The 144179-nt window shown below is 32.6% G+C and overlaps 2 protein-coding genes across 15 annotated transcripts in view; one reads left to right on the top strand and one right to left on the bottom strand.

Moving 5' to 3' along the window:
• The window catches only part of LOC148614922 (uncharacterized), a 2654-nt gene extending 1546 nt beyond the window's left edge, over positions 1-1108 (bottom strand). Inside the window, exon 1 of the mRNA XM_088590478.1 lies at positions 875-1108. Within this exon, the coding sequence (XP_088446604.1) occupies positions 875-1042 (168 nt within the window). The 5' untranslated portion in view covers positions 1043-1108. The remainder of the gene's footprint in view (positions 1-874) is intronic.
• A 22119-nt stretch (positions 1109-23227) lies between these two features.
• On the top strand, positions 23228-141380 carry LOC148614921 (receptor-type tyrosine-protein phosphatase eta-like). Of its 14 annotated transcripts, XM_088589440.1 has the most exons (45): positions 23228-23386; positions 37346-37511; positions 39698-39838; positions 40347-40487; positions 40996-41136; positions 41645-41785; positions 42294-42434; positions 43371-43511; positions 44448-44588; positions 45524-45664; positions 46172-46312; positions 46821-46961; positions 47898-48038; positions 48975-49115; positions 50051-50191; positions 50699-50839; positions 51776-51916; positions 52851-52991; positions 57131-57265; positions 64895-65170; positions 72245-72526; positions 74125-74322; positions 74839-74940; positions 86553-86728; positions 94414-94606; positions 108452-108619; positions 109321-109455; positions 113694-113833; positions 117249-117335; positions 118301-118370; positions 119323-119493; positions 120517-120651; positions 121057-121183; positions 122024-122097; positions 123954-124065; positions 124978-125073; positions 127535-127616; positions 128494-128599; positions 129069-129151; positions 129676-129810; positions 131540-131665; positions 133187-133341; positions 133905-134049; positions 136751-136886; positions 137299-141380. In XM_088589440.1, exons 1-45 carry the CDS (start codon positions 23357-23359, stop codon positions 137358-137360), a joined length of 6159 nt encoding a protein of 2052 aa, XP_088445566.1. In that variant the 5' UTR covers positions 23228-23356; the 3' UTR covers positions 137361-141380. The 14 variants fall into 14 exon arrangements, with proteins under 14 accessions (XP_088445566.1, XP_088445571.1, XP_088445572.1 ...); XM_088589445.1 differs by lacking the exon at positions 39698-39838; XM_088589446.1 differs by lacking the exon at positions 43371-43511.
• Positions 141381-144179: the final 2799 nt, after the last annotated feature.

Below are 144179 nucleotides of genomic sequence, written 5' to 3'. Positions count from 1 at the left end.
TTATATGATTGTTAAAGTACACTGTTTACACATGTGAGGCCTATAAAAATGCTAGTTAGAGTAGATAGGGGATCAAAAGACAGTTATTTCAACATTCTTAAAAATGAAAACAAATTATTTTCTTTAAAATATTTAAATTACTTTTAATAGTTGTAAAATTCAACACGGGGTAAATAGCAACTGTAAAAGTATTATTCTTCGTGGTTGCTAATCATTGCAGATTCTGTCTAACGTAAATATCGCAGGTATCAATTACAGCAGTTTTCAGAATGACACATGGTTATTCTTCACAAATGACATTTTGTGACTGCCTTGCAAAGGAAAGAAAATTCTGACCAAAATATGTTTTTTTATAAATTATACACCAGTTTTTGATGTATGCATGGTCTCTTTATTAGTCCAATTCAGCTTGAAGCTTGATCAAGTTGGTAAACACTCTTCCGAACAAGCCAACAGTGGCGTAGATCAATACTGTCAATACCGTTAAACCGATGGTCTTCTATTTATATTTTGTTGGATTCTCTCTAAGTCGTAGTTACGCCCTCTCACAAAAACCATGAAAACAGATACCCCATTACAATACCGTAACCGTCTTTGTTTCATAGTCAAGGCACAATTCGTAAAATATTATCGTTAATGGTATTCTGTTATGTTGCAAACTTTATTAAGGCGTTCTTAAGTTATTGATTGACCAGACACCATTTCTGTAGACAGATATAATGCATACTATATTCATAAATATTTTATTTATCAGTCCTCTGATTGAGAATAGGGACCAAATTGGTCTGTTCTGGCACTGCAGGATTGCCACTGTTGGCAGTGGTAATGGATTTATTATTTATAACGCTGCCTGGTGGTGAGCTTGAGGTACTTATAAAGAGCTTGTTGATCTTATCTTTGTTCTTCCATTCAACATCGTGGTTTCATTGTTAACTGAGTAATTCATCAACATCATCGACTTCCCCTCGGCCATCTGGTCAAAGGTCGACTGGTCATAGACCACACCCTTCCTCTGACCTGCACGTAAAAGTGAAAGAGTCATGAAAATACAAACTCTTATATTTACATGGATATGTGTGTTTTATTTAATATAAAGCCCAAATATTCAGTTACAATTTGGTTCAAAACAAGTGGCAATAACTCAGTAAACGGATATTTACAAAAACATTTACACAAGTAGATCATAACATGCTGAACACTAATCCCGCTACCAATAAAACCTACTTGTAACCGCTTTAGAGATATTTGCTAAAAAAAAACAAGGCATCCATTACATAAATAGAACATAAGAGTTAAATAGCAGTTTTCACAAATATTTCTTTAACTGTTAGGTTTACTCAAGTTCTGGCAGGACAAGTGTTTAGATTAAAATGATAAGATTTATGTACAGATTTTCGAAAATATATCTTAAACTGTTAGGTTCAGTCAAATGCTTATAGTAAAAGTGTAGAGATTATAATGATAAGATCAACCCATCTACAAATTTTCGTGAAATCTGCTTACCAATGTTGGATTTATTTTTCATATTATTTTAAGTACATTCAAGTACATCGGTGCTTACTTCTGGACGCGGGTTCCACCCGTTTAAGATATTGTTGCCACGTACAAATGAACTTTGTTATCGGTTTCATTTATTTGATGTAATGTATACGTTACATCCATTCTGTTTTTCTTTAAAAAAAAATAAGGGGGAGGCAATTTGCAGTTTTAAGTCTTGTTATTAAAAATAACAATAGGTTTTAGGCTAAAACCACTTTGTCCAAAAAAGGAAGTGGGCAACCGAAGCCTGAATCTTATTTTGCTCGTAACAAAAATTACAAGAAATACATCTGCTTACACCAAGAAACGTCGTTTTTCAATTTTTTCCAATTTATTACTTAACACACAAATGATTATAGTGATTTATTTCAAACCCAAAAATTAATATCAGAAATGAGTCAAAAATAACCTGGCCTTTTCAGGAATGTTAATCGTCATTGTACTGAAGTTTTGAAGGACACAACTGTGGCTGAAAAGCTAGCATTTAATTTTGTTGGCTTTATCAGAAATTTACAAATTCTAGTCATTAAGCTGCAAAAACATTTATAAATGTTACATGTATCAAGGTAATAATTGCTAGTTCCAGTTGGCCAGCCCTGGATCTTGGGACTCCAAATTCATTGTTCATGAATCTTACCTGTATGGTCAGCAACAGCAATCTTAAGATACAGTGTACCATTCTTTAACCTGGTAGATGTTACTTTGGCTACCAACTTCACCTTCTTAGGTAAGGTATAACTACATATTTAAGCAAATCATATGCGAATATTAAGTACTGAAATTACGAGTGCAACAATTGTAGCGACTTAAAAAGGGGACTACAACCCAGAAAATTCGGAAATATTTTGTAGTTCCGCATAGAGGCATTGTGTCTCAAAGAAGTTCCCCAACTGCTACCAAGGACGTTACACCTGGAATTTTCCACAACCTTTTTGAAACATTTTCACTACAATCTTAACCACAGAAAACATATAAATTGTATGTAGATGGGAAGAAAATAAACTCTTCTTTAATAGATAAACATGGAGATATTGATATCTTATTATGTTTTGTCTTTACATGTTTGCGTAATTCAGAATGGGTCTTATATTCTTTTTCACAAGTTTCACAAAGCCCAAAATAATTCAATTCATGAAATGACGTGTTCATGGCTTGATATCAGAAACAAAACAGAAAAAATCCAGCTTAAATGTCATTTAACCAAAAGTGCATTATTTGGCGAGGTAGTATACAAAATTACTACAAACATGAGCGAAAACAAACAGACATATAGTGTACGTTGGGTAACATAAACAGACATATATTTTAAACTAAAGTCTACTGGGGTGAGATGACATGGATGGTTAAGTGATCTCAGAAAGGGACACTCTTGTCACAAAAGGTACTGAGCGCTCAAAAAGGTACGGGATCAGTACACAGACAAATATGCTGTAGCTTAAACACTGAGCTTTTAAAAAAGTCTAATCCTATACCAAAATACACGAAATTCAATGTACATTCCGCCACGTTTTCCGTTGAAACGTCCGGAGTACAATCCTGCGCAAAAACAAATGTTTCCGTATTTTTACAACTTGTGTGTTTTATTGGACAAAATCGGGTGTTCTAGACAGTATTGTCTAGAAGGTTTGTGCAGTGCCGATTTTATGATAATTGCTTCTCTGGAAATGTCTTTTTTCATGACCAGAAATATTGCTGCTCGCTTCGATTTCTATTTTGAAAACAAAGTCAACTTCGATCAACGATTTTGCAGTTGTATCTGTATTTTGATACGAATTCCATCTACCCATAATATTAATAATGTCTCCAAGATTAGACAGTGTTTAAAATTAGTAAATTCATAACCATATAAACCAATACAACCAAGATTTAAAAGGCCTTCCCTATTGCGTTTTTCCCCGGTAGCCACCTTGAATTGTCGAATCCTGCACACGATCATGACAGTGAGATTCATTTGATAGATTCTTCAACTTGCTGGTAATGTTCCTCGTAACTAGCACATTCTACTAGGAGGTCCTGAATTTCATTTTGAGATAGCAAAAACAACATCAACAACTCACAGAAATGGTTTTCCCTATCCACTTTAATATCATACCATACATATCTTATTATTTTTCTCCTTTTTCTATTCACTAATTTTAACCCATTTCGTATCTCTATACATGAAGGTACATTAGAAAGTTCAAAATCAAAATTGTCACCAATTAAGTTGGAATTGTTTCCTTTATTTTCAAGTGACCAATCTCTAATTTTATCACTATAAATAATCATGTCTATATATCTATGGAACCAAGCTTCATACATATGTTCTATAATTATAACTTTATTGAAGTTTAGCAAAAACAATTGTGGATCCAAGAGGGGCCAAGGATCCTACCAATAGTTTGCCCCCTCAAAGGCCATTTTTCTACACCTGTTCGGAGTTTCTGTATCCACTACTGATTTGTGTAAAACGGTTACTGCATATTGCGGTCAAATAAATGAACAGACACACGAAAAGACTAACAAACGCCATGATCACCTCAAAATGATTGTAAAATGTTGACAAAAGAATTCTATATTCCTTCAGAAGATAGTTGTTCCCTTTGACGCGTACCTTAAAAGTACCAAGTTTGGTCAGGAATTAACGTTAAGTTTGAATGTAAACACTGGCAAAACTAGTGACCAGGTTCATATCTATGATGTTCATTGTGACGCTCAAAATACATCTACTTACACTAAGTTCGGCAATATAAACATATCAATTGATTCACTGAGACACTTATCTATCATAAGTTGATAATCAAAATTTAAAAAAAAACTTACTCCATGCGGGTACAACACCTAATTGTTTGATATACATTTTGATATGTTAACTGTGTCATCGTGTTCCGAACATGCAATAGAATCAATATTATACAAAACCGCAAACGGAGAAACAGTACAAATTTTCTGGGCATTACAAAAACAAAATTAAAACAAAGTCAGAAATCACTTGAGTGTTTGTCTTCACTGCGTTATGTTGTCGAGTTTCTGGGAAATTGTAAAATGACTAATTGACCAGCTATGTTTATAAAACAAGGTAACATAGACTGGTATTTATTCAAAGTACTTTGATATGCAGTTTCTAAATATCTAATTAAAAAGAATTGTACTTACATCTTGTTGGACAGATCCAGTTCTTTAAAATAGTGTGTGCTTTTTTGCACACGCGTGTAAGATAATACGCACACTGATAAAGATTTGCTCTGATCTATTTCAATAGCAGCATGTGGCACATGCCATTATCTTCGATGTTGGTTAATTGAAAGACAAGGATCAGTAAACTGGGATGAAATAATGGATGAAATAATTGTAAATCAAATATGTACAACAAAATAAGAAGACTAGTATTACATGGACATGTATAATGCATGTGTATAATATTCTTGTTCGATCATTTTTTTTAAATAATGATGTAATTATACATAGCCTCTATTGTCTTATAGGGCTAGATTACCAGAATTTCAATATCATAGCCTATTTATTTTTATTCTATGTTTGATATTTATGAAAAACAATTTTTTCTATGTTTTGCTACACTCCTTGGAACGTTCACGTTTCTCATTTTAGCGTTCGTGCATTGTTTATCGTGCGTTTACACATCTATTTGCGTTTTTATAACATACTAGTGTTTTAAAAATAGATCCAAAAACATTAAAGTAACCTGTTATTTAAACATTTCAATAAACAGTTCTGAAAACCTTTTTCCAACTTATATGGTAAAATGTTTCAAAAACGTTATCAAAACATTGTGAAAAAATCAAAATGTTTTAAAAACGTTTTTAAAATGTTCTGCTGAAAATGTTTTAGCAAACTACCAAAAAATTCTAATAAAATGTTTCGAGAAATGTTCGTGCAAGCTGGGCAGTTTGTACTATGAGGGTTAAACACAATACATTGAATCTTTTTATAGACAGCAATTCTTTGACAAATTCTTTGTCATTTTGCATTAATATAAGACAAAATTCCAGTGATAAAAGTTGGTAACAATCTTCAAAATCCAAAAAAGAAAACAGACCTTAGAGTATAATTGTTGCTTTGTCAGAGAAAGTACCTCTATCGACGAAATGATGGGTAATTCATCAACATGAAGATAATCATTAACACAATGATTGCGGATTATACGATACAGATGATTATCGCTTAACAATATGTTATCCAAATCATTTGAAGACCACTCAGAAATGTTTTAAGAAATGTTGAATACAGAAAAAAACTTCTGAAAAAACAGAAGATTTTGACATGCGTTTTTTTTCAACGAGATATTGAATGAAAAACATTATAGTTCTGATTGATTGTAGAAAGCAAAACTTTCTTTGTGACATCCATATTCATTACAGCTGTGACCTGCAAGATTTGTAAAAAAAATCAGCAAGTACACGTATTGAGTTCAATATTTGTGTTCGGTGACCATGTAATGTTTCTAATGCAGTCTATATGTCATACAGATAGGCCGAAAAAATTGAAGCATAGGATTAATAATGTTATTTATGTAGAATGAATTTCTTTATAAAAAGTAACACATCAAAAAACCTATTTGTTTTAAGCTAAAACATCAAACTCAAAGTGTGCTAACGTTTGCCTCAAATTATACTTCAAAGCTTTCTCAGTTATACCTCAAATTCAAACTCAAGAAATTGAAAAAATAGTCAGAACAATAATACATACAACACCTAACTATTTTCAAATGTGCATACATTCTGAACATTGATAAATTGTCCTTTTGGATAAGGTAAATAGCTTGAACTACAGTACATGTTACAGCAAATGATGAAATTTTCATACCAACACAACTAAAACAACTTTAAAGCCAAACTTGTTGGTAACCGAATATCTCATAATCAATATATAAATTTGGCTTCTTCACCGAAGTCTATAGCATTAGGGCTACATAATTATTCCGATGAAAAAATACTAAAAAATGGGTAATATACCTTTCTCAAGCTGTATAAAAAGAATTTATAATAGGAATGGTCAGGTATTAGGTTGGATATGGAACAAGTGTGATAAGTGCCTGCAAATAGAGGTTGGTAACACACACTGGATACTCAACAATACCTTTGTAGTTATAGTTAACTATGGTTGAAATTAACAAGAAGAAATGGACACTTTAGTCCATTAACTACTACAAGATCATTATTGTCAGGAAGACTAAAAGAACAGGCCATGCATTATGGTCAAGGGAGTGCATTGTACATTATTTATTATTGTTATGATACATCAAGTATAATGCAATCTTTAGTTTACATTCTAAATATAAAATAGAGACATCTGTTGCACAACAACCATGAAACATTAGACAATGGCAAGATATGTAACATCAGTTGAGGATACAACAGTACCTGATGCTGTATTCCAAATAATTGTTTGTTAAGGTGATTAAGTCAAATCACAAGCCCGCAGGACTGCTTTTTGAATATATTGGTGGAACTGGCGTGCAACTTGCAATACAGGTTCCCAATGTTCATTTTGTTGAGCAATGTGCTAGAGTGTCATGACATGGACTTCGGTTTGAGAAGGTTTTGGTGTTAAACCCATATTTCCCTTGCAACCTGCAGCAAAACAACACAAAGATGGACACAAACATTATGAAAGTAACATTATTGCGTTTGTTAACCTTCTTGAGACCTTGAACTTGAAAAACAGCTAATGATGTTGATTTTGATCTTTTTGCTCTGACGCTATCTATCTCCTTTGAAATCACTATGCGGCTAAGCGCAAAAATAGTTTTAGCGACTACATTTACCAGTTTGACAATATTTAGCTGAAAATTAACACTTAAAATGTTTGAAATATCATTAATGTTGGAAATCGAAGAAATATTTCCAGTTGAAAAGAGAATCACGCATTAATTTGAAGAAACATTCTTTCCGCGATGTTATCTGTCGGCAGTCCTCACTGACATTTTGTAGTTACAATAATCGAAGCCACTCACGTGCCTTCCGAGTAAAAAAATAAAATATGTATTATAGAAAAGCAAAGGACGCTTGCACTACCGGTGCACCTGGTCCATGCTCCCAGTTTTTAGTCCGAGTTGCTTATTTACTTTTGTTGTTTTATATGTATTATTTTGGTCATTTTACGTTCTTTGATTTGTGTATCTGTTTTCTGTCTGGTCTTTGTGCATGGAGTATATTCTTTTGATCTCCACTTGAATCTTTGTTCCCTTGATTACTCTTTCCCAGTATTATATATGCAGCCCAACTAGTATATACATATACATGTACTAATTGTATATACAATATTTATATACAGTATGTGGGTAAATTATTTTCTTTGTGTACGTTGTACAAGGCAACAAGACAATTGTCACTAGTATTTGTATCCTGTGTTTTGATGTGACATGTTATCCAGGATGCTTTAGGAAATTAATTAGTATCCAAAATGTTTTTAAGTGTCATTTTCATCCAGGATGTTTCAGATATTAATAAGTATATATCCTGGACTTGATTTCATGAGGTACAAAAAAGGTACAAATCTAAAGTAAAACGATCATAAAATAAAGAAAATGTGTTAGAAATGAATAAATTAAAGAAAGGAAACATAAACAAACACATCTATTTGTACAAATGTATCCAGAATAAAAATCAAATATATAGTATTTATTATTATTATATATTTTTATTATTTCCATTTTCGTTTTATTGTAATCATTTCTTTTTTTTTTATTTTCAACTTTAAATTTTAAAATTAACAGTAAGAAAGGAAATAAAATACCTAGATACCTAGATAACGTATATGTGATTGGTTTAATGATTCTTATTATTTTATAATAAAAAAGTATTGCTCATCCGTCTCTCTGTCGCTAATATGTCCCATAATAAAAATAAAAGAAGCCATATTCACTCGATTACCGATGTAACTTTGTAATGCAGTCATCTAGATTTATTTAAAATATAAGATGAACAACCAATTATAAAGAGATCTTTAGAAAAATGGCGAATAAACACTATAACCACGCCACGCATCTAATGTAGCACTAATGTAAAATTGCATGCATTCTGGAGCAAAGGATCATTAATTTATTGGCATAATTTAACTACGAAAATCTAAAAGTTAACTGGTGCAAAAGGAGTACTGACGCAGAAGAGTTGTGGCGCAAAATGCCTCAAGTTTGGCGCAAAAGGAAAACGCTCATTTGTGTGACCAGTTAATTAAAGTGACATGTTGTTATAAAAGATTAAGTGAATAAACAGTGTCTGTTAATAGTGTCCGGTGTAATTGTTTGAAGTATATTCAAGTAGAGCTGTGTTTAGTACAAAACCATGTTTTTTTTTCAGGTTCAGTATCTGCACAAGATTTGTGTTTTCCAAACACTACAGCTCTCAACCCCATTTTTAACCCACAATCACCATTCATTTTTGCAGTTTTCGATTTCATCTTACATTTTGACCGATTAGTGATTTAGGAAACATCCAGAACTCTCCCTTTTCCAAACATGAAATCAAATGGTCTCATATTTTTTTCTTCGTACTGAATATAAGACCCCCAGTAAAACCACTTATACAGAATTCAACCGGTTTTGTAAACACAGGTTGATCAGTTTTACATTTGAACCATAGAATATACTGACTTTCGGTATTAACAATATCAACAAAATTATTCAAGGTTTCTTTAATCCCAATCCCAACCTCCTGAACGTTTGTTTGTATTTTTTTCCCAATTTCCATATGAAATTTGTGACCAGGAAAATTTATGATATCAATATTGACAGGTTTTGTCTCAACAAAAGTATTCATAATACTGTAAAAAAAACTTCTGGTTATTGTAACCTTGTTTTGATTTCACAGCAATTCAAACACCCAATACGAACTCGTATTTATACGATTATTTACAATACTGTAACATAGAGTTGACGACAAGCCTCTTATGAGTTTGACTGAACTAGCTGTCTTTACCTATACATGTATATTGACGATGGGTACAAGTTAGACACGGACAAAATTAACAGACAGACAGACAGACGTCGTGTGATACTCTTTAAAGAAATTCCAGCAACCTCATTCCTAGAATAACAAAAAAATCGTAACAATAAAATCAAACATTTTCCTTGAGTTTGCAGCATAATATTGCATACGAGTCATAACAAAACTTCATTTTCTCTCATACCACTCACTAACAAATCCTCATAAAGACTAGAATCCACTTGAGCACAAGTGATGTAAAACAAAACCAATATCAAATTAACATCTGTACATACATTTGTACATTGGTACATGTATTTTTTTAACTAAAAGACTCTAAAATTTTAATTTTGTACTTGCACGTTAGCACTATCTTCTTACCCAAAAAATTAAAAAAAAACATAGAACATGTACATGAGCCATAAACACGAGGGTTAAATGTATCCACATAAATCTTAACATAGGTATAGCACTATATACACATGCATGTATATATTTAAAAAATAAAAACTATAAACTATTTAGGCAAACAAACATATAAACTTGTATTTTCAATAATTATTCTTTACATACTTATAAGGGTCATGAAATACCATAAACAAAGGGTTTCTAACACCAAATTCAGAAATTTAGCATTGTTTTATTTTCTTCAATCAAAACAACAACTTTAAAAGGGTTCAGAAAAAGAAAATGAAATAAGATACATGTGTAAAAGAACAATCCATTTAGATAAATCATAACATGATATTTTTTAATGTCAAGTACATATTTCCATTGTAAAGGAAAACTATTGACCAAACTTTACGACAAACGTGATGACTTTTCATTCACAATTGTCAATTTTCCTTTCATCTGTGGCAACAACCCTTCAGTGCCTGCGTATGGTGATTACTTGGGGATTTGATACATCGCATCTAGCCCAAAGAACTTGAGATAAAGGATACTACAGACACTGTGAAGTCAGCCTCATATCTTGACCTACATTAAGAAATCGATGGTAAAGGAAAACTATTGACCAAACATTACGACAAACGTGATGACTTTTCATTCAAAATTATCAACTTTCCATTCATCTGTGGCAACATCCCTTCAGCACCTGCGTATGGAGTGTTCATATCACAACTCATACGTTATGCCAGGGCTTGCCGAGACTACGCAGACTTTTTGTATTGCTCTAGAATTCTAACAAATATGCTTTTGGAGCTGGGTTATGTTGCTACAATATTGAAGTCATCACTACAAAAGTTTTATGGTCGTCATCATGAACTCGTGGATCGTTATGGTGTATCCATCTGCGCCATGAAAACTGAATTGTTCAACGTGTCATAGTTTTCCTTTCCTCTTTCGTCTACCCCGGACTTTACTTTTTATGAGCAACACAGTGGGTGTTTCTAGAAAAGCATAGGACGATTGCCCTACCGCTGCACCTGTTCCATGATCCCAGTTTTTAGTGGAGTACTAGTTGCTCATTTGCTTTTGTATGTTACTTTGTATGTATGAAATTAGCTACTTTTTGTTCTTTGTTGTGTATGTCTGTTTTCCATGTCTGGTCTTTGTCCCTGGATTACATTCTTTAGATTATCGCTATAACCTTGGTTCCCTTGATTACTCTTCCATGTATATACACACATAGAATAAAGATGGATATACTAATTAATCCTCATTTCCAGCTTCGCCAATCACCACTGCGTTTACCCTCTCCTATGCTATTCCCTAGCATGTCTCTCAATGTCTTCTTGAATGTTACGAAAAAAATAACCATCCCAGTCTAAATATCTTGCATCATAGTGGAGAAAAGATTCATATTGGTGGTGCCTCCTTTCGGAAATAATTTTTGTCCACGAAAGAGTCTCTTAGTTACTAAGTTTATACTTATAGTTTCAACAGTTTCTATTAATTCTTGTGGCATGTTCATTTTCACTGGGCACACTGGTGTCACTCTGATTCCAGAGTTTTATTTTCTACATCTTTATAGTCCGTCATTGCTTTGAGACTCTACAAACGTTCTTCATAAGTCTTTTCATAGTCTATTTCCATGACGTCTCTTTGGAAGATTTTTTTTTTTTACTTTTTCTCTCCTCTTCTACATCTCGTATGAGTCCTGTCTCAATCCCGTTTCTAATTTCACATTTTTAGAGTTTTCTTTAGCATCTTCCTGTGATTGTTTGTGTGTACACCTTAGATGAAGGTTTAAATATTCTTTGCGAAAGAAATAACAATTATAACAGCCCCATAGTGGACATCTGACGCACTTCACAATGTCATTGTGCACTTGATTCTGATGTCTGATGCATAACACTGGCCACAATCATCGCACATGTAAGTTTTCTTTTCTTTTTCCATAATAGCATTTATAAAGCTACCAGGTCTTCTTATCACTCTGCCTGATCTCGTAATAACCGCTTGCTGTCAACTATAGTGTTGCGCAACTTTCCTCTGCGCATCCAAGATAGATAATATAGTTGTCTCCAGCTCCGGGTAGGATCCGCACTCGGTTAACGTTATCACCGATCGGGCATGGGTCCGGTTGATAACACTATAACAATAAAGTCGAAAACGATAGCACTTTACGTATATCCGTTGCATCCTTCATTTCGTGCATTACAAAGCTACGACATCGTTGCTTCGAATAGATAATTCAACTGTCGTTGTAGATATAAACCGCGAAAATCCCGAAATACCTTTCGTAACACAGTGTTAACCAATCATTTCCACGACATGAGTGACGCTAATCATCAGTTGACTGTTCCTATACTTGGTTTAGTTGTCGTTTTCGTGCTAACATATTGTACTCCCTGACGGGTGTGTAGGTATATTTCAAGTGCAAGTGTATAGTAAAATGGTATTTCACTGGTATCGTGGCCTTTGAAGGTATTTCCATATACTTGTTCTTAACACACAACTCAACAGAATTTCAACTTATAAGTAACATTTATTAACCTCTCGGGTGTCAATAATTTAATACATACAATATATAATGTTAAAACCCTAACACTGAACGCTAAAGTGTAAACGGAGGTCCTCCCAAAAATATGATATGGGTTGCTAGGTTTTATAAGTTATTTCAAGGTCAAGTCAAATATTTTCTACTAAAAGTACAGGGGCATACCACAGGTGTTGTTCTCCTGCCGAGCTGGTAGCGCTCAGTGGTCATAATCAAGATCAACAGTTCAAACTGCTCACTATCGTAAATAATTCTACCAGGATTGATTTTAGGGCGCCGGCCCACAGTTTATATATAACTGTCCCACTTGTTGGAATTTTAGGCCCACTTTCAGGAATGTGGGGATTTGGCAAATATCATTGGTATATCCTTGTGGGCCTCTAAACGATATGATTGGTTAGGAAATCTTTGCATTCCCACAGTAGTGTATATTTTCCTGACTAATAACTTCCAGTCTGCCAAATACAAACATGGTTGACATCCAGGGGAAAAATATAATAACGGGATGGAAAAAAATTCAGACGGGATCTACTATAGCTTATAATTCGGGGAAGAAATAAGCCCATAACAATCATATCCCTTAGTAGAATTCATGAATATTAATGACAGGTGAGAAATATGAATAAATAGATGAAATAAAGCTGTGGACTGGTCATTAGCCCGGGACAGATTGGACATGAGAGATGCAACAATTAGAACGAACTCTGTCTTGACCCTTAGAAAGCATTCCCAATAATAATCCCAATACAATAACACAAATACAATCATAAAACTATGTTGTCCATATAGCGCATGAGTTCACTCAGACGGACACGAACAAACAAGAAAAAGGAACCTGAGTGGCAACTCAAAAATATATCTTCATTATAAACCTACTGACCTGAACCATATTTTGTAACAATATATGCTCAATACTGTTAGACCCGGTTTGCTCTCATTTATATATGGTATTTATAATACATGACGGACTGAAGGGTTTTTTAATGCTCTTGGCTGTCATTTGGGGCCTCTCATGAACATTGTAAAAGCATTTATAAAGTCCCCCGGCATAGTCATACCCGTGAATCTGTGTCAGGGTGTAGTCGGAGAAATTAGTTGTCATGTGACCACGTTTATTCATTAAATACTTTATCACGTGATCTGTGACCTAGTGATCCAATTTGTGATCTGCATGATACACATTGTACAGCCTACAGCATTTGCTGAATCTTTGACCCAGCCATATAACTTTTGGATAAAATCAGCACTTTCCAGTGCATGTAAGACATATTGGTAGTTAACTTATCAGTGCTTGCCAGTCAATTGATGAGAATTATCCAAGGCCGAAAAAATGTTGTTTCTGATCACCATTCTAACATTGTGAAGGGTCGGTCGGTAGGGTTTTAAAAATTGTTCAAAATGTTTTAAATGAAATAAGTCATAGTCACACAAATGATTTATATATACTTAACTCCTAACTCCTTTGCGACATCCAACTCAGCTAGGATACAATGAAAACCAAATATGCAAAAACTAACCATGTAATAGACTAAGTCCGCGGCATAATTTCTTTTGGGATTCGGCGCTTGAGATATTTTTTTTTCTTTTCTTGACAGTGGTGGTCAAAACAAAAATATCTCAAATGCCGAATCGCAAAAGAGATTATCCACGACCAAGAGCACACTCACGGCATGCGTGTTTACAATCGATTCTAAATATAAACAATCAGTATTTCAAACTAGAATAGAAAAAAAACATCTTAAGCATTTCTTCTGAATGACAATCGGCAGACGTTTTGATTATTTTTTTAAATCACAATCGGTAGAAGTTTATGTTCCATGCACGTACGCGTATATCATTGTTAATGAACTTATCGACGTTAAGTTGCAAAACACATGGCATTAATTTGATGAATCTGTTAATTTGGTGTAGTTCAGTTAGCTGTCCATTACTGTAACATGAATTTTCGGGGACATAATACGTATAGAAGTTACATCGTGTATGTACACGTAAAAGTACAGTATACATGCAAACACCTTCCTGAGGCTCCAATGATTTTTAACTATATATGTATATATCAGACTGCATGTACTGGTAACTCTTAGTATGATTTTTAATTTAGCAATTTTTTATTTCTTCTTGCCAATAAAGTGAAGTTTGTACATGTACATAAAATATAATTTTAGTCACCTTCATACTTAAACTCTGTACATGTAAATAATTACTATTTTTTAAGATGTTTATCGTATACAATCTTTAATAGTACTTAAAAGTTTTTGTTTAATTTCCGATTTATAGAAAACTATCACATTATGACTTTATGTCTTTAAAAATAATGTACAGCCATATTGATGTCAGATGATGTTTTTCTTAGAATATTCAATAGATATTGGATTATAGAAGTACAAGTACGAGTTACAGCATACACTCAATCAACAAATGCTGGCAATGATATACCACAATGTTATAAAAAAAAAAAAAAAACATTTTTGATAATTTTTGTAAAGTATTAAAAATGAATGTCTGCTTTTTTTTTTATATTTGCATATAATATGGATGAATTGTTTCTCTGTTAAAAGGATGAGGGTTTTATTAAGTATCAAGACTTTAATACTACACACGTGAAATACTAAATTTTGGTAAATTGTGAAGATTTACAGGATTTAATGAAATAGAGTTAGCCAGTTAAGTAGCCAGTATAGATGGGGTTAGACCTTATATATGTAAATTCTTAGCAAATCACACACTGCTAATTTGACCCTAAAGAAGAGTAATTGACAAGTTTATTAGGGAATTGAAAATGGAACATGCCCAAACCCCGAATTTTCCTACATATTTAATGATGACGACCATAAAAATACAGAAGTTTTATGATCAATCAGAATTGTCAAATTTCTTTCATCTGTGGCAACATCCCTTCAGCACCTGAGTATGGAAAGTTCATATCACAACTTAAACGTTATGCCAGAGCTTGCAGAAACTACGCAGATTTTTTGTATCCCGCTAGAATTCTAACAAATAGGCCTCTAGAATAGGGTTATGTTGCTACAAGATTGAAGTCATTACTACAGAAGTTTTATGGTCGTCGTCATGAACTCGTGGATCGTTATTGTGTATCCATCTGCACAATGAAAACTGATTTATTCAACGTGTCATAGTTTTCCTTTCCTCATTTGTCTACCCCGGACTTGACTTTTTATGAGCAACTCGGCGGGTGTTTCTAGAAAGGCAGAGGACGCTTACCCTACCGGTACACCTGGTCCATGATCCCAGTTTATAGTGGAGTCCGAGGTGCTCATTTGCTTTTGTTACTTTGTATGTATGATTTTAGTTACTTGATGTTCTTTGTTATGTATTTCTGTTTTCCTTGCCTGGCTTACATTCTTTTGCTAGAATCTTTGTTACCTTTATTACTCTTTCGTTACTTTTATCTTACTTTTTTAGACAAAACGTATTCATGTTCAAATTTGCTCTTCAGGGAATACCAGTCTGCGTCCATTCTTGCCCTTCGTGCAATACCAGTCTCCCCAGTGTCCCCACTTGTTTTAGGAGAATGTTTAAAGTTATTTCATTCTAGATCCTCTGTTCCTGTATCATTTTTGTTTTCTTTGTCTTCTCTTCGACGTGTATCTACATTTTATGGGAATTGTCATTCAATTCTTGAGAAATGCATAATATCTGGTAATTGAACAGGAATGTAATCTCGTTGTTGATGCTTAAACCACTTTGCCGTCTTTGTTCCTTTATATTTTAGTTATCACCATTGATTACGACCGGAGTTGAGTTCTTTGAATGTTGAATTTTGAATACCACTTCACTTAGTTTTTCAATGATCATCCAAGGTGTGGTCAAATGACGGGCAATCTTTAATTTAAATCCGGGTACATTTTTCTTCTGGTTCCTTCATACCAAATCTCCAACTTCATTTTTCATGGATTTTACCTTTGTGTCGCAAAAATTGTCTTTGTCCTTCTTAAGCTGAAACTATTTCGGGCAAATTCATGTATATCCCGTAATTTTTCTTCTAGTTCTTACACATATTCTAATGTATACTTCTTATCTTCATTTGGGTCTTCAAGTGGTTCTGTTATAATTTCTGGTGGAAAGCTCATTTCTCTGCCATACATCATTTTATGTGGACTGACTCCCATGCTTTCATGTGATATTGAGTTATATGTCATGACTAAAAATTTGGATACTGGTCCCAATCTCTTTGATGTGATGTTTATGTATTTGGAAAGCATATCATTTATACTACGATTCATTCGCTAAGTCATACAGTCTGAACGTGGGTGAAACGATGTTGTTCTTGACTTCTTTATGTCAAGTAAATCGCATATTTCTGCAAAATGTATGCTTTCATACTGTTCTCCTTAGTCTGAATGTATGTGAAGTGGACATCCAAATCTTTCTATCCCTGGAATAGCATATGCCTCAGTCAGTTTTTAAAAAAATAATCTCCTTTGCCTAAAATAAATTTTATTTTTGTCTTTAGTAATGGGAATGGGATCTGCTATGTCTGTGGCTATTCTTTCGAAAAGTGTACCAAAACATATGACCTTGTGGGATCCTTGTGTTCACCAAAGATTTCGCGTTCCTCTACATATCTTCGTACAAGCTGCTGCATATTTTTCCGGTAAAATGTAGACATCTTATGTCTTTTCAATGTTTTCTTTATTTCCACATGTCTGGCTGTTGTATTATCATGTAAATACCAAAGAACATCTCTGGCTTCATTTTTCTGTAAGCAAATTGTCCATCAAGTCTCTTTAGAATCATGGCACTCTATACAAAAAATTCCATTTTTAGTTCTAATATTTCCCATCTTGCGATCAAGAACTTCAAAGCAACATTTTTTCGGCTAACATCTTCCAGCCTTGGTTTATCTGCCTTCTTTTTTCAATTCTATAATTTGCTTTAGTGTAAAGTCTATTAATTGTTATCTTCTCATTAAATCCAAATCAATTTGAAGAGATTGTACTGATTCCTCCTTTGATTTGTTTGGTCTGCTTAACTGCCTCCCTCTCCCCAAAGTAAGAGCTTCTCCTGAAACTGCAACACCTTGCCCGTACAAATCTCCGTCTTGATTTGCGGTCACAGGATGTGGGATCAGAATATTCTTCATCAACCTCATCTTTATCAGTTACGCATTTAATTAAGGTTTCCTTCACACTTTCTCCTTCTTTCATATATTTTATTTCTGTCCTCATCGGTCCATTGCGTAATTCCATGGCATGTAACATTGCTTACATCTGTCAATTTAATTTCAGTCTTTAATCTTGACAAAGCATCAGCATTTTCCAGGGCCATGTTCTATTTACATGTGAAACTGGCTCATTTGTTGAATCCATCTATGGATTTGACCGCCTGTTTCTTTAATATTTTGTAACCATGTAAGGGATCCATGATCTGTTCTCAATTCAAAACGTCAATCAAGTAAATAATGTTTGAAATACTTGGCAAAATATACCACAGCTAACATTTCTCGTCTCGTCACACAAGAATTTCTATCCGACTTTTCTAGGCTTCTACTTCCGTAGGCTATTACCTACTCTTTTCCATCTTGGACTTCTTGAGAAAGTACCGCTCCAATAGCGTATGCACTTCCATCAGTATCCAGAATAAATTCGGACCAATTAGCTTGTGAATACGCTAAAATAGGTGCAGTGTAAAGTCTTTTTTTCAACTCTTGAAATGAATCCTCACAGGTCTGCTCACAAACATACATCTTATCCTTCTTCGTTAGGTCGTATAAAGGTTTAGCGATCTTTGAATAGTTTTTTTTATAATTTTTCTGTAAAATGAAGATAGAAAACTTTAATTGTAGCTGGATCATTCAGTATTCAATTTTTAGAAACAATATGGCCGAGAAATTAAATCTCTTTCTGTAGGAAATTGCACTTTTTAGGTTTCAGTTTCAATCTGGCTTGAGATAATCTGTTCTAAATTATCAAAATGATGATCTAATGTTTTTCCAAATACTACTATGTCATCTATATAAAGCACTGATATCTTCCACTGTAGTCCATTTAGTGCTTTTTCTATAATTCTTTCGAATGTGCTGACTCCATTGCATGGTCCGAATGGCATTGTAGTGAATTAATGTAAACCTCCTCTAAGCGTTGCAAATGTTATATTTTCTTTGTCCTCATCTAACATTGGAAATTGATAGTATGCCATATCCAGTGACGTAATCGTAATCTAGGGCGTCGAGATTTTCATCAATTCTGGTCAACAGATACGCCTCTTTTATGGTCTTTTTATTTAGTCCATCGGCTGGGAGGGTCCACCGTGGATACCCCCACACTCATCAACTTCATGTGATTTTAGGTACATTTATACCTACCATTACCAAATCAATTTGTCACCAAAGAATATTCTCGGATCCTCTTTCAGTATATGCCTATATTTGTACCCCAATGGATAAAAAAGCCACGATTTTTGTGACTCAATTGTTTGAACGTCTAAGCTTTCCTGGAATATCATGTGTGACCAAACTAAACATATTTAGACGTTATATTGTAGCCCAATGTCTCAGATTTACAATGGTACCAAAACAATTGCGGTAACACTTAGGTTTATGGGGTAAAATGGAAAACATATACCCCTACCCGGCCGAAAAATCGCTTAAATTGACATATTTTGCAATGTCAAAACCCGAAGAGTATTAATGCTTCAGTAACAAATGGCTTATTTGGTATTTTCTGTTTAGTATTATCACAATTTATACTTCTGGGGTTCTTTCGATGAATTTTGGCGATTTTTGTAGCCAGAATTTATCAAAAAATGCGAAAAATGGGATTTTCGATTTTTCAGTCAAAAGTCACATAAATTCTACTTTTCAAGTTATTATGCGACTAAAACGTCTCAAATTTGGTATCACTCGATACATAATTTAATGTTTTACAGAAATAAACCATGAAAAACTACTTTTCAAGAACGGATTTTTCAAAAATGTTGAAAATATTACCCCTACCCCTAGAAAACTGATCTCAGTATCAAACAGAATTATTATTCACAGCATACTGACTTAGTAGTATTTTAAGCATTCATAATTAGTATAATGATGTTCCCAACATATCTGATCAATTCAGGTGCTTAGATTTTCCTTTTAGGGTGATAGTTACCATAAAATCGGAAAAAGGGGAACTTTCAGAATTTCAGATTTTTCTTCTACATCATCCGATATTCTTTTTTTTTTTTTTTTTTTTAGATTACCGTAGTTCAAAAAAGCTTTTGTCTGATACGGTTCATTTATTCAGTGTCTTAGCTTCAAAATGAGCCTAAGTAATAAATATTTAAACTTTTAAGTATCAAGTTAGGTGAAAATTACCACTCATGACAAAAATCCCCCAACATGAAAATGTTATTTTTTGGGATATAAACGGTGTACACTAGACATGTTGGGTACTATTGCTTAAATTATCGATGTATCCAATTGCTCATTTCAGGTGCGTTTTTTTTTAGTTTCGATATGAAAATAATGCGTTTTTCATAAAAAGTGGATTTTTCGGATTTTCATATTTTCATCAATTTCACCTATAATTGGCAATTTCTTTCAAATGCCGTACTTCAAACAAGCTTTTGTATATTCAAATACAGTCATATAGTGTTTTACTTTCTAACGAGCCGAAGTAATAAATATTTGAACTTATCCAAGTCTAAATAGGTGACTTCCACGTCAAGTTTGGTGAAAAATTGCCACCCCTACCCATGAAAAAAGTACCTCAATATGAACCCAAATGTTAATTTTTACCACATAATCGATGTAAAAAAAACAAGTTGGGTTCTAGTGTTTTAACTATCGATGAATTCAACATACCTGCCTATTTCAGGCGCAAATTTTTCAGTTTCAATATGACAATAATGAGTGTTTTTCATAAAAAGAGGAATTTTCGGAATTTCATATTTTCTTCCATTTTAACGTTAATTTGCATATTTTTTAAACTACCCTACTTCAAACAAGCTTTTGCGTTTACAAACACAGCTATGTAGCATCAAAACATTCTAATGAGCCCAGGCAATGCATACTTTAACGTATTCCAAGCCGTATAGGCGAAAGAATGTCAATCCATACCCACTAAAATTTCCGTGAAAAACCTAGAATACGTATGTGGTAGATTAGCATTTTTTGTACATGGTGTTGGATAAATGTATGCCAATCATTCATTCTAGTTGCTTCTTTGAAACCTTACATACATAAAACTAATGATAGCAAACAAAATTAATCATGTTATATAAAACTGTGATATTTTTTTTTTTTAAATATATACAATTTACGTGCTAAAATGCGTGATGATCTTATTTATTTTTAAACTTCCCCTTTTGAATATCTTGTCGTCTTCGAGACAATAAAAACATAATTTTGCTTGACAATGTGATTGATACAAGAAGATCTCCATAATAATTGCCAGACAGATATTGCGTACAGTTCGTGTATACTATAAACGATCATTTTCTTTCACATTGGGGCAGATTTTAGTCTGTAGGGGTACCATTCTTTCGTCCAAATGGCCTGCAATACGTTTAATAGTGCATTGCCTTGGCTCATTAGAAAGGTAAGATGCTACATAAATGTGTCTGAATATACAAAAGCTTGTTTGAAGTAGGTACACTGAAAATAACTCGCCAGAAATGAGAAGATATGTTAAATACAACGTTAATTAAAACAATAGTACCCAAAATGTCTTTTTTTTATATCAATTATGTGCTAAAAATTAACATTTTGGTTCATGGGTGGGGGTGGCAATTTTTCACCTAATTGGACTTGGAAAAGTTCAAATATGTATTATTTGGGCTCATTACGAAGCTAAGACACCATATAATTGTATTTAAATATACAAAAGCTTATTTGAAGTACGGTATTTGAAAAAAAATGCCAATCATAGGTGAAATGGATGGAAAAATGAATGTCAGAAAATTCAATAGTGTCGTATTGAAACTGAAAAATACGCGCCTGAAATGATCAGATATGTTGGATACATCGTTAATTAAAACAATAATACCTTATTTGTCTATTGTACACCGTTTATATATCAATAATTAACATTTGGGTTCATGTTGATGTCTTTATTTCATGGGTTGGGATGGTAATTTTTCACCTAACTTAACTTAGAAAAGTTCAAATATTTATTACTTGGGCTCATTTCGAAGCTAAGATACTATATTAATGTACTGTATCACACAAAAACTTGATTGAAATACGGTATTCTGAAAAAAGGGAAATAACGGGTGACATAGAAGAAATTCTGAAATTCTGAAAATTCCTCTTTTCATGATTTTATAGTTATTGTAACCCCAAAAAGAAAATCCGAACTCCTGACTTGATCAGATATATTGGGAACATCATTATATTAATTATGAATGTTTAAAATATGAGTTTATGAGTGCCAGTCTGCTGTGAATAAGAATTCTGTTTAATACTGAGATCAGTTTTCTAGCGGTAGGGGTCATATTTTCAACATTTTTTTAAAAATCCTTTCTTGAAAAGTAGTCTTTCATGGTTTATTTCTGTAGTAAATTAAATTATGTATCGAGTGATACCAAATTTGAGACGTTTCAGTTGCGTGATAACTTGAAAAGTAGAATTTATGTGACTTTTGACTGAAAAATCGAAAATCCCATTTTTTGCATTTTTTTTTTTTTTTTATAAATTCTGATTACGAAAATCGCCAAAAATTATCAAAAGAACCCCAGCAGTGTAACTTGTGATAATACTAAACAGAAAATACCAAATAAGCCATTTTTCACTGAAGCATTAATACTTTTGGGGTTTTAACATTGAAAAATATGTTGATTTAAGCGATTTTTCGGTGGATTAGGGGTATATTTTTTCCATTTTAACTCATAACCCTAAGTGTTACCGCAATTTTCTTGGTACCATTGTGAAGATGAGACATTGAGCTACAAAATAAATTTGTTTAGTTTGGTCACACATGATTTCCCAGGAAACTCAAACAATTAAGTCACCATACACCCGTAAAAAATGTACAAATCATGTAACATTTACGCTTAAAAACATTTATAACTTATTTAGTTCCCACATCCGATACCAATTTGAAAATGTCCTGTTAAAAAAAGTTGGTCCTGTCAAGATTTTGATTTCTGAACATGTTTCAAAAACATAGACACCGTACATCAAAATACAGCAAAAAGTTCAACTTTAAGGATATGTTAAGGATTTTTGACAGACATGAAGTAGTTTTCAAGTATTTATAAGGTGTGTTGTTACTGTAACCCGTAAAAAATGACACAAATCACTGAACAGAATAATTCCGCCCTGTCAAGTTTTTTCATAATGAAATAATGTTTATATCGAAATGTACCTATATAAGCTTTAAGAATAAGAAAACAGTATTTGACAGACGTAACACATTTTATCAATAATGAACTTTATTGATCAACATGTCCCCCCTTTATCGCCATTTTCTTGTCAGAACAAGATTTTCGCTTTATTGACATTTACCAAAAAAACTTTATACCAATTAAAAGCGCTTTCATTATTCTTTTGAAATCATTTCAGTATTTTAAAATTCCGTTAAGTGAAACTTAAGTTATTTATAGCCAAAAATGTATCGGGAATTGCCTGTCCTGTTTTTTTGTTTTTGTTTTTGTTTTTTTGTTTTGTTTTGTTTTGTTTTTTGTTTTTGTCCTGTTAACTAATAGACACTCGTCTCAACTTCGGCCGAGTCCGTACAGAGTAGTGGAGTCACCCGAAGTTTGCCGATTGAAATAATAGACCGACCCCAATCGGTAAATCCTCGGTCGATCCCGGTAATGCTCGGAATCATGTTGCGACTGAGACCGACCTCATTAGTCTGGTTTATTTTGAACCAGTTCAAGTTGAAAGTTGAAGTTAACCTAAATATAGCGAAGTAGCTGAACAACTTCTGTTAAGAAATTAGAACTTCCTTGTTGATAAGTTTACAGTTACGACTTCCTTGTAAAATGAAGTGAAAGGAAATGTGATAAAATGTTTAACACTTACTATTTACTTGTCGTGGTGAGTATTAGCAGATAAAAATACATATATCCACTCAGTGGTTACTAATACGGTACATGTAAGTTTACATAGATGTTTATCTACTTTTGCATTTGTTATTCAAAAGGTTAATAGTAACGTTCATTTTTTCAACTTTAACCAGGAAATTGAAAATCAGTCTATTATGACGGGACTTGTAATATATTTTTCTTAAATAGTACCCAGTCTCCACTACTAACTGTGACTTCAAGCGAGAACTGTGCACTGTGAACTTATTTGAGCTCCTGTACTTGGCGATCGCAATACTGGTATACCAGTATTGTGCACAAACGGGTATCAAAGGGTAATCGACTGAACCAAGTTTATAGCAATAATCAAAAGAATGTAATCCAGTGACAAAGACCAGACATGGAAAACAGACATATACAACAAAGTACATCAAGTAACTAAAATCATACATACAAAGTAGCAAAAGTGAATGAGCAACTCGGACTCCACTAAAAACTGGAAGCATGGACCAGGTGCACCTGTAAGGTAAGCGTCCTCTGCTTTTCTAGAAACACCTGCCGTGTTTGTAGCTAAAAATTTGTTCCAGTATTATGAATATTTTTTCAAAATTTTGTACCATACTGGTATACCAGTATTGTAATTGGTATTGTATACTAGTATTGTAATTAAGAGCAAATGAGATGAAGAACAGCAATAAGAGCATTCTTCTTTTGCTTTTAGGGATTTTGTGTCATCAATTTATATGTTAGTTGCAATATCTCTTCTTCATTATTAAAAAGTATAAGTTCTTTTTGTATTAATTTATTACCAATTATAACATCATATCAATATATCAGAATACAACAATCAAGATAACAATGCTCAAGAATGTTGCAAAATGCCTGGTTACCACAGTTTCCCAACAATCACGCCGCATTCTTTCGTCTAGGTAGCTGGGTAGTACATGTACATTTAGGTGTGATTCTACGCCTTTCATTTCTTTTAATCTGCACTTTGGCTTTGTCCAATACGACTCTGTTGTGTGTGCACCACCAGTCTGGATCTACAAAGTTGACTGAGTGGTTGACGGTTCCATGTTGTAGATTAAGTTCAGATTGGATGTAGGTCCTCCATTGGTCTGAATGAATGATAGTACCAGGTTGCACAGCCTTTCTTATAATTGGTAGAAGAATTGCTGCGTCTCTCTTCTCTACCAGTTCCAGTTAGGTGATTGCAGGCTTGTAGGATGTGTCGGTTAGTCCGAATACCCATAGCTCTTTCTGTGGTCATCATCCACGTTTGTGTTTAAATTTGTGGTTGAAAAGACGAACCGATATGATGTAGAACTGAGTGGTCTGGTTACCATTTCCGTTGGTTTGTTGCAGATTAAGCAGTTACATTCTGATGTCATGAGCTTGTGCTATTTCGTGTAGTCTATTACCGCATTTTTGTCTTTATTGAAGATAATGTTGGGTGCTGTCTTTCATATCAAAGTCACACAATTAAATTTTCACAATACTCATGACAATACTTACTACAATATTATAGATATACTGGAAAAATATTTATTTTAAATTTTTTTTTTAAAATTAACTTAGTTTTCTTTTAAATTCCTCAATATACATACACACACAGAAGTCATGTTCCTGAATTTCCAAAAAAAAAAATGACTGTCTTAACGGAGGAAAAATTAAAATTCCTCAAGCCAAGCTATTGAAAATACAGTTAGGATTACATGTACGTACATGTACCTGACAGAAAATACCTTATCTTTTGTGATAGTCTTGAGTCTTTTTAAATTTTTTTCTAATTACAACAAGTGAATATAATCTGTTTAAAATGTTTTTGGAAGGGAGGATGGATGGCATGTACACCTATGTATCTCTCTGCTGTTCCATTGCTCATCATACATGTAACTCGCCTTTGAAAAAAATTGTATTATCTTAATTGAAGCATTACTTTTCTATAGTGGGAATGGTAAATAATTTCATTTTGAAACAGACAACTGTCAGTTGTTTCTGCATATGGCATTTGTTCACATTAAAGTTTATGCATAAAATATTTCAGCCATCCTTGGAGATGTCACCAAGAGCCAGTTGAGCATGATGTTAGGGGAATTAACTCTGTATGCTTGGCTCCAGTGACTCGGGATATGTGTGTAGGTTAAGACTCTCTTACTGATCTGTGGCAAAGTAACTACAAATAAAGTTTCAACAATTTAATAATAACAATAGCCAAACGTAACCAAAATATAAAATGCACTATTATGATTGTCACAGTTTCTGGTTCTATAATGTTAATTTTCAAATTTTAACAATGTCCAAATTCACTAAATCCAACTCTGAATGAATTTTGATAAAGTCCAGAAGGTTAAGTTCTGATACGGCGAGTACTGGAACCTGTTCCTTGGAAGTCTAATGAATCAGTAACATTTGCGGATAGATGGTTACGGATGATTCGGAGTGACTGAAACTAAATGACTCTGTAGGTTCTACTGTATTCCCTCTGTACTGTTGTTAACTTCACTGTTACCGTTTCTTATGCTATTCTATATTTTACCCTATTCTTATATTAATTAATTTCTTCAGTCTGTTTATGGTCCAAAACTGACAATTGCTCAAGACTGGTATGTATTTGAGCAATATTAACATTTGTTTGAAATATGCCAAAAGCTAATTATGAGATATTAATTAAATGAAAGTTGAAAAACATTTGTCTCTCTAATTAAGCAATTGAACAATAATAATTAAAAGAGAGTAACTTTAATCCATCTGTGACATTTGACATATTAATCTCAGGTCTAATTCCTTAATTGCTTACACAAATGATATAGACAAAAGGAATGAAAATTGATTCATAAAATTTCTACAAAAATGTTAAAAATTTGTGCAATGAGTTTTGCACCTATGACAGAGAACTGACATATTTCCAGAATCTGTACAAATTAATAAGACCCCCTAGAACTGAAAAGGATGTTGTTGGAGCTGCCCTTAGGGTAAACATAAATCTTAAAGGAATGCATGATGAATCAGACCATAACAAAAATGGACCATGGAAAAATCAGACTACACAAAAATGTCTGTCACTCACTGTCTCAGACTCTGGTGCTGTTGAACATTTGCTTTAAGTTTTTTTTGTTTTTTTTTATCGTGGTATAATGGAATTTAACATGGTATTTTTCTTCTTAGAAATGCTATTCAGTTTATTTTTAGTGCTTCATAAGTTTTCATAAGCTGTATATTGGTCTTTTTATGGTGTAGTGTAATTTGGCTATTCTGTATCAATATGTGACACTAATACAAATGTAACTTATCTCATTTGTCTTTGGGGTAATAGTCAAGTTGTTAACAAATTTAATCAATTCATTATATATTTTGAAAGGGTGATCAAGGGAACCAAGGTTTCTAGCAGAAATCAAAAGAATGTCAGCCAGGGACAAAAACCAGACATGGAAAATAGACACACACAACAAAGAACATAAAATAATCAAAATGATACATACAAAATAACAAAAGTAAATGAGCAACTTGGACTCCGCTAAAGACTTGGAGCATGGACCTGGTGGATTGGTCGAGTAAGCATTCTCTGCTTTAGTAGACTTGAACATCTGCCGAATTGTTCATTAAGTCAAGTCCAGGGTAAATTAAAGAGGAAAGAAAGACTATGACACATTGAATAAATCAGTTTTCATGCATTACAGTAGTATTACACTGTATATTCTTCTAATTAACTTCTGTAAGTTGTTTGAAAGAAATGTTTTTATTTTCTTATTGGTGATTTTTTTTTATTTTTGAATGTTTTTAACAAGTGCTACCACCCCTGGAATATCCACTCAGTGTTGGCTTGTTTTATGGCACAAAATTGAAGACAATATTGAAAACTTTTGCACAGTATTAAGATTAAATGGCTTCCGATGGCCATCTTCTTTAATCAAGCAAAACAAGAAGTATATCTTTTGTTGACGCTCTTGCATACATGTACATCATTTTGGTTTAAAATATAGTAATTTTAACTAACAACCTCCCACAAATTTTACATATTTATGTAGGAGATTTTTAATTTTTTATTGACTCCCTAATGAGGGAGAGTTAATAGGTACAAGTACATGTATAGATATGATTTGCAGACCAACAGATAAATAATATCCAACTACGCACACATTTACAAATTTTGTTCCACTTCATCTTTTACATAATATCTTAAACTTGTTCAAAAATTAATTTGCAATGACATTCAAAAACTCAGCATAAAAAATATTTCTAGATATACATAAGATTTTTAAAGAATAGACATTTGTTATCTATTTAAATTTTCCTGCCAATTTAACCTGGTTAAAAATCCTAAACAAAGTATCACTGGCACCTGTAATTCTTTAAGCAGCAACTGATGTTCCTTTTACTTCTGATTGGCCAATTTCCAAAGATCAACCCCTCTGAAACCACAGGTGCCAATGCTTTAAAACTTGATAGGGTTAATGACCCCAAAGCCCTTTACAAAAAGTCTACTTTGTATGGCCATGGGTTGCATTAATGATTCAAGTATAGGCAACACTCTAAACCTTTTGTTTGAATGATCAAATTAAATGACCACATAATTTCAAAATCTCCAGGTGAGCAATTCAGGTTTTCTAGAGCCTCTAGTTTATTTTAAGTTCAATTTTTAACAAAACTTGCATTGGATTCCTTCAGAAAATCCCTGCCTGCATATCTCAATCAGATTTCAGATATCTCACACAATCTTCTAGTTAAATGGAGTTAAAGGGGCTACACCAATAAAAAAATCATTTTTTTTATTTTTGGTCTGACTGAACTTTTCTAGTCCCCTACCAGCTTTAGCCAAAAGGGACTTTAGATTTTCAGTCTGTCCAGCCTTCCATCCATCTGTGTGTCAGTCCAGGGAAAAAGTTTTCCACACTTTTTTCTAAATGCTTGCAGATATTGAGCTGATTTTTATTATGTGAGTCTACCCTTATGAGTTACAGAGTAATCAGGGGAACCAAGGTTATAACGGTAATCAAAAGAATGTAATCCAGGGACAAAGATCAGACATGGAAAACAGACATACAAAATAAAGAACATAAAGTAACTAAAATCTTACATACAAAGTAACAAAAGCAAATGAGCATCTCTGACCACTAAAAACTGGGAGCATGGACTAGATCAAGTTTAGGTTTTGTTCTGTTTTTGTCGGAGTTACGGCCGTTGAACTTCGAAAAAATGACCAAAATTTAAGTTTTCCTCACTTTTTGTTCTGAATGCTTGCAGATATTAAGCTGATTTTTATTAGCTCACTTGGTATCCGTCATCATCTTCATTAACAATTTCTTCAAACATCTCCTCTGAAACTACTGAATGGATTTGGATGAAACTTAAGATGATTGCTCCTTAGAGTATCATGCACAAAATGAATATTTGGATTTTTGATTGGTTAAAAAAATGACCGTCGTTACTAAAAATAGAACATAGGGATTAGACAGCAGATTTTTGCATTTATCTCCAAACCCATTATGTTTAGCCAATATCTTTCAATTGCTGAAATGATCCTTATTATAAGGCCTACAAAAGTCTCTAAGGGATCTAAGTTGTCAGATGACTCCATGTGAGAGTTATTGCCCTTGAAAGGCAAAACATTATGTTTTTAGCAGTTTTCAAACAATGAAATGATCCTTATAATAAGTCCTACCAAAGTCTTCAGGAGTCAAAATTGTTGGACAACTTGTAAGAGTTATTGCCCTTGAAAGGCCAAATTTTAACCACGTGAGCGACTCAGGCTCCTGGGAGCCTTTTGTTTCTAAACACTTGCAAATATTGAGTTAATTTTTGTTATGTGAGTCTATCCTGATGTGTTATAGTCAGGTTAGGTTTTGTTTCACTTTGATAACTTTTGTCTAAGTTATGGCCTTAGAATTTACCGAAATTTATGTTTTCCGCACTTTATTCTAAATGTTTGCAGATATTGAGCAGATTTTTGGTGAGCCTACCTAAATGAGTTACAGATCAAGTTTACGTTTTGTTCCACTTTGCTGATTTTTTTCAAAAGTTACCAACTTTCAGTTTTGTGCGCTTTTTTCTAAAGAAAACATGTTAACATTTTCTCAATGTGACAATATGTTAAAGTAACAAAATATTGGGTAATTATTCATTAAGATTGGCTACGGAATTTGACACCTAATCTGTCCAATTGTTCGTGCATAAAACTTTGCAAATCTGCATCTTTTAAATGGATTTGAACATCTTTTTTTGTCTTTGTCCATATCCCTTCTTCTGTCCCAAATCAAGATCATTTCCTCAGTTTGTCATTTATACTTCATGATCCAAGGTAGTATTTGGGTCAGTGTTGTAAACAGCTGGTAGGGGACTATGTATTGTTTTGCAATGCTCTCAGAATACTTTTTTCATTGGATTCTTTCAATCACTATTGGAATATTTCTCACCATTTTTGAATTACATGATAGGGATTCATTGAGCAAACACACCATTGTTTAGAAGTCTGCATTTTAAAATTTTGTTCATCTGCTTTAATGAATTTTTTGTAAATTGTTTCTCTTTACAAGGGGTTTAAAAGGTATGCTTAGCAAATTTACTCTATCATTGACTGTTTTTGTGATAATGGGGTACAAAGCATCCATGAAAGCACCCTGAAAATAGAACTTTGTACTTAAATTTAATTTCAAAATATTGTGCTTTTCTGTTTCCAAACTAGAAATGATTTGTCCATGAAGAACTGTCACCTTTTCCTCATGTTCCTAATACCTACATTATGCATAATTTCACTTAAATATATGTATCAAAGTGTATTGGGGTTGTTGGGTCTTTGATCCTTGTTCTAATTAATGCAAATTAGCAAAAATCTCTACTGTTTTTATCACTTACATGTAGATAAGATTAATATGAAAAAACTACATCAATTCATCTTGTATATCTAATACATGTATAGCCATTTACCAATTTATATGACCACAATTCTCCGGACTGTTAAATACCAGTGACTACCCAAGTCTTATAACATTCAAAATTTAGATCACTGTGTTTACTTCCTGGTAGATGAATAGTGTTGTAATTTTATTTCAACTGCACTGAAAACAAGCCATTTTCCTTGTATATAAAACTATACAATACATATATACAAGTTATTTAAAATGACTTCAGACAAAAATGAGAACTTAATATTTTAACTGTACCTGTGGGGGCTTTCTTAAAGAATAAATCTTATTCCTTCTTTCAAATTAATATCAATTTTATACAGTCAAAATAGCCATATTTTTTAAATCTTAGTTCAGGAATATGCATTGATTATTCATAATTTCTGTCATTTTCAGTAATAAGATCATTTTTAATTTTATCCCAGTAATACAACTTAAACCTTGTTTGCATACATGAGTAAATTTGTACATGTGTAGAAGAGTAGAGTCACACTTAGCCGAAATCGGCCTTATCACAGATTTACACACATGGTAACACTTCCTCATAATATATTTGCTAATAAGTAGTGTTTCGTTGCAAAACATCAAAAGATTTCAGTTAACCTTTTTAAAGTTACAGGGCTTAAAATTTTCGGTTGTGAAAGTGAAAAGTACTGTGTAACCCCAAGAACATCATATTTCATTATGATATTTTGGTTTGGTTTCTGTGCAATATCTAGTTATATAAGTATATAAATTAATCAAAAACTATTAAAATAGTGGAGTTGAAAGGCACTGTTTGTTTGTTTGTTTTTTTCCACTATATTTTGGTTGATGTGTTTATAAATACTAAAAAATCAATGTATGTTCCGTGGAGTTCTTTTGAGGGTTCCAGTGACGTTTTGCATATATACATGTATACACTATGTGTTTTAGTTACAAAACTGTTTTTTTTTTTTGCATTTTATAAATCACTATAAGTTACCAAAACTATAAGAATAACATTTTGATGCAGAGTTAGAAATAGTAGACTGCCCGCCAGCCCGTGACTGGCTATTTTTTGACAGGACTGGCTCATAGTAGCAAAACATTATATAGCCATATTGTAAATATATTGAAAAATTGTACTTGGGTGAGTTTCCTACCCTGCTTAATGCATTGAAATTGAAATCTTAGGGTTTAAATTCATTTAAATTGTCATTGCTGCAATTTAATTCAAATGAGTCTCTCTCACCAGCCACCAAACCAAGGAATGAATCGCCAAGAAGTTCGTTTGATTTCTAATGTTCCACAATTTCTTTTGATTTTGTAAGACTTTTTATCACTTTTGCTGTGACAACAAAGGTTTTGACATTACTAGAATTCAATATATTCTAGAAAGTGACTTGCAGCTGGTGAAATCTACTCCAGTAACAATGAATACATGTATGTGTTCTTCTCATAGACGGTCCACTGGTTGTGGTAGTGGCTCTTGGGCGAATTTACATTTTCCACTCAACTTATGGCAAGTAATACATTGCTGTAATAATGTTTTTACAGCTCATCTCATCGTCAGTATCAAGCATGATTGGCACTATATCGTAAGAGTAGATTCCACTCAGTAATGACAGTTCGCCACATAGGCATTTGCAATGATCAAACTCCTGATTTTGTCCTTTGCTGGTGAAAGATAGGAAATTGCACTCTCAGTCATTTGGGCATTTTAAATTCTTCCACCACCACATTGTAATATGCCATTTTTTATCTACATGTACGTTAAGCTGAAGCTGTCTTATGAGACTTATTTTGGTCTTCCATTTTATTTGCAAAGCATCAATTACCTCTGAGTAGTTTTTTCTTTGTATGCCTTGCATGATTCAATGTTCTAGGATTCCTATTTCCCATTACCTGGGGCAAGTGAAATTTGGGTCAGGGAAAGTTAGGTACTTAGTTACACTTTCCCTTTGCAAGTGGAAAACTTCATATGCTGTAAGGATTTGTTTTGTTAGGAAAGCAGTCATTGACTGTGGGAAAGTTGATTTTATATGGATTATTCTGTAGGACACCTCATTTTTTGAAAAAATCCTAGAACACTGTGATTATGTTTGGTCTAAATACCAACTTGTCTGTTTACCTGTTGACAGTTGTTGACAAATTTTAGAACGTAGGCTAGAACTCAAAGAAGTTTCTGGTATGAAGAATATGCGTTAATATTCAGAGTTTGATAAAAACATATATCTGGTGTTATGACTGATTTGTACCTGATGTGGACCTTAATTGGTTGTTATCTGAAGTACAAGTTGCTAATACTTGCTACAAGGGCTGAGGCTGATAGGTCTAACTTAAGGTATTGTCAGTTTTTTCACTGTGGGTACTGTTTTACCATCACAGTATAAGCACATGCTTCATATGCTTTAAGGCTGGCATCTGTGCAAATGTGAAGTTCTGTTGGTTCATCTTACTCTTTTGTACTACATCTAGAAAGAAAGTACATTTGTTGATGTCTCTGATAATGTCACTTTATTCTGATATTCATTCTGAAGGAGTGCATTAGATTCATGAAGATATCATCCAGCACACACATCCAAAATCTGCTCCCTCCTGAAGTACATGTACTTTTAAGACAAGCATGCAGCAATGAAGTTAACCATGATCTATTATAACTTTAAAGTTCTTATGGATGCTGTCGAGGACTATGCAAGAAAATGGATAAAATGAGAACAAGAAGACATTGATTCTCTGTCAGAGTAGTTAAAGGCCGTGACGTCTTTAATTTTGAAACGAATGAAAGTTTTAAGTAGATCAATGAGTGCCAAGGCTACATCGGTTTTCAAAAACCCTGATGTAGCAAAAACATTGTCTACTATACATGACAAATAAGTTGTCGTACCAGCAGACAAAGCCCAAAACAACATTGTTTTTGTCTGCGAAACGTTCTACATCCAATGTTTATTATCAGAGGTAGATGTAGAAAATGATAGCAGTGATAAGACCTATACTACTACCACACTCTCTCCAAAGAAGAGATTGTGGAAAACCATAAATCTGTGCTATCCTCTTTTGGTCTCTTTACCAAGGACGGTGATTGTGATTTACCGTCTATGTACTGGATTCCTTAACTCCACAAGAATCCATACAAACAAAGTTTCATAGCTGGATCTGCAAAATGTAACACCAAACCTCTTTCAAAACTTTTAACTTCTATACTCACAATTGTCAAAGAAGGCTACAGTCTTACCACAACACTTGTTACTCCCATAGTGGTATTAATTCAATGTGGATCCTGAAAAATTCGAAAGATCTTTTGGAGACAATCAGTTCAAGACTATTATCTGAATATAATAGCATTAAAACCTATGATTTTTCAACACTGTATACTTCTAATCCCCATACTCAGTTAAAATCTCAACTTAAAAACATTATACATCGTTGTTTTTCCAAAAAAATATGGTACACCTAGATACAAATATATAGTTCTTGGTAGTGATTCCTCATACTTTTAAGAAAAAATTCCAAATCATCTTCCAAATATGCAGAGGAAGGTGCTCACAAAATGCTGGAATTTTTTTGGCATTCCAATGGAAACAAATTGTGCTCCTTTACTTGCTGACCTATTCCTTCACTCTTATGAGGCAGACTTTATAGCTGATCTGATCAGAAAGAAAGAATATCGTTTGGCTAGATCCTTCAATCACGGTTTCTGCTATATAGATGACATATTATCTTTAAACAATCCTAATTTTGGGGATTTGATACATCGCATCTACCCAAAAGAACTTGAGATAAAGGATACTACAGACACTGTGAAGTCAGCCTCATATCTTGACCTACACTTAGAAATCGATGGTAATGGAAAACTATTGACCAAACTTTACGGCAAACGTAATGACTTTTCATTCAGAATTGTCAACTTTCCTTTCATCTGTGGCAACATCCCTTCGGCACCTGCATATGGAGTGATCATATCACAACTCATACGTTATGCCAGAGCTTGCCGAAACTACGCAGACTTTTTGTATTGCGCTAGAACTCTAACAAATAGGCTTCTGGAACAGGGTTATGTTGCTACAAGATTGACATCATCACTACAGAAGTTTTATGGTCGTCATAATGAACTCGTGGATCGTTATGGTGTATCCATCTGCACCATGAAAACTGATTCAACGGGTCATAGTTTTCCTTTCCTCGTTTGTCTACCCCTGACCTGACTTTTTATGAACAACTCGGCAGGTGTTTCTAGAAAAGCAGAGGATGCTTACCCAACCGGTGCACCTGGTCCATGCTCCCAGTTTTTAGTGGAGTCCGAGTTGCTCATTTGCTTTTGTTACTTTGTATGTATGATGTTAGTTACTTTATCTTCTTTGTTGTGTATGTCTGTTTTCCATGTCTGGTCTTTGTCCCTGGATTACATTCTTTGGATTACTGCTATAACCTTGGTTCCCTTGATTATTCTAGTATCAAACCAGAGGTGCCAGACCATCCACAAAAAAGGACAAACTGATCAACACCACACTCCAACAATACAGATTGATGTAATTACAGTGATATGGCTTCAAGGCCTACATATGTGTTGAACTTACACTGAACATTCATGATTTATGCTAATTGTATGTTCTTTTTTTTTTTTTTTTTTTTTTTTTTTTTTTTAATTTTAGTACTTATATGTTTGTGAGTTAAATATAGTGCTACAAATGTGATATTGTAATTAAGAATTTTAAATAAAAAATATTAAATAATTGGTAGTGTGTTTTTAATTGGTCATTACTATCAAAAATTAACAAAATATATGTTATAACACAGCAAGCTATTCCTGATTGTACATCATTTGAAATTCATGATTGTCCCAAATACCTACATGTATGCCTTATTGTCCCAAAAATGTTTTTATCTTTTTTTACCGCAGAAAAGGAGGTTTGTATTTTTCAGTATTCAGGGATCACTTTGGGAAGGGGTAATGGAACATATGTCCTAAAAATGCTAAAATGACCCAAAATTATAGGTAGGTATGGGTCAAAGGCTCATGCATGTTTGTGTAAAATAATGTATTATTCATATTATTGACCCATTGTTTAATTTGAAATAACCCATTTCATGTCACAAGAATTGGTCTTTGACTGAATACAAGAAAAATCAAGACTTTTTTTTTGGTATTTAACAAAACTTTTCATTATTTTACCAAGATAACTATTTTCTAAAACTTTTCTTACTATATTCATGCTGATCAAAAGTTGACAATGACAAAACATAATATTTGTGTAGTGTGTTTCCTGTCTTTATACACCTTAAAACAAAATCATGAAAAGGGAATAAGGATACATAATATTCTTATTGGACAAAATGCAATGATCTAAGTTTAAAAAGAGGACATTTCTGATACTATGAACCTTGTTTTCGTTTTAACATCTGAGGTGTTAATTTTGCCTGATGAAGAGTAGCAGAAAAATTTTCTCTGCCCGCATTCTCTCACCATTGTAATTTTTCATTTTATCTGTCAAGTAATGCATAAAGAACAAATTTAATTTAGATTTTTGTTGGTCAGAGCATGCAGCTGTGTGGATATTTTGATAAATAGACAACTAGGAGATAAAAAAGCAGAGATTCAAGAACTGTCACATGTTCATTTTTCTTACTTTACAGGGTTGATATGGCTTTTTGGGCTCTACTCCTTTACTTGAATTTGCATGCGGGTTAATTTGTAAAAGTAAATATGTTTCACATTCATATTTCCTATTCAAATTTGCACACCAGTTGATGAAATCCTATGTGTTTGGTTGTTTTGGGGTTGGTTATTTTGGCAATACATATGTACTTTATGGGATGAGGCCCTCAATTAAGTTATATATTTAGTATTATATTATCTTTTGTAAGGCTATATTCATATGTTGTTTTTTTTTCTTGTGTTACTATTTCTGGAACTGCAGCATAGCTTGTATTCTCAAATATACAGGAAAAGCAGTTGACTATTAACTACACATACCCCTTGTCCCAAAAGAGACACTATTATCTTGACCTTATGAACCCCCAACTGTGTAATTTGGTGAAAAATTGTCATTTTCATTCATTACAATTTCATGAAAAGAGGAAAAATTCTACATTTTACAATTATACACAGTAACTACTGTTATAAAAGAGTTTTCAATTATGTTCTTCATACCCCTAAATAAATAAATATTGAAAGCACCTTGTCAGTCCATCAGATCTTTTTTTGCAATTGTCTTGGCTCCAAATGGATTGATTGATTTCAAAAGTGGTGTGTCAGGCTTCATATAGATAGGGCATATATGTTGCAAGTAATTTGGTTGTTCTCCAGTATCGAATTCTTGTATGAATTGGGATAGCATAGCAGGACAATGTGTGCAACTTCATGTCACATTTACATGTATGGCCTATGCAAATGAAGTTTTCTGAGTTTCAAATCCCCTCCATTTGCTGGAAAATGTAATAATTGTTTTCACAATATTTAGCAGAAATGAGCAAATGATATTTGAATGTAGAAGCAATGTGGAATGGTATGAGTTGAACCTATTGTCTATAGAAAAACATTTTTATCTCCAAACCTTAGGTACTCACTTACCCAGTACCATCCTGTTGCTTCAGAGTCATGTGTATAGGATATGTTAGTCCATTTGACTCCATAGTTCATGAGAATGAGCCCCAATCATGGAAATTTGTCAATTACTATAATTATTGTCTGTGTTACATACAAACCCAGTTCTCCATCCCAGTGAAGTTGCTAATCAAGTGACTAAACATGGTTTCAATCTTACTTTCAGTGATTTTAATTGTAAGAAGCAATGTGCTATATCCACATTCCTGCTGAAAAAGTTCCTTTTAAAATAAAATATTTACATAGAATGTTCAAGAATGACCCTTTGAAATTTTGAAAGCCATTGAAATGACCTATTCTTAAAATAATATTCCTTATATAAGTTACAACTCATAAATGTCAGTAACCATTTGTTGTCAATTTGTAAGGGTCTCTTTAGTCTTTATACCTTTTGACAATCTGTTTTATTATTCACAAAAGAAAATTTTAAAAAAGATTAAGAAAAACTAATGCATCCTATATGCAGTTAAAGATGAAATTGTAATGTTTGTTTCTTCTGTTTAAGGTTACATTCACTGTATGTTGTGTATGGCCAAGTTATGCTGGTGTAGGAAATCCTTGTTCAGAAGCATCAGATGATAATTGTACATCACCTGCTGAAACTTGTAATGGGACTGCCTGTGTATGTAATTCATCAACACACTACCTTGATGGAAGTACTTGCAAGAATAGTAAGTTATAACTTTTAATTTATCAGTTTTGAAAGGAATATTCACTTGTCAAGCCATTTTAAAACACCTAGAATACAGGTCAAAATGCTATCATCCTCTATTGTAATTTTTAATATTTTTTGACTGATTTTTAACTAATAGTTGTACTGAAAAGCTTCTTTTTATCTACATTTGGTTTTGCTTAATCAAAGAAGATTGCAACCATATGCTACAATGTATTGAAACTTCTGATTGGCTAATCTTCAAGATTTCCTATAAATCAGCAGAAAATTTGAAAAGGTTTTGACCTCCCTCCTCTCTATTGACCATTCATGTTTTATATCTTGTGCCTTATTGATCATACATGTACTGTTCTTCTCCTGTCCATCCTTCATCTGTCTGTTCATCTGTGCATCCCTTTTCTATCTGCAAGTCTTTCAAAATGTAATTATATGCAACTTTTACACATTTCTTCATTTATCATGCCATTTTACACCATCAATTTAGTACATGTATTTCGTTCTGAATTACATTTGGGGTTTTCTGATGCAAAACATACTTTTTGAGATTTACCCATTGTTAATTTCAATATATTGGTATTTACATATGATATTTTGACCCTTGTGAACTACATGTATTGACCCCAGGGTTTTAAACATTTTCAGCCCCTTTTTAGCTCACCTGGTTGGAAGGCCATGTGAGCTGTTGCCATCACTTGGCGTCTGTCATCATTGTCCGTCGTCATTTACAATTTGTAGCTCACCTGGTCATAGGCCATATTACTTGGCTTCAGTTGTCATCCTCATCATTAACAATTTCTTCAAACAGCTTCTCCTCTGAAACTACTGAATGGATTTGGATGAAACATACTATGATTGTTTCTTAGAGTATCCTACACGAAATTAGTGCTTGGATTTTTTATCTGTAAAAAAAAAACATGGCGACCATAACTAAAAATAGAACATAGGGGTCAGAAAGCAATTTTTAGCTCACCTGGCCATAGGCCAAGTTTAGCTATTGCCTTCACTTGGGGTCTGTTGTTGTCATCTGTCATAACCCCCAACACAAATAAAAATAGCATGTCTTACAAAAATGTGACTTGCATATTAGGTACGAGACCACAATTAATTTAGCACCTATGTCTCGGAGATCCCATAGACATAAACAATGATCACTACCAATTGTCCTAAATTTTTACCTCCTTCCACAGGAACAAATCACAACTTCCACATAAAATTATAGGACGAAAAAAATCCTTGTAAATATGATCCTTGCCATACATTTCTGCAGCAATACTAAGAATAAGGTTTAGGGCCACAGTAAAAAAGTAACTATATTCTTATGCAATGAAAAGTCAAGGGGAGTTAATTGTGATCTCCTACCTGCTGTAGGTGTTCAAGGGACATTTGATAGTGTTTACTTCAATAGACCTTGTGAAAATCATATTCTAAGTCTTTGGTGTTTATGTGAATGTAAATGTCTCTGGAACTATTGGTGCCCAGAACGAAGTTCTTTATCAAGACACATAGATGTCTATACATCAATTTATAACACTGAGATAAGTTGTACCTTAATAAAGTAATATATTAGTCTGTTCATGTACTACACCAACTACTGAATACTTTGATCCTGCAGATAAAACATGTAAAAATAGTAAGTTGACTGTAGATAAGGTACCGTTTTTCCCAAATGTGTTCGGTGATGAGAGTACCTAAAGCTTTTCTATGCTAATTTTTCTAGTGAACAGCTTTGTCTTCTATAACAACGTGTGGTTACAAAGAAATACTAATAATCTATTCCTCTGACATTGTTTGCAAGCTCTTTCATCCTTCATTTATTTATACAATGTTATATGATTTACTCAAACATTCATAAAAGAGGTTTCATCAAGACTGAATTTAATGTTTTACCATTTTCTTTTGCAGGGTAATTGTCCTTTGATTTAATATTGACATCTTGATAAAATTACATTATTAGTTTTCTGATGCCTACATGTTTTTAATAAAGCTTAATCAGTAAATGTGTTTTGATAGCTTCTTAATCGAGCTTGAAGTTGAGAACTGTATCATAATTCTTTAATTAGTGATTTCTCTTTGATGTGTGAAATATTGCTACAATTGTTATTTAAAAACATCTTTCACTCTTTTATAAATCTATAAAACCATGAACAGTACCTACATTATTTTTCCTTCTTTTTCTAACTACAGAGGGAACACATGGTGGGACTTGTTCTACAACAGTTGGAGATTCATCCTGTTTACATTCCCTAAATTGTACATCTAATGTCTGTTCATGTACTACACCAGCTACTGAATACTTTGATCCTGCAGATAATATATGTAAAAATAGTAAGTTGACTTGTAGATAAGGTACTGTTTTCCCCAAACGTGTTCGGTGACGAGAGTACCTAAAGCTTTTCTATGCTAATTTTTCCAGTGAACAGCTTTGTCTCCTATAACATCAATGGGTGGTTACAAAGAAATACTAATAATCTATTCCTCTGACATTGTTTGAAAGCTCTTTCATCCTTCATTTATTTATACAATGTTATATGATTTACTCAAACATTCATAAAAGAAGTTTCATCAAGACTGAATTTAAGTGTTTTACCATTTTCTTTTTCAGGGTAATTGTCCTTTGATTTAATATTGACATCTTGATAAAATTACATTATTAGTGTTCTGATGCCTACATGTTTTTAATAAAGCTTAATCAGTAAATGTGTTTTTAGTGATTTCTCTTTGATGTGTGAAATATTGCTACAATTGTTATTTAAAAACATCCCTCACTCTTTTATAAATCTATAAAACCATTAACCATACCTACAATATTTTTCCTTTTTTTTTGTAACTACAGAGGGGACACATAATGAAGCTTGTTCTACAACAGTTGGAGATTCATCCTGTTTACATTCCCTGAATTGTACATCTAATGTCTGTTCATGTACTACACCAGCTACTGAATACTTTGATCCTGCAGATAATACATGTAAAAATAGTAAGTTGACTTGTAGATAAGGTACTGTTTTCCCCAAACGTGTTCGGTGACAAGAGTACCTAAAGCTTTTCTATGCTAATTTTTCCAGTGAACAGCTTTGTCTCCTATAACATCAATGGGTGGTTACAAAGAAATACTAATAATCTATTCCTCTGACATTGTTTGAAAGCTCTTTCATCCTTCATTTATTTATACAATGTTATATGATTTACTCAAACATTCATAAAAGAAGTTTCATCAAGACTGAATTTAAGTGTTTTACCATTTTCTTTTTCAGGGTAATTGTCCTTTGATTTAATATTGACATCTTGATAAAATTACATTATTAGTGTTCTGATGCCTACATGTTTTTAATAAAGCTTAATCAGTAAATGTGTTTTTAGTGATTTCTCTTTGATGTGTGAAATATTGCTACAATTGTTATTTAAAAACATCCCTCACTCTTTTATAAATCTATAAAACCATTAACCATACCTACAATATTTTTCCTTTTTTTTTGTAACTACAGAGGGGACACATAATGAAGCTTGTTCTACAACAGTTGGAGATTCATCCTGTTTACATTCCCTGAATTGTACATCTAATGTCTGTTCATGTACTACACCAGCTACTGAATACTTTGATCCTGCAGATAATACATGTAAAAATAGTAAGTTGACTTGTAGATAAGGTACTGTTTTCCCCAAACGTGTTCGGTGACAAGAGTACCTAAAGCTTTTCTATGCTAATTTTTCCAGTGAACAGCTTTGTCTCCTATAACATCAATGGGTGGTTACAAAGAAATACTAATAATCTATTCCTCTGACATTGTTTGAAAGCTCTTTCATCCTTCATTTATTTATACAATGTTATATGATTTACTCAAACATTCATAAAAGAAGTTTCATCAAGACTGAATTTAAGTGTTTTACCATTTTCTTTTTCAGGGTAATTGTCCTTTGATTTAATATTGACATCTTGATAAAATTACATTATTAGTGTTCTGATGCCTACATGTTTTTAATAAAGCTTAATCAGTAAATGTGTTTTTAGTGATTTCTCTTTGATGTGTGAAATATTGCTACAATTGTTATTTAAAAACATCCCTCACTCTTTTATAAATCTATAAAACCATTAACCATACCTACAATATTTTTCCTTTTTTTTTGTAACTACAGAGGGGACACATAATGAAGCTTGTTCTACAACAGTTGGAGATTCATCCTGTTTACATTCCCTGAATTGTACATCTAATGTCTGTTCATGTACTACACCAGCTACTGAATACTTTGATCCTGCAGATAATACATGTAAAAATAGTAAGTTGACTTGTAGATAAGGTACTGTTTTCCCCAAACGTGTTCGGTGACAAGAGTACCTAAAGCTTTTCTATGCTAATTTTTCCAGTGAACAGCTTTGTCTCCTATAACATCAATGGGTGGTTACAAAGAAATACTAATAATCTATTCCTCTGACATTGTTTGAAAGCTCTTTCATCCTTCATTTATTTATACAATGTTATATGATTTACTCAAACATTCATAAAAGAAGTTTCATCAAGACTGAATTTAAGTGTTTTACCATTTTCTTTTTCAGGGTAATTGTCCTTTGATTTAATATTGACATCTTGATAAAATTACATTATTAGTGTTCTGATGCCTACATGTTTTTAATAAAGCTTAATCAGTAAATGTGTTTTTAGTGATTTCTCTTTGATGTGTGAAATATTGCTACAATTGTTATTTAAAAACATCCCTCACTCTTTTATAAATCTATAAAACCATTAACCATACCTACAATATTTTTCCTTTTTTTTTGTAACTACAGAGGGGACACATAATGAAGCTTGTTCTACAACAGTTGGAGATTCATCCTGTTTACATTCCCTGAATTGTACATCTAATGTCTGTTCATGTACTACACCAGCTACTGAATACTTTGATCCTGCAGATAATACATGTAAAAATAGTAAGTTGACTTGTAGATAAGGTACTGTTTTCCCCAAACGTGTTCGGTGACAAGAGTACCTAAAGCTTTTCTATGCTAATTTTTCCAGTGAACAGCTTTGTCTCCTATAACATCAATGTGTGGTTACAAAGAAATACTAATAATTTATTCCTCTGACATTGTTTGCAAGTTCTTTCATCCTTCATTTATTTATACAATGTTATATGATTTACTCAAACATTCATACAGTACCTGAACCAATCCCTGCAACAAAAATTGTGATCGGTTATCGATCACTGATCAATTTCTGGTCAGTCATCGATCCATCAAATTGATCCATTTAACTGGTGATCGCATCAGGAAACACAGATCGGTCAATATATTTTAATGTTTTGTTTTCTTTGTCAACTTCACATATATTTACATAATGTAATAGATTGAAACATCAATATATACCTTTATTTTATATTTCTTTTATCTAAATCAGACCTTACGTTATTTGACATAACAAAACCGGGGTGTCAGATTGGTCACCGATCATCGGTCATCGATCCGTCAGCGATCAATCAGTCAATGGTCATCGATCTGTCAAATTATTGTGCAGATCGGTTCAAGGACTGTAAAAGCAGTTTCATCAAGACTGAATTTAAATGTTTTACCATTTTCTTTTTCAGGGTAATTGTCCTTTGATTTAATATTGACATCTTGATAAAATTACATTATTAGTGTTCTGATGCCTACATGTTTTTAATAAAGCTTAATCAGTAAATGTGTTTTGATAGCTTCTTAATCAAGCTTGAAGTTGAAAACTGTATCATAATTCTTTAACTTAGTGATTTCTCTTTGATGTGTGAAATATTGCTACAATTGTTATTTAAAAACATCTCTCACTCTTTTATAAATCTATAAAACCATGAACAGTACCTACATTATTTTTCCTTCTTTTTCTAACTACAGAGGGAACACATGGTGGGACTTGTTCTACAACAGTTGGAGATTCATCCTGTTTACATTCCTTGAAATGTACATCTAATATCTGTTCATGTACTACACCAGCTACTGAATACTTTGATCCTGCAGATAAAACATGTAAAAATAGTAAGTTGACTGTAGATAAGGTACCGTTTTTCCCAAATGTGTTCGGTGATGAGAGTACCTAAAGCTTTTCTATGCTAATTTTTCCAGTGAACAGCTTTGTCTCCTATAACATCAATGTGTGGTTACAAAGAATTACTAATAATCTATTCCTCTGACATTGTTTGCAAGCTCTTTCATCCTTCATTTATTTATACAATGTTATATGATTTACTCAAACATTCATACAGTACCTGAACCGATCCCTGCAACAAAAAATTGTGATCGGTTATCGATCACTGATCAGTTTCTGTTCAGTCATCGATCCATCAAATTGATCCATTTAACTGGTGAGCGCATCAGGAAACACAGATCGTTCAATATATTTTAATGTTTTGTTTTCTTTGTCAACTTCACATATATTTACATAATGTAATAGATTGAAACATCAATATATACTTTTATTTTACATTTCTTTTATCTAAATCAGACCTTACGTTATTTGACATAACAAAACTGCGATCAGATTGGTCACCGAACATCGGACATCGATCCGTCAGCGATCAATCAGTCAATGGTCATCGATCTGTCAAATTATTGTGCAGATCGGTTCAAGGACTGTAAAAGAAGTTTCATCAAGACTGAATTTAAATGTTTTACCATTTTCTTTTTCAGGGTAATTGTCCTTTGATTTAATATTGACATCTTGATAAAATTACATTATTAGTGTTCTGATGCCTACATGTTTTTAATAAAGCTTAATCAGTAAATGTGTTTTGATAGCCTCTTAATCAAGCTCGAAGTTGAGAACTGTATCATAATTCTTTAACTTAGTGATTTCTCTTTGATGTGTGAAATATTGCTACAATTGTTGTTTAAAAACATCTCTCACTCTTTTATAAATCTATAAAACCATTAACCATACCTACAATATTTTTCCTTTTTTTTTTGTTACTACAGAGGGGACACATAATGGAGCTTGTTCTACAACAGTTGGAGATTCATCCTGTTTACATTCCCTGAAATGTACATCTAATATCTGTTCATGTACTACACCAGCTACTGAATACTTTGATCTTGCAGATTATACATGTAAAAATAGTAAGTTGACTGTAGATAAGGTACCGTTTTTCCCAAAACGTGTTCGGTGACGAGAGTACCTAAAGCTTTTCTATGCTAATTTTTCCAGTGAACAGCTTTGTCTCCTATAACATCAATGTATGGTTACAAAGAAATACTAATAATCTATTCCTCTGACATTGTTTGCAAGCTCTTTCATCCTTCATTTATTTATACAATGTTATATGATTTACTCAAACATTCATACAGTTCCTGAACCGATCCCTGCAACAAAAATTGTGATCGGTTATCGATCACTGATCAGTTTCTGTTCAGTCATTGATCCATCAAATTGATCCATTTAACTGGTGATCGCATCAGGAAACACAGATCGGTCAATATATTTTAATGTTTTGTTTTCTTTGTCAACTTCACATATATTTACATAATGTAATAGATTGAAACATCAATATATACTTTTATTTTACATTTCTTTTATCTAAATCAGACCTTACGTTATTTGACATAACAAAACTTCGATCAGATTGGTCACTGATCATCGGACATCGATCCGTCAGTGATCAATCAGTCAATGGTCATCGATCTGTCAAATTATTGTGCAGATCGGTTCAAGGACTGTAAAAGAAGTTTCATCAAGACTGAATTTAAATGTTTTACCATTTCCTTTTTCAGGGTAATTGTCCTTTGATTTAATATTGACATCTTGATAAAATTACATTATTAGTGTTCTGATACCTACATGTTTTTAATAAAGCTTAATCAGTAAATGTGTTTTGATAGCTTCTTAATCAAGCTTGAAGTTGAGAACTGTATCATAATTCTTTAACTTAGTGATTTCTCTTTGATGTGTAAAATATTGCTACAATTGTTATTTAAAAACATCTCTCACTCTTTTATAAATCTATAAAACCATTAACCATACCTACAATATTTTTCCTTCTTTTTTCTAACTACAGAGGGAACACATGGTGGGACTTGTTCTACAACAGTTGGAGATTCATCCTGTTTACATTCCCTGAAATGTATATCTAATGTCTGTTTATGTACTACACCAGCTACTGAATACTTCGATCCTGCAGATAAAACATGTAAAAATAGTAAGTTGACTGTAGATAAGGTACTGTTTTCCCCAAACGTGTTCGGTGACGAGAGAACCTAAAGCTTTTCTATGCTAATTTTTCCAGTGAACATCTTTGTCTCCTATAAAGTCAATGTATGGTTACAAAGAAATACTAATAATCTATTCCTCTGACATTGTTTGCAAGCTCTTTCATCCTTCATTTATTTATAAAATGTTATATGATTTACTCGAACATTCATAAAAGAAGTTTCATCAAGACTGAATTTAAATGTTTTACCATTTTCTTTTGCAGGGTAATTGTCCTTTGATTTAATATTGACATCTTGATAAAATTACATTATTAGTGTTCTGATGCCTACAAGTTTTTAATAAAGCTTAATCAGTAAATGTGTTTTTAGTGATTTCTCTTTGATGTGTGAAATATTGCTACAATTGTTATTTAAAAACATCTCTCACTCTTTTATAAATCTATAAAACCATTAACCATACCTACAATATTTTTCCTTTTTTTTTGTAACTACAGAGGGGACACATAATGAAGCTTGTTCTACAACAGTTGGAGATTCATCCTGTTTACATTCCCTGAATTGTACATCTAATGTCTGTTCATGTACTACACCAGCTACTGAATACTTTGATCCTGCAGATAATACATGTAAAAATAGTAAGTTGACTTGTAGATAAGGTACTGTTTTCCCCAAACGTGTTCGGTGACAAGAGTACCTAAAGCTTTTCTATGCTAATTTTTCCAGTGAACAGCTTTGTCTCCTATAACATCAATGGGTGGTTACAAAGAAATACTAATAATCTATTCCTCTGACATTGTTTGAAAGCTCTTTCATCCTTCATTTATTTATACAATGTTATATGATTTACTCAAACATTCATAAAAGAAGTTTCATCAAGACTGAATTTAAGTGTTTTACCATTTTCTTTTTCAGGGTAATTGTCCTTTGATTTAATATTGACATCTTGATAAAATTACATTATTAGTGTTCTGATGCCTACATGTTTTTAATAAAGCTTAATCAGTAAATGTGTTTTTAGTGATTTCTCTTTGATGTGTGAAATATTGCTACAATTGTTATTTAAAAACATCCCTCACTCTTTTATAAATCTATAAAACCATTAACCATACCTACAATATTTTTCCTTTTTTTTTGTAACTACAGAGGGGACACATAATGAAGCTTGTTCTACAACAGTTGGAGATTCATCCTGTTTACATTCCCTGAATTGTACATCTAATGTCTGTTCATGTACTACACCAGCTACTGAATACTTTGATCCTGCAGATAATACATGTAAAAATAGTAAGTTGACTTGTAGATAAGGTACTGTTTTCCCCAAACGTGTTCGGTGACAAGAGTACCTAAAGCTTTTCTATGCTAATTTTTCCAGTGAACAGCTTTGTCTCCTATAACATCAATGTGTGGTTACAAAGAAATACTAATAATTTATTCCTCTGACATTGTTTGCAAGTTCTTTCATCCTTCATTTATTTATACAATGTTATATGATTTACTCAAACATTCATACAGTACCTGAACCAATCCCTGCAACAAAAATTGTGATCGGTTATCGATCACTGATCAATTTCTGGTCAGTCATCGATCCATCAAATTGATCCATTTAACTGGTGATCGCATCAGGAAACACAGATCGGTCAATATATTTTAATGTTTTGTTTTCTTTGTCAACTTCACATATATTTACATAATGTAATAGATTGAAACATCAATATATACCTTTATTTTATATTTCTTTTATCTAAATCAGACCTTACGTTATTTGACATAACAAAACCGGGGTGTCAGATTGGTCACCGATCATCGGTCATCGATCCGTCAGCGATCAATCAGTCAATGGTCATCGATCTGTCAAATTATTGTGCAGATCGGTTCAAGGACTGTAAAAGCAGTTTCATCAAGACTGAATTTAAATGTTTTACCATTTTCTTTTTCAGGGTAATTGTCCTTTGATTTAATATTGACATCTTGATAAAATTACATTATTAGTGTTCTGATGCCTACATGTTTTTAATAAAGCTTAATCAGTAAATGTGTTTTGATAGCTTCTTAATCAAGCTTGAAGTTGAAAACTGTATCATAATTCTTTAACTTAGTGATTTCTCTTTGATGTGTGAAATATTGCTACAATTGTTATTTAAAAACATCTCTCACTCTTTTATAAATCTATAAAACCATGAACAGTACCTACATTATTTTTCCTTCTTTTTCTAACTACAGAGGGAACACATGGTGGGACTTGTTCTACAACAGTTGGAGATTCATCCTGTTTACATTCCTTGAAATGTACATCTAATATCTGTTCATGTACTACACCAGCTACTGAATACTTTGATCCTGCAGATAAAACATGTAAAAATAGTAAGTTGACTGTAGATAAGGTACCGTTTTTCCCAAATGTGTTCGGTGATGAGAGTACCTAAAGCTTTTCTATGCTAATTTTTCCAGTGAACAGCTTTGTCTCCTATAACATCAATGTGTGGTTACAAAGAATTACTAATAATCTATTCCTCTGACATTGTTTGCAAGCTCTTTCATCCTTCATTTATTTATACAATGTTATATGATTTACTCAAACATTCATACAGTACCTGAACCGATCCCTGCAACAAAAAATTGTGATCGGTTATCGATCACTGATCAGTTTCTGTTCAGTCATCGATCCATCAAATTGATCCATTTAACTGGTGATCGCATCAGGAAACACAGATCGGTCAATATATTTTAATGTTTTGTTTTCTTTGTCAACTTCACATATATTTACATAATGTAATAGATTGAAACATCAATATATACTTTTATTTTACATTTCTTTTATCTAAATCAGACCTTACGTTATTTGACATAACAAAACTGCGATCAGATTGGTCACCGAACATCGGACATCGATCCGTCAGCGATCAATCAGTCAATGGTCATCGATCTGTCAAATTATTGTGCAGATCGGTTCAAGGACTGTAAAAGAAGTTTCATCAAGACTGAATTTAAATGTTTTACCATTTTCTTTTTCAGGGTAATTGTCCTTTGATTTAATATTGACATCTTGATAAAATTACATTATTAGTGTTCTGATGCCTACATGTTTTTAATAAAGCTTAATCAGTAAATGTGTTTTGATAGCCTCTTAATCAAGCTCGAAGTTGAGAACTGTATCATAATTCTTTAACTTAGTGATTTCTCTTTGATGTGTGAAATATTGCTACAATTGTTGTTTAAAAACATCTCTCACTCTTTTATAAATCTATAAAACCATTAACCATACCTACAATATTTTTCCTTTTTTTTTTGTTACTACAGAGGGGACACATAATGGAGCTTGTTCTACAACAGTTGGAGATTCATCCTGTTTACATTCCCTGAAATGTACATCTAATATCTGTTCATGTACTACACCAGCTACTGAATACTTTGATCTTGCAGATTATACATGTAAAAATAGTAAGTTGACTGTAGATAAGGTACCGTTTTTCCCAAAACGTGTTCGGTGACGAGAGTACCTAAAGCTTTTCTATGCTAATTTTTCCAGTGAACAGCTTTGTCTCCTATAACATCAATGTATGGTTACAAAGAAATACTAATAATCTATTCCTCTGACATTGTTTGCAAGCTCTTTCATCCTTCATTTATTTATACAATGTTATATGATTTACTCAAACATTCATACAGTTCCTGAACCGATCCCTGCAACAAAAATTGTGATCGGTTATCGATCACTGATCAGTTTCTGTTCAGTCATTGATCCATCAAATTGATCCATTTAACTGGTGATCGCATCAGGAAACACAGATCGGTCAATATATTTTAATGTTTTGTTTTCTTTGTCAACTTCACATATATTTACATAATGTAATAGATTGAAACATCAATATATACTTTAATTTTACATTTCTTTTATCTAAATCAGACCTTACGTTATTTGACATAACAAAACTGCGATCAGATTGGTCACCGATCATCGGACATCGATCCGTCAGTGATCAATCAGTCAATGGTCATCGATCTGTCAAATTATTGTGCAGATCGGTTCAAGGACTGTAAAAGAAGTTTCATCAAGACTGAATTTAAATGTTTTACCATTTCCTTTTTCAGGGTAATTGTCCTTTGATTTAATATTGACATCTTGATAAAATTACATTATTAGTGTTCTGATACCTACATGTTTTTAATAAAGCTTAATCAGTAAATGTGTTTTGATAGCTTCTTAATCAAGCTTGAAGTTGAGAACTGTATCATAATTCTTTAACTTAGTGATTTCTCTTTGATGTGTAAAATATTGCTACAATTGTTATTTAAAAACATCTCTCACTCTTTTATAAATCTATAAAACCATTAACCATACCTACAATATTTTTCCTTCTTTTTTCTAACTACAGAGGGAACACATGGTGGGACTTGTTCTACAACAGTTGGAGATTCATCCTGTTTACATTCCCTGAAATGTATATCTAATGTCTGTTTATGTACTACACCAGCTACTGAATACTTCGATCCTGCAGATAAAACATGTAAAAATAGTAAGTTGACTGTAGATAAGGTACTGTTTTCCCCAAACGTGTTCGGTGACGAGAGAACCTAAAGCTTTTCTATGCTAATTTTTCCAGTGAACATCTTTGTCTCCTATAAAGTCAATGTATGGTTACAAAGAAATACTAATAATCTATTCCTCTGACATTGTTTGCAAGCTCTTTCATCCTTCATTTATTTATAAAATGTTATATGATTTACTCGAACATTCATAAAAGAAGTTTCATCAAGACTGAATTTAAATGTTTTACCATTTTCTTTTGCAGGGTAATTGTCCTTTGATTTAATATTGACATCTTGATAAAATTACATTATTAGTGTTCTGATGCCTACAAGTTTTTAATAAAGCTTAATCAGTAAATGTGTTTTTAGTGATTTCTCTTTGATGTGTGAAATATTGCTACAATTGTTATTTAAAAACATCTCTCACTCTTTTATAAATCTATAAAACCATTAACCATACCTACAATATTTTTCCTTTTTTTTTGTAACTACAGAGGGGACACATAATGAAGCTTGTTCTACAACAGTTGGAGATTCATCCTGTTTACATTCCCTGAATTGTACATCTAATGTCTGTTCATGTACTACACCAGCTACTGAATACTTTGATCCTGCAGATAATACATGTAAAAATAGTAAGTTGACTTGTAGATAAGGTACTGTTTTCCCCAAACGTGTTCGGTGACAAGAGTATCTAAAGCTTTTCTATGCTAATTTTTCCAGTGAACAGCTTTGTCTCCTATAACATCAATGTGTGGTTACAAAGAAATACTAATAATCTATTCCTCTGACATTGTTTGCAAGCTCTTTCATCCTTCATTTATTTATACAATGTTATATGATTTACTCAAACATTCATACAGTACCTGAACCGATCCCTGCAACAAAAATTGTGATCGGTTATCGATCACTGATCAATTTCTGGTCAGTCATCGATCCATCAAACTGATCCATTTAACTGGTGATCGCATCAGGAAACACAGATCGGTCAATATATTTTAATGTTTTGTTTTCTTTGTCAACTTCACATATATTTACATAATGTAATAGATTGAAACATCAATATATACCTTTATTTTATATTTCTTTTATCTAAATCAGACCTTACGCTATTTGACATAACAAAACCGGGGTGTCAGATTGGTCACCGATCATCGGTCATCGATCCGTCAGCGATCAATCAGTCAATGGTCATCGATCTGTCAAATTATTGTGCAGATCGGTTCAAGGACTGTAAAAGCAGTTTCATCAAGACTGAATTTAAATGTTTTACCATTTTCTTTTTCAGGGTAATTGTCCTTTGATTTAATATTGACATCTTGATAAAATTACATTATTAGTGTTCTGATGCCTACATGTTTTTAATAAAGCTTAATCAGTAAATGTGTTTTGATAGCTTCTTAATCAAGCTTGAAGTTGAAAACTGTATCATAATTCTTTAACTTAGTGATTTCTCTTTGATGTGTGAAATATTGCTACAATTGTTATTTAAAAACATCTCTCACTCTTTTATAAATCTATAAAACCGTGAACAGTACCTACATTATTTTTCCTTCTATTTCTAACTACAGAGGGAACACATGGTGGGACTTGTTCTACAACAGTTGGAGATTCATCCTGTTTACATTCCTTGAAATGTACATCTAATATCTGTTCATGTACTACACCAGCTACTGAATACTTTGATCCTGCAGATAAAACATGTAAAAATAGTAAGTTGACTGTAGATAAGGTACTGTTTTTCCCAAATGTGTTCGGTGACGAGAGTACCTAAAGCTTTTCTATGCTAATTTTTCCAGTGAACAGCTTTGTCTCCTATAACATCAATGTGTGGTTACAAAGAATTACTAATAATCTATTCCTCTGACATTGTTTGCAAGCTCTTTCATCCTTCATTTATTTATACAATGTTATATGATTTACTCAAACATTCATACAGTACCTGAACCGATCCCTGCAACAAAAAATTGTGATCGGTTATCGATCACTGATCAGTTTCTGTTCAGTCATCGATCCATCAAATTGATCCATTTAACTGGTGATCGCATCAGGAAACACAGATCGGTCAATATATTTTAATGTTTTGTTTTCTTTGTCAACTTCACATATATTTACATAATGTAATAGATTGAAACATCAATATATACTTTTATTTTATATTTCTTTTATCTAAATCAGACCTTACGTTATTTGACATAACAAAACTGCGATCAGATTGGTCACCGATCATCGGACATCGATCCGTCAGCGATCAATCAGTCAATGGTCATCGATCTGTCAAATTATTGTGCAGATCGGTTCAAGGACTGTAAAAGAAGTTTCATCAAGACTGAATTTAAATGTTTTACCATTTTCTTTTTCAGGGTAATTGTCCTTTGATTTAATATTGACATCTTGATAAAATTACATTATTAGTGTTCTGATGCCTACATGTTTTTAATAAAGCTTAATCAGTAAATGTGTTTTGATAGCCTCTTAATCAAGCTCGAAGTTGAGAACTGTATCATAATTCTTTAACTTAGTGATTTCTCTTTGATGTGTAAAATATTGCTACAATTGTTATTTAAAAACATCTCTCACTCTTTTATAAATCTATAAAACCATGAACAGTACCTACATTATTTTTCCTTCTTTTTCTAACTACAGAGGGAACACATGGTGGGACTTGTTCTACAACAGTTGGAGATTCATCCTGTTTACATTCCCTGAAATGTACATCTAATATCTGTTCATGTACTACACCAGCTACTGAATACTTTGATCCTACAGATAAAATATGTAAAAATAGTAAGTTGACTGTAGATAAGGTACCGTTTTTCCCAAACGTGTTCGGTGACAAGAGTACCTAAAGCTTTTCTATGCTAATTTTTCCAGTGAACAGCTTTGTCTCCTATAAAGTCAATGTATGGTTACAAAGGAATACTAATAATCTATTCCTCTGACATTGTTTGCAAGCTCTTTCATTCTTCATTTATTTATAAAATGTGATATGATTTACTCAAACATTCATAAAAGAAGTTTCATCAAGACTGAATTTAAGTGTTTTACCATTTTCTTTTTCAGGGTAATTGTCCTTTGATTTAATATTGACATCTTGATAAAATTACATTATTAGTGTTCTGATGCCTACATGTTTTTAATAAAGCTTAATCAGTAAATGTGTTTTGATAGCTTCTTAATCAAGCTTGAAGTTGAGAACTGTATCATAATTCTTTAACTTAGTGATTTCTCTTTGATGTGTGAAATATTTTTTGCCTGGGTTAATCATTAAAGGGAAAGACCATGTTGTGAACGTCATAAATATCGAAAGTAATCTGCTAAATATTCATAAAAATTAAATTGAAACAAATGAATTTCCTTTTCTTAATTAATAGATCAAGATTTATAATTAGGAAATTTGAATTTCCCGTGCCTATGGGTGCTACCATGACCAGTTGGACTTCGACGTCACGAGGTCGGTTTGTATAGTGAAAGTAAAAAGGTTATTGATTACGATGATTAAGAAATTGCAAATTTGGGACTTTTCCCCTACGATTTCAACCCAAAATAAATAGAAGAAGAGATTGAGGCACAACATGTATAAGCAAATGTCAGACATCATCGACAAACAATGGGATTTGCAGCCAGATGACTAGTATTTGTAAGGAAAATCGCATGGCTACTTCTGAAGAGTGTTCGTGTTGCTGGTAAAAAAACTTTTAGAACATTTCTCTTTTATCATTCGTGCAATCGTAAGCTTGACAAGTCATCGTGTTTTGGTGATTAGATAAACATGATCGTAGATATATTTACGGAATTTTCTTTGTTTACATATTATTTGCAGAACTTGTATCAGTACCAAACCGACTTAGTGACGTCACAAGCCAATCGGAAGCTATCGGTAAAAAATCAAGAAAATCTGACTATGATCTTCCTTCAGATAGGAGAGTTCTGCAAGATGGCTGTCCACTTATATTTCAAGGATTTCAAACTTTACATAGCCTTGAGCATTTTATAAAAGCGTGTTTTGCATTAAAGATAATTTATTTTTGTTTACGTGGGTATGATTTATCATAAGACCCCAACTTAATGCAAAGGTGGTCTTTCCCTTTAAAATGTCTAAGTATATGCATTACTAGTTCATAAAAATTCCATTGAAATTTGAATCCAAGTTTTAAGTAGAATAAATAATGTCCGAAGCAATTGAAAATGTTTTTTGGCCCTGGGTAATTATATGACATACAGTTTTCATTGTATAATGTTAAGTAACTGTTGTTTCTGTAGGTATTTGGGTTGTAGACAATAACTATCTAATATCGCAGATAACATGGAAAAGTCAATCCACTGATCAGAAAATTTAAAATTTATCACACCCTTAGTCAGTCATTAGAGTGTGGGGTTTATTTGCAATCACCTTGTCAGTCTGTCCAAACAGAACAATTAGTTGGTTATCATTGAAAAATCAAAATATAACTACTAATACCAAGATTGCTTGAGGTTTAACTTGTGATCATATTTTAGGTTTTCACTCTTTCAAGTTAATGTTTCCCACAATTGTGTTCACTCAAAGCAGGAGATTTACTCTTTTTGAGCTTGTTTACAATATTTCTAGTTTCATATCTTAAGAATGTAAAGACATTTTCTAGATAATTAGTGGATGTGTTGCATTGTTTGAAATTCCTTATGTACACAATTTGAATCAATTTAGTTAAAGGATAAATTTTACATGGGAACTTGGTGGTAATAAACAAACAAAAGGCACAAACCAATTTCATCTCTTGGTGGGGGGCTGAGATTTTTTTCAGCAGCAGTCTGATAAAAAAAATATTTGAAAATTTACATTGATAAGTAATGGGGGAAATATTGAATCATATTTTTTTTCTGTCCACGGCTGAGTAAAAAAAAATTTGCTCAAATTTGATTTTATTTTTTTCAAATCCCCCATGCCCTCAGTATAATGATAGTGGATACACTAATGACACTGGTCCAGACATGTTTGTCACCTATCCAATGGCTAATATCAGATTTGTTGAAATATGTGACCAAGTTGCCATAGAATCTCAGTTAAACCATTTTTGGGATTAGATAACATGTTACATAATCGTATCCTATTGTCTTTGGTCAGGCAAGAGCAGGTTCTCATAAAAAATAATACAAATCAATAAGCGGAGAAAAGTAGTCCAAAACTATCAACCTGCATTACAACTGCTTATTAGGACTTTCTTAATTGCAAGAAAGCTTGTCTGAACAAGGGCTGCTCTGGCTTCCAAAATTCAGACTGAATAAACTGGAAGAATGTCATTTTCTCTTTAGGATATAATCACTTTGGTAAATATTTGGTAAAAAAAAAATTTTTAATTAGGTCATTTTAATTTGAGTCAGTCATATTTGGTATGTAGTTGCATTAGCATCACTACATACATGTACATGTATTCGTATGCCTTTCAAGCACTTACAGTCCATTGACCTCGAAATTTCTTGTTAAAATTGTTAATGTTTAGTTTCCTGAGTAGGTCAGTTTAAAATGAACTACTCGTGCAAGATCAATGGAATTGAGTATACAATTTCATATATCTGTTCATTCCTATATCCCTGCAGTCACTATAAAATACTAAATACCAACGTTACAGCAACCATGTGCAACACATATCTTTGTGACAATAACAGTTTATTAATTCAAACTCAAAATGTGAGACTTAATCAGGTTGTTGACATCAATGTATTCTACAAATGGTACAATTTTTTCTCAGGCTCAGTGATTCAAAATTACCATTGAAACTGTTTAAGAGAGACATTTTTGCAGCCATTTTACTAATGCTTAATCAAGGTTTGAATGTAATAAGTAACCTGGGTAGTACTGACCTATTTATTACTACCGGAATTAAATGATATGATCACATGATTTCAAATTTCTCTTCCAACATGGTCTTAGTTTTTAATTTGTGACCCTTCAAGGAAACACCTAACTTGTTGCTCCCAATTATGCAGTTTTTTTCATAAACATTGTAAATATGGGTAAAAACAATGAAAAATAGTTTGATAGCATTTAATATTTAAGAATATTATAGAAAATTTACTATGTCATGAAAAAATAACAGATTATGATACCACTGCATTTTTTCAACTAATCGGTACATCACTCAGCCTTTTTGGGGGAGGGGAAATATTTTCTCTAAGAGTGTAAAGTTTCCTATTGGATCCTTTGGTTTCGCCCAAATATTTCAAGTCTCTACATTTGTTCTTTCTAATTGTCTTCCAACTTGACAGTAACCTAACCTTTTCAGTGCTTTGTTAATGTCCTGGAAAAATTATTTTATTTGCTTAAAGCATGACTTTTTTCAGCAAAATTTTATTGGCAGTTTTGATGGATAATCTCATGGATGTGTATGGTATTTCTATCTGCACTAGAACTTATTTATTCATTGTTTTCCTTTTTTCCTTTCTCTACATGAATTATGTGAGCAACTGGGCAGGTATTTCTAAAAAAAGAAAACACAGGACACTTACATTACCTGTTCACCTGGTCGATGCTACCAGTTTTTAGTGAAGTTCATTAACTTTAGTTTCTTTGAACATTTTATTTTGATTGTTTCATGTTCTTTGTTGTGTGTGTCTCTTTCCCCTTGTCTATTTATAGTCTTTATTCATGGACTATTATTTTTTTATTACTGTTTGAATCTTGGTTCCCATGTTTACTCACTTTATAATACACCTTTTCACACATAACTTCACACTTTCAAAAGAAAATAACATATATCTTTCATGCATTCATATTTGCTTGACAAATTTAAATTTTATAAAAGTGCAAACACCAAGACTGGTATTTTGATTTTAAGTTGTAATTTATCTACTTACAAGAGTTCACTGGTCTACTTACCAATTGCTAGTAACTAGCGAAATTTATTAGTCAGTAGTTTTGAAGATCTAACTTTTGTTTTTCATTGTAGAGAAGCAGCTTGGAATCAGTTGTACTACATCTGTTGAATGTCTGGAGTCAAATTCTGAATGTGCTACAAAGTGTCAGTGTAAATCAAATTATTTTGATACTAATAATGATGATATTGGTGGATCATGCAAGAATGGTTAGTATTGAAGTCATATGTGGACAAGTTGATTAATTGCTTGATTATTTATCAATCTACTGGTATTTTACTTACTCATGGTTTTAAAGCTTTTCTTTAAAATATTTTGTTCCACATAATAAGTTGTAACAGAATAATCCATATCTGCATTGATTTAACTTTCTTGTAACTGTCTTGTTATAAAGACCTGAAAGTCAGTTTTTTTATGCTAATCATTGTTTTTGTTAACGGTTACGGCAAATCTTGAACTAAAGGCACATGTTGTGTAAAGCAATTTTGATCAAGTGTTTTAAGATATAAGACACAACATTTGGTAAGCACCCACCTTTTACATCTCGTAACTCTGGAATGCAAAGTTGAATTTTCACCGAAAATTATACAAATCTTCAAACTACCATGATAAAGAATTACTTTATGTAAAGTTTAATCAAATTCAAATAATAGGCTGGATAAGTTATGTAGATGGACAATTATATAAAAAGATGTCAATATGTCATACCTTTAATGCAAAGTGTCTTTTTCTTAAGGCTTCATGTAAATAATTTGATTAAGCAAATACTCTCAGATTTTATTTTAAACCTTTCATTTTTTTTAAATTTCTTTTTTAATACAGTGAGAGTTACAAACATTCCCCAACATCACTGCATAATTAGAATGTAAAGAGGTTTTATAAATTTATAAATTCCTGATTATATTTTGACTTGCATGCGTTGAATATAATCAAAAGTATAAATAAATCATGATGTGTAATGAGTAAGGATTGAAACATCCTTACTTAAATTACAAAAAGCATTGACCACATTGACTAGCTGTCTTTTTCCTAAATAAAACATGCAAACAAAATAACAGCTACAACAGAAATATAAAGTTTAATTATAGTTGGTACACAAACCAATAGGTGCTTGGTAACAAAATATTATCCAATGGCCACCTCATAATTATATAGCGACCTCTATGAAGCTTCATTGTAAGTAAATGATTGATGCTGGATAGGTTCACTATTCAATGACAAGTTCACATGTACATATGACCACCATGACAATTAGGAAGCTCACTGCTACGTATATAGTTAAACTCAATGAGTATGACAGACATTTGAGAAATCTTGGTCTCCATTCAGTTTTTAGCAGTTATTTTAAACATAATTATAATTTTTTATTAATGATAAAATTTAAAATCTCCACTCTGGGAGTCCTTGAAACAAACATGTATTTGTACATCCTACCAGCGTCTATACAAATATCATTACATGTACAATTAATAAGATTAAGTACTGTCCCTCCTTGAGCCCAATTTTCTTTTATTATAAATGTTTTTACCGTTATCTCCTGAGTGCCCTTTTCTCCCGTTCAACTTCTGCCTCTTTTTTTCATTATTCTATCTCAGATGCATCCTGTCATTAGGTTTAACTTCTTGTGGGTACCCCCCGGGTAGACCACTAAATACACCTGTACATCAATTTACAGATAACCAGAGAGCTGGCACTTAAGTTGTAAAACTGGCGACCATTCTCCAGGGTTAACCTAAGGGTGGTCAGGGTGTTGTTTTCCCTCACCCAAGCTACTGCCTTGGCCACTGCCCACAAATAGCTAGGGTGGCCAGCAGCTGCTTCGAGTGGAGGGAAGTAGAGGTCATCAGATTCCAAGAAAATCCTGACTGACTGACTCTAGGAAATAAAGGGTGTGGGCCTATACATGATTGAACTTGATCATTCTCAGAGTAAATCCAAAGAAACCCCACCCCCCACCCCAAAACATTAAAGGTGCAACTTTTGGCTGGCAGGGCAATGCTCATGACACATCAGAAGGGCAACCTGATGCACCTTGATTGCCCTGTCCAAGACAGTTTCCCCAAGGGTGACCACCTGAGGATCATTTAACAGTTCTTTCAATTGGTCTGCCACATGATCATGGAATTGCCTGACCTTCTTGGGATTCACCCCTGCAAAAATCCAACCCAGGCCCTGGGGCACCCTCCCATGTTTTGGCCAGCTTCCTGGAACACAGCACACCCTCCTCCATGGCGACTTGGCTGAAGGGCACCTTACCCTTCAATGGTCCCCCCAAGAACTCCCTGATCCCAGCAGATTGGGGAAGGCTAGGAGACTTCCTAGTCCTATCAGGATGATAGTGGGCATCATAGGCTGAGGGCATGTCTCCCGGTGGAGATTTGGTGAACTCTGGCAAGCCTCCTATGAAAAACACACACTTATTAGGGGGATTGTGGGAGTGGGTGGACGTGTGCCTCTGGGGAGCATGGATGGATTTGTCAGATAGGATGATGGCGACCGAACTACCACCTGCCTCCATGCCAGTGTCTGGTTTCCAAGTCCCCACCTAACCTACTGAAAACAGAGATGTGGGCCATCTTTTGAAACCTCTCTTCGATCTCCAGGCCCAACAACTCCATCACCACCATCTGTACCTGCCAGTGGGTTAAAGCAGCATGGGAGGTGATGGGGTTGACCCCAAATGAGGCAGGGACATCCCACTGCACTACTACACTAGAGTGGGGCACGTCATCTGAACGTGATACCTTGTCTATAGTGATGCCCTTTTAACGATCAACTCCCTTTCTCTCTTCCACTCACTCCATTTCTTCTGCATGGGCTAATTTTCACTCGCTTCCTAATCTATCTTAATGAGCCAGCTGTCTGACACATTTATAAAACAAACAATCGGTTCAGACCCCGTCCTGTTTAGAATGTGTTGGATCAAAATCTCTTTAACGGTGCTCACCCCTAGAACATAGTCCTGGTCTAGTTTCACTAAGGGTATCCTTTAGCTGTACTATCGACCCGAGTTTCAAGGACCACATTGGCTACTTTGGGATATTTTGATGCAGGTCCACTATACAGCTGGACTGACTCCCCCTTGACAGCCCTATTTCACTCCACTGACTTTGCTAGGTGTCCTTGCCCTGTCTCATACAGTTCCATAGCCAACTCCCCCATGATTTCCTGCGTTGTCCTTGCTTTTCCCTTTTGGTCTTACCAAGACCTCCTCCAAGGTCTGAGAAGGTGGGTCCCCCATATGCTCCTTATCTTTGCCTCATTTAAACTCTTTCCTCAACTCATTGACATAGTATTTTGCTATTAGTTCCCCTTCATGGAGAACGAATTAGGTTTAGGGGATGCTAACTTGTGCCTATCGGGACTGGAGGATCTAAATTACCCTGGCATGGACTGTCTGAACAGTTGGTTTTTGAGCAACCTACCACTGGACTTGCAAAGGATGTGCCTTTAATTACTGGGTTATGAGAGCCAGGCACCTGCACACCTCTTTTTGTGTTGGACTACAGTGATGAGGGGTTAGGCTTGGAGAGCCTGTCTGAGCTCTGAGTGGAGCCTCTGGCTTTGCTATGAGTTCGGCCCTTTCCAACTTATGTTTGAGACTACTTTGATGGGCTTTGAGCCTTTCTGGAGAGATTTGCTTTGGGTTCTACTAGGCAAGCTTGCCATGGCTTTGGGTGGAGCCTCTGACTTTGCTAATAGTTGAGCCTTTTCTGACTTTAATAGGGACTACCTTGATGGGGTCTAAGCCTTTCTGGAGATACGTTTTTGTATATACTTTCCACCTTTATTTATATTAGCTTCTTGCTGGGGTTGCCTTTTTAAGATAGACCCTTGCCCCTTTTGTATACTCTCTGACCTAAATTCCTCCTTACATGTGAGAGCTTTTGGTTTTGTGGTTTGGCTCAGGTCTCTTGAAACCAACCTAATGCTGTTTAACGGCTTGTTGGAGAAGCTAACACTCTTCAGTTTTGGGAATTTAGGCCTCTTATTAAGATATTCAATCTCATATTTACAAGGAGCATGATTCGCCTCCCCCCTTTTGCAGTTGCACATATGTCGGGTGGCTCTTCCCTCCCTGAGTGATCTACCATCTAAACTTCCCTTCATGGCCGCCTACCATTAGTAGCTCGATGGTTATGATAGAACCAGCGCATTTTATCAACTGTCTCTTCAATTCAGGTGGGGCGAATATTTGAAGTGTAGCTCCCTGCTTCTTTGTCTGAGGCCTCCGAGGGACCCGAATGTGGCAAGAGTAAATACTCTGTTTGCCAGTTTTTGAGGGATTCCTCTGGGGATTGTCAAGCATTGTTAAACTGTATGTGAGCTGTCTCTAGAAGCTCCTTGAACCCAAACTGTTTCTCCAGCTTCGTAACTAAATCAACATAGACCATGTGGTTGTGCTGTGCTCTTAACTCTTCTTAAAACCCTGTGGAGATCAGTGTTAGATATCCATGTTGGCCTTATTTCGACCTTGATTTTACCACTTGTCAATTCTTTATAATTTTCCCATCCTCCCAATAGTCATCCTTAAATCACCCATCACCTTCCTCTTCATATGGTGTAAAGTCTAGCATTCCCACCAATTGTGGTGTTACTCTTGGGTATGGGATTTCACTCAAGTCATAAAAGGTCAATGACCCCTCATCTTCCCTCAATTTAAATATCTGCCCCGCTAATGCTTTACTTATCCCTGAAACCCTAGAAGCTCCTCGTAGAAACAATATTTCACTTTTACTTGTACTTAGTGGCTGATTGCTGCACAACTTTCTCAGAAAACATTATCCACAAAATAGCCAGACAGTACCCTAGGAGTAAGAATTTCTACTTATAAATCCCTTACAAGAAATGAATTGCCACCGGCTGTGACTGTATTTTTACCAATACAGGCACAGAAAGTCCCTAAACCTCCCAAGTGAACAGGTGAAAATTGGAAATAATCTTAATGGGCCCGACCAACCATGCAGTCAAAGAGTTACCTCCCTTAATTTTTTTTTTAGAATAGCAAAAATTTCTGCTCAGTCTGCTGCTAGAAAATCCCACAGGTTGTTAATATTTGCACCACCAATATAGGGCCTCGCTTTGTGTGGCTTGCCAGGATTCCTCAAAGTTCCACCATTGGGGCAACTTAAACCCAAGGACCACTGCAATATTTGATATTATTTCACAAAATAATTGCTAATTCTGCAAAAGCATCACATTATTTTATAAAATTTTCATGTTGTATTATGAAAAATATTTATAGTCTACTAAAGTGAGCTCAATTAGTCCAGTGACCACCCTATAATAAGTCCCATATTAATTGAGTTTTATTTCACTTCATCACATATAGCTGAAAATTGGCATGCAGTTTGTCAAATGATCATTCTTCAATTTAAGCTTGTCGTCAACAAGTCATATGATGAGATTTTTCTAAAATTGTTATTCTCACGAAATAAATGACAAAAATTGTTATAGCGGGTGCCACAGCAAAATATCAATTTATGTCAATGTCGTCTTGCCTTATTGAAAAATTATAACATGATATTTTGCAGCAATCATTGAAATGAATACCAACCAAAACAATTGAAAATTGAAAACGATCTTAATGGCTGCCGATCTTTTGAACCTTGCAGTCTCAGAGTTCCCTCTCTCAATATTTTTAGACAAGCATAAATTTCTCCTCAATCTGTGACTAGAAAATCCCGCTGGCTATCAATAGTCACGGTGCCAATATGGTGCTTCTGACTACTTACTTTTATAATTGTGTACACTGGACATTTGGTCACTGATCCTGTACCAACATGTATAGCTGATGCAGCCACTTGTCTTTTCAAAGTTTGGGAAGTGTCAGATTGTCATCTGCTGGCCTCACTTTGTATGGCTTGTTTTGGTGGGAACAGTGCTGGGGATTCTCATGTATACATATTCATATATTTATTTTATTTACAATCCTTGCTTAATGGGCCTACATAAAATATTTATTTTTGCTGTGAAATAATTCGCTTAAAATCCATATAGCACAACAAATGTAGTTGTTGAAAAATGAATTGTTACGAACTTTATACAAAAGAGTAACTTTTGGGTGACTTCAGGGTTATTATGAGTAACGCAAACATAAGCGGCCACTGTTTCCTTTTTCAAGCGAACGTTGTTGTCCTTATGGGATACTCTAGTTATCAGGTACTGTTAAATTATTTCAATAACAACGTCTACATGTATTCCATTTGCTGTATAGTACTTGAACTTTGTCTCTACATTGTTTTCTGCTTGACACTGAAGATCCACAGATGCTGTCCATAAGATAAATTAGCATTTTTGACTTATTTAAGATGTCTTGCATAATTGTGTTGAACATTTAAAAATGATAACAATATGGAAATGGAAAACTGAGAATCCATTACTTGAGCTTTCAATAACTATAGGTCTTGCATCGTATTTTCTTTTTTAAATCATTGTATGCAGTTTGTCTTGGCATACAGAGAAGCAATGATGTCATTGTATGTGTTCTCATGCATTAAACCTTGATCAGCTTTATTCAGTTGAAAAAAAAGAGCTTTTCTATGTAAAGGATAGGTTTGCTGAAATGTCATAACATGCACATGTAAAATGTGTAACGATCAAAGCTATACTCCCTGCAGTTACTATACCTGACTATTATAACTGTGTTCTGTACATCATTTTCTAAAAGCAAATTTCTGCTGAGTTGTTACCCCTTTTAAACATTCGACAAGTATTTTAGAAGCATAGTTTTCCTATATATGTATTACACTCGTGGTTGACTTTTTAAATAGTTTGTTTGATATTTTTTGCCACTGTTGTGCCCATTTACCTTTTTTTCGTTTTGTCCAGAAATATGTACTGAAACTTAGTTTTGCAGTTTTTTTATTTAAAATTAAAGCAATGTACAGAATACTTATGTTATCATGCGTTTTATAACACCCAACAGAACACTTTAACTGTCAATCACCACTAAGCGACCAACTCATCGCAAACAAGCAGTTTTCCAGTCATATTATCAGAGCTTTTATTATAGAATAATTTCCAATTTTGCAAATGCAAAAAACAATATATACATGTAGATTCTGTTAGTTCCAATGGGATTTACATATCCTTATTGAAATACATGGTCAGTATACATGTATTTGATTTGTTTATTTTTTCTTCTTTTTTTACGGTGCTTACTATACATTTTAGTCAAATCTGATTACCAGAATTGGTTTTAAATACAAAAAAATAGTTTTGAATTTTAAATTCTTCTGTACAAAGCATTGTAATTATCAATATAACACTGAATTTATTTTTTAAATCCAGTTTATGTTGCAATAAAACATTGCATTTATATGTATTGCCCACCCCTATTTTAATCAAAAATTAGGTGACACTTTCGTCGAAATATGACAGGCTTTTATCTTATTATGGATACCAATATATATTCCATTTTTTACATGTAGCATATTTAGCTGTAGAATATAGAAATTAAGAAGAATTTGCAAATTAGGCTTTCTGTCCTGGAATTAAAAAAGAGGGGTGCATACATTCAGAGCTTATTTTTTAACCCCACTGACAGTTTATTTCAAAAATCTTATTTTGATTGAAGAAAACATACAATATCTCATCTAATTTTTTATGATTTAACTACGCTTCAAAATCTGTGTTCTAATAAAATTTTTTGTTTGAAAAACTTTATTAACCCCCCTATTTATGATGTACAGTAATAAATTTTGAAGTAAGACACTAATATTATAATATTATAATGCAGATACATTATCTTTATTAGGAAGGTAAATTTATACTGATAATGTTTCAAACTAAACATAGAAAAAGTCGTAACTATTTAGATTTCTGCTTTATTTCAGTGAGCTTATTGAAAGTAACAAATATTCGGCTTAGAATTCGATCAGAGACATTTTTAGTTTTTGAATGGAATGCTTCAGTCGAAAATGCAGCTATTGAAGAATATAAGTTTCAAATACAAAATCCCCCCAATGAAGAATCAGTAGGGAAGAATCTGGAAGCAAACGTTACAGGTCTGACACCAGGACATTTGTACACTGTTTTCATAATATCTGTGGATAGCAATAGCAGACCTGATACCCAGAGAGTCATTGCACAAGGACCATCTATATCTACAAGTAAGTTTACTGTATGAAAGGTTAAAAGTCAAATGAAATAAACCAATAGATTTGTCTAATTAATGTTCTGTATGTTTACTGTATAGAGATTTAAATAAATCATAATTTACTTATTGTATCTATACTGCATCAACTTGGTTCTTTTCATGCCTATGGAACGCCGTAACTGCCTTATGTTAAAGACTTTCATTATATTATGGTACTTTGACATTATACAATGGTACTTTGGCATTATATGACAGCTTTTTGATATTATATGATGGTACTTTGTCATTTTGTAAAGACACAAGGAATCATGGGAAATTAGAAAAAAAAACAAATGATGAGGTAGACGTAGAAAATAATAGCAATGATAAGACCTATCCTACCATTACATTCTCCAAAAAAGAGATAGCTGAAAACCATAAATCTGTGCTATTTTCTTTTGGTCTCTCTACCAAGGACGATGATTGTGATTTACGGTCTATGTACTGGATCCCTAAACTCCACAAGAATCCATACAAACAACATTTCATAGCTGGATCTGCAAAATGTACCACCGAACTTCTTTCAAAACTTTTAACTTCTATACTCACAACTGTCAAAGAGGGTCTACAGTCCTACCACAATACTTGTTACTCCGGTAGTGGTATTAATTCAATGTGGATCCTGAAAAATTCGAAAGATCTTTTGGAGACAATCAGTTCAAGACAATTATCTGAATATAATAGCAGTAAAACTATGATTTTTCAACAGTGTATACTTCTATTCAATTCTTGTACATAAAGTCTCATACATAATTTCATGGTTTATATCAATCAATTCAAAAGTTGCTTGTTTGCATTTCTATTAAATGAAATCACTATCTATGATGGAAGAAATGTGTCAAAGTTACAACAATTATTTTACACCATATGTGTAAAAGTCAAATATCTGAAGCCTAGGTAAAAAGATAGAAACGTGCTTGAAACAAGTTAACACTAAAACAGTAATTTGACCTGACGGTCACGACACACATTCTGGCACTCATGTGCCATACATCTAAAGTCTAGGTCAAAAGACAAGGTGTGGCCTGGACAAGCGTCACTGAAAAGAACAAGAGAGACTGAAATAACATGTCTCTCTTCATCAAAAGACAGACATAATGGAAGTCAAGTTCATTGGGTCAAGTTGTTTGAGGTTAGGATAAGTGGTGATATAAGCTTACCCCACCTTTACTTGTGATCTAAAAGCACACTCAAACATTCAAATTATCTCTTTATATTAGTAACTTTTTAACAACTTCAACTTAAGTTAATTAATACAAACAATCAAATATAGTCTACATGCAAATAATGTGCTCCCCAACAAATAAGGGCACTCTCATGAGGGGAACTTTTCACAAACCCTCAATTTGTGTCCATAATGCTAGGGGGTAACTACATCACTGACCTGATTACATTCAACTGGGTTCAGCAAACCAATTCTAAAAAGTGTTATATAGTTGCATTTGTTGACCTTATATACATGTAGCATGTAGGCTCTTCCTTTAAAAAATGTTTAAGTCTATTTATGACCATTGAACTCTGGTCTTGAAATTCAATTAGTCCTTTTTCTTTTCATGGGAAACTTGTATACCAAGTTTGATGTTGATCTGGTGTTAGATATGACCCCTATGTTGATACGGAGAAACAAATGACTATATCCTATTCACAGATTTGTTGATAATAATTTCCCATCTCAGATTTAGGTGATAACAACTCATCCAAAGTTTTGGTAGGAGTAAACTCCTTTTAATTTGAAGAGGCTTTGTAAAGAAATGAAATAGCTATCCAGGTGACTCAAATACTTAAAAAAAGGATGACAAGGGCAGTAACTCCAAGATAGATATTGGGCTTACTTGAAAATTGCAGGGTAGGTAGATCTTGATTTTCTTAACAAAGAAAAAAGGGCAAGAATTCTCGGGTGGGTCATCAGATTTACTTCAGAATTGTAGGGTGGCTAACTCGTATTGTCCTGATCATTTCTACTCTATGTCAGATTTTCGATATATTGGCCAAAAACAACAATTTGCCCCGATGTTCCATATGTAGTAACAGCAGCCCTGTTTTTTAATCAAAACAAATGTGCTATTGTTGTAGTACACATTCATTAAAACATTCCTGCAAAGTTTCAAACCATTTGATCCATTGGTTTTAAAAATGATTTTTGAAAAAAATTACAGATGACAGACTCCAAGTGATGGCAATAGCTCACATAGCCAGGAGAGCTGAAAATGCATTACATAGATGGGCTGTTATTTCTTATTATAAAAGTTTGCACAAGAACATTTGTGTGTGTAAAAATTAAAGTGACTAGAACATTTGTTTGTATTAAAAATATATCTGACTTATCAATTGATAACAAATTCTTACTAAATCATTCCATTGATAACAAAAGTTTGACTATAAATAAAATAAATTTGTCACGAATATGTTACAATTGGGAATAAGTAAAAAACATGTAAAATTAAACAGTTTTGCAATGAGCACATGCTACTCCAAAACCCCAGTATTATTCTATGTATTTCCACTTAAAGGAAAAATGCACATTGTTCAAGAATATAGTCCAATAACTTTGGAAAGACATCAATCTGTTTAATCTGCTTCTAATTGCTCTCATCTGTTGCTGCATGAAGATATATGGAAACCCCATTCTAATTTCTGTTCTAGTCACCTTTGTCATTGACCAGCAAAATTGCAGTTTCCATGATTTGGGAAAAGTATAAAACCAGAGATGTGAAAAAAAAATGTCATAAACACAGATCACTAGATATTCATGCATCCACAGATAGGAGCAATTAAAAGAACCAGTTTTAACTGTATTGGAAAGACATGTCCATTAAGCTTAAAATGCCACAGAAACAGTGATAGATAAAACAAAAATCATGGTCTGCAAATATAAAAATAAAAATTGGAGGACGTATCCATGGGACATGGATGCCCTGCCTGGCATCAAATCCGTCCAATTTCTATGAACCATGCTTTTCTTCCCCATTTCTGTGAATACCATACAGACTTCGGCCAAGTTCAACATTAAATTTGATTTCGAACTGCCATTTTTTTCAATTATTAAGGGCCATAACTCTTAGAAAAGTAATTCACTCACTGTCCAAATTCAAATTCTGCCTGTGTGTTGTGGTTCAGCATTGTGTATGAGTTTCATAAATTTGGACGAGGTAAACTTAACTTAGAGTGAGGAAACAAATTTTGCAAGTTATAAAGGGATATAACTCCAGAACGCAAGTGATTCACTATTCAAATTCTAACTCTGTCTGGGTGTTATGAATCTTAGCACTGTTTATGAGTTTCATAAAATTTGGATGAGGCAAACTTATAAGTGTGGAAACCACAATCGGACGACAGGCAGAAGGACAGATGAACGGTCAAGGGTAACATTCAATGCCCCCTTCGCCTAGCTGCAGCGGCATAAAAACACAAAAATACATTTTATTTTCATTTCACAATTCAGGATTGCAAAACAATAAACCAACAAATAAAACAAAAACGGTCATACAAAAAACAATATTATACATATAACAAACAGTAGACTTGGACACAAAAATTTATTCAAAACAAAACAAAAAATCAATATCAAGGAACAAGGCTCACATTAAAAACATTTAAGCAACAAATCACATATAAAATGAGATTCAATTGAACCTAAGATATCTATATTTGTACCAAAACAACTCGAGCAAAAAATGAAGATCGTCCCTATCACTGAGCATAAAGTCTGCAACTGACACGTTTACTAGTCCCTTGTCCGATCTAACCCTTAGAGGCACACCGAAGTTTGGCTAGATCCTTTAATCTCAGTTTCCGCTGTATAGATGACATAATATCTTTAAACAATCCTAATTTCTGGGATTTGATACATCACATCTACCCCAAAGAACTTGAGATAAAGGATACTACAGACACTCTTAGGTCGGGCTCATATCTTGACTTACACTTAGAAATCGATGGTAAAGGAAAACTATTGACCAAACCTTACAACAAACGTGTGACTTTTCATTCAGAATTGTCAACTTTCCTTTCATCTGTGGCAACATCCTTTGAGCACCTGCGTGTTCATATCACAACTCATACATTATGCCAGAGCTTGCTGAAACTACATAGACTTTTTTTATTGCACTAGAACTCTAACAAATTGGCTTCTGGAACAGAGTTATGTTGCTACAAGATTGAAGTCATCACTACAGAAGTTTTATGGTCGTCATTATGAACTCGTGGATTGTTATGGTGTATCCATCTGCACCATAAATACTGATTTATTCAGCAGGTCATAGTTTTCCTTTCCTCGTTTGTTTACCCGGGACTTGACTTTTTATGAGCAACTCAGCGGGTGTTTCTAGAAAAGCAGAGAACACTTACCCTACCGGTGCACCTGGTCCATGCTCCCAGTTTTTAGTGGAGTTGTAGTTGCTTATTTGCTTTTGTTACATTTGTATGTATGAATTTAGTTACTTTATGTTCTTTGTTGTGTTTGTCTGTTTTCCATATCTGGTCTTTGTCCCTGGATTGCATTTTTGTTATTACCGCTATAACCTTGGTTCCCTTGATTACTCTTGAATAGTTTCTCCCAATGCAACATCAAGGTCATCATCATTAAGTTCTGAAAATGTACATTTACTCAGATCAAACTGAGCCATTCTTCGATACATTGTACGTTCAGATGCAAGTAAAAGCTTTGCAACATCTGAGATCAAAAATCCATTATCAAGTAAATTCTCAAGTGTAGATTTGTTTATGTCAAATTAAGGGGGTCCGGAACTTCCTTGTATTTTCGATGGTTTATTAGTCCTATATTGAATACACTCAATTTGAAGCTTCATCATTTCTGCTGTATTTGAAACTCCTAGAGCTTCTAATTCATGTTTCGAAAAAATACCCACAATGTTTGGTGTTATCTTTTATCTTTCAAAATGTACCAACGCATGCTTCAAATCAACCTCCTTTAGTACACTCAGCATGAATGATACCTCCATTTTGTTTTTTTCTAATATCTTATGATTCCTTTTGTCTTTACAAAATGACAAAGTACCATCATATAATGTCAAAGTACCATCGTATAATGTCAAAGTACCATCATATAATGTCAAAGTACCATCGTATAATATTGAAGTACCATCATATAATGAAAGTTTTTAACATAAGGTAGTTACGGCATTCCATACTTTCCCATCATAATCTATATTTAATTTATTCATATGACTTTATTCTTATCCATCATCATCATCATCATCATCATCATCATCAATCATATCTCATTTAATCAGGCTATACATCACACATCAATTCCTTGACCAAAATGAGACAATTCATAGCTAGGTCTGTGTCAGAGTGAAACAAATTGCTTCTATTTTTTACCAGATAAACTCATTTTGTACATCAATTTTATTTTGCATTCATTTGTGTCTAATTGAAACTTGAGTCACTTGATGTATTTAAAGTCATATGATGTAGTAAATATATTATTGTTTGCATCTCTTACCAACAAAACTTTGGGGTAAAAGGAATCATGTTGTATGGCATGCCAAAGTTTGGGAGGGAGTATATAGGTATCATCTTGCCTGATTGTCCGTCTGTCCATCCATCTATCAGCATTTCTTGTAACGGTAAGTGCAACTCCTCCTTAACCGTTCAAGAGATTTTGTTACAATTTTGTAGGAAGATGGGTATCATATGTATAAATATCTGCATAACAGACTCCTGAATCAAGGGTATGAGGAAATGCGTCTTAAAATGTCTCTTACCTAATCCCTTTTTAGATATCAGTCCTGGGTTGAAAAATACTCAGTTTCTTTTAAAAATAATGAGTATTGACTGTTTTGTTTTTTTGTTTTTTGTTTTTTTTTTTTTGTAAATTGTTCTTTGTGCTGATGTGACCGCAGATTTACCGATTATGACATAGTATGTAAATGCTTTTTAATCACCGCTAGCATATTCATGCAGCAAAGGAAGAGGGAGGTTTAGCACACTGTAAAACCAAGATTTAACCCACCATTTCATTTGAAATGCCTGTACCAAGTCAGGACCATTGCAGTACCAGCTTCTTTGGTGGTGTAATATCTATTTTGCTAAATTTATTTTGGACGTGATTTGATTATGAATAGGTTTGGTGTTCAGTAATTTTGTTGTTACCCTTATGTGGATGTGCATAAAGGTATTTAATTAATTGTTATGAAATTTTGATATGATTTCATTAACCACTAAACAAAGTTTCCTATTCAGTTTGGATTTTATGTTCCCTACTGTTTTAGAAAAAGGGTAAATAAAAGTTTTATTAAAACTCATGTAGAATGTTTGTTTTATTCTGATTTTAATTATTACTTTTTTATTATGTTCCATATTTAATTCTGGTGAACAAATGTATCATGCATATTTTATGTTTTTTGGACCATTTTCAAGTTTTTAGGGTCAAAGTTGAACTTTCATATTTTTGGTCCGATTTCAAATTTTTTTTTTTTATTTGATTCCTCTTAAAAATCCCTGCCTGCATTTTTCATTCACATTTCAGATATCTCTATGCTTTAATTGAATTTCAAATTTTGTGGAATATAGTGTCCAAACCATTTGTTGCATTCATAATGAATTGTAAGTCCTTCTGGTTAAGTGTGTCAAAAACTAATGTTGTGTCCACACTTGCTCCAAATGTTCAGGGTTTGACCACTGCCGTCATATCATACTGCGCTCAGCAAAGCTATTTATTTTCATATATATTTTGGCCATATGGTTTCATTGGTGGTTAGAGGGGTTCTTTAATTTCTAGTTATCATGAGTTTTAACTTTACATGTGAGTCTCCATTTGTGAATATTCAATTAAGGTAAGTGATTTTACATTCTTTTGATTACCATTATAACTTTGGTTCCCTTGATCACTCTTTCATATATCATACACTGTTTTCACACTTCAATTTAATCTTCATCAATCTTCACAAGTATTTCAGTATTTTTCTACAGTTTAGTTAGCAACATTTTTAATTTGATTTAACAGATGAAAATAAAGAAAGCAACTGTGAAATTTCATTGCATTTTTCTTACAAAAGTATGTTAATTTTATATTCTATAACAGCTCCTGCTGCACCAGGACCTTTGGATTTGACCAGTAGTGATCTTGCAGCTGCTGATGGGCAAATTACAGTTAGATGGCAATACACAGGAGTTGTCTCTCATTATACTGTGTCAATTAATGACTCAAAACTGAATCAACAAGTTCAGGACAAAACATATTCAGCTCCCAGTGTGGTACTTAATGGTGCCCTGAATGGACACAGATATCAAATAACATTGAGAGCTCATAGTAACAGTTTAGAAAGTGTAGCCTACACAGAAATATTTAGAACTGTGATAACCCGTAAGTAATCTTAATATTCTATATATAGGACTCAATATCCATTGTACAGTAGGTTTTGGATATGGTGTTGAGTTCAAGGGGGCAGTATAGTTGGTTCTTTATTTCTTTTTTCAAAACTGTTATGGTTTTTTGTTTATTCAATATTGTTATCTTGAAGTATGTAAACAAAAGAACTTTTTTGTATCCCATGCACTGCTATCAATGGGTGATAGAAAAAAAGTCTTGATGTCAGTAAAAGTAGTTTAAAGAATTTTGTCAGTATTACATTAGGTTAGTTATTTTTCCATAGTTAGATTGTAACTATTTCAATATGTATACTCTCTGTATAACAATTTTCAAAATTTAGTCTGCAAGTTTAATTTGATTGAAAAAAAATTGTGGGACAAATTCCAGACATGTGTATTCTATGGCAAGCCAAAGTGGACAAAAATGTTTAATTATAAATATTTATAAATAATTAAAAATATTTGTAATTCAGTTATTAAAATTCATGATGATGATGTTATTTATAAATATTAATAATTGTCTTACATTTATAAATATTTATAATTCATTTATAAATATTTATAAATAGGCATTTTTTACCACTTTGGATTGAATTATAAATATTTATAATTGATTTAATATGGGGTTGGCATTGCATAAATCAGCGAGCACCGTGAGTTTTACCATATGTGTACCATCTGTACAAAATCAATATTCCTATTTGAAAATCATTCTTGTTAATTAATGGGGGAGTGAATAACTTGAACAATTTTTTTCTCAAACTTCCAACTCCATACCCCCTTTCACCTTGCTCTCAAAATGGTCAATAACTTTGTAGCACTTCGCAATACTGTACATTTTTGATCCCTTAAGGGCAGTATCCATTTCAGTTTTGGCCTGTCAGATCAATCTGTACAGTTACCGGAAATAGTACAGTTCACCACGGATAGTGGGAATATTTTACACATATCATGTGATGTAAACAAAATGCAGACTACAGCTGCAAAGTCCAAACAAGAAAATGATTGCCTTTCCTATCTTAGAAAAGCTATGCTTTGATTTTGATGATACAATCAGAGTTACATTTTTTTCACATCCACGTGTTTCCTGAAGTTTTTAAAAACATAACATTCACTTCTTTAAATAAGTAAAAAAAAATAGAAAAAGACCTGAAAACTATCAGAAAAATGAATTTATTTTTACTTAAACATAATCTTAACCTATATTTTTTTTATTTGTTTGATTGAAGGAAATGATGAATTTTCTCTGTAAGGACATTCACTTTTTGTTACTTCTGGGATATGACTTTTTTTGCTTAGTATATTGGGGAACCTTAAGGAAAAGTTAGAAACTACACATAATAACCGTAGAGCTCACACTGCCTCGCGGCGCTCGCTATAAATATTTATAATTCATTTATTGATATTTATAATTCATTTATAATTCATTTATAATTCAATTATAAATACTAATAAATGATTTACAAATATTTATAATTAATTGATAAATATTTATAAATGAATTATTAATATTTATAAATATTAATAAATAGGCATTGTTGTCCATTTTGGCTTGCCATAGTATTCATCATGAGTTCGTTTTGTGCCTTGCAGAACCAAATCCACCAACCAATTTGAATTGTACTGAAGTAGGGTCAACCGGTCTAGATCTGAACTGGATTGCTCCTGCTCTACCTAATGGAGATATAATGTACTACTTGATTGATACTGTGTCAGGTCCGAATCCTTTACCCTCAAGGATCAATACTACCAACAGTGGAATCTTATACACAGTGGAGAACCTACATGAAGGTACATTTAATGGCATAGTTATATGGGTTTTTTAATTACATATTCACTTATATATTACACCTCTTCATAGAGCATAAGTATTTTGCAATCAAATATGTAATTTTTAAATGAGAAATAATAATTTTGCATTATATTTGTATAAGGTTCTATGATAAATAGCCTTTTTTCAGTGGTTTCTTCAGAATAACCAAAAGACAGAATGTTTGGCATTATATACAATTTTCCTTGGCTTATTTTGAAATTCTCCGACTTAAATAGAAATGTATTTAGATGTCCTTTATTCATTCTTCACTCTGTATATCACACTTTTGTATCCTCAATTTCAGGGACCAGTTATTAGATAATGCTATGTTTATCTTTTATTTTGCATTTTTTTATCCAATTGTAGCTGGAATTTTCTTATTTTACTTAGACGTAGCCATTGACAATCATCAGATACCATTCTATATTAATCAACATTTTTCTGATGCTTCGTGGCATTTTTTTTTTTTAAATTTCTATTCATGATATTTTTAGATATGACATATTGGTTTCAAGTGATAACAGTAAATGATGGCATAGAAAGCATCAGGAACAGTAACCCAAGTAATACAAAGTCTTGCAAAACAAAAGCTGGCTGTAAGTAATTTGTCATCTACATACTATATTAGCTATGAAAATAATGGTTGAAATGTTTCCAACTGACAAAACCTACTCATTTAGTAGACCACAGACCAGCATAACCCCTTTTACCCTACCTGAGGGATTTTTGTAGACCTATATAGGTTTTATAATTTATGTATTTAAAAGGCATTTCTGCCTGTTTGCCAAAATATAAGTTCAGCACTAGCTCAGGGTTGAAGAAATAGTCAAGGCTGAAATGTGAAAATGACAAAATTTGCTAAAAGCTGATTTTTCTTATAAACAGAATGCAAATACAAAAAGTGATAGATACCATTAAAATGTTTTCAAGCTTTTGAATGAGGTTATTTTTCACAGTTTTTATTATATAACTAAAGTCATAAAATAAACAAATGAACCCCTTCCCCAAAGGTTTTCCATTGAAAATTCCTCAAGTTTGGACATCATCAATCGGCAGTATTCAGTGAATGAGATGTATCAGTAGGTACATTTTGTTTTAATCTGAGAAGGCATGTTTTTTTTTGTTTTTTTTAAACTGAAAAATTTGCAAAAAAAGTTGATAAAATCAGGTTTAAAAATGTCAAATTTCCTACAAAATGTCTTCAATTTTTATTTCATGTCCTGACACTGACACTTTTTCCTTGGAAAATTCCTTTCTCATATGGGTATCACCGGTTTTTTTTTAGCTATTTAACTTTGTAATCCACTAATCAAATTTAGCCCAGAAAAAAATGGACTTACTTTCATTTTCACAATGAAGTCAAATTGTCATTGAAAAAATGCCCCTACTTTTCCTGTATAATTTCATTTGATATCCACAGATAAAATGCATTAAATACATGAAATAAGTTTTGATGCATATATTGTCTTGCAAAATAAAAAAATCAACATAGATAAATTCGTAAGCATGTAACTTCTGGTGACCTTATTCCACGCATGTGCTGTAAGGGTCAGTTCTTTTTAAAAAATCTGATTACAAATCGAAAGTGATTAAACAACTGCTAGGAATACATACAGACTCAAGCCCTAAAAGAAAACAAGTTAGAATATAACGCAAGGATTCTTTTATAAGTTAGGTATTGTGATATAATGTGTTACAAATGTGGATGTAATTGTCATTATTTGAAAACTAATAAAGAAGTAGATGAAATGTAAACAAGATACGTGCTTACCTGTGTATGCCTTATTGTTATTTTATTACTAAGGTGAAAGTATTTTCAACCCAGGTGGCTGTTCTGTAGGCAGTCTTTAGAAGTAATGGCGAAAAATAATTAGATCCGAATTATTGATCTTCTTTGATTAACATTCATTGTTTTCACAATATTCTGTAGGTATTAACAGCATTTATTACTTCAGTTGCATTACTACAAATATATTTCATTGAATCACCAAAATTGAGTAGAATGAGAACTGAACAAATTTGGCAGCTAAGGCAGCTTTAAACAATGAGTTCCAATAAGAGAAGACAAATTTATTTTGTGGATATCATATCTTTTAAGGGGAAATCCATGCAAAAACCATGCAGGCAATAGGTAGCACATGACAAATTTTGTTTTTTAAAAAAAATATTTTGTCCAATTTATTTCAAAAATGCATCCTTTCTCAAAGTTGAAAGTTTGCTTTTGATTAACTTTAATGATTAAAGAGATACAAATTACATAGAAAGCATTGAAGTTCATTGAAGAAAGGGACATAACTCTTTAATTTGAATAAAATTTGGTTGCTCTGTTAGGGAACTTAAAAGTCAATTCCTTGGCCATCCATTTTCGATTTAAAAAAAAACAAAATTTACTGCTAATAAACAAAATCAAAACCGTATTTCCTGAATATAATACAAGTTGGAAGAACTCAGTAAGGAATATGTTTTTGCTCCTGCTGATAAAGCTGCGAGTAATATTATTAGCTCACCTGGCCAAAGGCCATTTGATCTATTGCCATCATTTGGCATCCGTCGTTATCGCTACAAAGCTCTTTTCTTCTGAAACTACTGGACTAATTAGAACCAAACTTGGTATGAATGTTCCTTGGGGTATATTGCCTAGAACTGTGGTGGGAATTTTTGATTCGTAAAAAACATGGCTGCCATTACTGAAAATAGAACATAGGGGTCAGACAGTAGTTTTTCACATATATCTCCTAAACCGTTAGGTTTAGCTGAATTTTGACATGGATAAAAAATGTTTAGCATGATGAGACCTATCTCTGGTCAAATTTTGGTTTTAATCCATTAAGCCATGTTGGAGTTATTGCCCTTTTTCAACAATTTTTGCTATTTTTAATGTTATTTCTTTCCAAAATCTTCTCCTCTGACACTACTTGACCAATTGAAACCAAACTTGAAATGAATGTTCCAAAGGGTATACTGCATAGAACTGATGTGGGGATTTTTGATTCGTCAAAAAAAAATGGCTGCCGTTACTAAAAATAGAACAAAAGGGTCAGACAGTAGTTTTTCACATTTACCTCCAAAACCGTTAGGTTTAGCTGAATTCTGATATGGGTAAAAGTGTTTAGCATGATGAGATCTTTCTCTGGTCAAATTTTGGTTTTAATCCGTTAAGCTATGTTAAAGTTATTGCCCTTTTTCAAAGATTTTTGCTATTTTTAATGTTATTTCTTTCCAAAATCTTCTCATCTGACACTACTTGACCAATTGAAACCAAACTTCTTTTTTTTTTTTTTTTTTTTAATTTTTATTTCTATTTTTTCTAAATTCTCCAACAGTCGTATACAATCATCATTACATAAAAACACATAACTTATATTGTTCACAAATATCACAACATAATTTAGTATACAAAGAATACATATACTCATTAAGAAATGTATATATTGTTGAAAAATATTTTGTAAATAATGGGGGTTTTTTTTAAAAAAAAATCAGAGTATATATAAAAAAATAATAATAATAAAAATGAAGGAGAAATAAATCAGAGAAAAAACAAACAAACAAAAATGAAAGAGAAGTCCTGTTTTCTAATTTGAAATACATTAGTAAATCATTCATTTCACTTACATACATTGTGAGTCCTAGACATTAAATATATTTTGCAATTTACTCCACTTAATATTGAACTTAGTAATATACTTATTTTTTACTGCTAACATTTTTTTCTATCTTATTCATATCTTACAACTTACATTTTAATGCTACTATAGATAAATTATTTTTAAAATACCTTGTATCATAAATGTATTTCTTGATATTAAAATATATAATGTTTTATAGTTCATTTTTAGTAAGTTTTGAAACATCACCAAAAATAAAACTCAGTTTTGTAATTTGGGTACTTAAACCATGTGAAGGAAACCAATATTCAAAATTCTGTAAAAAATCTTGAACTACGTTACAATTCCATAGCAAATGTTCTATTTATTCATTTTCTATGTGACAAAATGTACAATAAGGATCATGAACGATTTTCATTTGAAAAAGAAGCTTATTTGTAGTAAGTATATAATGGTTTATTCTATACTGAAGCCACTGGAGTTTAGTATTCTTAGTGACTACAAATGGAAGCTTAAAAATACAATTCCATTCTAAATTATGTTCACTTAGTAGTTCACTCCATTTTTTTTGTCCATTAGGACAGATTTCATTTTTCACTAATATATTGTACATATCTTTTGTCCCTTTCTTACTTCTAATAAGGTTTTGAAATACAGAAGGTATAAATGGTCTACATGGAATAGTGGTACCTTTTATAAATATTTCGCTGCTGATTTTACAGCTGCTCTCAAACTATTGTATTTCATAACATCAATATTTATTCCATACTTTTGTTGTAACTGTTCTACAGTAAAAAAATGAACCATCAGAATTATACAAATTATTAATATAAATTATACCATGTTCAAACCAATCTTTGAAACATGGTGACTCATTATCTATTTTAATTATATTGTATTAACCATATAAGCTTTGAAAGAAAATATTCCATTTTTGTGTCTCTTTCTCTGTCAATTAACATTTCCCAAGATCTAAAAACATCTTTCCAAAAATATTTTTTTATCTTAAGATATAACTTCTTTAATTAGGCACCACCACAACTAAACAATTTGTTTTTGTCAACATAAGACATAAAAATACTTTGCCTTTTACAATTTTTTTGACAAACTCTTCTGATCCAAGTTGATTTCAGTGCATTTATAAATACATTTAAATTAATCATTTTCAGTCCACCTTCTGAGTATTCTTTACATAAAATATGTTTTTTAACCTTATTGATTAGTGGGTTCCAAATAAATGTAAACATGAGGTCATTTATTTTCTTGATAGTTTCTTCATCAGGATTTGGTAAAGAAATTATCAAGTGGTTTAGTATTGGCAGAACTAGAGACTTTATGACTGTAATTCTACCAATAACAGTAAGGTTTCTTTTTGACCACTGTTTTAAGAATGATTGGATCTGCATAATTCTGTCAAAATAATTTATTTTAACTACTTTGTTCAGATCAACGTCAAAATTCACACCAAGTAGTTTAAAAGATGTTTCACCCCAAGAAAGATTTTTGTCTGAACACAATATATCATTACTATATTTTTTACTCCCAATCCAAATTGCTTTGGTTTTAGAAAAATTAATATTCAAGCCAGATATTTTAGCATACCAATCAAGTTCATTAAGAGATTTTTCATCTCCAAAATTAAAGGTGTTTCATCAGCAAACTGTGACATTTTATTTTCCGTCTGCAAAACCTGAATACCACATATATCCTTATTACCACGTATCTTGATAGCAAGAATTTCTGCACATGAAATAAACAAATAAGGTGACAGAGGATCTCCTTGCCTACATCCACGTCCAATATGAAAAAAAAATCTGAAAGATTTCCACCCTGAATTACAGCAGATTTTATATTTGAGTAAAACACTTTAACCCATTTAATAATAGATTCACCAAAATTAAACAACTTCAGAACACAATTTAACAATTCCCATGAAATCGAATCTAAAGCTTTTTCTAAATCAATTAATAATAATAAACCTGGTATATCTTCTTCCTCTGTATACTGCATAATATCATAAATAAGTCGAATATTTTCCCTGATATAATGCCCGCTAATGACACCTGTCTGATCAAAGCCAATCGATTTGTCTAAAACTTTCTTAAATCTGTTATATACTGCATTAAGCAATGAAATGGGATGCCAGTTTTTTTTAAAAAATGACGAGGTTTATTCCCTTTTGGTAGACAAGTAGTAATTCCTTGTTTCTGAGTAACAGAAAGTTCACCTATATCATAACCATAGTTTAAAGATTCCACTACAAAGTGTTGAAGATCTTTCCAAAAAAAAATGAAAAATTCTGCTGAAAATCCATCTGATCCAGGTGTTTTATTGTTTTTCATTTTTTTCAATACAACACCTGCTTCATGGATGGTAATTTTACCCTCTAGATTGTTTTGTTCATCACCTGTTAAAATGCTATATTGTGTTTGATATAAATCTTTTTGCAATATTTCAGAAACCTAAGTGGCTAGAAACATATTTCAGAAACCTAGGTGGCTAGAAACTTGAAATTTGGCATAGTGATACAGTTAATAAAATAAAGCAAAAAAAGTGAATCGATGTGTTGTCTGTTGCCATGGCAACAAAAAAACTGAAAATTAGTAATATAATGCGTATCAGTAAGACCTTGGAATCCCACAAAAATTCTGACAAAAAGTCACCATTTTCAAAATGGCTGGCTTAGGTCACAATCTGGGCCTTGGCATTATCTCAATAACATGAATAGCTACAAATTTGAAAATGGGTCTGTCAAAGGAGTTGAATAGGCATAACAATACAATATTAAAATTGGAAACTTAAATGGTTGCCGGAAGTGACATTCGTTATTGCGCCAAATGTGAATGGCTACTGTTTCCATGGAAACGTGAAAAGTTCATAATCTAGGACATTGCAATATCTCGGAAACCTAGGTGGCTAGAAACTTGAAATTTGGTATGGTGGTACAACTCAATGTGCCTAATAAAACTAAGCAAAAAAAAGTGAATCGATATGTTGTCAGTTACCATGGCAACAAAAAATGTTAAAATTTCATGGATACTTTTTTCTCACACCTGTAACTTTTTTATTCATTAGGCAATTTTAATGAAACTTTCTTGTTACAGGGTCTCATTAATATCTCAGTATTTGGAGAAAAAATTTTCGTCGTTATGCCACAATTTTGAAAATGGCTGCCAAAGTTCATAATCTAGGACATTGCAATATCTCGGAAACCTAGGTGGTCAGGATCTTAAAAATTGGTGTGGTAGTAGAGTTTGATGATCTCTACAATATTATGCAAAATAAAGTGAATCGATATGTATTGTGTTTCCATGGTAACAAAAAAAACGAAAAAATTGCCATTTTTTTGTTATTTTTCAGAGGTTTTTTCTTTAAATACATGTAGGAAAAATGGCTTGGTTTAAAATGGCCGCCATCCAAAATAAGGTACCCTCTTGGAAAATTATGTAAATGTCATTAGAATTTTATGAAACTTAATATTTATGCATAAAATTGTAAGCTAAATTCAAATATTTTGGAATGTTTACCCATAGATGTTCACTTCACAAAAAATTAAAAGGAGGGGGTGCTTCAGTCGAAAAGGGGTATAGGTCATAATATAGGACATTGTGCCATCTCATAAATCTTAGTTGCTATCAACTTGAAAATTGGTGTGGTGGTAGAGTTTGATGATCTTTATAGTATTATCCCAAAAAGATGACTTGGTATTTCATATTTTGCCATAGTTATGAAAAAAAAACCAAAATTTGGTTAATTTTTGTGATTTTCCAGATGTTAGTCCTCAAAGTATGATTGAATTCATACTGTAATATACTGTTGAACTGACAACAGAGGAAATAACAACGACTAATTTTATAAATATTTTTTATAGAAAAACCTGTGGAAAAAGAAATTGAATATTAGGTTCAAAATTATCTATTGATTTGTTAGGGGTAAGTACTCACATGTACGATATTTGCCATTTTTAAACTACATAGCAATCCATAGTTCTATACAACAAAATCATTACACTTAAATACCTTGATATTTTACATATATCACATAAATTGTTTGCCATGCACTCTTACTGTTGCGAAATGTGTACTTTTCAATCGCAACTTTCCTACTTTCACTTTGCTGTCAGTCATGCTGTTTTTGTGAATTCTAGTCACTTAGGCACCTGGTCAAATCAGGACGTGGTTAATTGATACAATTGGTTGATATTCGAAGCCAACATTGATTTAGCTAGTATAAAAAAGCTACTTCAAAATATCCCCAAATTCTACAGGGAGGTTATTAAATGTTGGGTTATTGCTGGGGGTGGTCAAGATAAAGATCCTTCGGAAACAACTTATTTGGTATAATAAATTTATTAAATACAAAAATCAGTCAATCTGCTGCAAAAATTGGATAAAAAGCAATATTATATACATAAATTATATTGTAGATTATCAAAATCAAATTTCCGAGAAAGTTTCAACAAACTTCAACAAAAAAGCAACTGGATAAGCAGAATTAAATATTCTGAAAGAAGCTTTACCGCATAAATGGAAACTTCTCTTAAAGACAAATAGTTGCCCTGGATAACTAGAGGAATTTACAGGGAACACCTTGAAAAGCATGGGTTCAAGGTACTATATGTAACAAACGTAACTGAATAAAGTATTTATTTGTTGTTAAAAAAAAATAGGGGATAGCAACTATTGTATTACCTGTGTAATCACAAGTCTACAGAAGTGAACGCCACAAAAACAAATTGAAAAGAGGGGTGCTTTGGTGGAAAAGGGGGATATGTCATAATATAGGATAAGAAAAAAAAACGAAAGGTGATTTTTCAGATGTTTTTTGTTAATTGAGGAACTGTACATTTATATATATCACAAAAATCAGCTGAACTTTTCAATAGAATTATCAAAACTTGGTTACTGTATATTTTGAAATATCCAAGATGGCTGCCATTCAAAGTAAGGTGCCCCAATAAACAAAAGTGTTGAATTCATCCAAATTTTATGTTATTTTAGATTAATAATATATGCAGATTTCAAAATTTTGGGTTCTGAGATTATTTGGGGAACATGAGGGGACTTTTGTGACATGCTTGCAAGCACAACTTAAAACTTGTTATTATTATTTTAATTCTCCTGTCATAAAAATTGTTGAAAGTGTCCGCCCTTTTTCTCAAAACGGCTAATCTGATTGAGATGAAACTTCACAGGAAGTTAGAACTACTCTTTGAAGGATGCAGAACACCAAAACTTTGATTCCAGTTGGCGCCATTTTTTCAAAATGGCCGCCGGATTGGACGTACCCATTTTTTTACACCGGAAATTGGAACATCATATATCTCGAAAACTGCTGATAACAATTTGACAAAACTTGGTGTATGTATTGTGCTTAATAGTGTAAACAAAATAAAAAAAAAATTTTAAAATGGCCGCCAACGCGATCGAAAATTCAAATTTGTCCGATTTCGATTTATATCTAGGTTCTCTGAGCCATCCCGATTAATAATCTGTGGCTCAATTTGCAATCGGAACTACGTATCGGCCGCCATTTACAAAATGGCTTCCACCACGCTCGAAAATTCAAAACTTCGATTTTGATGAAAATTGATATCTAGGTTTTTTAAGACGCCACGATTAAGAATCTGCGGCTCAATTGATAATTTAAACTACATATTGACTGCCATTTTTAAAATGGCCACCACCGCAATAAAAAATTCAAAGTTGTTCAATTTCGATAAAATTTGATATCCAGGTTATTTACGCTGCCTCGATTAATTATAAGCAGTTCAACTGACGATATGTTTCTCAAAAGACTGATCAGGAAACAGGAGGCGACTTCTACACATTTCCTGGAAACGTAAATTTTAATTGTGTAATATTATTACCACATTGGCCAGATTTTAAATGGGAAGGGTTGTGATTATGCCAAAGTACATTGTTTGCCCCTGTCACAAGTCAGGAATTTCTGGCATCTGTTAGTCTTGTTTCACTTTCACTTTTAGTTAAGTCGCTGACCACGAAGTTGGTCTGAGACTTATTCTTTTTACTCCTTTTCTTATTATTAAGTCCCTGAACACAAAGTGTTTGGGACTTATTGTTTTTTTTTTTTTTTTACATTTTTTTTTAACAGTGAACTTGTCCGCACATTTTGTTGAAAACTTATGGAGGGATTGGAATGAAACTTTGTCAGAAGTTAGGTCTTACCCCAAAGATGTGTACACCAATAAAGAAAATTTGAACGGAAGGGCACTTTGGCAAAAAAGGGGGATATGTATTAATATAGGACACTGCCATATCCCGGAAATCTAGGTAGATAGGAACTTGAAAATTGGTGTGGTGGTGAGTTTGATGAGCTCCACAATATTATGCGAAAAATAGGGAATCCATATGGATGCCATGGTAACAAAAAAAAACAAAACTTGGGCCGATTTTTTGTAATTTTTCAGATTTTTTGTTTTTTTGGGTTTTTTTTTTTAGATATCTTTATTAAACTAATCATATATATAGAACTATATCAGGGATAAGGTGCCTGAATTGAAAAAAATGTTGAATTCATCAAAGTTTTTTGAAACTTGGTATTTTAGCTTATGATTATATGAAGATTTCAAAATTTTGGTTCTGGGACCATTTGGGGAACGTGAGGGGATTAAAACTAGTTACTGATTTAATTCTCCTAACATAAACATTTTTGAAGTTGTCCACAATATTATTCGAAAGTGGCTCTTCCAATTGAATGAAACTTTACAGGAAGTTAGATATACCCCTCGAAGAATGAAGAATATTTTTTAAAAATTCCAGTTGCTGTCATTTTTTTCAAAATGGCCCCCAGACTGAGAGTACCCAAACTTTTACATAGAAAAATCTCATATCTCGGAAACTGCTGATCAGAATTTGACGAAACTTGGTATGTATATTCAGCCGAAGAATCCAAACAAAATCACTGAAAAAAATAGTGTTCTTTTAGGCAACCATTTTCAGGATGGATGCTAATGCAATAATAAATTCAAAATTTTCAGATTTCAGTGAAAATTGATATCTTGGATATTTAGGCTGATATGATTAACAGTAAAGATATGCAGATTTTTTGCCAATTTGAATAATGTGTCGGCGACTATTGTTCATATTGTGTCCATTTTTTTTCAAAATAGCCCCCAACACAATTGAAAATTCAAAGTTGTCTAATTTTTAATGAAAATAGATATCTATGTTCTTTATGCCTTCCCTGTTAAAAATCATCTGTGGCTCTATTAACAGTTTGATCTACGTATTGGCTGCCTTTTTCAGAATGGCTGCCACAGTTGTAAAAAAAAATTCTGTGTTGTCCAGTTTTGATACAAATTGATATGTAGGTTCTTTAAGCTGTTCCAATTAATAATCCTGCACTTAATTGACAGTTTGAGCTACGTATTGTAAAAAAAAATTCTGTGTTGTCCAGTTTTGATGCAAATTGATATGTAGGTTCTTTAAGCTGTTCCAATTAATAATCCTGCACTTAATTGACAGTTTGAGCTACGTATCGGTCGCCATTGTGAAAATGGTTCCCACTGTGTTATAAAAATTCGAAGTTGTCTGATTTTGATGAAAATTGATATTCATGTTTTTTAAGCCATTTCCTTTAATAATAAACAGTTCAATTGACAATATGTGTCCCAAGAACAGACCCAGAATTGATTAACTGTAGCCTAGAATGATTTAACATTTCAGAATTCTACTATGAATATTAGAGATGATTTTCCCTATCACTGTACATGCACCTATAACCAAGAGTCTGTGTATGAAGATTAAAACTTCAATTACTAGTATATCTCCCCCTTCATAGGTTTTTATACCACCATGCAAAGTTTCGGGAGGTATATATAAATCACCCTGTCTGTCTATCATCAATCCATCATGTTTGTCTATCATCCATTTGTCCGTCCGTCCATCTGTCTGTCTGTCCATGTTTCTTGTTTGCCCAACTCAGGGCAGATTATCAAGGGGAGATAAACCATTTTTAGTGTTTTTGCATGCTCAGACCTTTAAAGCATAACTCTTCCTAAACTGTTCTGAGTTTTACATGTTCAAACCTCATAATCTCTGCTTTTCTAGAAACACCCGCCGAGTAGCTCATAAAAAGTAAAGTCCAGGGTAGACACAATAGGAAAGGAACATTATGACACATTGAATAAATCAGTTTTCATGTCGCTGATGGATCCACCATAACGATCCACAAGTTCATGATGACGACCATAAATCTTCTGTAGTGATGACTTCAATCTGACTTCAGTGCAACATAACACTGTTCCAGAAGCCTATTTGTGAGAATTCTAGCAGGTTCAGCATTCTTTGTACGGTAGATGTGTATAAAGGTATATAGTTCCTGTCAGAGGACTCCAATGCTAGATAATGTCTTTTTGGCTATAAATTTAATTTCATTTCAAGGGAGGATGTATTGTCTTTGTGAGCTTGCTCACAATATTTCTAGTTTTTCCAGGGAAAGATCACTGAGGCCATAACTATCTTGTTCTTCTCTTGATAAAGGACTTAAAATGCAAAAGGGGGTAAGACTAAATGCATTTTATCCTTTAATGCAACTCTTTTTTTAATTGTACTCATACTTAAATGCTTTATTTCTAGTATCAAGTGTACCTACAGACGTCATAGCAAGTATGCTGTCTAGCAGAAATGTAACAATTTCCTGGAACCAGCCTACAGATCCAAAAGGAAGTATATTTGGATATAGAGCTCGACTTATGGTGGGAGGTGACTGTAAAGTGGAGATAATTTTCTATTGTCCATCTTGTGCAGATGCTGTAAGGATTTATTTAGATACAATATATTAGATAATATGAAATACAAAAAGGCCATACATAAGACAATAGTTTACTTCTACGGATTCTCAGCTATTTATACTACTGTAAAAATGGGTTTTTGAAATGTATCAAGTTCATGCTTATTATTGCTAATTATAATGTACAATGGTGAGTTATTGAATGTAAAGGATATAACTAACCTGGTCTGTATTGTAAAAATGATAATAACTGAAGTTTTTAAAGTGAAATTAAATATTTTAGTAAGTGGCCTGAGATAACCCCCAGGCACCCCCCCCCCCACCCCCCTCCTCCACACTCATCAACCAAAATTTGATTTTCAAACAAGCTTTTTATATTCAAATACAATTATATATTGTCTTAGCTTTCTAACGAGCCCAAGTTATAAATATTTGAAGTATTCCAAGTCGTAATAGGTGAAAAACTGCCATCCCTCCCCATGAAAAAAGTACCTCAACATGAACCCAAATGTTAATTTTTGGCATATAACTGATGTGAAAAAAAAACAAGTTGTGTTTTAATTATCGGTGTATTCAATATACCTGCTCATTTCAGGAGTATATTTTTCTGGGTTTTTTATGGTACCCCATACCTGCTAAAATTTCCCTGAAAAACCCAGAATTCGCATGTGGTAGATTTGCATTTTTTAAATGAGGTTGGATACATGTATGCCAGCCGTTTATCGTAGTTGCTTCTTTGAAACTTTATATTTATAAAAATAATGATAGCAAACAAAAATCAAATCATGTAAAACTGATAAACAAAAAATATACAATTTAAGTGCTAAAATGATAATCTGTTTTATTCTTAAATTACCCTTTTTAAACATTGTGTCGTCTTTGGGACACTAAAAACATAATTTTGTTTGACAATGTGATTGATACAATAATTTTCTTTCACCTTGGGGCAGATTTTAGTGGGTAGGGGTACCATTCTTTTGCCTAAATGGCCTGAAATACATTTAATGGTGTATTGTTTTAGCTCATTAGAAAGGTTAGATGCTACATAAATGTGTTTGAATATACAAAAACTGTTTGAAGTAGGGTACTTGAAAAACATTGCCCATTACAGTTGAAATGGAAAAAATATGAAAATTTGCAAAATCTTCATTTTAGGAAAAATTCATTATTGTCAACTTGAAACTGAAATGAGAAGATATGTTGGATACATCGATTATTAAAATAGTAGTACCCAACATGTGTTTTTTACATGGATTATGTGCTGAAAATTAACATTTTGGTTCATGTTTAGGTATCCATTTCATGGGGGTGGTGGCAATTTTTCACCTAATTGGGCTTGGAAAAATTTAAATATTTATTACTTGGGCTCATTTTGAAGCTAAGACAATTATTAATGTACTGTTTCACAGAAAAGCTTATTTAAACTACGATATTCTGAAAAAAAGACAATCTCGGGTGGTATAGAAGAAAATCCTGAAATTCTGAAAATTTCCGTTTTTCCTATTTTATAGTAATTGTCACCCCAAAAGGGAAATCTAAGCACCTGAATTGATCAGATATGTTGGGTACATCATTATCTTAATAATGAATGCCTAAAATATGAGTTCTACAATGTCAGTATGCTGTGAAAGAAAATTCTGTTTGATACTGAGACACGTTTTCTAGGGTAGGGGAAGGGGTAATATTTTTAACATTTTTGGAGAACCCTTTCTTGAAAATTAGTTTTTCGTGGTTCATTTATGTAAAACTTTAAATTATCTATCAGATGATACCAAATTTAAGACGTTTTAGTTGAGTAATAACTTGTAGAGTTGAATTTATGTGACTTTTGACAGAAAAAATCGAAAATCCCATTTTTTGTATTTTTTTATAAATTCTGATACAAAAATCACCAAAATTCTTCAAAAGAACCCCAGAAGTTTAATTTGTGATAATACTAAACAGAAAATACCAAATAAGCCATTTTTTACTGAAGCATTAATACTCTAGGGGTTTTGACATTGAAATGTATGTCAATTTAAGCGATTATTTGGCGGGGTAGGGGTACATTTTTTTTCATTTTACCGCAAAACCCTAGGAGTTACTGCAACTTTCTTGGTACCATTGTAAAGCTGCAGCTATACAATGATACTTAAATGTAATTAGTTTGTTCACACATGCTATCCTAGAAAGGCTTAGACACACAAACAATTGAGTCATAAAAATCTTGGCTTTTTGACCTAGTTGGATACAAATATAGGCTTATACTGAAAAAGAATCCGAGAATATTCTTTGGTGAAAAATTGATTCAGCAATGGGAGGTATAAAGTACCTAAAAATCACCATGAAGTTGATGAGTGGGGGCAGGTGCACGGTGGATCCTCTCAGCCCGTCGACTATATCTTTTTGATTTTTTGTTTTTAATTTCCCTGGGCAATTGTTTGCATTTTCACAGATACTTATGTCTCTCCCTTTTTTATATGAATACAAAAAAAAAGAAATTTTTTGTATGTAGGTAGAAAATTTCCAGATTTTTAATCTTCTGAGAATATCATCATCATGAACATCATCCTTGCTGGCAATATTTTATTTTACTGATGTTTGACAAAGCTTTATAATGGTATGCCATTGTCCCTGTCCAAGACCATGTTATCTGTAAACAATTAGTTTTTATGCAGTAATTTCTTCTTAAGTTTGTTCTTAAATCTTAGTACAATTTTGCTACAACATTCTGTACTAAACAAAGAAGGTTAATATTGGTTTTGGGTGTTATGATTATAAATGTTTAGGAACTTTTTAGGTTTATGGGCATTTGCTTGAGTAAAAAGGTTCCATACCCTGAAAGATTGATTGATTGTTGGGGTTTAACGCCTGAGCAGCAATATTTCAGCTATATTCAGGCTATGAACATGAAAGGGATGATAAAATGAACATGAAATGATGATGATGAAATGAAGAAAGGGATGGGACACAAAGATAATAGGGTCAACAAATTTTGATTGCCACAAGATAAAAGGGAGGGATGGATAGGGTCGGGCAATTTAGCCTCCTGTGGCGGAGTGCAAAGGTTCCTACTCCTATCGAATACCACAGCAGGGTTCTTTAACATGCGATGAACGTGGCATCTTTCCCAACACGGTGCACCACTATGGTTACCGGTCAGGTTTTTCGTATTATAGCCTGACAACCCCAGCATGTAACACGATAGTGGTACCCCATTCCGACACCTGGGGCACACATCCCAGTTGCTCTGTGGTCAGAGTGCCTAGCCCCCAGCTAGGTTTCTGAGCACTACTTAATCACCTTTTACAACAAGCTTAGCGCTGCTCTTTTGACACCTGGACCTGCACAGGGCTACCCTGAAAGAAAGGCTAGTATTAGTTTGGGAGTCATGACTCCAATCATTTAGGAATAAGGGGCCAAGGTAATACAAACTTTCCATTAAATTTTACTATATATATATAACTAAGGTTGCTGTGACCCTCTGTTGTTGTATCAAGCTGCACCTGTAATGTTTATGGCGTATCTGAATACTTATCAAATTCAAAATAAGTTCTAATCTGTTTTCACAGAATCTGAGGTGCTTCAGTATTTATGACACATATTAAAACTTGAAATCTAAACAACAAGTGCATACACCAAGCCAATCAACTAACCACTTAGCCTTAACCCAAGTTCCTGAAGCACCTAGCTTCTGGGACACCTAGTCCCTGAACACCTTGTTTCTGAGACACCTAGTCTCGGAGCAACTTGCTCCACAGACACTTAGTCTTGGAACACCTAGCTTCCGAGACACCTAGTCTTTGAAACAATATGTTTCAAGCAAGCCTGTAGATAGTTACAAACCACCTGTTCGAGGGACTGTAACCATTCCCTAGCTAGAGAAATTACAGTATTGCAAACTACTGGATAGTTTGCAACTATCCTAAAAGTTTCTTGAAACTGCTTGCTTGTAAACCACAAGCTTCAAAATTGAACAGGAACTTTTAGGCTTTAGTTTACCAAACTTACTTCTTGGATTCAATAGGTTTTAACCGTATCTATTCTTCCAGTTATAATTACTTTCAAATTTTTCTCTGCCGATTAAACTAACAAACTGTATAAATTTTGCAATGAATTGCCACTTTATACACGATAAATTGCATACCTCGCCGAAAGCACCCAGAAAGTGAGAAAGTATCGAAAGCATCTATAACAACTGAAAGTGTGAAGTGATGATTTCCAAATAATGTTTCAAACTCTAAACCAAACAAATGGGTATCTTATTATGAATTTGAGCATACTAATAATCTGCAATTTATTTCTTATAAATAAGCTGCATTTTTGTCACACATCCTTTAAGCATTTTTTAACTTAATTTAGATGGGGTTTGTTTAAGAATTAGCATTTAATCTGGCTTTCATATAAATGTATAGAGTTTTATATTACTATATTTATTATGTAGTGGTAGGAGCCAAAAAAAGGACGGAATGGTTTTGTCTTATTTTAACTTCAACCCTGTTAAAAGCAGAAACCTATTTTAAGTGTATTTGTAAGGAAATGAAAGTGTGAATTAATTTAATTATTTACAAAAGATCTCTTAAGAAAAATAAACAAGAGTTTCATTATGGTCTAGACTCCCTTTATAATACATGATACATTTATTGCTGTATTCTATATAAAATCAGCAAAATATAAACAAATAGCTTCATATATAATAGAAACATTTTTGATTTTTTAACTCGTGTGGCTATAGGTCCTATGAGCTATTGCCATCACTTGGTGTCCATTGTTTTTGTTGTCATTGTCACCTTTCACTTTTTTTTAAAGACAACTACTTGACAGAATTAAAGGAAAGTTTGTGCTTTAAATTTTGATCTGTCGAAAAACATGGCAGCCAATATTGAAAATAGAATATAAGGATTAGCAGTTTTTTGGGGTTAATACTTATGTCACTGGTTTATACCTACAACAGTCCTACTATATCTGAACTCTACACGAAAATATAGTCCAAATGTATTTCCTTTTATATCATTCAATATCTCTTTTATAACATGTAAATATGTTGCTGTTATATGTTCAGCTCAATAATATTCTAGTATTTCTGCAAAATGAAATTAAGGTCTAGTCTTCAAATCCTCTGAAGATTTGAGCGACTCCTTTTTGGCCTTTAAAGATGTTTAGTAATAAAATTGCATTAAGGGAATTTAGTTCTTGCAGTGACGTGTTAAGAAACATTAAATTTGTTAAACATGTTCCATTTAACACACTTATCAGTCAGAATCTTCATCTGGTCATTAATGTTTGATGAATAACAAACAGGAAGTGAAGAGGAATGATTTTAAGCAAGTAAAATTGATGGGAAATAGTAATCAAGGTAACCAAGATTCTAGCGGAAATTAAAAGAATGTAATCCAAAGACTAAGACCAGGCACGGAAAACAGACACACACAACTGTGGTGGGGTTAAAATAATGAAATGCAAAAAATAATGTTTTTTATGCAGTTTTCAGCCAGTGTTATGAAAAGAGAGAAAAAAAACTCTCAATTGATGAAATCATTCTTATTATATGGCCTATGCAGGTGGCCTTCTGCTCTTGAAAGGTAAAAGGTAAAAAAAAAGGCTTTTGATTGATGAAATTATCCTTATGATAAGGCCTACAAAAGACTCCAGGGTTGAGTTGTCAAACGACTCCTTGTTAAGGTTATTGCCCTTGAAAGATGAAAAGTTAAATAGGTGAGGAATTCAGGCTCCTTGGAGCCTCTAGTTAATATATACTTCCAAAACTGTAAGATTAAGCCAATTTCTATATAAATGCATTCAGCATGATGAGAACTACCTGAGATCAAATTTTCATGAAAATTTCAACCCATGTTGGAGTATATAATTGCCCATATTGGACAAATTTTTAATGTTATTATTTATAAAAATAATCATTACAGAAACTACTGGACAGAATTTAATTAAAGTAAATACAATTGCTGGGGTATCCAGCACAAAATAACTTCAGATTTTTATCCATGAAAAAAAATTATAATAGAATGTCAAAACAGCTGAGCAATTAAGGCTTTTGCACAGAGTTTTATTTCCATTCTTTAAAGCATACTTGTGTTAAACATTTTTTATACACAAAAGAGGCAGAGGTAGTAAAATGGTGGAATAGCCATAAACATCATAATTATTTTGAAGAAAAAAAAATTGTAAAAAATTTACTTTTTATTGGCTTGTAAGGCATGGAATTCAAACAATTTTTTATGAAAAACACAAAAAAATACCTTGACATCTGTATTTTCAAACCACATGGGAAAAGCTAGTTTTGTTTTTCCTTGTAAAATGATGGAAATGGAGGGAATGTTTAGATATTTGGTACATTGCTTTTGCATGATGATTTGTAGTATGTCTCCCTTTTCTTGATTTGACAGAAATGGTTGAGTTCATATATTGGTATCATGCTGTTGTCTGCATCTGCGTTTTCTGTAGACACTTCCATGTCCATTCAATAACTTGAGTATAAGTGTATAAATTTTTATGAACTTACACTGCGAGGATAAGCATGGGATTGAATTTGGGGGCTGTGACTTGAATTGTTTGGAAATTAGGGGACAAATGAGGGCCTGAAACAGGCATTTTCATGATGTTCATTTAATAATTTGAATATAAGCATATAGATCCTAATGGAGTTATTCCACAATGTGCCATACTACAAATGGAAGCCTTGGATTGATTTTGGTTGTTCTGACTTTTTAGGAATAAGCATTTTTTTATGTTCAGACAATAAGTTGAATAAATGTGAATGATTCTGTTTAAATTTTACAATGATGTGTTATTCCACAAAAAATAAGTTGGGATTGAATTTGGGGGTTGTGACTTGTACTGATTAGGAATTAGGGGCCAAAAAGGGCCATATCATTTCTGGTCAAATTATTGTCCTGTGTCACCTAATTCAGAGCTGTATCAATTAAGCTTGAATGTTGTGTCCATAAATGTTGGAATTTATTCATGTGTTCGAATCTATATTAATAGTATATGTATATGTTAATTATATTATAATATTTGTCAATGAGACTTGTAGATGCTTCTTAACTATTTACTGATTTTAAACATGCTTATCTTTGATGGGTCATTGGTGCCACATCCCAAAAAATCCAGTTTTTTTATTTTTTATTTAGAATTTTTTTTTTATCAGATTCCTTATGAAAATTATTGCCTGCGTATTTCAATCAGATTTTAATGGGATGCAAAGTGGTCCATAAAAACACCCTGAACGTAGACCTTTTTACTTGAACTGAATTTCAAAATATTGTGCAATATTGTATCCAAACCAGGTGTTGTGTCCATAATTGAACTATAAGTCATCGATGTTTAAATGTGACAAAACCTAATATTGTGTTGGATGTGGTCATATCATGGTATGTTTAAAAAAGTTTTTTTATTGTAAATGTTGCACTGTGTGACATCATTACAAAGAACAAAATCCACGAAAATTCATATTCCTAATATTTGTATATTTTAGTATAATTTGAACAATATTTATGTTCTTACAGCAAAGTTAGTATTTTTGATCCATGATCATAGAATAAGGCCCAACACTTTTGTGGTCTTAAAAATTCCATCAGAGAATCACCAAGGGTATATGTGACCTCTGGACTTAAAGATTGATATTGATTTTTTATTTGTGTACAACATTTAAAAAAAAAGCACTATTTGTTTCCTTATAAAGCAACTAATTTTTATCATGTTAATTTTTAGACATCTATCGGCTCCAAATGTCCAAGTGGCAAATCATCAATTGTTCAAAAGACCCCTGAGGAACTGAATGCCACCATTACCTATGTTGTTAGTGATTTACTTCCATTAACAGAATATGAATTATGGATAACTGCTTACAATCATGTTGGAGATGGTGACAAGAAAACTGCTCCTGTGTCTACTGATTCCGAAGGTATTCTACTTGTCAATATTTAAGAGCTTACCTAGACCAAAGGTCCACATGAGCTTGTACCGTCACTTTACATCCATTGTCCATTGTATGTTGCCTATAATTTGTTTTCATTTTGGTTAACTACATGAAAACCTCTTTTAAGCAAATTTGGCAGAAATTATTTACGGAAAAGCTTCAACAAAAAGTTCAACTGATTAAACAAGATGGTACCAAGAGACTATCTCAACGTCTGACTGACCAATTTTGAAAGATTAAATCCTCTGATACCACGGGGCCAATGTTTTGAAACTTCATAAGGTTGTTGACCTAAATGCGCTCAACAAACAATCCACTTTTTTGTAGCTCAAGTGGCTCAGCAGATGGCTGAGGTCACTCTAAGTTGTAATGAAATCCAATTGGGAAACACATTTTGTTTTGCCTGTATCTCTGCATACTAAGCCAATGGTGACCAAACTTAATAAATAATGAAAATGGGGATGACTTATACATTTGATAAATATTTCTGTTGTGTTTGATTGATCACGATTGCAGCCTTAGGCTAACGGGGCTTTTCAAAGACCAACTCTTCTGATACCGCTAGTGTCAATATTTTGAAACTTCATAAGGTTGTTGTCCTTTACCAATGATTGACTATTTGTGTGTCTTAAGCTGTTCAACAGATGGCATGGAATTACATAAGTATACAACCCTTTTGGAATGATAAAAATTTTGTTCCACTGGAACAATTGATACTATCATATGGTTATTGATTTAGGCTGTTTAAATCTACTTCTCTTGTAATAAGATAAATTGCATTTGTAGAGAAATGATATTACATCCTCTTTTTAGAATGAAGCTTTATCTACTCCAATCTATTCATCAGTACTTCCATAATTTTTAAATGATTTTCAATTTGTGCCATTTGAAATGTTTTTTTATTTTGTGTTTGGAATATGGCTCTGAAATGCAGATATGTCATAGGTGCAAAACTCATTACACAACATTTTAAATTTTTGCAGAAATTTTATGAATTATTTTTCATTTTTCTTGTCTATTTTAATTTTGTTAGTTATTAATTTAAATATAAGCAATTAAAGAATTAAACCTGAGGTTAATATGTCAAATGTCACAATGCGTGAAGAAGACACAGAAGGCCTACCAAGATGCTTCCTTCAAAATGAGCTCTGCATTAATTACAAAATTGAGTTTACCATTTTAAAATCAATGGTAACTACAGGCAAGCTCCAATAGTGGCATCTTTCCTTTACTATCGGATTTAGAATACATACTTAGTATTGCACACAGACTAAAAGGAAAACCGTACGAGATAAAGGAGCAGTTTCTTCCAGATATCAAACAGAAAAAGAAGAAAGTTGTATCCAGCTATGAAAGAGGCTGGACGACAGATGAGCCAAGTAAAAATGGTTTGAAATTGGGCTGTATATATATGATAAACAACGCGTTCCAGAAGATTTAAATGAACACATAGTGACTGATAACAACACGAATGAACAATGGTACTTGCCACAACACAGATAATCGGATACTAGCCCACCGAGCAAACAGCAAAGACACAGTCCATCTCCGTGATCTTACAACCGATGTCCAGACTAGGGGGTTGGTCCAAGAGTACTGCAATAGGGAAAGTTTAAAGAAAACAAAACTTTGTTTTTTAAATGTTTATAGCATAAAGCAAAAACTTCTTTGTCCTGATTTTATTGAATTGATACTTCAGTATGATATTTGTATTTTTGTAGAGACAAAACTAGATGATATTGATTAATTGACCATACGAAAACATTATCAGTATTTTTCAAAGATAAGAAAGCGGTGTAAAAGAAAATCTGGTGGGATTGTAATAATTTATAAATCAGAATTACATACCTACACTTCTATAAGAACAAATGTGAATTTGTCCAATGGGTTAAGTTCTCAAAAGATATTGTTGGAGAAATTTGTGGTTAATCTTCTTGGTTGTGTTTATATACACCTTAAAACTCAAAATATACCAATAAAGACTCTTGTGATGATTTTGAAGCAGAAATGATAAATTTGAAAAATAGAAACGATCTGAATTTTATATTGGGGCATTTCAATTCAAAAATTGGTATATTGAAAGATTATACTACCCCAGATGAAAATATTGTTGATATACTAAATTTGGATTGTGATGTTGATGTTATGTCTTATATGTATGATTATGAAAATCTGTTTTGTTTTTTACAAAATACCACTTCACAGAAGTAGTGAGTGTTGCTGTAATGTAAATATTTTTAGTCATAAGTTAATTGAGTTGTGCCAAAGAAAAAAAAATAGAAGTAAAAAATTCCAGAAAGATAAGGACAAAAATCAACCTTGGTTTAATGATAAATATAAAGAGAGTAGGAAGAAATTCCAAAAAGCCAGGAACCAATATAGTTTTTTAAAATATTTTGAAAACAGAAAACTAATGAAAAAAACAAGAAAAGAATATAAAGGTGAAATGAAAAAAGTGTATGATACCTATCAGAATAAAATTGGAAATAATTTACGAAAAGCAACTCCTATCCAAAGGCTTTTTGGAAAATATTAAACAGCATAGACAAAAAAGGGAATAGACAAAAGCGATATTTCTGTGGATAAAATATATGATTTTTTCCTAGAGCTACAATAAATGAGAAAGAAACATAGATGAAAAAGTAACTTTTCATTTTGAAAATTTTGTTAACAACTTACCAAGGGAGTTAAATGAATTATTTGATGGTGGACTTCGATCATTGAAAACAAAATAGTTAAAAACATTAGAAATTTTAAAAAATGGCGAAGCTTTTCCCTTCCGAGGAATATCTTAAAAACACTGTTTTGGAACTTATGCCTGTATTCTTAAAGATTTTTAAGGTAGTACTTGATGCAGGTATTTTACCAGAACTTTGGTTACAAGGAATTATTGTACCTATTTATAAGAATAAAAGTGTGCTATCGGATCCGAATAACTATAGAGGAATTCACTAAATTCATGCTTAGGGAAAACCTTCTCTACCATTTTGAATGAAAGACTAAGTTTTCTGATGAGATTGAGCTCTTATATCAATCACAGACTAGATTTCGAAAGGGTTATTCTACTGTTGACAACATTTTTGTGTTACACTTCCTTTTAGCTATATATTTTTCAAAAGGTAAAAAACTATTTTGCACATTCGTTCACTTAAATAAAAAAGCATTTGACACAGTTTGGAGAGATGGTCTGTGGCTAAAAGTTCAAAACTCCAATATAACAGGGACAATATTTTCCATTATTATCAATATGTTTCAGAATATCAATTTTCGTATACGGCATCAAGGTAAACTGTCTGCATTTTTTAAATGTGGAATTGGTGTAAGACAAGGAGAAAACTTGTTGCCTTTTTGTTCTCAATTTATTTTAATGATCTAGAAAACTTTTTGCAAGGCAATGAAGTACAAAATCTGGATTTGATAGAAAGTTCATGCTGTGAAACATTTGGTGTATATATAAAAATATTTGTGATGCTTTATGCAGATGATACATTTATAATGTCAGAAACAAACGAAGATGTGCAAAAAGCATTCGATATGTTTGCTAATTACTGTAAAGAATGGAAGTTACAGGTTGATACTAAAAAGACAAAAGTTGTTGTCTTCATTTAAAAAAAGTGTAGATTTGATAGAACATTTCAAATATATAACAAAATATAGAAATAGTAGAGTCGTATACGTATCTTGGCACGGTTTTCAGTTTCACTACTGCAAGATGGTAGCATTTAATAGATCAAGCCCAAAAAAGCTCTCTTTGCTCTCTATAGGAAACTAAAAAAACATTCCACTGCCAATGGATTTACAGTTTAAGTATTTTATACTTTAATATTACCAATACTGTTATATTCCTCTGAGGGTTTTGAAAACATGCAAAAACATTGTAAAGGTGCATTTAAATTTTGTAAGAATTTCCTTAAGCTGACAAGCAGTACTCCAAATTTTACGGTTTAGGGAGAATTGCACTTGAAATATTTGTTAAAGTAAAATGGTTAGCTTTTGGGAAAGAACTATGTATAAAGAACAAAAACTGTTAAATCTAATGCTTAGGCTTATGATAAAATTGCATGATAGTAAACCGACAAAATTTAGGTGGGTTAACTATGTTAAATCTATCTTGGATGATACTGGTCTTAGTTACTTATGGAACGAACACGTTAAAGTAAATATTAACTGGCTTAAGTTGGCAGTAAAACAGACATTAGGGGATCAATTCTGTCAATCTATCTGAGGTTCAAGTAATCCGAGGTCGAGGATAAACCGGAAATACTAGTGGTTTGGTCAATGATTGTTCCTGTATTTACATCATTTGTTGCACTTGTAGATGTGCATGTACTTCACTTTACACGGTACTACTTCGTAATGTCTTGTGTTTCATATCAAAAGATATGTTTGTGCCCCCGCGACAAACTGTCGGGGGGCATATTAATTTATCCCTGTCCGTCCGGATTACACATGATCATGGCTTGTCCAGCTATTTCTTCGTACAAAGTTTGAACTACATCTAAAATATCTTACAGGATATTTCTACCCATGATGTGCAGGGTCAAAGGATTTTGATTTTCGTGAAATATTACAGAAATTTGTGAAAGCAAAACTTGCTTATTTTCATCTAAAATAGGGCTATATGGCTTGTATGGCTATCTCTTTCTGTAGTTTTTGAACTACATCTACAATATTTTTTGCAGGATGTTTCTACGCATAATAATGGTGTGCAAGGTCATAGGATCTTGATTTTTATGAAATATTACGGAACTGGGTGATAGTTAGACTTTGTTATTTTTTTTCAGAAATATATCCCAAGCAACAAAGTTAGGGATTTGTTTGTGGGGGGGGGGGGGGGGTATTAACATTTTTTATGTGTCCATTAATACATCCATCGGTCCTCTTTTTCTCATCACAACTAGTCTGACACTACCAAACAGAATTTCATGACACTATGTGGCCAGGATACAATATGTAGATATGCATATATTTAGAAATTTCTGATCCCCAAATTGATCCCCAGACCATGGGTAACTCAAATTTTGGAAGGCTTTCTGCATCTGCAAACCATGTCTTCATACAAAAATAAACATGTACCTATTTTGGCAAATCTAGCGAGCTGGAGCATCATTAGTGTCTTAAAGACACATTTGATTTACTAAAAAAAAAAATCACTACTAACAAATGAGGCAGGGGCTCCTGTGATGAACAGACCTTCTAGTTTTTTGTATGTTGTATATCATGTTTGAAATACTGAACGGCACCAACTGCTTTAGTGAAATTTACTTTTTTTTTATTTTTTCTACAACTAAAACGTCTTAGTTCATAAAATGCTGCTTTGTTTGACTCACAGTCAGGAGTATCGTCAAACCATGTACTCTATACTCTACATTATTACAATAAAATTTCTAATTCACTAGTGTAACGAGTGTAATCATTTAAATACACTTACTATCGTCTGTTTGATGTTTCATTAAGTAGTCATTTTTTTTTAATTTTGTCAAAATCAAAATATCTGATATCAATGTTAGTGTAAATTCCGACTGTAATTTACAAAATTTGTTTCTTTTCACTACACATGCAATTTTAAATTCATTGAATACACAAATCAAGCCATAAAGAGTGTCAACAAATTGATTTTAAAGGCCATGCTCATAGTTGTTATAACACACTCCGATCATGGATTGCAATAAACCAATTAGTTTTCCGACTAATTAGTTGACTTCAAGACATCAGGGTTAATTAACATCAAAGTCCTATTGAGGGGACTGATTGATTACATCAAATTATCCAAGGTTTCGATTCATCTAAGTTCAGGTCATCCGAGGTGAAATTGTATTGGAGTAGGGTGAGTTTTGCTGGGATTTTGTAATTAGTTCGAGTTAGCCGGGATTTTGACTAATCCGAGTTTGACACATCAAGGTTCGACTGTATGTTTTCGCAAATGCACAACACATCCCCTGGTGAATTTTTTTCTACTTTTAAACGTGAATTCAGAATTGAACCATAACTTCTGATTGTCTCCAGCAGTATATATTCATTTGACAAAATTAAGATGTTCCAACTTAAAACTACCCATAGAAACTGGGAGGTGGTCTGGAGACCCACTGAATCAAAGAATATGTGATCTTTGTAAGAAGGGGTGGGAGATGAATTTCACATATTCTTCCAGTGTAATGATCCAACGGTTAAGTATTTAAGATCTCGTTACATCCAGATTACTACTCAAATAACCCAAATATGATTAAATTTGGTGGGTTATTGTCTATCTGTAATGTTCAATTATACAAAAGAGTGTGTGCATTTTTACGAAAAATTGCTAATATCATATGGAAGTGAAAGTGTAAATATATAAATGTGAATTTGAATGTATTCATATATTTTATGATATCAAATGTTCTGCGTATTGTGTCTGTATTTGTCTTATTTATGTACACGTTTGTGTGTTTTTGTCCTCTTGTACACCTACTGTGTCTGAGGCAATCAGTAAATCTTGTCTTGTCTTGTCAAAGGTACTGTCTTTTGATTTTTATTGTTCAGTTGTTTAATTAGAGTGAAAAATGTTTTTCTTATTCCATTGAATTATTATCTCATAGTTAGCTTTTGGCATATACTTCAAACATATGTTAAAACATTTCAGTCTTAAGCATTTGTCAGTTTTGGACCATATATGGACCCAAAAAATAAACAACTTCAGTAAGAAACAGTAAGAGTTAAAGCAAGAGAACAGGTCAAGAATCTTAAAGGGAAAGACCACTGTTGCATTAAGTTGGGCTCTTATGATAAATCATACCCACATAAACAAAAATAAATAACCTTTAATGCAAAATGCGCTTTTATCAAATGCTCAAGGCTATGTAAAGTTTGAACTCCTTGAAAAATAAGGGGATAGCTGTCTTGCAGAATTTCCTATCTGAAGGAAGATCTTAGCCAGATTTTATTGGTACCAGTATCGTATTGCATATCCCAGAGCGGGTGTACGTCAAAACATGGATGCTACAAAAATATAGTGCATTTTCTTTTTGCCTCTCTACAAACTAATGTCTTGTCAAAAGATATGAACAATGACTTATAAAATAGTGCAAACATCACACTGTAAGATGAAGAACTTTTTTAAAAGAAAATCTAACATAATAACATAAAAATGTTCCACTGAAAAGGTTGGTTTGGTGAGTGCAAAACGAAAGTGAAAGTAGGGAAAATGGCTATCTATAGTTCAAGACTACTTTTCTGTCCGATCTTCGTGGACTCACCCTATTTTCTTTGTGGGAAATTATTTTTTCACATGTCCTCAGAAATGCTACATAAGTGAAAGTTTTATTGAATCAATTTACAATTTTTTTTAAAAATTCCTAAAAATATGCACTTCACTATAGTATAGAAGTCTATGCAGACTAAGGGAAAATTAATGATACTGAGAACTATTGATTTTTACCGATAGCTTCCGAATGGCTCGGGACGTCACTAAGTTAGTTTGGTACTGATACAAGTACTGTAAATAATATGTAAACAAAGAATATTTCGCAAAATATTTCTACGATCATGTTTATCTAATGGGAGTAGGTATTTTTGGTATCCCGAGCCTGAGCTGAAAATAATTTTTGCCGATATCTTCTTTAAAATGAGGTAAATTTCTTAGATTTTTTTCAAGAAATGTCTATGAGTATAATATGAATGTATTGAAATATTCAATTTAATGTGATAGAAATTTTCCTCTCAAGTATCGAAGAAAATGTGTTTCAAAATGGGTATTTTAGGTGTCCCGTCCTGGGAAAGGGAGGTAAATCGATCTAAAATCTACCTAAATTAAAGAGTGCAATATCCAATTTAGCGAGTTTTGTTGGATACTAAATTAAATATAGCTCGCTAATTTTTTGTTATAATTGTCTAAGCAATATTTTTGATAGTTTAATATATAATAAGTCCTCGAATCTGTTTTTAACAACTTGTGTTTTTTTATGGCACTATTACTCTCTTTTTTTTCCATATGTTTTTGATAACACTGATAAGTGTTTTAAATTGGTTGAATGAAATGAACAGTCTTTCTCTTATAATAGTTCACAAGTTCATTGAATATTACAGGTATATATTTCCTAATCGGAAATGTTCTGAAATGCTCAAAGCATCTGCCATTGAACATAAAACCACAACCAATCAATCAAATAATGTAGAATCCTATCATTTAGCCTCTTACGATAGGAATTAAATAGGATAAAAAATGGACAATACCGCTACAAGAAATATGCTTCAATAATGTATGTAATAATCTTCATATTATAGACAGCTTTAGTTATAATTTCGTGTTGTGGACTTTCACACATGACCATAGTTTATAATTCTTAGCTTTTTACTGTATTCATGTATATTATTTACGAAAAAGAATTTTCGACAATGGAAATAAAAACAACAGCTTTGTTTTAGATTATATTATGTTCAAATTCATAGTTACAAATTTGACGTATATTACATGTGAAATCGAAGGTACAAGTACATGCTTGGTTTAATAAATTTTACACTAGAAATAACTTATCTACAATTGATGAATTGTTTTTACAAATACGACTAAAGTCTGTAAAGGAAACGCAAGTCTATTGTAATATTGTTAACACTTTTAAGATATAGCTGAACAAAATGGTTACACACAAATGGGTAACTGCTGTTGATAGAAACATTTTGAAGGATTGTGCAATGTAAATGGAAGTATTTGCCTAAAACATCGCAGCTTGTCATGTCATCATATAAATTTGGTAATCGACAGTTTGCAGCACAGTCGATTTCAGTGAAATTGAGATATCCAACTGTAGTTTTAGTTTTGAATGTATGTAAATTGACTTCTTAGGAAACAGAGAAAACTTTTTCACTGAATGTGAAGAAGAAATAATACAAAGACCAGAAAAACAGTTGTCGATTGGTGCAGTTGGGGATTTCTTGTGAGAGGTTTTCATGCTTTCCGGGCTACTGGTAGTGATGGCACTGGTCTTGTAGTTCTCTTGGTTGATACTGTGTTGTAAATTTACAGTTGATAGCTCTTCCATAATATCTGAAAGTGATGGCTTTGGTGTATCGAATTCAATTTTTTTCTAGAAACAGGTGTCGCTGATGTTGTCTTGCGTCTTAAGGATAGATGATGTTGCCTCAGAGTCGCTGTTGCATATTGGGGTGGAACAAATAAAAGACTGTTTTGATGAATCAGGAGCAGGAAAAATCGAGATGTCCTCTTTATCGCATGGGTGTGGTTATTTTCTCCCAGCTTTCTTATTTGGCGTTTTTCTGCTGTTCTTACGAAGCTGTGATAAATTCAGTATACGTTTACTGTCAGAGTCCTCTGCACCTATGCTCATTTTGGCAGCAATTATATGGTAGCAGGTTGACAGCAATAGACATTGGCATTTTTCTTGTGGATGTAGTTGAACTGCATACTTTTTGCCAGTTGACCCTTCAACAATGAAGGATCTAGCATCTTGAACATGTATTACTCACTTGTCACGTAGACTTGCAATTGCAAGTGCCTTTTGCAAAGTGCATGGATCTTTTTCGTACAGGTCTTCGGTAGGCTCCAGTAATTTGTCTGTGTTTTCATTCAATTCGGTTTGCTGGCATTTCCCCTTCACAAGATCTATGATTTCATGCGGGTGACGTACACTTGTTGGCATGACTATATCTTCACTATTAAGTGCTGCTGGTAAGTGTCTCCGTTTCAACTTGTAATTTCCGACCCAGATAAAGCTTCAGAAGAGTTCAAACATGTAATAGGTAAGGAGGTAGTTGAATGTCAGAATAATACAGTCTAACAGAGCTCTTTCCATTCTATCAGTCTTTTGATCACTGTGTTCATGCTCTCAACAACAATGTTCGTAACACCCGAGTAAAGATCATATATTTTTTTATCCTCCAACACCCAACTTACGGCATGCATAAGAATGGCTTGTTTTAGATTGTCGTCAAAATAGTCACTAAACGGTTGGCTCCAGCTGGCTGATAATTCATCAAGTTTTTTATTGAAATCGTCTAAAGATTCAACTGTCAACAAATCAATCACATGGTTCAGGTAAACAGCAATGTCATCGCTTGTACCACCGTGCTTTCTCAATGTTTTATGTCTTGTCTAATATGGTTCCAGCAATGAACAACACTAGCATATGGTAGGTGATGATGAATTGCATTCAACAGCGCTGGTTCCCTGTCTACTACAATGACGAAACGGTTGGATTGGCATTAAAGTCACCATTTCACACCAGAAGCGTTTATGAATGAGCTCACTTTTACTGTCATGGATGCAAAATGCTGCTGGCATAGTCACACCACCTTGAAACAGCACGTTTGAAGACAAGAACAGACACAAAGAAATCACCAATTTCAAATGTTGTATCGTTAGATATCAGAACTGTTTCATTGGATTTAACAGGAAAAAAAATTATAATACACATAAAAAGAAAAAGTAATTAAATAAACAAGAATTGCATACAATGCAATTAGCATAACAAATTTATTTTCTCCGGAAAAATTTTGCTTCTGATAGTCTATGAAATTGTTAGGTGTCAAGTGAATGTTTATGTCAAAAAAGTTATAGTTGTCAGGGGCTTGAGTTTATGGGATCCAAAAAAGATTTACTACCCATAGCCACACTCTAAAAATCTGACCGTTAAAACAGTATTTAAGTTGATTTTTTGGATTTATCTAATCACCAAAACATGATGACTTGTCAAGCTTATGATTGCACGAATGATAAACGAGAAATGTTTTAAATGTTTTTTTTTTACCAGCAACACAAACATTCTTCGGAAATAGCCATAGGAGAGTTCTTCGTAATGTCACCACTTACCTGTGATTTGGTTTTGGTTGGCATGGGCATAGGGTATCCATTTTAAATCATCATAACTTTTTCATTTTTAAATATAATTGAAAAATTCTTTTGGTTCCCAACATTGCAAATAAAATTCTTTTTATCCATGGAATTTTTAAATAAATATTCAGTAATTTGACTATATGTACATAAGATTTTAATTATAGTTTTATACAAAAATAGAGGTTTACATATAAATATCGCTACAAATTTATTTTTTTAAGTAAAACAGATATAAATTCACATACATAATATGAATTATTTTATCTAAATGAAACATGTTACAGAACCAAAATTGGATATAATAAAATAACAAAGTTTTGAAAACTGGGATTCTAATCATGAATTTGTCAATTGTTTATTTAGTTGTTTATTTGCCAACCAATTTGACACAATGATATGCAAATTAGTGAATATGACATCACTATTGAGATTGGCGAACTCTCCTATACGATTTTCCTTACACATACAAGTCATCTGGCTGCAAATCCCGTTGTTGGTCGATTGATTGATTGATTGTTGGGGTTTAATGCCCGAGCAGCAATATTTCAGCTATATTCAGGCGATGAACATGAAGTGGATGATAAAATGAACATGAAATGATGATGAAATGAAAAATGGGATGATACACATGGATAATGGGGTTGACAAATTTTGATTGCCACTGGAAAAAGGGAGAGGTGGGTAGGGTCGGGCAATTTAGCCTCCTGTGGCAGAGCCCTATGGTTCCTACTCTGGGAGAATACCACAGTAGGGTTTTTTAACATGCGAGGAACGTGGCATCTTTCCCAACACAGTGCACCACTATGGTTTGCGGTTAGGTTTTCCGTATTATAGCCTGACAACCCCAGCATGTAACACACCAGGGGTACCCCATTCCACCACCTGGGGCACACATCCCAGTTGCTCTGTGGGCAGAGCGTCCTAGCTCCCGACTGAGGTTCTGAGCACTATTTAGTTGCCTTTTACGACAAGCTTAGCGCTGCTGTAGGTCTATTCTTTTAACACCCGGACCTGCACAGGGCTGTTGGTCAATGATGTCTGACATTTGCTTATACATGTTGTGCCTCAATCTATTCTTCTATTTATTTTGGGTTGAAATTATAGGGGAAAAGTCCCAAATTTGCGTTTTCTTCGGACATTATAATCAATTACCTATTTACTTTCACTTTACAAACCGACTTCGTGGCGTCACAGTTCAACCGGTTATGGTGGTGCCCATAGAAGAGGGAAATTCAAATTTCCTAATTATAAATCTTGATTTATTAATTACGAAAAGGAAATTAATTTGATTCAGTTTAATTTTTATGAATATTTAACAGATTACTTTCAATATTTATAACATTCACAACAACATGGTCTTTCCCTTTAAACTTAAGAACAACAGTACCAAAGGATTATACAGTAGAACCTACAGTGTTGTATGATTCCTGTCACTTCGAATCATCTGTTACCAGCTAACCGCTAAAGTTACCAATTCATCAGACTTCCAAGGAACAGATTCCAGTACACACCGGCCGGATCAGAACTTAATTAACCAGCTGAACTTGATAAAAAAAAAATATCAGATTTGGATTTAGTGAATTTGGACTTTGCTAAATTTGAAAATTTACATTATAGAACCAGAAACTTTGAGCTTGCCGAAACTACGCAGACTTTTTGTATCGCGCTAGAACTCTAACAAATAGGCTTCTGGAGCAGGGTTATGTTGCTACAAGATTGAAGTCATCCCTACAGAAGTTTTATTGTCGTTATCATGAACTCGTGGATCGTTATGGTGTATCCATCAGCACCATCAGAACTGATTTATTCAATGGGTCATAGTTTTCCTTCCCTCGTTTGTCTACCCCGGACTACTTGACTTTTTATGAGCAACTCGGCGGGTGTTTCTAGAAAAGCAGAGGACGCTTACCCTACCGGTGCACCTGGTCCATGCTCCCAGTTTTTAGTGGAGTCCGAGTTGCTCATTTACTTTTGTTACTTTGTATGTATGATTTTAGTTACTTTATCTTCTTTGTTGTGTATGTCTGTTTTCCATATCTGGTCTTTGTCCCTGGATTACATTCTTTTGATTACGGCTATAACCTTTATTCCCTTGATTACTCTTTGACAATCTTAATAGTTCATTTTTATAATTTGGTTACTTTTGGCTACTGTTATTACTAAAATGTTGAAACTTTATGTGTATTTACTTTGCCTCTTATCTCAAACAGGCTTTACTTCTGTTTATTTATGCTGCATAGAAAATTTTTGTAACAAATATCTCAACTTTTACCTGATGAAATGGTCTCATGTTTCATTGACTTTATATCATTAACATTTTAGTGTCAAAGCTCATTCCATCTAAACAAGTGAATATATATTTTGCTTGAATTGTTAAAAAAATTCATAGTTATTTCAAAGTATAGTAGAAGGTTTGCTGAATTTTTAGTTGCACTGATCAAGGAAACCGCATACAGGTTCAATGAAATACTAACCCTGAAATCATTTCTTAGTTTGTCCACAAAACTTATAAGGGCAACATCTTCTTTGAGATAATAATTGACTGGTGTTTGCTAAGCAAGACAATTCAACTTCAGGGACAGGGTAAATGTGTTGCAAGCAGGGAGATTAACTTTGTGAATTCACTCACAGTTCTAGTTATAACTGACAAGAAATATCTGATAAGTCAACTTAATGATACTTAAAATATGTAAATAGGTATTGTACTAACTTGACAGGTGCTGTTAAAATTACTTTAGGAAACAGCAAGCTTCATCACATTTTAAAGGGCCAGATTAGACACTCCTATAGAAAACTGCGTTATAATCTTGACACTGTAAATACTTAACAGAGAGAGATATTTTATTTCTGTGTTTAGTACAGTTAATTATTACTTAACTTGTTATGTGAGTAGTTTTGTGTGAGGAAGCATTTTACCTAAATATGGAGTTTGGCTCTCAACAGACTGTTGTAGCAATATTTAATGCATTAATATATGCTTTGAAGTTTTTATTGTTTTATTGTAGTACCTCAGAAACCAACCAATGTTACTGCCACAATTGATAGTGCTACTGAAATAACTGTTTCATGGAATCAACCTGGACCACGGCCTGGTGTAACCACATACCATGTAAAGGTTTATGAAGTAGTTAATGGAGGACAACATGTTTTTGTCAAGTTCTCTAATGAAACAGGTTAGATTTAAGGGTTATGAATCTATGAATCATTGACCCTGTTTTGTTTTATTTTGTTTCTTTGTTTGTTTTTTGATATTGCATCACAGCAATTCATTAAAAAGGAGTTTAAAGTCAACGTCCTGTTGTGACAATCAGTCAGTCTCAGAACAATTTAATGTTCATTTGAGATGTCACAGTAAAAGTGTAAATGAAGTCATCAAATTTATATACTGCATGTAAATATATAATGCATTAATTAAGAAGAGTTACTAAATTAACTGTGGCGGTAAAAGTTCATTTTATTTCATTACACCTCGCAGGTGTATAGTAATCATGGTGTCCGTCCATATGTCTGTTCGTTCGTGTGTCCACTATCTTAATCCACAACTCTAAACCACTAAATGGAATTAGATGAAACTTTGTTACATAATTTCATTGTACACCTTCTGTTTAGTTTTTCCATCTGAATTTCTTTCTGGGTTACCTGATGCAAAATATGGAGTTTGTCATTTGTCGACCCAGAGGGTGGGTGGGCCTGTTCTAACCCACAACTCCTCTGAAACTGCTGAATGGAATTTGATGAAACTTATACAGATTCTTGATTACATGATTCCATTGTGCAAATCCTATTTTTTTATGTGAAGACATGTTAACTCATTTTACTAAAAATTGCTTAACTTGAATTATTTCTTTGGAAGTGAATGTGAATTTATTTGTAGGATTTAGTAAAAGAACTACTAAGTTCACTGGTTTAGAGGAATATTGGAACTATACATTTGCTGTAGTTGCTAGAACTGATAAAGGAGATGGTCCTACTTCAATTATGTCTGGACAAGTCAGAACAAGTCAAGCAGGTAATTAAGAGTAACTAATTTATTTTGTGAATAAGAGTATGATTATACTCAGGGATAGAATTTAAGATTTTTTTCAATTGTTAGTCACATTATTATCCTCCGAGGGAATCAAAATTACACAGGTACACATCCCTTTGATTTTGGCACAATGTTGGTTGGTGACTTTGTTATATCAAGTTCAAGATCAAATACTGACATTTCAAATATAAAGTGAATAATGTGCCATGTTTTGTGGAGAATTTTAACTATTTTAATTTAATTGACCATTTTTTTATATCTTCTACCACTTCCTCATTATTTACTTTATATACATCATGGTATTTTCTTGATGTGATAGATATCGCCAAGTGTGAATTGTGTTTAACAGTAACCCTCTGTGACTTGTGTTCAGGAGATGCATTACTGTTGCTAGACTACAACCAGATTATTATCATTTGCAATATGATGGTCGGTGCTGGTGGAGCAGGATATTCTTACCCTTACAGAGCACCTGATGTGTTCAATACACTGTACAAATATTTTGTCTTTGTTCCCTTTTTTCACATTCAAGATATGTTTTGGGATTTTGACATATTTGAATGAATTGTCCCAAATCTGATACTTCTTTGTTTTTTGCCGATATTTAAATGGCCAGTATGATTTATACTGCTTTTGTTTTATTTTCAAAAATTAGTTCATTATTTGGCATCATTTTTTTTTAAAGTAGATCAGAATGCTTGGATACAGAATGCAGTGAGATTAAGATTGTTCATGAAAACTTGTTTGAAAATTATTTTTTCTTGATTTTAGTTTTCAGTTTGTATTTTTTCTCTGATTTCTTGATGATAGCTTGTTTATTTCTGGTCTGATTTTAAACTGTAGCAGACCTTTATAGTTAAATTAAATTTCAAATTATTGTGTAATATTGTGTCCAAATGAGTTGTGTCCATAATGAACTGTAAGTCCCTATGTTTAGTATGTCAAAAACTAATATTGTGTCCACACTTGCCTCAAGTGAATAGAGTTTGACTGGCTGTGGGTGTATCTTGTTGTGCTCGGTGAAGCTTTCTATTATTTTTTTTTGTTTTTATGTCTCCTAGTCCAATTGTTGGTATGGTACAAAGTTTGTTTCTTGTACCTGTACTCATAATTTCTAAATACTCAAGTTGAATTTTCATAGAATTACCCTTCACCTTTTTGTAGAATTCTTGATTATTGTTGGACTATTAATGCTCACACTTTGCCTAATTTTTTCAAACAATGTTTTTATACAACCACAACAAATTTGCCATCATACAATGTTATGGCACAGTCATTGTCATTGTAATCTAGGGACATTTCGTTTCCATGTGATAACTAAGTTATGGTTGACCAATTGTTTCAAAATGTCAACAATAAAGAGTCTCTTGTGGAAACTGATCGAAACTTCAATAAAAAATGTAATTTTCGTAGCAAATTTGGTATCAGCATACTGGAAAATGATTTCGGAATCGAACTAGGGGAGGTGTGACATGCACAATTTCAACTTGAGAGTCGTTACAAGTGGTTGAAGGGCGGTACTCCACGGTACCGCTGAATCTCCAACTTTTTGTATGGCACATCATTCTGACCCCAACCCCACATATCAGTATCCAAATAAAAAAGAGGAGGGTTGCAGGGTCAGAGGAAATTCGGACTATTCTCGTACATGAATATCTTGAACAAGGTTTCTACTTGAATTATGTCTGTCATATACTATATTATGTGTATCTAAATCTTTATCAAGTTAGAAATTCCAACAGACACCCTCAAACTTCTTGGAATCAGAGAGTCTAGTTATAAGTCCCATTTGCTATGTCACATCATCTACAAGCTTGATTACACACACTTTGGATAAGTTTTTTTTTCTCTCATAATTCTGGACTTAACTTCAGAGTTAATGAGCTTCACAATTATTGGATGTTGGTGTCCCTCTTTCCTTGGAATTCTGTGTATTGCCTGAATTGCATACTGTGCAATTCTGACATTAAGTTATTTTTTCACAATCTTATTAACAAACATGTCTCTTCAGTTTTATTTTCTCTTTCTGGATACTGCAAAACTTTGATATTTAATTTTCTAGGATATTGTTCATTAAAACTGCAATTCAATAATTGCTTTTCTATGTTCAGCAATAATTTCTTTCATAATGTTAACTCCACTATTACTTTTGTATGTTTCTGTAGCTTTTCTCTCAATTTATTGTCTGTTTCAGTTTTCATCATATCAAAAAAATTGGTAACAATATTGGTCACTATATTTTCAGTCTCACCTTTTTGCCCCTAAGATGACAGTCAATTATGAAGGTATTGTTTTTAGATAATTCCCTCTAGGCCACCTTTGATTGAAACAAGATTACTTTGGATATTTTGACAAGTTCAATTTTGAATCACTTTCATTGAATTCTAGTTTACTTGCTAATGTTTTGTTGGAGGAGGTTTGTCAATTTTATCCTTTCCTTTTGAATCTATGGATTTATCTGGATTGCTTGCTGTAAGCAATGTTTGCACAGTCTTCTCAGATTTTTTACCAGGTTTTGCTGGAGGCATTAAGTTAGCTGCTATTGTTGAAATGCACAACAGTTTCTTCATATTGTCAAAATGGAAAACTAGAAATCTTGATAGTGTAGAAACTGGGACTAAGGGCGATTACTGTACTTCCAATCTAGAGTTTGATTATTATTACCAGATGTTAATAATCCTGTAACAACAAATAATATAATTTAGTGAATACCATAGAATATAAAATAATATCACAATCTATGTATACATGTTATTTATAATATAAAATATTTCTTCAGTACTTAATAGTACAGCTACTTGTATATCAATCAAATCTATGAAACTGTGCTACCTTTTAACTTAGAAGTTACACTTTCAACACGATGTAAATATTCAGTTGGAATATGAAAATAATTTAATTGCATATATGCACTTTACACATATTAATCTATTTGAAAATAGTCCCTAATGTACTTGATTAGTTTCATGACATATACATATATAAATAATGGAGATAACTCCATTATGAAATTCTAAATGTGATAATCGACAAACAATATAAAAGAACCTACCAATTGTGGATTGAAATACACCTAGTTTACATAAGACACCAGTTTTATGGTCAATACCCTTAAAACCAAATTCAATTATAAGGATATTTTCTACCCTAAGCTTTGTGTGTATTGCTAACAAAATAACTAATAATGTAGAATTCTCAATTACGGGCCATCATAACCATTTCCTTAAAATATTGTACGTTATTTAATACAATACTTGAAAAAAAATATTTACACACCAAACAGCATGATTACAGAATATAAAATCTTGTTTACTGGTAATTGAAACTTTATCATGGCTTTGATTGTCCTAGCTATCAGACTCATAAAAATCGGTCACACAGGTGTTAGGAATCAGTCTGTCCAGCCATAATTACTTACAAAAAAAACTCGTGAGCACAAAATCAACCGTAAAAAGTATGAACTCACTCAAGAACTAATCAAACACTACCAAAACTCTGTGACCCTAAAACATATGCAAATTTACGAGTACATGTACAAGAATAAAGGAGTTAATCCTTTTAACCAAAATTAAGCCTCAAGGGAAATAAAATATTTTTATTTTATTTTAGGCCACATGAAGTTAATTTGTAGATTCTCATCCTTGCCTGCCCCTACTTAAAAAGGGCCCACCCCAATTTTTTATTTTTGGTTTTCATTATTACTCGCATTATAAGGGGAATAAAAAAAAATAAAGCCTTGATATTACACAAACATAACCAAAAAGTACACATTTCCAGGATTTCTTTATCAAATTTGACAGTGGGAATAAGATTTTACAAATCTTGGAAAAATAAAAACTAAAATCCTCCCATCCTGCCAGATTCAAATTCTTTACAAAATTGTTTCATATCTGATAGTCCAATACAAATTTAATGTTCTCATATGAATTCCTAGATGATATTCCATGAAATAACTACATAATAATCAGAAAACTGCAGCACAAGATCTTAGTTTACTTGGTTGGTGGCCATCTTGAATCGTATCCTTTTTGTTGGGTACCAAATATTGTGGTTAACCAAACCCACGAAAACCACAAACAATTATATTTTCATACTATGTAGTATTTTAGTATATAAATTTGTTTTTACTTTAAAGGCTTATGCACACTCTGTTTATAAATACCGTTTGCAACATTTTTTTTCATTCCTTAAATACAAATATGCATTTTTTTCTATTTTAGCCCCAGGTAAAGTTAAAAATTTAAAGGTCACAAAACCAGAAGATACCTACACACAGATGAAGGTTTCCTGGAGTATACCTGATCTAAAACAACAGAATGGGATAATTGATGTGTACAAGATAGAGCACAATATCACTAATGTATGCTATATCATTATTCTTCCCTTAAGTATCAGATCAATTCAGGATATGGATATTCTGATGTATCATTTATATAAATGGTGCAATGTTTCTATTTCTTCTCACTCAAAATTTATATCATAAGCTAAAACCTTAAAATTAAGTACACTTATTAAAAAAGTATTATTGTACAAAGTTCTGTACATTATGCTAAGAGTGGTTTTCATAAGAAGAGATAGAATCACTCACTCATTTTATCATGGCTGTTGACACCTATGACATACAGTATTCCACAGTCCACTTGTCTGTCCATCTACACATTGTTTTATAATTCTTAAATGCTTACATAGTTGTTTTTTTAAACACTGTTTCTTCATGTAAAGGAACTGCCTTTCCAGCTATTTATACCCAATGTTGGTAGGTGGTTTATTCTTATGTTTATGTTTTCTATACTTTGGTGTTATGTGTAATTTAATCAAACAACCTGTGAAACTTATTCATCAAATGAATCCTGCTTTTTATGATACACCTTACATTCAAGATGTCCCCGTGGAGGTCTGGGTGTCAAAATAATAGGCCCACAGCAGCACTAAGTCTGTCATAAAAGGCAACTAAATAGTACTCAGAACCCTAGCCTGTGGCTAGGGCACTCTGCCCACAGAGCAACTGGGTTGTGTGTCCATGGTGGTGGAATGGGGTACCCCTGGCATTTTGCAAGCTGGGGTCATCAGGCTATTATACAGAAAACCTGACCGCAAACCAGAGTGGTGCACTATGTTGGCAAAGATGCCACGTTCCTTGCATGTTAAAGAACCCTGCTGTGGTATTCTATAGGAGTAGGAACCTTTACACTCTGTAACCATTTGACCTGGTGACCGATTTAAAGTGTACTGGTGCCCAAATTTTGTTATAATTCATTGAGCGGTTAAAGAGAAGATTTTGAAAGAAATTAATGATGATTGATGACAAACGATAATGGATGTTAAGTGATGACAATTGATTGTAGACCATACCCATCCCTCCCTATTTCTAGTGGCAATCAAAATTTGTCGGCCCTGTTGTCCTTGTGACCCATCCCTTTTTTCATTTCATCATCATTTCATATTCATTTAATCATACTTTTCATGTTCATCGCCTGAATATAGCTGAAATATTGCTGTTTTTAAACCCCAACAATCAATCAATTAAACATACAGTGAAGATTATGTAAATTTTCCTTTGCCATTAATAAATGAATGTTCTATAAAACTCTGTTGTTTCAACTTAGAAACTCTTGTATGAAAATGCTATACATTTTAGTGTGTTAGCTTCAGTATGATGAGTAGTATTAGAAATCTATGATTTTCATTAATCTCTATTTTTAAACCAGTTTTCATTGTTTGAATTCTTTGGTCAGCTAACATTGAAACTGATGTTTGAGCTGAAGAAGGAGGGTTTGGATCATGTGATATTTTACACTCTGCTCTTTCACACACCAATTATCTAACAAAAATGATAGACTTTTATATGTTTTAAGCTCATGTACAGTCATGATTTTCAGTTTTCCGATTTTCAGACTCCTCTGGTTTTATCCATTTCACAGCATAAATATTTGTTTGCCCAGTGACCCCACTTTTCTTTTCATCATTTCATTAAACACACCTTGAAATGCTATTTTAGAAGTTTTATGAAATTCTAGTTATTTCCTCTGGAATTATAATAGATTAAACCAACTAAGACAAAACCTATGGAAAATCCAGAGAAATCCTTTTTCCTGCCAAAATTTTAGTTGCTTGTATCTCAAAAAGAGCACACTGATCTTTTTCCCTCTTCCCCACTTAAAATTTCAAGTGGGGGGTATATGGTGATAGAGGTGTTGGTCCTTCATTCCATTCATAACAAATATTTCTATCACAGACTTCTTGCCTTCTACCGAAGAAAATTATTAAATATTAAGTATATGGCTTAAGCATAATGACTTGTACCATGTCTCCTTTTCCAGCTTTCTAGGTCATCATGGTCATCTACTTCCTGGTTTCTGAGTGACTTAGAACTTTTACATGTGCAGTTTTGAGAAATTTATTGTTACAGATTTCTCAGCACCAATTGGAAGGATGCTTAGATGAGCTTTAAAGATATTTCTGTATACAGATCACAGCTTTATATATATTACATTATTTAACTGTTACTAGCAAGAAACTATGAAGACAATGAGGACATTCACTCTACCTGAAACATGCCAAAGGTTACATGTGGATAGCACTTTTGAATACAACAAGAATAGATTTTGATATGTCAGAGAGACAATGACCCAACAAGGGGAAAAATATCAGAATTTGATTGACACTTTTAATCCCCAAAAATCTTCTTCTTTTTTTGTTTCTGTACCTAGACTACAATTAAGATTTCTTTGTATATGGTCATTTTGTGGGGAGTGGGGTATATGATTTAGGTGAGCATTGCTCACAGTTTTTCTAGTTTTTATACCCCATGCAACAAAGTTGCGGAGGATATATTTTTTTTTACCTGTCAGTCGGACAGTCCATCTTCAGTTTTCCAGATTTAATTCTGCTCCAATGATTTTTACCGAAATTACAGGCCTTGAGCATAGCAAAATTCACAGAAATAACTGTTTTCAGGAATTTTTTTCGAATTGCTTGTAGATATTGACATGATTTTTGGTACATAAGTTCACCATGATAAGATACAGGACAAGTTTGTGTTTCATTCCGCTTCAATGATTTTTACCAAATTTGCGGGCCTTGAATTTAGCAAAATTCACTGAAATAAGTTTTCCAGACTTTTTTCTGAATGCTTGCAGGTATTGACATGATTTTTAGTATATTAACTCACCATGATAATTTTCAGGACAAGTTTGTGTTAGGTTCTGCTATGATGATTTTTACAGTAATTACGGACCTTGAACTTAGCTAAATTCACAGAAATAACCATTTTAATGCTTGCATGATTTTTGGTGTGTATGTTCACCATGATAAGTTACAGGTCAAGTATACATTTTGTTCCGCTATGATGATAATTACTTCGGATTATTTAAAACTCAATGAAATCACAGTCTGAATTTTGAAACTACCATTCTGACTAACAGAATTTAGTAAGACATTTTCAAAAATCTTTTTTAAATTTTATTTTGTTACAATCTTTTCTAATTCCTGAAAAAACACTCTAATTCCTTTTTATCAGGGTCCTTCTACCGGTACATGTATTTCTCTTACGAACAAATGTACTTGAGTATCCAACATTGGGACACATGGGGTATTTGAGTGCACTCACTAAGGTTCTTTAATTTATTCATATTGTTCTATTATAAAAGATTTTGAAAGATTTTTCAACCACAACCATTTGAAATCCTTGTTATTCATGAACAGAGCTGTGAACATCCTTAAACTCTTTAGCAGTATTCTTCATGAATAATTTCAATGTTTTACTTGTATTACAGGTCAGCAATCCTACTGTTGTGCCAGCAAACAAATCTGATCTGGAGCAGTTGTATAATGTTACCGCTGAAACTGGATATGATATCAAGGTACTGGTAGTATGCATAACTCATATAAGACTGTTTTAATTTTCAGTATTTAACGTATAACTACCAAGTTCTTTCCACATACCACTGGTACTTATTTTAAACATTTTTCAATCTTGTTAGGAAGATTTCCTCCAATCCACTTGAGAATTGCATGAGATTATGCACAGTGACATTTTTTATACAACTAAAAGTTGGGGCATGTTGTTTTTCCCTTATCTGAGTCCATCTGTTCAACACACGTTTTCACATGATAATTCATAAACACTTGCACAAATTAAGGGAAATTTTAAAAATGTTGCATGAAGATTCTCCCTCATTTCTCCCAGGGATTTAAGGATTTCTCCACTCTCTAAATCCTGTAATCCCCTTGAGACTGAAGGAGAATCTATATTTATTCATGTGGAGAGTGGGGGAAAACATATTGTCTAATGTATTCTTGATATAAAATATTCATTAGACAAATAATTGAGTTCTGGGGCCTCTTATTTATTATACTCTTTACAAGCCTTTAAGTTTGAGGTATATTGTAATCAATTTGTCTGTCTGTCTGTTTTATTGTCCATGTCATCTTGTTAAATTCTGATTACATTCTTTGTAAGTTTTTAACACTTCAATTCTGGTCAAAATCTGTGTGACAAATGTTTAATAACATTCTAAATCTAGAGCCGGATCCAACCTTAATTGTGATTCCATACTTGTCCAAACTGTTCAGGATTTGACTTTTGCAGTCACACAGATATTAAATTTATTGTTTCATTATCAAAAGTAATTTATAAGCATATATGAAGCTAGATTAATAAATAAAATTCAAGTTTTTGTTCAACATGACATAAAAATCAATAGTTAGACAAGTCAGATTTCTTTGTTTTACTTTGCACAGATATCTGAATTCCCAGTAACTACTGGAAAAATAAAGGGCAAAGATGTATATGATGTATAAATATTCTGCAATAATTTATTTTTAGGTTTATGCAGTTAATGTAAAAAACATGAATGGAATCAAATCAGAAAAATATTATTTTGCTGTTGCAGGACGTAAGTTAATACTAATAACGTTTTTATAAAATGGCAATTACTTATTTTTGGATATTTTTCTCTAAACCATGTCTTCTACCCAACACATTTGGTTTCGGAGACATATTTTTTTACAACTGACAAAACATGAAAGGAGTTGGTTTGATGAGAGCAAAATTTGGCCTCAAAAGCAGTCTACATGAAGAAACTTCTGTGATGTTTCTCCAACTCTTTAAAAGTGTTTTTATAGTTGATTTGATTGCCTTATAGTATTATTTGAACACACATAGTCATATATACCCTTCAAATTTGGCTGAAATTGGAAAAATCTATTAAAAAGGCTGGGAAACACCAGATTTTGTGAAGTTTTTCATTCTTTTAACAATGTCCACATGTGTGTTATTTTTGGAATAATGTCATAAATCTCGTCAGAAACTGCTAGTATTCAGTGTTTGAGATCATTTTACTATACTGCTACTACTAAGAAAGCAGCTTTAAACCAATTTTCAACAATGCCCAAGTTTTGTATGGAAAAACAAAATTGAAATGTAAGTTTTACTGACTGAGTTTTAAAAACAGTAATGGAGAAAGTAGTTCACCCAGTATTAAAAAAAGATGGTAACTATTCTTGCTATTACCCTTTTTGCATGTTTGAAAGCAGACAATATCTGAAATATTAACTTGTCAGCAGCTGTTAAATTTGTAATTTTGTTTCATCATAGTAGCATATAACACTGACTAATGAAAGTATTGTTGCAGAATAATGAGTATCATATCAAGATTGTGCCATTCATCATTTATCACATTCCAGCTAAAATGTTCCATTAAAATCAGGAACTTTTCAAAGAATGGCCCATTGAAATTCTCATCATTACTAAAAATAGCTCATCATTAAATTTTTAATCTCAACTGTTTATTTGAAATGAAAATCTGATATGACATAATTTTCATTACAAAGTTTTTATTGTTTTAGCCCCCATCACACCAGATATTCCAGTCATAGATGTGAAGGAAACCAAACCAGTAATATCTCAGACCACAATAGCAGTTAAGTTTAGTCTGGCTTGGTTTTCTAACACAGATAATGGACAACGTACTGACGGGGGTATTATACTCTGCCCTGCTGACAACTGTGATAATTATGGTAAGGACAAATTGTTTTGATATGTTCTTATTTTTAGCTTTAATATAGGATTATACAGCTATTTTCTGTCATTCATGTAATGTTTGGGAGTGGAAAGATCTGTTCATACATGCATGAATGACCAAAAATGGCTGTTTAACCCTTATAATTCTATCCCAACATTTGGGAATTCTTTTGAACTGGTAAATGTATTTATAGAATCTAGTTCTAGGACAATTTAATTTTGCTGCAAATTTACTTAGAATTTAAGCATTTATAAGTTTTTCTCCACGAGCTAAAAATTACTCCATGTAAACAAACTGTTCCGCTAAAATCAATGTGGAAGTAATAAACTACTCTTACAGCTATATTATACCATTTAAGTGGTTGCTAAACTCTTTCAAACAACACGCCCGCCATATTGGTTTCAAGTTGTCCGGCTTTCATGCATGTAGGAACCATCTGGCGAAGTTCATGCAAGTATGAACTTTCTGGCAAAGATGTTCTTGACCAATGAAAAACGGCTATAAGCATGAAGAACCTTATGATTAGAATTATAAAAAAGTAATTCTGACTTTCAAAATTACCATCCTAACAGATTTACAGCCACATGTAACATTCAATTCTTTTAGACCAAGACTGAACAATAAAACGAAAGAGATTAGCTAAAGTGAAATAATTACATTGCTGCAACCACTTATAAAGTTATGAACCTTTAATTACTATGTCAGATAACAGGTTATAAAACAATCTATAAGTATATAATCTCTGAGTCTATAAGATTCCCTATACAAAACTTTTATGATTTATCATGTATCAAAATTGCTAACAACAATATTCATTTTAGGCAAAAAGCAATCTTATAACATATTGATGATGAAATGTGTTGTAAGGTTTGATTGCTACTTTCCTATCCTCTTCATGCCCGATGCTGTATAATACTGAACCTAGTTCCCTTTATTTGATTCTGTCCATAGCTAACGTTTTAGACCTTTTATAAAATTGGTCAACTTCCTTATTTTTTCTTTAATTATCTTTATACAGGAAAGGATAGATCACTAAATAAAGTAGATGGGCATTTCTTAGATACCAATAAAATTTTGACATGGAAGAAATCAAAAGCCGAAGGATTTGTCAACCCGTATAGAGTTACCAACACCACTTGGATTGATTCTCAAGGTAATTAGAACAATAGTTACAATGTACACCTCTGATTATGTAATGCTTGAAATTAAATTTTTTTATTGTTTGAAAAGGGTGTTATTCTTGGTCATTTTTTCTTTCCTACTTCAACATGGTGGATGGAGTTGGGGACAGTATGCATACATTTCTTGTTCACATGTACTATGTAAAATAAGACTGGCTGTCTTATTTTGTTGAATAGTTACAGTAACTATGCCATATATATTTGTTTATGTCATACCACCATTTTAATTTGTCTAATTTCTGGGACTTATAGAGCTAAAAATTTTTTGCCAGCAGTATTCAATTAGATTTCAGATATCTGTTATGGGTTTTTGACTCGCCTGCCTAAGAAGAACATTTTTCAAAAAAGTGAAAATATATATCGTGTTTTTTTTTCAGAGGGTGGTGGTAGAAGAAAAAGAAGTAGTCATGAAGTAGAGTTAGTGATTGGAGAGGACACAGACTGTGATGAAAGATCTGACACTGATTATTGTAATGGTCCTCTACCTCCTGGCACTAGTTTTAGGTAGGGATGAATAGGGTGAAAATAGAGGAAATTGTTCATGAAACTGTAGTGATATTAAGTGATCAAAATACAATAAGGAAGTGATGCATAACCTTAAAAACAGAGAACCAACATTTACTTGACAATCAAGTAATAAAGAAGTACTTACCAAAAAAAACAGAAATGAGAACAAAAATATTTGGCTGTTAGTCCCATACAAACAACTTTCCCTGAAGGGTACTTTGGATTTACACACTCTCCATCTGCCAGTCAGTCTGTCAGTCCATCCATCAGTCTGACCAATAAGTTTTCTGTACTCTTTTGTCATGCTTGCAGATACACATTTGATATTTGGTACATAACTTTAACATGACAAGTCACAGATCAAGTTCTAATTTTGTTCCAGTTGGTTGATCTTTTTATGAGTTATGGTCCTTGGATTTTGAAAATTAATGCAGACTCAGTTTTTTGCACTTGTTCTTTAACAAATAATGAATGAAGTTTGCATTCTGTTCTCTTCAACAGCTTTTTCTTCCGGTAGGGAACTTTGTATTGCCATGCAGTACTTTCGCATTGATATTTTAATATATGATAAAATTTCTATTTGATAAATGTAATCCTTTATTTGTGATTTTTTAATGCATTGTTATCAATTAATTCATTGTCTTGCTACCTTTACCGTACTGGTACACCTGGTTCATGCTCCCATGTTTCTAGTGGAGTTAGTGTTAATCAACTGCTTTTGTTTCTGTGCGTGTCTTTGTGTTTGATAATGGTAATTTTATAAAATTTTGGTCAGGTTTGTCAAAAATTAAGATTACATACATAAGAATAGACAAAGTTTTTTTTTTTATCTTCCAGAGTTGTGGCATTTGTTTGTTCTGCTGGTGGATGTACAGAGTCTCAGCAGTATGGCCCTTACACAACACAACAAAGTAAGTTTATAATAGATCTCTGAACTGATTTATCTAAAAGTCTGCTTACAAAATGTCATATTATAAATGTGATAGACAAAGCTACATAACAAAACACGCTGAGTCTTACAAACTTTTTTGTAACTTGTAAACTAGTTTGACAGTAAGATAATCTGAACTATTTTTCAAGTAAATGCTTTGAATGTGAAATGATTGCTTATGTTGAATGCTCACAAAATTTTGGGTTTTGGTTTCACCCTGTCTGTCTGTCCAATCATTTTTCTTAGCAGCTTGCAGTATTGTTATGAATCTTTGCGGGATGTAATATAACCATATGAAGATGTGCATACTGTCAGGAATTTATTTTTGGACAAAATTGTAGAAGTGAGGCCATTGCACTTAGTCATTTTTCAGCAAAACCTAGTCTCATGCGTTGTCTGCAACTTTTCCTAAATGATTAGCAGGATTGTTATGAAACTTAATGGGATGTTAGATTACCATATTAGGATGTGCATATTATCAGAAATTTATGTTTGGGCAAAATTTGTAGAAGTGACGGCTGTTTAAACATAGGCCTTTTTTAGTGAAACTTGGTTATAATGTGTTGTACACCATTCCTTCCTAACAAGTTGCAGGATTGTAATGAAACTCAATGGAGTGTAAGATTACCGTATTACCGCTTATTGTCAGGAATTTATGTTTAAAAGTAAATTGCAGTCATATTCTGTCATTGCGTTGTCAAGAATAAAAAATAGCACTGATTGTGGTTTGGAGTTGGTTGTTTTAGAAATGGCGGCAAAATAATGTGTGTCAAAAGTGCTTAATTTACCCCCCTCCCCCATAAAAATTGTATCCACATTGGTCCTCAAATGTACAGGGTTCAACAGGCTGTGGGGGTATTAGTCCCATTAGAGGCAACATCTAGTTTCTCCTGACGTATGTGTTGGTCATGGTGGGTGTCTATGTTTTTATACCGTCATTATTTTTGAATTTTGAATGGCTTTCTGTTATTCTCATCTGACAATCATTTAGAAGTATTGTTGCTGCCTTTTTAGTACCAAATTTATTAGTTTTTGCTGTCATATAAGCATTTAAGAAATGTGTTTTCTTTTCAGTAAATGACTATTAGAATATTTCTTTATATTACTGTTGTGCATCATGCTTTGCTAACTATAAGAGCTTGAAATATATCCTAGGGTTTGGCATTAGAAAAACAACTTTGTCATCTAATTTATCTTGGATTGTTTGTTTATTTTATGCCTTTGATCACTACTATCTCATTTTCAAATTTTATTAAGATAAGACAACATTTTTTATAATAGATAACAATTTTGTAATGTGATGTTTAGTATATTTTTTCTATGTACAAGGCCTAATCTAGACATTGATGACCAGGAGAAATTTTAGTAAATTCTGTTTGAAAAATGGCAGTTTGACATTTATGTCTATGTAATTTATTACAAAAACTTCTCCCTCTCAAAAGCAAACAGGAGAAATCAGCACAAATAAGGAGAAGTTTTAGATCATTTTTCCCTCAAGATTAGGACCTGTATGTAACTTTTTCAAATTTTAAACTTTAAAATTTTGTCACGACTAAATAGATGCAGTTTAGCATTTGAGCACTTAGAAATAGTAAGATTAAAATTGTATGATTTTTACTTTATTCAACTACATGTTATATGCAGCAATTAAGATGTAATTTTACAATTCAAGTACTCCATCCAATAAAATTTTGCTGACTGATTTAAAAATTAACAAGTAAATGCAGAAATAAGTCTGCCAAACATCTCTCATTTCCATTAAGTAAAACATTCATTTTGCTCATCAACCTATTAAGTGTTTGGCAGACAATCTTATTTCATTTTTTATCTTTTCAGTACCTGAAGATGACTTTCCCATTGCCATAGTTGCTGGTGCCGTAGCTGCTGTAGTTTTTGCCATTATTGTGTTGATTATTGTAGTCATTGTAGTTAGAGCTAGGAGACCATCGTAAGTCATTCTATAAATACTCTCTACAAATGTTCTAACTCTGCAGGCAGTTCATATAGTAATACTACAAGCATACAACTAATTGAAAATTTTAAGGTTGTAGAAATTTCAGTTGTCAACTTTCCATCGAGCATAACTATTTTTTCCTTAAGTTCAGTTTTGCAGCTAAAATATATTTATCATTTTCATGACACTGTAAATGTCATAGGCATATCCAGGGTGGCCCTAATTCTTAAAAAGTTGGGTTGATTATATACTGAAAATTGAAAATCTTGAGTCAGGGCCCCATATTTGGCGAGTCATTTGGGGTTCTCTATACAGAATTTCTCTCTCCACCAACAAATGCATTCTTTGCATAACATCTCAGTGCAGGTTATTTATAGCACAACTTTCATTCTCTTTAATGATAAATGTTATTTCATTGTTATGAAATATAAATGTCCAGATAAGGCTGGAACCTTAATACAAGTCAGTATATCTTATCCTTGTCAATCCAAATCAATGTGCTTAGTCAAAAATAAACATGTTTGGGGGGGGGGATATGTTTTCTCCAGCTTATTGAAGGGAAGAAGTAGTAATAGCTAACAGGAAATCTATGGACAAATTTAGTCTTTGAACACAAAAAGGACAAGAGGAGAACAATTCATACAACACAAATGAACTAAAAAAGGGACACATAGAAAAAACAAGAAGAACCCAGCAAAAAACTGGTATGTGTGACCTTCTGTGAACTACACTGATGTTAATCAACTGTTTTCGTCACTGAATATTTTTTATGCCTGTTTTAGTTAAAATTCATGATTTTAACCTGCAAGAATTAATATCATTAGATTATGGCACAGTTTTATGGTTTGGATTTTATTTCAATCTATTGGTAGAATTGATCTAAGCATGTTTATTTTCCAATTTCAGTCATAAAGAATTGAAAGAAGATGATAATGTAGCAAATGATTTTGGAACTATACTAGAAACACCATCCGTTGAGCGGAAAAATATCAAATTAAATAGGTAATACAATTACACTATCTAGATTATATGTTAATTACTATTATGACTAATGGACAGTTTTATTTTCATCTATATCTTTATTAGATAATCAGCTAGGGTTTAAACAAAAAAGAGCACTATTTCTTAAAGAAATTGTTTTCTAAACCTATCAACTTCTCAAAAAACAAAAACAAAATGATCGGGTACAATAAGCACTAGTGGTTGATGATGATAATGACATTTATGGTCAAGCCAACATGGATAGGGGAGGTTGGGAACAAAGAATCAATGTATGGTAGGTTAGTAAATGGTATATATCATGTATCTTATAATGATAACAACTTATTTGATAACCCCAATATAAAGACTAAGAAGTGTTTTATGTAGTGCTATCATGCTGGTTATTTTCTGTCCCTATGAAATATAGTACTTTATAAATGCACTTATTTTCAAACCTATTTCTTTTGATAAATCAACTGATTCTTTAGTTTACCCATTTTTATTCCACCATGATGGCTAAGTGCAGCTTCAAATTTACAATCACTGGACAACCACAAGTGACAAGGGTGCTTTTAGGGCCCCAATAGACTGAATGTGTATTTAAAAAATACCACAAAAAATTTGATATGTTTTAATGATATTAACATGTATGCAAATTTTAATTGCTGTCTAGCAATGGCAAGTGGAAAAAATTTCCGGAAAATCCATATTTCTCAAATGCAACAGCTGCAATGTAAATTTTTTTTCATAGTTTTTTCTTGCATGCACTAATTTAAACCTTCTAAATCTTTTTTTTTTAAATTAAGATGAACATTTAATGTTACAAAGTTATCTATCTATAAAGAATCCTTCATACACTTTTTATATTAGTCCAATACTTTTCCAGTGTAAAACAGATTCCGACAAGGTTTAATTTGAAAACATTTTTTTTTAATTGGCCTCCGGCTTAATTGCTAATCATAATAAGAATCTGGCAAAATTCATTACATTTTAAACCTGCATGTTAAAACCCACCAGTCTTTATAATTCTCCATCAAAGTTTTAATTTTTTATCCAACTTTCACCCAGACAGATCCCTACAGAAACTTGCATCTGAATGCTGTTGTTATTGCTATATATAGCATTCACAATGAGGCTGGGAAACATGATGAATGCTAATAATCTGAGTATAATAGTTTGTACAGAATGTATCAAATTTTTAGCACTGGCGTGAGAGAATTATTAATGTCTTCCCATATAAGAAAAAAATGTTAAATTATTTACCCTTGTATTTATAGATTTCCCTGTCAAATAAAAATAATTTAGTAAATTAATATCCTACTTTGTGTCTTCTGAGACTCCCTTCAAGTTAGATATTGAATTATTTTAATGACAAAGCCTGGGATCTAATCAGATGGAAGCTACATACATGTTGGTTACTGCAAAGGAAATGTGACAATAAGTTTAAAAGTCACCCTAATAATGCTTAAAGCATCTGGAGCATGGCAAGGGTTAAGAATGCCTTAATTTTGCTTTTCCACATATTTTTTAAGATTTATTACATTTTTGCATCCACCATGGCATTGCATGTCATTATAATTGTGTTATGTGTTAAAGCATTTTGTTATTATATAGGATATGATAACAAACCTTAATGTAGGATGATACGACTGCATTTATTATAATTGCTGTATGAAGATTATTTGTATAAAATTTTGATCAAAACTAGATATCTCTAAAGCTATGCATAATAGTGAACTTCTTTTGTCTTCTAGTTAAGTACAACATAAAAATGTGCATTATCAAAATTGGTTCAAATGAGTATTTAAAGATTTCCCTTGTGAAACACTTTTGGGGATACTTTCTTCCTACTTTAAATCTAGACTGGTCACATAAATGATCAGTCTAATTAAATTGTTTCATTCAGTTATTACATGTATTGACTGAATGGAACAGTTGATATGTCATTTTAATTGATAGACAAATGATTTGAAAAAGTTATTTTACATCTGCTCCAAAAGAGAAAGGGGTTACTGTTTTACCCCTGTGCATGTTTCCTTTTGTTTGTGTTTCTATAACACTTTTTCTGGCACAGTTTTCTTAGCAATTATTTTCTTATGTTCTGAAAGTTGAAATTTTCGTCACATTTTTTCAGCAACTACTCACCACAGTGGCTTGAAATTTTAACACTTATAATTACATGGCCATGCACATAATTAAGTAGACTACTTTTATCATCATTGTGTTTTGCCTGTTTTCTATGTATTCATAAAATAAAATAAAAAATAAAATCTGTGTAAAAAAAATAAAAAGAACATATAAAATTAAGTTATAAGGATTGAATGTTTCATCATCATGTAAAAGTAACACTACTACGCTTCGTTGAAAATGTGCTGCAGTCAACACTTTTACACGCTGATGAAACATCAAGATTCTTAAGTGATTTATTTCAAAAAGGTGTAATTAATGGATAATATAATACACATCATCATTTGATTTTTAGACCAATCAAGATGGCTGATTTTGCTGATAAAGTTTATGATCTACACAAAGACAGCAATCTTAAATTTGCACATGAGTATGAGGTAATAGTTATATACATGTCTTTATCTTGTCAATCATGGTAATGTATTAACCTCCAGTGTGTGGGGGGGAGGGGGCTTGTGGTGTTTAATTCTTGGTGGAGTTATACCCAAGGCTTTCAAGTTAGCAGTCCCAGCTTCTCTACTTAACATTATTTTTATTATATGATAGATAGAGTGACAGTTGCGTGCCTATTTGTCTACTGTAAATTTTGTTATATTACAGTATGAAAGTTAAGTTTCAAGAGTATCATTCTTAACATGAGAATCATTTGCTGATTTTTTTATTATTTCTAGATATATAATTGAAATAGTCTTTGAATAGAAATTTTCATTCATACTACTAAATACTTTCAAAGAATAGTTTCTGAAACAAATTTAGATGATAATGAGGCATATTTATTATACCCCCACCCCCCACTTTGAAAGTGGGTATACAGTGATAGGGGTGTCCATCCTTCCATCAGTACTTCCTTCCATTACACAAGGGGGGGACCCATCTCTTATCCATTTCTCCTCCTACATCACTGAATGAAATTTAATGGCACTTTCACTGGGTCTTTATTACATGTTCCCATTGGAACCTCCAATCTCAGATATTGAGCCAAATCAATTTGGGGGATTTCACTTAGTGAATCATGGACTTCATCATTTCTGAATTTCTGGGGACGAAGGGACCCATCTTCCATCCATTACTCATCCTACACCACTAAATGGTTTTGGAAGAAACTTTCACAGATGTTTATTACATGTTCCCATCGTTCACCTCCTGTTTTTAAGATTTTAATCAAAGTTAATATAGAGGTTGAAAGGTGCATGTTGTCAATATTTATATGGTTTTTAAGAAAAAAATAATTTTTGCCTTTATCGATCGGTACAGGAAATGAAAACGCTGACAAATCCTTCAACAATGAAAGGAGTGAACGCAAAATTGGCTGAAACTGAACAGAACAAATTGAAGAATAGATATGTCAACATTCTACCATGTAAGTATCAGGTCATGTCATCTCATGGTGCCTATGAATGTAACTTAAAGGAAGTATTGCCTACATTGACTTGTGACTCAAATAAACAATGATATTATGATATTTGTTTACAGTACAATATAGCTGTTTAGTATTTTAACAATAGCATTGATTTTCACACTTGAGCGAATACAGTGCCTATGGGAGTGTTCGATGAAGATGTCCTATCATTTTATTATTCTTTTTGGTTTACTTCTGTCAAAATATTCCCTTGTCACTTAGCTGCTTAAAGAAAAGAAATAATAATATGATAATTATAAAGTAATGCATTTATTTATATGACATCAAAGGCATAAAATATATACGACGTTAGAAATGTAAGATACTCAAGTAGGACTAGTTGTTTTTTTTTAGTTGAAAAATCTTCATGCTTTAGATGTTGTTTCCTAACATTATAAAACTTATATTGGGATGATTATATACTCTACAGATGATCAGACTATAGTTAAGTTACTTCCTTTGGCTGATGATGATGAAGATGATACAACATTCATCAATGCTAACTACATTCCAGTAAGTGAATTATTAATGATTAAGCTGAATGTTCGTTTGCCCCTTCTATGGAAGATATATATCGGGTCCTTTCCCTTTCACCTGTCCAAAGTTCAATAAATAATCATAATTCTTCTAACCCATAAACCCATCATTCAAAAGTTTTAAAAAAATGTATGTAGAACAAGTTTCGGGAGTTCAAATGCAAATAGTCAGCTATATAGTAAGATTCAATACTTACATGCTTATCTTAAAAGAGTACATAGCCACTCAGGTATCTTTATACCTCCCTTACTTTATGTAAATGTGTTTTGTTTACTAAGATTAAAGATTGCAGGGAGAGTACATATATCCACTCAGGGACCCATTCCAAGTACTATGAATGATTTCTGGAGGATTGTTTCCCTTACTTTATGACTGTATTCTGTTTTTAGGGTTACACTTCGCAGAGAGAGTACATACCACTCAGGGACCTATTCCAAGTACTATTGATGATTTCTGGAGGATTGTTTCCCTTAGTTTATGACTATGTATTCTGTTTTTAGGGTTACACTTCACAGAGAGAGTACATAGCCACTCAGGGACCTATTCCAAGTACTATTGATGATTTCTGGAGGATGGTTTGGGAACAGAATGTATCCATAATAGTCATGCTGACTTTGTGTAAAGAAGATGGAAGGGTCAGTTAAGAAGTCTTCATTGTTATACAATATTATAACCACCTGTGTTGTTATACAGCATTATAACCACCTGTGTTGTTATACAATATTATAACCACCTGTGTTGTTATACTATATTATAACCACCTGTGTTGTTATACAATATTATAACCACCTGTGTTGTTATACAACATTATAACCACCTGTGTTGTTATACAATATTATAACCACCTGTGTTGTTATACAACATTATAACCACCTGTGTTGTTATACAACATTATAACCACCTGTGTTGTTATACAATATTATAACCACCTGTGTTGTTGATATTATTTAAGAAATAATTCAAAGGAGTATGATATTTTACTCATTAACACTTGGGCTGGGTCTTTATATTTTTATACTCCTTCAAACAAAGTCCCTGGGGTATATAGGAATCACCCTGTGTGTCTGTCCATCTGTCCATGTTCCTTGTAAGTACAACTCAACCTAAACTGTTCAAGGAATTTTGTTGAAATTTTATAGGAAGATTTGGTAATATATGTAGATGTGCATGAAGGAATATAAATACTGTCAGCGGATTTCAAAGGGAGATAATATAAATTATGGGTTTACATGTTACAACCTCAAAGCACAACTCCTCCTAAATCGCTCAAGGAATTTTGATGAAATTTTACAAGAGGGTCGGTTATCATATGTAGATGTGCATGAAGGAACACAATTACTTTCAGTGGACTCCAAAAGGAGATAATCCATATTAATGGCTTTACATGTTGAAACCTCATAAGCACAACTCCTCCTAAACTGCACAAGGAATTTTAATTTTATTTTATAGGAAGACTGAGTATCATATGTAGATGTGCATAAAGGAATATAATTACTGTTGGATGACACCAAAGGGAGATAAATACAAATTAAATGTTTTACATTTGAGTCCATTTGAAGTAGGAGGTGTGAGCTTGCTTACATTATTTCTATTTAATTATATTATAAACCCATCCTTAGGGCTAGCAAGGTATGAAACAAGAATGTTATGATCAACTTATGTGTAGATGATAGAAAAATGAAAGGATATGGTGAAACACAACAAATGAACAAATGTCCCATCATATAACCTTTATAAAAATTGTAAATACAGAGATCACCAAAAGGTCTGCAATGAGTGTAAACACACCTTTAAGTAAGGCCTGAAATGCCCCAACAACAAAAGTAATAAAACTCACGGTAACAGAACGATGAGGAGTACAATGAGTGTAAACACACCTTTAAGTAAGGCCTGAAATGCCCCAACAACAAAAGTAATAAAACTCAGGGTAACAGAACGATGAGGAGTACAAACAATTCCTTACTTGAATTACTTCCATTCTAGTATTAAATAAAGACAGTTCTGTATCTGAATATGCAGATATAATAGATAATACATGTACATCATTTGATATTATGGGATGTCATATAATAATTATGTTTTACAATGGTGTTTTAAATTGCAGAGTTTTTTGGGGTTTTTTTTGCGAACAGTTTATCATCCAATACTTAACTATTTACTTGTGTTCAAGAACATTACAGCAAATTATAAAAATAGAGGACATAGGATTAAAACATTTTCTCCAGACTTTGTGCATAAAGATTGGATTTAATAACATGTCATTTCTTATTATGCTTTGCTTTTAGAATTCACTATGACTTTTGATAAAAATATCAATTATAGGATTTTTTTGTTTGAAACATGTCTAATAATTATGTATTGCAGACAAAATGTGAATGTTACTGGCCATTGGAAGTGGCAGAAGCTAAACAGTATGGAGAGATAGTAGTACAGACAACTAACTGTTCTACCATTAACACTTATGACTTCAGGATATTCCAACTATCCATGGTAAGGCCATTTGATGTTAATTATCTGGTTTTAAGACAACTGATTTCTAAAAAAAATGTAGGTATGGGATTTAGTTCCTGTCAGTTTATCCCAATGTCAGATGTTGGTATGGACTTTTTAGTTTGTTGCCCCATAGTATGTTTTAATTTCCTTGACATGTTTGTTGTTTTTTTTTAGGGGGGTATATGTAGTAAATGCTTTTATTTGTAGATATTTAAAGTGTATACATAGAACATAGTGTTATAAGGATTTCATTCAATATTTCCTGTAAATGTTTAGTAAAAACACAAGCTGTGTATATAAAACTTCATGAGAAGTTGGTTTCTGAAGGAGGTGCGGGTGTCTGAGAACCAGATAATTTATTTAATATTATTTATTATTGTTGTTTGTCTAAATTTTCACAGTTCAAATTGAATGCATTGACTTGCAATTTCATATTGAAACATAGAAATTAAAAGATAAGTTTTCCATTGAATTACATGTAATCAGTACATTAGTAAATTGAAGAAGTAGGTTTCCTAAATCTTGTATTTTTTACTGTTTTGTTGGAGGTGTTGGATACCTAAGACTTACATTTCATACTGTTCTGCAGAGGGAGAAGGTGTCAGATGCTTTAGGCTCACATTTTGTACTGTTCTGTAATGGTAAGGTTTAGGATACCCAAGGCTTATAATTTAATTGTTCTGTAGCGGCAGAAAATCCTTATGGCTCGTATTTCCTACTGTTTTGAAGAGGGATAAAGTGTAGGATGCTTTAGGCTCACATTTTGTATTGTTCTGTAGCAGGATAAGGTGTATGATGCTAAAGACTTACATTTCATACTGTTTTGTAGAGGGAGAATGAGTAGGATGCTTAAAGCTTGCAAATGTAGCTCACATGGCCAAAGGCCATGTGAGCTATTGCCATCACTTGGCGTCCGTCGTCGTTAACAATTTTTCGAAACTCTTCTCCTGGACACTACTTGACCAATTGGAACCAAACTTAGTATGAATGTTCCTTGGGGTATCCTGCATGGAACTGATGTGGGGATTTTTGATCTGTCAAAAAATATGGCCACCGTTAATAAAAATAGAACATAAGGGTCAGACAGTAGTATTTCGCATATATCTCAAAAACCGATATATTTAGCCAAATTCTTTTTATTGCTGAAATGATACTTATTATATTATGTATTATAAAGCCTACAAAAGTCTTCAGCGATAAAAGTTGTCAGATGACTCCTTGTAAGTGTTATTGCCCTTGAAAGGGGAAAAAGGATTTTATTTTACAGTTTTTAGCCAATATCTTGAAAATTGTGATGGATAGAAAGAAACTTTCAATTAGTGAAATGATCCTTATGATAAGTTCTTCCAAAGTCTTCTCAAGTCAAAGTTGTTGGTCAACTACTTGTTAAATTTACTGCCCTTGAAAGACAAAATTGAACCAGGTGAGCCATTCAGGCTCCTGGGAGCCTCTTGTTATATTGTTCTGAAGGGGAGGTTTATGATACCTAGGGATTTTATTTCTTTTACTGTTTTGTAGGGGGAGAAAACCAGAACAGTTAAACATTTCCATTTCCTGAATTGGAGAGATTTCTCTGCTGATGTACAGAATGATGTGTTGGTTGATTTCATCACCAATGTCCGTAGTCATGTGACTGTTCAGGAGAGCCGTCTACCAATGATTGTTCACTGCAGGTAAATACTCACTTCATTGTTTTAATGAAACTAAATAGTGAAGAGGTAAACTGCTTACATACATGCCAACCCTATTGAGGCAAAATTGACAAAGGAAGTGCTCTAGCTGAAATAAGAATTGTATGGCACAATTTTGAGGAAAAATGTCAGCAAAATGATATACAGTGGATGAGAGTTGACACCAATAATAAAAGTAATACTAAAGTTTCTTTTCATTGTTCATAAGTATTAACTACTCAGCAATAATAAGAGAAAAGAAAAAAAAAACGTGTATACAAATTAAAATTTGTGAGTTCCATTAACTTATTTCATTCATTTATTTTAATTAGCTAATTAAAATTTAGTGATATATACCTATCAATGGCAGTCTCTAAAGTTTCATTCCATGATTGTTAAAATATGATAAAATCATAAATGATAGATTTTAGAAACTGATGGAAAATTTCCTTAAACTGGTGGACTTTTAGGTGGTCTCAAAAATGGGTACCACTTAAAAAGGAAAGGTTGAGATGTATGTGTCGGATCATAGCCATTTTACAGCTAAACACCACCTTTATTTTCAGTGCTGGAGTTGGTAGGACTGGAACATTTATAGCTGTTGACCATATGATCCAGTTTATCAGGGACCATGATTGGAATGCTAAGATTGACATATTTGACTTGGTACACAGTATGAGGAAGTGTCGTAATTACATGGTGCAAACTGAGGTTTGTTCTCTACGTGGTTATATTCACATTACGTGGAAGACCCATTGTTTGTGGGGTAATAATTTTTGTGGTTTTCATGTGTTGTCAAGCCATGATTTTAAATTCCAAACAAAACGCAAAAGTTCTGTAGAAAAAAATTGAGGTTATACTCAATCCACAAAATTCCAAACTCCATAAACTATGGAAAATTCCACAAACCACAAAAAATTCTTACCCATGAAATTAAGATATTTTATACCTTATAGAAGAATTTACACTTTCTGTTAAAGTTCTGTATTTATTTTGTCTGGACATTGATTTAAGAACTTATCTGTGCTTTTTACTTTGCAAATTTTGAAGGAAAATAGTTATCAGAGAATATTTAGCTAGTAATCATACTAACATACTGTATTTATTTAAAAAAATATGTCCAGTATATTCAGGATCTAAAATCCTCAGCTAATATTATAAATCTAATGATCTTTTTATGTTTTGTATGCCCCTCTCCCATATAAGTGTTTTGTATGCCCCTCTCCCATATAAGTGTTTGGGGCCTTCAGTTTTACTGTCAGTTGTTTTTTGTATCAGCTTCATTACAATTATCAGCAACCCTTAGTGAGTAATTGTTATTACTAAAACACATGATACAGGACTAAGTCCTCATAGTGGTAATCCATACAAGTTTTGTAAACCTTTGACTTTAGAAGCACTTACGTGATTTTAGTCTGACAGGAAGTTAAACAACAATACCGAGTCTTTACTAGTTTTGTATCTTTACCATACACAAAATATGACCTGTTTATAGCTCACATCTTAAGGGTTCATTAAATTATGAAGAAAAATAAATCTTAGTTGACATATAAATGTAAAAGGCATGATTATTTATAAAATATCAATGTTTTCAACTTCTTCCTTATATTAGATATAAGTCCAATTATACTAAATAAAACTAATACATAATACCTAGGTAAAAACTTTTTCATTTTCTTGACTACATTCATTTTGTGTTATAAACCTTTAATGTCACATTCCTGGTTCTGTGTCAGAAACCTGTAGTGTTTCATTCTTTATTCTGTGTAAGAAACAGTAACTTGCAGTGTCACAGTCCTGGTTCTCAGTAAGAATCCTTCAGTGTCTTATTCCTGGTTCTGTGTCGGAACCTGGAGTGTTACATTCCTTGTCCTGTGTCAGGAACCTGCAGTGATGCATTCCTGGTTCTGTATCAGAAACTTGCAGTGTCTCATTCCTGATTCTGTGTCAGAAACAGAAACTTACAGGGTCATATTCCTGATTCTGTGTCAGAGACAGAAACTTGCAGTGTCAGATTCCTGCAGTGTCTTATTCCTGGGTCTCTGTCAGAAACCTGCAGTGTTTCATTCCTATTTCTGTGTCAGAAACAGATACTTGCAGTGTCATATTCCTGGTTCTCTGTTAGAAACAGAAACTTGCAGTGTCATATTCCTGATTCTGTGTCAGAAACAGAAACTTGCAGTATTTTATTCCTGGTTTTGTGTCACAATCCTGCAGTGTCCTATTCCTGGGTGTCTTTCAGAAACCTGCATTGTTTATTCCTGGTTCTATGTCAGAAACCTACAGTGTCTCCTTTCTGATTCAGTGTCAGAAACCTGCAGTGTCTTATTCCTGGTTCTGTGTCAGAAACCTGCAGTGTCAGATTCCTGGTTCTCTGTCAGAAACCTCAGAAACCTGCAGTGTCAGTCCTGGTTCTATCTCAGAAACCTGCTGTGTCACATTCCTGGTTCTCTGTCAGAAACCTCAGAAACCTGCAGTGTCATTCCTGGTTCTGTGTCAGAAACCTCAGAAACCTGCTGTGTCACATTCCTGGTTCTATGTCAGAAACCTCGGAAACCTGCTGTGTCACATTCCTGGTTCTATGTCAGAAACCTGCAGTGTCATTCCTGGTTCTGTGTCAGAAACCTGTAAAATTGCTTCAGCTGATTAGGGTTCAAATGCTGCAGTTTTATCAAGCTGTGCCCATGGTTCATTATAGGAAACAAACTTCAAATGTTGCGAAAGTTGAGACTAAGATATTACTTTTCCAGTGTATCCACCTTTAAGATTTTGATGTCAAGTTTTTTTTATTAGATTAGCTTAAATGAATCACTTATGCTACATCAACTATATTTTGAATTCAGTTGCATTAGTATCACAATACTACAATTCTGTATCCATTTCATGTATATGCCACCACAGTCACAGTCTAATGAGTGAAATTTTACATTAGTGAAACATCACTTTGAATAGCTCTACATATGCAAACAATAAGCAATACATGAGGAATCTGTCTGTTTTGGTGGCGTCAAATAGTTACATTGATATAATAAATTATCTATAACATATAAAATTATTGATACTGTCACTTTCAATCCAAGTTTATTAACAATATATCCATGTGTGACAGGCAAGACAGCTCTCTGTAATGACAGGTTATATTACAGTAAGAATACATATACAACATTGTCATACTACCTTGTGTACAAATCAGTGATGCTATATACAGTGAAACATGTCTTATCTAAACAGCTGTTTGGTTTACCAAGGTTCAAAAAGAGTTTAAATTAATTTGAAAAAACTTCACAAGATGCCTTATTTACAAAAGTTACTGTTTTATTCAAGATTTGGTTTCACTATAATATGGTTCACTGCTGCAATTTTTTTTAAATTTCATTCTTTACAGCAGATATTTTTTTTTGTGTATTTTCAGCAACAATACATATTTATACATGATTGTGTGAAAGATTTACTAGAGAAGAAGAGAAAGAAAGAAATGGAAGATGAAAACATCTATATGAACAATTTCAATAATATGGATGAAAATATATATGAAAACAAAGCTTTTGGTAACTATATTAGATTCCAGCAAGATGTAGGGGCTTTCTATTCCATGGAAGTTTTTTTTAAATTTCCTGTCAAAATTTAATTCATTTTAAATACCTTTTTCTGGTAATATTTTAGAAATAAATTCTTAAATATAGAAACAGAAATTGTGCAAGAGTCATCAAGCATTTATAAATTTTACCATGCATAAGTCATCTAACAGCATACTGTAGGAGTTTGTGCCAACATTAATGCCTAATTTGATACTTTTTCAATTTTTTTTTTCAAATTTGATCATTATGACTTTAAGGAATTCTTAATCTTTTTTGGAAAATGTAAAACATGTGAGCCCCAAATGATGATTCAGGCTCCTTAAATTAAACTGAACTTTTTCTTTAAGGTATGACTTAATCACTGAGTTTTTTTTCCTTTCAGATGCAGAGGAACCCAGTTTGTATGACAATGTCATTGCTGGAACACCTAAAACAGTTTTATGATCTAGACATGGTGTGTGATATTTACTCTATGCAATCAAATATTTTGAAATGGTTGTTAAATAATTCAGATGGCTGTATTTAACATTTATAGACATTTATATATATTTTGATAGCTTTTTTTCTTGTTGAAATGCTTGTTATGAATTTTTATAATTGTTTGAAGATTACTATATGAAAGTTAAAACTTTTTTCTTCTATATGATCCCTGATTTTACTGGTACAATCAGCCCTATGTGTGCTAACATATATATTCATCTTTTTATTGCCTGCTGAAACAGCATTATTATCACCAAATATTGCAATCTCTTTATTGACTCATTTTGGACTTTTATTTTTTGATAAATCAGATTTTTTCACTTTATTAGGAAGGGGACAGACAATGTAATTGTAAACCAATCTATTTACAGCAATTCATTTCACTAATGTCCCAAGCAAGGAGAAGAAGCAGAAACGATATGCAATGAATTATGTCCCTTAATTATGGAATACTATAAACGTATTTAATTCTCATGTACATGTTAGACAGAGTATTAGATGCAAAAATAAATAGCAGAAAATTTAAATTGATATCTTGAAATGGAAAAATAAGTTTAGTCATTTATTTTGTTAAATAAGGGTTTTTTTTTACAACAGAATCAAGAGATAGGATATGGATATGGTAATGATTGTATATGTTAATGAAATGTTTTATACACAGAGGTTGTTATAAGAACAGAAATGGTTGTCTTTATACACTGATTCCTGGTGAGTTTGTGACAAGGTTGTTGAAACATTCCATGTATAATCAAGTTTATATTCCAGAGAGTATATTTGTGTTTTTTTTTTAATAATATTTATATTTATATCTAATGAACAGCCTTGTGAAATCTTTTATCTTGAATTTTCAAAAACTTGCATTTGGTCGATTTCCTGAATCAAAAACATCTATTTCATTTTGTTTTTAATTGTGAAAAGGGATAAAAATGAAGTTTATAAGAAAATAATAATATTGTCAATATAGAATATTACTGTTATAACATTTTTTTGGAGATACCTTTGTACATTATGTGTTTTTTATGTATACATGTTTATATAGTAACACCTCTATATAGGTTGAATCCATTCCCATTTATGTATCAATAGCATTTGACAGCGCTGTAGCTTGAAAACTATACTTAAAATATTAGGTTGTGTTATCAATTTACACATTTTCGCCAATACACTATTATTGTATATGTGTATTCCTTACAAAGGGTTTATTGTATGATTCTTTTGTATAAATTTCCAGGTGAAATGAAGGCTCTGATAGAACCAAGCCTGGTCTAGTATGTACATTTTCTTCTATCCTTCTAAAATAGTTCCTACTGTTTTCTATGACACAAGGTTGGACAAAGTTGTCCACATTTTACATTCCAATGTATTAGATCTCTATTATCAGGGTTAAAGTCGAGATCTCTTTACTAAAGATGTCAGTTATTTAGGAGATGTTGATTTTCTGTGATTTAATTGTAACAGGGTGTTACATATATGTAATAGATAAAAAGCTTGATCACAAACCAAATATTATTGTACTTCTCATGTTCATTTCATGTATTAAATTTTGCCACTAGCTAAAGTTAGCAATTACTGACAATTTACACTCCATAAATCTAAATTTCTTGGGTTATTTCTGAACTGACTTATAATACATATAGAAATCCACAAGCAAATTTTAGCAAGTGAAATAATTTCACTTTATGTTTAATCCCAGTCATTTTCTGGTCATCTTAGTATAATACTACATTTAGTTTAATACATTACGATTGATTAAGTTTTGTCTTATAATAAGATGGTGCTATGTTATAGATCATTTAGCTGGAAGGGTTTTCAATATTGTTAGAATGTTATTTTATTCTACAAATATAAATGGGCTGTTATCCATTTGCACCAATTACACAGAATCTTAAAGGTATCACTTGCATCTGAAAGTATAGGTCAATTACTTCAATTTACCTGAAAATATAACCTTTTAAAATTTAAAAAAAAATAAAGAAATTGAATCTGTCTTTTCCTACTTTTCAGACATTTTTGTAACATTAAACACAAATAATTCTATTTATACATACATATTGAAATGTATAAGTCAGTAAATATCCAGAAAGAGAAGAACACACTCTACATAACCAGAGAGTCGTAACATACCCATAGTTTATGTTGGATTTAAAATGGTAACAAAGTAGGAAAGTAAATCTGTACTGGACATTGATAACATACTTCTTCACTTCAAAGCTTATTTGAAATTAAAATTTAAAAAATCTGTTTGGGTTGAAATTGTTTAGCACATTTAACTTATTTCTCAAAGAAACATACATTTTAGCATCACATTTGGCACAATTTGGATGTCCTTAGTTGATAAACGTTCAGGTGTATAGATACTTGTATGTGATAGATTTAATGCAAAAGGATAATGCCCTATCAATCAATCAAAATAAATAATATACAAGTGTGTATTTGTTCATGGATAAGGTTTATTTTTTATACGTTTTTATACAATGAATAAAGTAGTTAAGCTGTTATCTTCAAATGTTTTTTTTTTTATTTCAACCTTTGACTAAGTTTTCCTATGGTTGTTTGACAAATCATTTATGAAAATACAAACAACAAAATTTCAGTTTCTAAAAGTTCAAACACTCCTGTCAGAAAATGTAATGGTAAAAAAAAAGTGCCATAAATATGAATATGTCTCATTTCTGGACAAGGGATGATTTTTGTTTTTGGTGTCACATTTAAAGATCTCTCTATATGTATCATTTACTAAAGAGAGTTTCAAATATAATATCTTGACATGTTATGTCTATAATTGTAACAACTGATAACTCTAGCATTTATCCATTTTAGTAAAGACATAAGTTTAGTAATTCTACGTGTATCAGTCAGTGTAGTTTAGAATTTGTTTCAGGGGGAACTGCTTAAATTTTGTTTCCATTAATCTTTAGTTGTCACTTTCTGAGGTGTACAGGTAACTGTTCATGATCTGTAAAAGTTTATTGTAGAATGTTTACATAAAATAACAGGCACTTTTACTGTTAAATATAACTACATTGAAACCATTGTAACTTACTTTTACACAAAGGAATAGCTTTTTTATAGCTTAGCCATTTTAGTACTTGTAAAGTTGAATTTTAACTTACATTTAGCAAGTATTTCAACTTAATTCAATCACTGTCATTGTCCAGTCAAAACGTCTTATTACCTTTTGTACATGTAAACAAAATACATATATAAATTCAACCTTGCTAGTAAAATTAATTCCACTTGCAAAAATGGCCAAGCTATAAAAAAGCTTTACTTCATATCAATATAACTGTACATGTTAAAGAGAAGAACACTGTTGCTTTGTGCATAACTCATAGTAGTATTGAATATTGTCTTGTTATTGAATACTTTAGTTTTTAAAATTGGAAATAGACAATTAAACAACTGGATTGACATCTAAAAAATACACATATTTTTTATCACATTACAGAAACAGGATACTTAGAAGATTTTAAGCTCAGCTGGGTCTAACCATTTGCTAATTTCATGACAAATTAATTAAAATATTTTAATGAAATAGGTTTACCTATCAAATTTATATATTCAGCTCATTTATATGTTTTGTCAAGTAGTTTTTCTTTCAATCCTTTCAAGTGTTGTCTTTAAGATTTAGAGAAGACAGTGACTATTACTTCGAAAATTAAGTTGAAAACCCACCTTTTTATGTAATGACCCAAAGCCAAAGGCCATAGCATATTTTGATGTATGTTTTTTATGTGTTTTGAAACTCAATTTACAAACATGTTTACAAGACAGAATGTATATGTCCCAGGAAAAATAATTTTCAGTTCCTGGAACATTTTTCAGTTTTAGTTATATTAGTCCCATTTTTGTTGATTTAAATGTTAATTTGTTGATTTTTTTCTTTGTGATTACACTTGCTATATTATACCATGCATCGACCAATGACACCTTATAGATTTATATATTTTTGTAGATTAATCTTATTAAAGCATTAATACATAACTTTCTTTTCTTTAATTATGTAGTGAAGACTTTCCTCTCTCTGTAATTAATAACAGTTTATCTCTGAAACTCTATATAATGTGTTGCCTGCATAATTGAGCTTCAGCTCTGTTCATGGAACATTTATATCAGGAAACAATTAGGGTTTTAACTAGGAAATTATTCATAGACTGCATGGTACCGTTTTGAATTAGTGTATACATCCAGTTCCACTGATTCGAAATTTTAAAAAAAATATGAAAAGACCTAAAAGTTTGGCCAGATGCATTTTCTTGACAGCAAATTCCATGTCTTTAATTTTTGATAATTTTGTGTATCTGTGCAACTTACATCGTCTTGAGAAGAAAATATAACTAAAATTTATCAAATATACCAATATGCTTATATTGGATGGATTAATGATAAAATTTGCATGTAAGAAATAAAGCATATATGGGATAGCTACTTTAATTACATTTCAAAAATTATATGTAACCACGAAAAGTGGTACTTAGCTCAATACGTTATTAATGTGTCATAGTAGAACAAAATATCAAAAATGACTTTAAATATTTTCCAATCATATCTTTAATGTAAGGAAAGTACAAAAACATTGTATAACTGATAGTATAGTCTTCTGAGTATTATTTGGATGTGGAGATAGCTGAAATAATTTGAAACAATAAGCAAGGGAACTAAGGTTATAGCGGTAATCAAAAGAATGTAATCCAGGGATTGCATCCAGGGGACCAGATATGTAAAACAGACATACACACAAAAGAACATGAAGTAACTAAAATCATACATACAAAGTAACAAAAACAAATGAGCAACTTGTACTCCACTAAAAGCTTAGAACATGGACCATGTGCGCCGGTAGGTTAAGCGTCATCTGCTTTTCTAGAAACACCCGCCGGGTTGCCCATAAAAGTCAAGTCCGGGTTAGACGAAAGAATTACGAGTTTATATTAATGCCATGCTATTTATATATCAGAATAATATAATAAACTAGAAAGGTTTGATGAAATAAAAGCCATTAAATCATTTTTTTTTTCAAATACAAAATTCGTCTGGAAACATGCAAGTCTCAATGCACTTCACACCTATTATTTGAATTCAATATCTCACATGACTTTGTGTAAAAAATGTAGATCCTCCACCAGTTACTTCATCGCATTCCTCATCTGGTTATTGCAAGGTAATGTTGTTCATCTATTTCTAATTCATTAAATATGACCTAAAATGTATATAACATTACTGATAATGCATGTAGTTCTATGATAGAAAGAGTAATCAAGGGAATCAATGGAACCGAAATTCTGACGGAAATCAAAAGAATGTAATGCTGCGTCAAAGAACAGACATGGAAAACAAATATACACAACAAAGAACATAAAGTAACCAAACTGATACATACAAAGTAACAAAAGTAAATGAGCAACTCGGACTCCACTAAAAACTTGAAGATTCTGTGACAAAAATAAAAAAAAAATTTGCTCATTGAAAAGGTAATCTTAAAAAGATGGTCCAATTGAAATGGCTGACACCCTGACTAATCAGACGATAGTGGTTGAATAAACCTCTAACAGCGTTTTTCCTTCTTTATTTTTAATTATGTCTTTATAAGTTTCCATACTAATTGTGTAGTGATCGGGAATAATAAGGAAGTTTCTTATCTTAAAGGATCATAAACCTTTAATGGCAAGGATAAACAATACATGTATGCCAATACAAACTGCTCCAAAAACAAGTTTAATTCCTTCAAAGAAATGGAACTCTCTCTTTCTAGCAGTAATTCTCAATGTGGTCCCAATACAGCCTAGAAAATCTATCTGGTTCTGCTGCTGTAAAGATTTCCTGCTTCAGACTCCGTCCTTTTTTCCTTTTAACCTACTGCAAATTATGTAAGTTGAGATTTTAGTCTTTTTTAATTTTACCTTTTATGAAAAATCATGCTAAATTTTAAGCAGGTATATAAACACGAGAAGACATCAGTGCAAGATCATTTTCAATAACATTTGAAATTTCTTCATTTCACTGATTGCCGTTGAGTGTAAATACAAGCACACATTAAAATCTGATAAATCTGGTGTATTATTTATGGACATATCTGAATATTTGTTAGTTCCTCCATTTAAGAGTTCTAACCAAATTACCATAGAAAATTTCAAAAAGAAGACAAAAATAAAACTGATTAACTGGTGAACGATCTATTCTATGACATATATACAATGGACCACTATGTATTAACTGATTAACTGATGAAGGATCTGTTCTATGACATATATACAATGGACTGATTAACTGGTGAACGATCTATTCTATGACATATATACAATGGACCACTATGTATTAACTGATTAACTGGTGAACGATCTGTTCTATGACATATATACAATGGACCACTGTGTATTAACTGATTGACTGGTGAACGATCTGTTCTATGACATATATACAATGGACCACTGTGTATTAACTGATTGACTGGTGAACGATCTGTTCTATGACATATATACAAAGGACTGATTAACTGGTGAACGATCTGTTCTATGACATATATACAATGGACCACTGTGTATCTTAATCCTTATGAACCCAAGAAATGAAATCCTTTTTTAAAACTGCACTCTTTATCAGTTCCTATCTTCAGAAAAGGTGCAGAGGTAGACCAAAGATTACATGGAGCGGGATAAGTACTATTGAGTGTGAAATGTGCAAACACAACCACTCATGGGGAAGTTAATAGAAAATTGGCTAAGGCAGGCAGAATGGCATACATTTGTTGCTGCCCCACATACCATTGGGCGTAATGGGCAGTAA

This window comes from Perna viridis, chromosome 6 (genome assembly GCF_037379345.1).
Source record: "Perna viridis isolate PV_CMFRI_1.1 ecotype Kerala chromosome 6, ASM3737934v1, whole genome shotgun sequence".
In the NCBI taxonomy this organism is placed as follows: domain Eukaryota; kingdom Metazoa; phylum Mollusca; class Bivalvia; order Mytilida; family Mytilidae; genus Perna; species Perna viridis.
The sequence above is the reverse complement of the archived record's forward strand: the minus strand, read 5'-3'. Positions and strand labels throughout refer to the sequence as shown.

What these genes read in the sequence shown, in the direction of transcription:
- LOC148614921 (XM_088589440.1), top strand. Translation starts at nt 23,357, where the DNA reads ATGTTTAACACTTACTATTTACTTGTCGTG. An exon ending in AGATAATATATGTAAAAATA is followed by an intron (nt 39,839 to 40,346) that starts GTAAGTTGACTT and finishes TTGTAACTACAG; the next exon opens with AGGGGACACATAATGAAGCT. An exon ending in TGTGTAAAGAAGATGGAAGG is followed by an intron (nt 129,811 to 131,539) that starts GTCAGTTAAGAA and finishes TATGTATTGCAG; the next exon opens with ACAAAATGTGAATGTTACTG.